This window comes from Barbatula barbatula (genome assembly GCF_947034865.1).
Source record: "Barbatula barbatula genome assembly, chromosome: 12".
In the NCBI taxonomy this organism is placed as follows: domain Eukaryota; kingdom Metazoa; phylum Chordata; class Actinopteri; order Cypriniformes; family Nemacheilidae; genus Barbatula; species Barbatula barbatula.
In genome coordinates, this window is record NC_136775.1 from 1,339,781 (window position 1) to 1,474,514 (window position 134,734).

General features: G+C 39.6%; 12 protein-coding genes across 20 annotated transcripts in view; 6 read left to right on the forward strand and 6 right to left on the reverse strand.

Annotated features, from left to right (window-relative positions):
- Positions 1-13,673: 13,673 nt before the first annotated feature.
- Positions 13,674-18,355, reverse strand: LOC306902133 (putative transmembrane protein ZNF593OS). The gene is made up of 3 exons (XM_079470446.1): positions 18,136-18,355; positions 16,221-16,338; positions 13,674-14,569 (listed from the first exon to the last, which is right to left on the reverse strand). The coding sequence occupies exons 1-3, from the start codon at positions 18,150-18,152 to the stop codon at positions 14,423-14,425; spliced, it is 282 nt and encodes a 93-aa protein (XP_079326572.1). The 5' UTR covers positions 18,153-18,355; the 3' UTR covers positions 13,674-14,422.
- Positions 18,356-21,387: 3,032 nt separating this feature from the next.
- hmgn2 (high mobility group nucleosomal binding domain 2) lies at positions 21,388-24,235 on the reverse strand. Its single transcript, XM_079469869.1, has 6 exons — positions 23,964-24,235; positions 22,844-22,879; positions 22,671-22,700; positions 22,510-22,560; positions 22,246-22,305; positions 21,388-22,090 (listed from the first exon to the last, which is right to left on the reverse strand). The coding sequence occupies exons 1-6, from the start codon at positions 23,976-23,978 to the stop codon at positions 22,055-22,057; spliced, it is 228 nt and encodes a 75-aa protein (XP_079325995.1). The 5' UTR covers positions 23,979-24,235; the 3' UTR covers positions 21,388-22,054.
- A 382-nt stretch (positions 24,236-24,617) lies between these two features.
- On the reverse strand, positions 24,618-34,507 carry dhdds (dehydrodolichyl diphosphate synthase). Of its 5 annotated transcripts, none has more exons than XM_079469870.1 (9): positions 32,723-33,452; positions 32,023-32,100; positions 31,811-31,927; positions 31,564-31,706; positions 31,035-31,151; positions 30,678-30,779; positions 30,372-30,486; positions 25,813-25,920; positions 24,618-25,439 (listed from the first exon to the last, which is right to left on the reverse strand). In XM_079469870.1, the coding sequence occupies exons 2-9, from the start codon at positions 32,083-32,085 to the stop codon at positions 25,191-25,193; spliced, it is 1,014 nt and encodes a 337-aa protein (XP_079325996.1). In that variant the 5' UTR covers positions 32,086-32,100; positions 32,723-33,452; the 3' UTR covers positions 24,618-25,190. The 5 variants fall into 5 exon arrangements, with proteins under 5 accessions (XP_079325996.1, XP_079325998.1, XP_079326000.1 ...); XM_079469872.1 differs by lacking the exon at positions 32,723-33,452 and adding an exon at positions 34,337-34,507 and having other exon boundaries at positions 24,624-25,439; XM_079469874.1 differs by having other exon boundaries at positions 24,624-25,439; positions 32,998-33,402.
- A 2,038-nt stretch (positions 34,508-36,545) lies between these two features.
- On the forward strand, positions 36,546-55,162 carry ago1 (argonaute RISC component 1). Its single transcript, XM_079469730.1, has 19 exons — positions 36,546-36,998; positions 40,477-40,663; positions 41,827-41,947; positions 42,127-42,308; positions 42,483-42,619; positions 43,154-43,288; positions 44,029-44,116; positions 44,368-44,515; positions 44,591-44,710; positions 46,634-46,756; positions 48,073-48,206; positions 48,283-48,467; positions 48,558-48,717; positions 48,805-48,895; positions 50,644-50,838; positions 51,088-51,222; positions 51,359-51,460; positions 51,544-51,743; positions 52,497-55,162. Exons 1-19 carry the CDS (start codon positions 36,974-36,976, stop codon positions 52,603-52,605), a joined length of 2,577 nt encoding a protein of 858 aa, XP_079325856.1. The 5' UTR covers positions 36,546-36,973; the 3' UTR covers positions 52,606-55,162.
- A 1,272-nt stretch (positions 55,163-56,434) lies between these two features.
- ago3a (argonaute RISC catalytic component 3a) lies at positions 56,435-77,773 on the forward strand. 3 transcript variants are annotated; one of them, XM_079469728.1, is made up of 19 exons: positions 56,435-57,152; positions 64,397-64,568; positions 64,641-64,761; positions 64,878-65,086; positions 65,323-65,459; positions 66,395-66,529; positions 66,659-66,746; positions 67,165-67,312; positions 67,530-67,649; positions 68,479-68,622; positions 69,029-69,162; positions 69,345-69,529; positions 69,620-69,779; positions 69,867-69,957; positions 70,080-70,274; positions 70,500-70,634; positions 71,361-71,462; positions 72,100-72,299; positions 72,395-77,773. In XM_079469728.1, the coding sequence occupies exons 1-19, from the start codon at positions 57,134-57,136 to the stop codon at positions 72,501-72,503; spliced, it is 2,604 nt and encodes an 867-aa protein (XP_079325854.1). In that variant the 5' UTR covers positions 56,435-57,133; the 3' UTR covers positions 72,504-77,773. The 3 variants fall into 3 exon arrangements, with proteins under 3 accessions (XP_079325854.1, XP_079325855.1, XP_079325853.1); XM_079469729.1 differs by having other exon boundaries at positions 68,479-68,601; XM_079469727.1 differs by having other exon boundaries at positions 66,395-66,746; positions 68,479-68,601.
- A 475-nt stretch (positions 77,774-78,248) lies between these two features.
- Positions 78,249-81,686, reverse strand: LOC306901299 (uncharacterized protein; the record flags this gene model as incomplete). The annotated part of the gene is made up of 6 exons (XM_079468978.1): positions 78,249-78,707; positions 79,435-79,534; positions 80,102-80,338; positions 80,571-80,912; positions 81,487-81,551; positions 81,682-81,686. 6 exons carry the CDS (start codon positions 81,684-81,686, stop codon positions 78,665-78,667), a joined length of 792 nt encoding a protein of 263 aa, XP_079325104.1. The 3' UTR covers positions 78,249-78,664.
- Positions 81,687-81,735: 49 nt separating this feature from the next.
- LOC306902000 (T-cell surface antigen CD2-like) lies at positions 81,736-84,952 on the reverse strand. Its single transcript, XM_079470257.1, has 6 exons — positions 84,285-84,952; positions 84,040-84,094; positions 83,624-83,941; positions 83,217-83,465; positions 82,406-82,478; positions 81,736-81,980 (listed from the first exon to the last, which is right to left on the reverse strand). Exons 1-6 carry the CDS (start codon positions 84,348-84,350, stop codon positions 81,911-81,913), a joined length of 831 nt encoding a protein of 276 aa, XP_079326383.1. The 5' UTR covers positions 84,351-84,952; the 3' UTR covers positions 81,736-81,910.
- A 293-nt stretch (positions 84,953-85,245) lies between these two features.
- Positions 85,246-92,752, forward strand: LOC306902001 (uncharacterized protein). Of its 2 annotated transcripts, XM_079470259.1 has the most exons (9): positions 85,246-85,368; positions 85,533-85,590; positions 86,164-86,511; positions 86,604-86,870; positions 87,219-87,503; positions 87,848-87,952; positions 88,053-88,114; positions 88,576-90,024; positions 91,512-92,752. In XM_079470259.1, exons 2-9 carry the CDS (start codon positions 85,548-85,550, stop codon positions 91,536-91,538), a joined length of 2,586 nt encoding a protein of 861 aa, XP_079326385.1. In that variant the 5' UTR covers positions 85,246-85,368; positions 85,533-85,547; the 3' UTR covers positions 91,539-92,752. The 2 variants fall into 2 exon arrangements, with proteins under 2 accessions (XP_079326385.1, XP_079326384.1); XM_079470258.1 differs by lacking the exon at positions 85,533-85,590 and having other exon boundaries at positions 85,283-85,368.
- Positions 92,753-94,729: 1,977 nt separating this feature from the next.
- LOC306901300 (free fatty acid receptor 3-like) lies at positions 94,730-95,713 on the forward strand (the record flags this gene model as incomplete). The annotated part of the gene is made up of 1 exon (XM_079468979.1): positions 94,730-95,713. The coding sequence occupies one exon, from the start codon at positions 94,730-94,732 to the stop codon at positions 95,711-95,713; it is 984 nt and encodes a 327-aa protein (XP_079325105.1).
- A 3,504-nt stretch (positions 95,714-99,217) lies between these two features.
- Positions 99,218-100,150, forward strand: LOC306901301 (free fatty acid receptor 2-like; the record flags this gene model as incomplete). The annotated part of the gene is made up of 1 exon (XM_079468980.1): positions 99,218-100,150. The coding sequence occupies one exon, from the start codon at positions 99,218-99,220 to the stop codon at positions 100,148-100,150; it is 933 nt and encodes a 310-aa protein (XP_079325106.1).
- A 7,083-nt stretch (positions 100,151-107,233) lies between these two features.
- LOC306901302 (uncharacterized protein) lies at positions 107,234-116,175 on the forward strand. The gene is made up of 3 exons (XM_079468981.1): positions 107,234-107,272; positions 108,744-109,743; positions 113,947-116,175. Exons 2-3 carry the CDS (start codon positions 108,764-108,766, stop codon positions 114,953-114,955), a joined length of 1,989 nt encoding a protein of 662 aa, XP_079325107.1. The 5' UTR covers positions 107,234-107,272; positions 108,744-108,763; the 3' UTR covers positions 114,956-116,175.
- An 8,762-nt stretch (positions 116,176-124,937) lies between these two features.
- Positions 124,938-134,734, reverse strand: part of iglon5 (IgLON family member 5) — a 115,834-nt gene continuing 106,037 nt past the window's right edge. The window contains exons 5-9 of one of the 2 annotated variants that reach the window (XR_013787392.1): positions 134,037-134,168; positions 133,014-133,134; positions 132,756-132,907; positions 128,053-128,813; positions 127,404-127,731 (exon numbers count right to left, since the gene is read on the reverse strand). Coding sequence is in view for 1 of the 2 variants with exons in the window: in XM_079469940.1 (XP_079326066.1) it covers positions 128,713-128,813; positions 132,756-132,907; positions 133,014-133,134; positions 134,037-134,168 (506 nt within the window). In the remaining variant the exon portion in view is untranslated. Of the gene's footprint in view, positions 128,814-132,755; positions 132,908-133,013; positions 133,135-134,036; positions 134,169-134,734 lie in introns of both variants that reach the window. The other variant, XM_079469940.1, reaches the window with a different exon arrangement.

Below are 134,734 nucleotides of genomic sequence, written 5' to 3' on the forward strand. Positions count from 1 at the left end.
TCAATAATTCACTAACACAATAGAATATTTGAGGGTTTAAAGGGTTGTAATGTAATGTTGTTTTAATGAAAACTATTAATAGTCTACACTGGTTTTTGGATTCTATTGATGTGATGTGTTGGGAACCAATAGAACAACAGTCGTTGCTATTTGAATGATGCCCAAAAAAACACACTTTCTAATGGTTTTAATGGAAACATTTCCATTTAGTCCGAAACCTCAGTACACACAAAACAGTAGACGAGAAGGATGGTGTATAAAGTAGAGGTGGATTCAGGGATAGACTTCGCATTGAGCTCTTTGGGATTTTTTTGCACTCCAATTGAAATAGGTTGAGAAATGTAAATGTTATTGTTCTTTTTATCCAGAAGAAATGCTGGTTGGGTGAAATACGAACAAACCCAACCATTCGTACATATATCTGACTCAAACTTGCTCACAGATAAAGTTTTGTTTTATATATTTAATTTTCTAGAGTAACAGTAGAATCTTTTGACAGAGCGAGTCAAGAACGGGCTTATCCAGTGTAACTAATACATTATCATATTAATTATTTTCAAGAAATTATTAATAATGTTCCTTTATGAGGACTAGATTCAATCATTTGATATAAAACAGCACTCTCCGGCCAAGAAAAATATTTTAGAGGTACAAAATGAACATCATTGATTTTACATAAGATTTCCATAATCATGAGAACCCTGCTTATCAGTTGCCATGCAACTCCCATGTGAGAACTTCATATTGTGTTCATATTGAGATCTTCAATAATGTTGACTTTTGATTTCAGACTTCACAAATCTAAGATCAGTTTAAGACATTTGTCGAGATCTCTGTTCAAACACTAATGACATTTCTGGATCTAGTTCTTTGCATTCTACATTTCTCCAGGTTTAGAGAGATGTATGACTCAATATATTAACAATGGCATTGACTTTATAAATGCTAAATAAAAACAGGGTAAATGTCACAATACTCATAAACTTTGAAAAATGTTTTTACACGGGGCCGCCATTTTATTTTGCTTCAAAATACTTGAATGGTCGAATGGTTGCAACCTAAATCTGTTCTCTTAACGTTACGGGCGAAGCACATGTTTTCCGTAGTTGTAAATATATATCAGTATTGTATTGTTCACACCAAATGCGAAGCATCGCGTTAATCGCTCTTCATCACTCACGGCACGGGAATGGTTTGTTATTTTTGCGTGAGTGACACAAAAAACATTGAGCGACGTGGAGTGTCTTTATGCATCCGGACGTGTCAAACAGTAGGTGTCAATGCAAAGACGCAACTGGGCACAAACTTGCAATGTGAAATTTGCGCCAAGAGCTCATTGACACCTTTGTGTACACAAATACACCTTTGCATGAAATGTATTTATTGCGTTTAGTGTGAACGCAGCATTAGAGCACACAAGGTATAGGTATGTCAGGTATAGGCTAAACAACCCCCGTTAGCGAATGACTTAAAGTCCAAATCTTGATTAAATGCATTTTATACAAATATTTTGTATGTATCAAATTTGCAAAGACTTTTGGTTTTCTTAATATGTATGTTTGTATTGTTTCTGTCCGACAAGATTTAAATAGACAAGATGGATGAAAAATACACCAAACATCATCTTTATTTTCTTTATTATTTTTGACATATTTTTATCTTACAGCACTTTATAAGCTGATTACTGTCTGCATTCATGTTTCAGTTTGGCTGCCTGTGCGTTAAACCGCTAACGTAATCGAAAATAGAAAACGGCGGCCTCCTTAGGTTAAAATGAGTATTACGTATCATTTCTTTTCAAGAAATTACATTATATAACGACAAATGCTAGTAGTGTAAGGCTATTACAACCTATTAAGGCACACAAGTCTCCTTTAAATGTATAGTCTTTTAAATTACATTCACAACAGCTTGACATTAGGAGAGGAATCCTCATAACACAAACCATAAGACTTCTATGTTCAAACTATAATTTAAAACTATTGAAAATCTATATTTTATGGTAATTTATATAAAATGATTTAAGTTTGTACTGTCTCACATGCATGTTTTACAAACAGATATGCTTACTTTATGAAATCATGTCATTTTTTTGTATTTGCTTACACATATTTCTCATCGTAAGGAGTCCAAAAGTCAAACATGGCAACGCAGTCAACTTTGCTATTGTGCATTGATGGTTTAGTATTAAACCAAAGAGTCCACACCCTTCTTTTCATAAAGTTTTTGGCATCCACATAAATTGATATTTGCACAAACCGAACACATTGTAACACATTGATGACAGATATTTGCTGCCAGTCGTGGTGCTGAGAACTTTATGACTGCACACATACATTTGCGAACCACACACAGTTACACCCAAGAGGACTCGTGTCTTTTTTTGTCAACGATGAGGATAAGTTTATTGTTTACAAAGATGGATGAGTTTATCATTTTTCATGTCATGTCTATTTGAAAGGATGACTGATATGCAATGGTGATTCGCAGATCAACTTTAATGCACATGCTGTTTTATGCCATAATCGAATGAGATTAACAGTTTATCTTTTGGATGCTGTTGGGTGGTTTATTGCCAGACATTATGTATAAGAACGACAACCAGGACGCATCATCAATACTGCTGATTTCCAGGTGATTCAATGATTTTATTTCATTTCTGTTCCTCTTGATGCAGTCGAGAGTCTCTCTTCAGAGATTGTTCATTTATGGATTTAAATACAGTTTAGACACATCTCCACATAAGAATGTAGTTTTAAAATGTAATTGAATCTATTTTGACCTCTAATTGATTGTTTGTTCTTCGCTCGGGTTGTGAAAATGGAGTCTTTGTCAGCAGCAAACACACAATTCTCTCTTAATCTGTTCAAGAAGATCAGCCAGAAAAACACAAGAGCAAATGTCTTTTACTCTCTTTACACAATCTCAGATGTTACAGGTCAGATGTCACGTTGAGAACGAGGAGATATGTAAAGAAAAAGATGGAATTGAACAAAGTCTTTTGGTGTGTGTTCAGATTTTTACATTACGTCACACGCTGGATGTGTTATGATTCAGAGTATAGACATGTTGACTTGCTCACTAAAACTGTCTTTAGATTGTTGCTCCACCATGAGGAACTTGTGATATAGTACATGAATGTAAATTATTTTAATCTTAAGCTTACAGTATTATGGACAAATGATAACCTTATACATTTGATAACAAAAAGGTAAAAAACCTTTTGCTATTGAATGTAAAGAAAAGGCTTTGGCATCAATAGTTGTTAAAGCTGACATTATTTAAAGCTTGTATAAAGGGATTGTTAGTGATGTATACACCATAGAATCTGGCATATGGCATAGATGTTCATTATTTCAGTAGTGAAGTTGGATTGATTTGTTCATTCTCTCATCGGGTTCTGTGTCTAAACAAACTAATCAAACCTGAAGCTACAACCACAGCATCTGGATCACCTGTTCAGCAGCAGACCAAGATACTTACATGAGATTTTAACTCCATGAGGTTTTATGTAATGGTCATCTTTAAAACTATCCGTCTGGCTTTCGTGGATTTTACGGATCTGAAAATGTTGATGTAAACTGAAGTCTTATCATCAGCAGGAGGAACTTATTCATTCCAGCTTCAGCAAGCTCATGAGTGACTTGAACAAACCAGGAGACTCATGTGTGTTGAGTCTTGCCAATCGTATCTACGTAGAGAAATCCTTTCAGTTTATTGATGTAAGAGCGGTTTATTCATTCACAACTCAAATCATTCTTGTTCATGCGAATTGTGGAAATGTGGTCAGCTCTGATGTGACTTACATTTGATTTGATGTCTCACAGAAATACTATGGAGCCTGTGGACTTTAAAACAAATGCAGAAGCTGAACGGGTCAACATCAATTACTGGGTGGAGAAACAGACACAAGGTAAAAAACCAATATGAACCTTTCGGATTTCCATGGTTAAACATTTGTGACCATTTCCGTCCTTAAAGATGTTCTTGATATAGACAATAATCTCACAATAACCCAATGCACATTGACTCTTAACAAAAACCATTTCAAGACAAGTTTCATAGATCCTTATTAGATTGGAAAGTTTATTAAGACGTTGGCTTAAAACATGAACATATTTAATAATGAGATATGAATGAGATTTGTAGTCAAGAAATTAATTTAATGTTTGTTTCATCATAGGAAAGATCAAGGACTTGCTGAGACCCGGAGTCCTCGATAATGTGACGTGTTGTGTTTTGGTGAACGCCATCAACTTCAAGGGAAACTGGGTGAAAGAAGCAATTTAGGCTGATCAAGCTGAGATTCATTGTTTTAGATGTGGTATTTTGAGATAAAATATTACTTTAAAATGTGTGTATATATATATATATATATATATATATGTGTGTGTGTGAATTTTATTTGACATTTGTTCAAATCCATGCGTTAATATTTGATTTAGGGAACAAAATCTATTTTGCACCCAACCTCAGAGCGACACATTGACGTGTTCACCGGCAGGTGGCGACAGAGCGATTTTTAAAGACGAACAAAATGTACAGAACACAATGTTCTCCTGAAACTGAACAGTGCTGTCACATTATACTGATAGACTTTGTCTGCATGTATATTTCTATCCTCTCCTTAACGCCCTTAAAGACTTCTGCTCTTACTGCAACTGTTCCCCATGTACTCACGCACATATAGTGTCAGCATATTCCACGTTTACATTTTGTCAAAATTCAACATCAAAAAGTAAAGCCATGCTTGACGGTATATGCAAAATGACAAAATATGAAGATTTACCCACAATGAAAAAGATATGCACAATTGCAATAATATGTGTGTAAAGGCTGCAGCAGCAGATTCATTAATAATAATGTTGTTTCCTTTGTGCCTCAATATGCTGAGATATGAAGTTTATTCGTTTTTTGGTTTTCTACATCATAAAGTATAACTACACTTGAAGGTATAAGAACATGCAAATCAATATTACAACACATATGCAAATAATATGTCAAACACATCCAAATTTTGACCTTGTTTTCACTCAAGAGCCAAAGGATTGTAAAAGGAAAGATTTTGCTGTAACGTTTCTTTTATTCATGTGATGGCTTGTTCTATTCCAGCTTGTAGATCAGGAACATTTACTGAGATGTTTGTAATTCTTTAGATTATTTGTTTTACTTCCTTCTATGTCTTTTGCAGTGAATTAGCTTCTGTGCAGACAACTCAACAGCACTTTTGCGTACTTCCAACCGGATTCTATCAAGAAATAAAACATAGATTGTAAAAAATGTCATGATTTAGTGACATTCATCTACTTTTTTCAAGTGGCTCAGTTCAAGTTCTGCAAATACAATAACCAGACTGTTGCCATGAGCGGCGCATTTATAGAATCACAGCCGAGCCATTGAACACTAAAGGTGCAACTAGTCACTGGAACACTGTAGATGTTTTTTATTAAAGCTCTTTTCACAGGCACATCTGTGTTATCAGTTTATAATTGGCTGTGTCGGTTCATTCTGTGTGTATGTGAGTGATATATGAGCTGCTGTGCATCCCGCTGTGATCGGCCTGCGGTGTAGAGTTTATGCTGTTGATATAGGTATGTATGTATATATATACACATATGTGCCCTGTGCAGCACAGGGTGTTCTCTCTGCAAATAGATCTTTCAAAACAATATGACCCTAAAAGAATCCAAACTCTGCGACCTTCCCTGACGTCCAATTTTTTATTTATTACGTTTGGACAACAAACGATGACAGCAGTATTTCCACACAATATTCAGCGCCATATTGGTTTTAGATGGTTAATCTCAAGTTCTTGAAGCTCAGTTGAGAGAGCATTGGTATTGTGATCACAAAAGCCTTGGGTTTGATTCCCAGGGAACACGCCGACGGATAAAAATGCAAAGATTTAATCCAAATGCTTAAAGGCAAATGACAGAAAAGTGAAGAAGCAAATTCATGAGGGTTAGTAAGTGGTTTTTGGGTGAACTACTATTTTATAATATTTAATTGCACTGTTTTATTGAAAGCAATAAACCTTGCAAAATAAATGTTTTTGCAGTGTTCCTAATAACATCATTTTCTCGTAGGAAACTGATTTGAATGATTTCATGAACATTTGATGATTTCATGATTTTATCAGCAATGTTTCAAGTCAATAAGAGATTTCTGCTTTGAGGGTTTGTTGTTGAGAAATCCTATAAATTTAGATAATGGCATGTAAAGGTTATATGTAAAAGACATGTGGGTAAATATAGACGAGAGGAAAAAGAGCTGGTGCATGACATACAGTACACCAGCATACGGTACATGCTTGGATATAGAGTCCTATTGCAAGTTTAACCTTTAACCTCAGTCACCTTCACCTCCCCCAAACCGGCTGAACATGTGTCCAGGACTCACACGTACTCACCGCACTTCTACCATAAAATGGGTTCTGGGAGACAGAGGTGACTGAATCCAGTATTCCAAAGCTGCTGCGTGAATCTCAACGGCACATCTGTAGGGCTCCTCATGTGACATACAAAACAAAGAGATATTTACAAGATGAACCGTACATCACAACACCCTGTCAATGACAGTGACATCACTTTTGTTTACCATCTCAATGCCATAAACACTGTTATTTAAGCAACATCACACAAGAAAGAAAAATCACGAGTTCTCTTTAATATTTTCCCAAGACAGTGTTGATTAAACTGCTTAAGTCTCATCTGCGTCTCAGATTATTCTCCTGAGAGTCAGAAATTCTCCTGAGAGTCATTACAGTTTCAGAAGAGATGTCAACAGTGTGTCAAACTGAGCTCAGATTTGTCAAACAAAAGTCAATGTTATTGAAGTGATCTCAATATGAACTCAAACATCCGTTATTAAATTGAGACTCATTTGATTCTGTTTTAAAACGTTTAGTTGAGTCTCGGTGGTCATCGTCATACCCTAAATAACTCACGCAACCCCCTTAATCCACACAAGAGCATTTCTCAAATGTCTCAACCACACTGCCACCCATAAAGCTCCTGTTGTGCTCCCAGAGAGTGAATATTTAGAAAGTTTTATTAACAAAGTTCGGGAGGAACCTAAGCATATAAATCAGCCCGATGTTCCATCAGCAGTAATCACCTATCAGCCGAGCACGTAATCTCTACTTAATGATCTAGGCTGGTTCACCATCAGCAATCACTGTATCTACCCTATCAGCTCCTGCAAGCTCTATCATAAATAGACAAACAATCTTACCTGTTGCATATTGCCAGATAAGCATCCCTCCTCCACCCCAGCTCCTCTCATTTTCTCTAAAGTCCCGCAGGACCCTCGGGGGGGTGTGTTCTGGGCTCGAGCCGGTTCCGAGCCCGGCACACTTGCTCTGAGCAGGGTAGAGTGCTCCGGGTTCAGATAGATCCGGCGGGCTCGGAGCCCACTCCCTGTACAACACGCCAAATATGCATAACCTTCATTCCCATGCTTTACCATCTATCCCAACAAGGAGCTGTTTATCGGCGAGGGCGAACTCGTGAATCAGCGTTAGATGGATCTTCTTTTTTCTGGGGTTGTGTTTTTTGTGATGGGTACCCTTTACATTTGGCCAAAACTTATCTTGGAAGGCAACGAATTATGCTGTTTGCCAAAGATTATTATATAATCCACCTCTAGCTCAACAGATATTTAACGTTTTTCTTTTTTGTTTGTTTTTAATGTTCAACTTAAACTTTCAGTTGTTTTGGCAGCGTAAAGGTCACGGGTTTGACTCCCAGCGAACATATCCAGATCATCGGATTGTGATTTCGTCTTGTCAAGGAATGTTGCATTGAGTCAGCATGTTACTCTCCTGTCTGTGTTTCCCTCCGCCCTCCTGTCTCTGCTTCTTATGATAACAGGTTCAGACTGGCTTCAGATCAGTTACTCTTCAGGTTTTCCTGCATGTTGCTACTCACTATGATGTGCTGACAACCCTGTGTGTGTCCTCCAACACACACGCACACACTGTGTGTCCTCTCTTAAACACATGCACACACACACATACTGTGTGTCCTCTCTCAAACACACACGCACACACTGTGTGTCCTCTCTTAAACACATGCACACACAAACATACTGTGTGTCCTCTCTCAAACACACACGCACACACTGTGTGTCCTCTCTTAAACACATGCACACACACACATACTGTGTGTCCTCTCTCAAACACACACACACACACACACTGCATCTGCTCGAGGTTAAATGAATGAAACGCGTTGCGATGTATTTTTGACGCGTCGCTTTGACAAAATCGTCTGTTCGTGTCTGTTCGCGTCTTTGCATTGACTTTGTATGTAAATTTCTTGCGCAAAGCGCTTTATTCGCGTTTGGTGTGAACCTGCTATACGTCTCTGTTTGTTATAAACAGCCGTTCTCCTTATGTTTAAGTATACGTATATTTATTAATCTAATGTGTTAAATATTCTTTCCAAATTGTTTGTCTGCAATTTAAGTTTGTAGTCCCCACAACGTTAATAAATCCTCCATAAAAGTTATTTACAGAGGCCTGTTTACAGAGCACAGAAAAGTTTTTTGTGTCCACTATTACAGCTTACATGAGAAAAAAAGTGGTAAATAAAAAAAGTATTTTTATTATTAATAATACATTAGAATCAGAGGACGAGGTGTAAGATAAAGGTTCACAGCTCTACCGTTAATTTAAGTGTTTATTCATGTGGTTTTCTATGGCGGTCATTAGGTGCTACTTGGAACAACTCATTTTATTAAAGTTGGTACTTGATCTAATAAAGTTTGAGAACCACTTTATTAAAGAATTTTTTGGTTCACTATGCTTTTAAAATGATGTGCTTTCATATTAGCACACTCTGTGCAAAGGAGAAATGGTATAAAAACGATTACATTACAATCCAGGACAGATTTTTGCATCTTATGTAACTCTGTCACATGACCCCACATCACACACACACACAATGCCACATTTAGCTGTTGTCACTGTGATGAAGCAAGCGCACATCAAATCTTTATCCCGTTCCATTTCAGATCAACAGTTGTGACACGTGTTGACCGAAAGTAGAAGTGCATGAAGCGCATGAAGCGCATGGCCTTGAATGAAATAAATTTGGCCGTGGTCTTGCGCCAATGGCAGTTTCGGCTCAGCCGGTGCATGCCGGGCCTATATGTTTTACCTGAACTCAGATGTCTTCCGGCATGTGGCGTCCAAAAAATGTCCGTCAATGCATTTTTGATGAATTGATCTGGGTGTTGTCTACAGTACACATGTCACAGCTGAATAGTTTAATAGCAGTTCTTGTTAGGCTGCCAGGAAACAAATACCTTTGAAGAAAACACACCAGCCACGTAACAATGTAACATTCTTCTTCAAATGTGTTTCAAAAGGTGCTTTTATTTCTTCATTTTAGGAGAAACATCCGCGACTAAGTTGATAATAAAACGACGGAGAACTTCTTCAAACCTCCTGAGCTGTGAAAGCGAACCCTCTGAGCAGTAAAAGTGTCCTCTTGGCAGCGATATATCCTCTTAAATATCCCTCATAAGCTTCAGTTATGTAACAGTCATAAATCCGGATGTGTGACTTGCTCTTCAGTTGGCAGGTTGCTTTATGGAGACATTCTCATTCTGACTTTGGGTGACAATCTCTGTACACCTTTTTTTTTGTATGTTAAGGACTAACAAAGTGAAGATTTCTTTAATGTGGCATGAAGGAAGACGGTCAGGTCTCTAGTGTGTCGTGTTTGTTTTGAACAAATCTTTTAAATCTGATATCTGCGTGATAGATCCACTTCATTCATTGACTCATACAATAACAAACCGGATCTGAAAGAAATACTGCAAGAGCTGTCGACGTCAAAGCAAGAAGTTTCTAATGCATCATATTGGACACGTTCATGCCACGAGCGTGTTATACATTTGTCGGTATCTCTAGACAAGCGTGTTTTCTTTTATTGTGTTGTACTCCAACCGGCTGCTTTACAACTAAAAACAATGCATGTTTGCTCCTTATGAATATTTATTCATAAACCACATCCTTTACCAAAGTCTTTATTCACAATCTGATTTATTTTTTGCACTTAGTCAGTCTCGAAAATCTATAGTAATGAGCAGAATCTTAACACTAGAAACTTGTGACAAGCATTCATCTCTATATGTTCACATGTTATGTGTTGTGTAATACATGCTGGTTGTCATGTTCTGTTGTTCTGTGATTTACAAACGCAGAAGCGTGCCAACACAGTTCTGGTTAATATTTCTATAAAACATCAACGTTTTTTTTTTATTGCATCAGTTTGAAATGCATTCGGTGTGTTTTTAAGAGATAACCGAACAGATTGGAGAGAGTTACTCACAATATCTTTGGAAGAGATTAAATTAAGATCCAGGGGCGGATTCACAAAACTTTCTTAAGGAAATTGTTATTTAAGAAAAAATTTAGGAAGGAAATAAAATCTTACGGCAGTTCCTACATTTTCTCCTTAAGCATGTTTTATTTTATTCTTATGAGAAGATGTTCTTGAGAAAATATTTGAGAACATTCCTATCTTATATTTTGGTCCGGCCCCAGATTTGTAAAGATCGGAAAGGATTATGTTGTGATCTCTTTTTGCTTGAGTCATCATTTCAGTTTCTCTATTTTTCAACATGGGCCCAAAGTTATATAATCTTTCCAAAACAGAGCAGAAAATGGCTGTTCATGTTGGCAGGGATGTTTCTCAGCTGTTGTTTCTCTGTTGGCTGGATACCAGACCGGCTTTGTGCATGAAGTATAGCAACGACTGCTTTGATAAATAAAATGAAATGAAAGGCTTTAGACCAGTCCCAGACTCAAATGAATGTTTGAGCCGTCTTAACTGAAAATAACTTGCCCTTACATACCTTCAAATATGTCAGTACCCTTCTTTTGTCTCGAGATACACACCGGTAACATTCATTTCTACGGCATTTATATAAAAGCGACTTAAATATCCGTGTTTAACTAAGGCATAGTCCTGGTTTAAACTAAGCCTTGTCCGTGAAACCTGGCCTTAGTTGATGCTTTTATACAAACTGGAGCAGAGAAGAGCTTTGATAAATGAAATAAAATCAAAACAATGACCATCAAATCCTCAATCAAAGGTTTATGAAAAAAACATTTCCTATAGTTAATAAGCACTGTCAGATAGACAGGTGTAAATCTCTGTTCTCTGAAAAAGAAAGAAAGTTTATGAAATGACACGGATGACAGATCAGTGAGGAACACAGTGGCCTACTTCCACCTCGGGGTTTACAGAACAGATCGGGTGTGAGGACGAATGTTGAACAGACACAGAGAGTATTTGTTATGATTCAGACAGAACGTCAGACTCCAAGACAATACTGATGTCCACAGAGCTGCTGTTTGACTGGACACATGAATGAACTCTGTACAAGTGTACAAGAACAACGTGTTCATGATCAGCCATTAGAATCGATGAACTGTAAATGTGTGGATGTACGATGATAATAATAATAATAATGCATTTTATTTGATGGCACCTTTCAAAAAGTCACCTCACAGCCGTCAAAGAGAAAAATAAGAACATAAAAGAAAAAAGGAATATATATACACAGATCACAGCACAGGACAAACCATGTAACAAACACTTTCCATACACAAATAAATTGCAGTTAGAATTCCGTAAAACATGTTATAAAAAAGCCTAAAAAGAGTCTTAAGTCTTAAGACGTGTTGTAAATGTCTGCAGACAGTCGCTGTTTAGGATCTAAATTATGTCATGGGTGGGCTCTGGATGTACCAATCTACACCTCCATAGTGTTTCTCAAGTTGATTTTTAGGATGTTATGTAGTGGTCATTTACTTTGTGTGCCTCAATTCATGGGGTGTCAAACTGGGGGCCCCAAGATGGATCCAGGGGGGCAACAGATTTTGTGGCATTTTATGAAATATAGAAATTTATCAAATTTGATGAAATCAAACACCAGAAAAATAAGCCTTCCAACCAAAATAGTTACATCACTCTAACTGAATATGTTTTTGGTTTAATTAAAATTCGAAGTTTAAGATCATAAGTCTTTGTCTGGGGGGCCCAAGCACAGTACAAAAAGGGGTCCTATAACGAAAAAGTTTGACTTTTGTTTTTTGAGGATTAGGGCGTGGTGTCACGTCTGTCTGATTGGATCACTTGATGATACGGAAATTGATGCATAACCTCTAAAATCAAATAAAACTCCATGAAAAGCATTTTCTTGCATTTAAAAGATGATACGCCTATTTCTGACTTACCTAACCATGCATTTTGGGTCACGACCCACCAGTAGAGCAACTGAGATGTAGGACACAGCACAGTGTGAAGAAAACAAAACACGTGATTAATTTAAAGATGTACGAGAAACAACATCAAGTCAACACATTTAGCTGATGCTTTTATCCAAACTGAAATCTGGACATCATCAGTCTCAGAGTGTTCAAATACCCCAAAGCTTTCATCATATTTTTATATTTTCAATTCAATTAAAGCCACTTCTAACTTATAAAGGTCTTGTTTTTGCATCTGTCTCTACTTCGTATTAAGAGGCTTTTGGTGTGTTTTTAAAGCACAAGCAACCATGTGTATAGCGCTGTCGCCAACGTGATCCCCCATCCTTTTGTTTTAGCAGCTCGCAACAGCAACGACATCATGACGCATCACCGGACAGCCAATAGGGCGGCGGCGTTTGGGTTTGTGTACTGAGATTGCGTGTCAAAGTGCCCCAGCAGTATTTTTGGGCACATTTGCCCAGTGATCAGAGATGAGGGGGAGGAGCCAAAAGTGGCAGGCAGAACAACACGTGTCACGCAATGTGGCCTCGGCCTGTCACAGTACATCACATCTGCCCTGAGCATCCATGCGAACACGGAAAGCAACGTGTCTGAACTGATGTTTGGTATTGCAACGTTTTAGGCCTAAATTATGCAGAAGGAAAGGTCTGCAACAAATTCGTATGTTGGGGTATAGGTTTGGCTAAAAGGATTAGTTTTCCCTGAAATGGTAATGCTTTAATCATTTACCCATCCTCATGTCATGCCAAACCTGTGTGAGTTTCTTTCTTCTGCAAAACACAACATAGAAGAATGTAGATAACCAAACGACACTGAACCTCATTGACTTTCATTGAACGCAACACCAATGCAGCAGCAGGCTGGCAGACAAATATTGCGCGCTGACAGCGGAAGCGGTTGCTTGAGGCTACGAGCACTTCCTGTTCCACCGCATGCTTCTGTGGACACAACATCCTTTAATAAACTTTTGGAGCAGAACTCTGTGGTGAGGTGGATAATTTCCGAGAGAGACACATTCAAAACTTTTATTTCTCATAGACATCAATGAGATTTAATATAAAGCAAATGGAAACTTTTACTCCGGTTTAATCTCTTAGAAATATGTCTGTCATTAGAGTTTGAGAAGAGACGACAACCACAACGTGTGAAACGGAGCTCAGAGTTGTCAAGTCTACGATCATAAGTGAAAAATATTGAAGATCTCAATATGAACTCAAACATTTGTTTACAGCTCCATACTCTTCGTGCGTTTCAACAACAACACATTGGATTCCGTTGTAAACTATTTTATGAGAAATATCAGAAGACTAAGTTGATATGAAACAACTAATGAGCAATAAAGGTTTTTTTTCCTCGGAGAAAAGACTTGCAGGCCGGGCCATAATGTTGTTCAAAAAGTTCACAGCTTTATTTGTTCATAGATTCTTAAAAACACAAACATCCATCATAAATCACAGTATTAGAATAAAAACTATTAGAAATAATGTCAAGGATTGAATGAAATTGCACAAATACACAAAGTGAACGTGAAATGTCTAACAGGAAATACTGGGTTATCCACGGACCAAGACAATTAACGAGATATGAAAATCTTGTGTTTGGTTCGAATGAAAAGTCCTTTTACGTGACTTCCCAAAGCTGTCACGGTGTAGTATTGGTAACACATTGTCTAACACAGATGACAAGTGAGGTGGTGCCTTCGTGTCCTCAGTTCTGAAAGAGTTTTCGGTGATAAATCTAAAATAATCTCTCATTCTGCTGTCAATACATTTTATAACCAGAGGTCGCTCCCTTTAAAGGCTTTATGGCTCACAGTATTCCCTACGTGATGGGCATCTGGAGGAGATGAACATCTTCTCTAAAAATCTCTGGCAGTATCGATCGACACTCTGATGCATGTACCAAGTCAACTATCAAGATATAAAGACCAACAAACCCAAACAACGCAGGTTTCAACCCGCTGAGAGCTAAACTAAAGTGACAGAACCCCTACCAGACCCAGATTTGAGGTTAGTGAATGCTGGAAATCAGTTTCTGATAGATCGAGAGAGGCTGCACGTGGTGATCCCGCTCTTACTCCACCTCCAGTTTGGCTTCTTTCTTTCCTCTCCAGAAACAAACGAGCGATGAGCTTCATGGCGCGGGCTCGTGCCCAACCTTCTCCGTCATCTGTTTGGCACTGTAGTAGGAAAGGCTGAGACCCATGATGGCCAGCATCAAGGCGATTTGGTTGGTGGAGCGGTCGCGCGTTGGGGCCTGGACCTCACCGGCTACCTGTCTCTGCAGAGAGAACATCAAACCAAGGTTTTTAAGGAGTATATTAAGGCGAACCTCTCCTACAGCCACAGAAAAAATAAATCCCATTAAAAAGTTCATTTAATCGTCATTTCTAGATGCATTGTGGTCATTTCTGTCCAGCGTCTAAATCAAACCTCAGGAACGAGAAAGTCGTACAACAGCAATGTGAATGACTGACAGCAAGAAAACTGGGATAAAAATCCAGGTTATAAAACTTTTCCTAAATACATGTAGAAATATGACTCTTGTATTGCTTAAAAGTGAATATGAACTTGTTTTCTTTTCCGCAAATAGAAACAATATTTTTTATTTAAAACTTGAGAAATATTGTTAGTAGTTCACAGAATGAACCCAAAATGAAAGCCCGTTTATCACCAAAGAACACGAACGCTTTATTTTATTATCTTTTGTATGCATGTGGCCTTTAAATTCAAGTCGATTTTGATTACTTTTAGAGCTTTTTTAAGCCAACAACCAATCAACAATATAATTAATTTGTATTTTTATTGTTGTGGCGTTTCATTTCGAAGTCACTTTGGATACAAGCGTCTGCTTCATGAGTACAGTGTGGTCTCTGCTATTGCCTTCAATTTAGACCAATTTTATAACTTGGATGTTGGAAGAGCTGTCATAAGAGAAAAGGAAGACCGCTAGTTAAATGCACTTGGAAAATGTTTGATAGGATCGTTTGAACAGGTTCCTCCCAAATCTACTTTCAAACTCCGCACAATCGTTTGACTTCCTTATAAATGATGTTTCCTCTGCACGAATAACCAGAACAATGACAAATCCATTGCGAAATAAAGTCATTTAAAACAGCCGGAGTGGAACAATACTCTTTCTGTATGTAATTGTAAGCAGACAACAGCGTTCGGAGGACAACGCCAAGACAATTACAAGTTATGAAGGCAGCCGGGGGTCTGTTAAACAGCACAGGACCATTCCATTCGGATCCAATAACACATACAGTTAAACTGCTGGCAAATGTTCATGACAGGGCGGCAATTTTAACAAGATTAATTAAAGCAAGCAGGTTAAGACGACGATAAACCTACTTTGTAAAGACCAGAGAATCTTTCTAATCTTAAAGGAAAATCTCCTGCCCTAAACAAGAGCTTTACATGTTATAGTTTTAATGTAGCTAAACTAGGCTCAGTGTTGCAGTCTTGAATCATCCAAGCGTCTATAAAACTGCGCATGCAAAGCAATGTGACATTACATATGGCGGCTTGTTATTAGAAAAGTAACCGAAACTAAAAAATGCTTTTCGGCATAGTAGCATCGTTATTTTGAACAGGTTTTTCTTGATCATGTGCAAAAATGATTCATTTTGATAGACAAACATTGTCAATAAAAAAAAATTTGCCATTGTCGCCTGTGGCTTTCATGCTGTTTTTAGAATTATATCCAGCGCTTGAGGAATCAAGCTGGTTTCTCCCCGTGTGTACACACGCCCATTGTTCATATAATTTGGCTTAAGTCTTGTAGCTGACAGGAATGCAGGGGACCGCAGGGGTCCGGCAAGAGCCGATCCATACCAACCACCGAAATACTTCCAGCATTATGTATGGGACCCGTAAAGGTGTTTTAAAGTAATCTATACGTTCAACCAGATTTGAAGAAATGTATATACCTGCAAAAGACGGAAGTATCCAGGAGTCAGTCTGCCAAGTCTGATGATCATGGCTGTAGTCGTTGAACACCAAACTAAATCTCCTGATGGATGAGTAACGCTGTAGTGATGTGAGGACCTGCAGATAAGAAAAGATGAGTGCGTTAAAGAACCGTCAGATTATCCAAAACCAAGATTCCCAAGCAGATTTTCCAAATAAGCAAACAGACTTCAATGCAAACACAGAATGTTAAATAATGAGAACTGAAAATGCAAAGCTGCGCATTAGAAAAACGACAAATCTTTTATTCAAAGAAACTAACGTAAAGTGAACCCAGAGAATGCATGAGGACGGTCGGTACACTTCAAGCCGCAGGCTACAATCCCAAACAAGTTACATCTTCATAAGAGATCTGTGACTGAATCAAAAACACATGATGTATTTTCAGAGAGCAGATTACAAAGACCGGACCCTGAAAAACTCAACCTAACAGAAACTGAGCAAGATGTAGAATATATTTTACGGCAAAACAAAGGAAGGACTCAAGCAGAAGTGGACGGGTCAACTGAAGGAGGAGAGGTTGGCATTTACCAACCTGCCTGCAAATGTGCTCTTGACCAGAAACAAAAATCCACTGATGTTGCAAAAACAGCTGGAACAGACACTCAGCGTGACGGCAGATGTTATAGAAAACAGAACATGAACGTTCTAGCAGTTGAAATGGGACTTGTGAACATCATCTGCAGCCTGCGAATGAAAACACTAAAGGAAGTTTCGCATGAGCTCCGCCCCTTTATACAACATGACATCTTGCAACCAGATTGGTTGATTCTCTCTCTCTCTCTAGCTCTCTTTCGCTTTACCGTGCGCAGCTGTCAGAATTCATCACGCTTGCTTCACTAACCACAACACTGATGAAACTTGTCAGATATCATTTTCTCACCAACTTAAACGCAAGAGATCAAAAGAGCGACAAATGAGAAGCAGAAGAAACGTCGGTTTCCTACACCAGTCCAGCACGTGACCGCATGAACCTATCAGTACACTTGTATATTTCAGACCGCATGGCCATGCGTGGTGTTGTTTTGTTATGAAAGGCGATTTAACGTCACTGGTCTGAAATTACAGAACTCATCAGGGCAGATTTTCCAACGTATGATGTAACCATTAAGGTCATCTCCATGAACGGGACTGACCTAAATCTGTGCTTCCTTATAAGGGCCCTGATGGAGTTGTTTTCTAGTTCAGACTAGAAGTTACAATGAATGTAAGAAGATCAATTGCACAAACATTTCTGATGATTTTAAAACTATGAAACACGAGCACGAAGCCTCGTTCTGTAAAGCGCTTGAAAATAACCAGAGTGAAAAAGCAAGATGATGTTGAACAACCCAAAACGAATAAATATTGACCAATGATCAGGCAAATTAATTTTTAATAGACGATCAATTGATCAAAACCTCACATTTTAGATTCCACCCTTGGCGCGTCTGCAGTTTATTGGAGATGTAAATTTGTTGCGTTAGTTTGATGAGAAACCCTCAGGCAGGTCGTGCTGACACTCGCCAAAAACAAATTTTTTCACACCTCTGATACTAAAATGTGTGGCAGAACAAGATTAAACACTTAAATCTTGTTAAACCAGTGGAGAAAGGGTTTGGATCATTCACATTTGTGACTCCGACATCCAGGCTGAAGCAATCATATGTGATTATGAACCAAAGTTCGATTTTAATCAGTAAATGTACGAAGATATCCATTTCTGACATGGCCTTACACCATTGTCAATATTAAACACAAGTTTCAAAATATTTAAAATGTTTTACATTACGTAGGATGTAGAACGTAGCAAATCCTCTCTTAATTACAATAATGCGATATAGAATTACTTTCCTCTTTTAAATTTTAATTATTTGTCATTAAAATAAAACTTACCTACAAAAAAAAGTCATTCTCCGGGAATATTTGCCCAAGCTAAACGTTTTATTTTTGGTAGCCAATCAAGGCACCATCTATGCCGTTAAAAAAACCTTTGACTGGATAATCCCACACGAGACACGAGTCTGGGGGTCGCCGCTCTCAAACAATGCCAGTGGCTCAGTAGCTCACAGTAGCGCTCGCCCGACCTGCCGCCTGCCATAGAACATCACAGATCAGATCATGCAAACCACACAATTCGATGCATCTATCATTTAAAATACAAAAGCATCATCACCCCCAAGTGGGTGCTTTGAGCCATAATAACTAAAGAAATACAGCTGACTAACACAATAAAAAAATTTACATATTAAAAAACACTTATGAGTTCTCATTTTGGAACCAAACTCTTCATACATTCATTTATAGTCAAAACATTGCATCTTGAGACATACGACATGAGTCACATGACCCATCGAGCTACCATTCAATGCAGACTAAGTGATGCAAGACAGTCTATTAGTGAGGTATTCTAGAAAGTGGTCAAAGGAGGTGCATTTGAAATGCATGTAAATAGTCAATTGTAAACGGTCCTCTGTCTTGGTTTGACCATTTGTGACTGGAGACGTGAGGATCTATGACCAGCATGTGGTCCTTCTGACCAACACTTTGAGTATTCATCCCCCTGCAGCACGAGAGACGCAAACACTGATACTCGTAACAGCCGATTGACACGTTTATGTTACTTTACGAATGGTGTTAATACAGTGAATAATGCATGAGATGCAAGAATATTGGACCATTTCTGCAAACATACGGTTTCTTAAGAGGGTGTCCTAAATCAGACTTTCAATGTTAAAAAGTGACTTTTGTATGATTTTAACACTACAGTCTGATGTGATCTTGTGACGTAAAGAAGCTTGTACTCCGCTATGTACTGCATTAAAAGGGAAGGAAGTACATTTGCACACACAACACTAAAATACATTTAAATTAAACTAGTTCAGATCTCGAAGACCCCTTGTATCACTACAGTGAACAAACATGAAGTTACTGTAATGTTTTTCCTCCAAATTGCATGAAAAGCAAATAACCAGCGCATCCAACTTCTTTTATATTCAGAGTTCACATTATGTCATCGCAAGCAAACTTTGTTCGTATTGTTGCATAACTTTAATTTATGATAAATGTTTACATAACAAACATTCCTCAATTTCACAACATCTATAGTGTCCACTCCCCAGTTGCACAAGAGAATTCTCAGATTTAAAACTTGAATGCAACATTAACTTTAAATGTACTTTGCAAGCTAGTTTGTGTTTCAACATACACAAATAATGAATGAAACGTGCGTTTGGTTTTGCACAGATTCACTTCACTGTGTTAGTTTGTTGCATCTGGCGCAAAACTAGCGTCACATTTAACACACATATAGAACAGCTGTGAGGGGTGTCCCTACACGACAAAGCAGAAAACTCTCATTCATTTAAATGGGGATCTACAATAGCCTACTATCGCCTCTGTAGTGCTGCGTTTTGCGCAATTTGACTTTTGTTTGCATTGCTTACCTGAAGACAGGGCGATGAGGTGAAAGATCCAGAGGAACACGATGTTCCTACACATTAACCCTATATATGAAGCGACGTCAGCCTATAGCTTCATTAGTGGGCGGGGCTAACCCGTCACGTTAAAGACCATATGTGGGCGTGCAGACCCCTGAGTTGAGTGATGAGTGCGCGTGTTGGGAACACGACGAGCACGTCTTCCACGTTTCCTCCTCATAGCAGTTGCGATCATATGTTTTTACGCGCTCGGGTCAAAGTTGAGCCGGACCTTATAGATTGCCAGTCATGTATATACGTGATGGAATAAAGTGGTCAATAAAGTACGACGATTTACTCAGTATTATCAATGGCGTCATTCTTGTGTTAATTTGACTTTACGTTTCTGTTTTATCTCGTATCGTTGAATTTGCAAACAAGGCCTGAGGACCGAGAAACAGGCCGAGATCGAGTCTCTCGCTTTCTAAAGTGAAATCTCTGTTTACAGATGTAAAGCTCGACTCAGATGAGGTCAATGTCAGTTAAACCGAGAAAAAATGTTGTTTATTTATTTGCATAAGCGTGTAGAATTACGTGAAGCGTATTTACTCTCAGGGAAGAAAAGTGGGGTTCTGCTTTTCCGTGTTTTTCAGGGAATTTCGAGAAATGTTTTAGACCCTTGTGTTTATTTACATTTAGTCATTTAGCAGACCCTAATGCAAAGTTGACTAGTTTCACTTAAAGTAGCCACTACCTGTTGAGAGAAAGAGAGATTTAATAATGAAGAGGTATAGATTTGCGTTTAGAGTGATGTGAGTGGGCACATTTAGGGAAAAATCGCATCCATGCAATGTTAAACGGTGAAAATAACCAGTTAGCTTCTACACAACATGCAACTGTTTTGAAGATTTCATTCATATATTGACATTTTTTTACGTGTAAGTCTTAATGTATCGTTTCTGAATGAATTAAACACGTAGCACCATCTGCTGGTCATTGAATGTAATGACAACATGGTGCTGTGTGTCTGATTTATTATACGACACTGACATCTAGCGAGAAACACACGTAACTTCAACAATTCACATACAGATTTCCTTTCATTAAATCAATCTTGCTGAATAGCGTTTTTATTCTTTAAATATTCAATCTATAAGACTTTCATTGTTTACTGGAGCTTAATTTAATCGTGTTTAATAATGAATGAATGCTTTACCGAATGAGATAAGGCAGTCTAAATCTCTTAGCACTTTTAAATCTCATCTTGAAACATGTTTTTATGGTAGCTTTTACTTGGGTTTTGTATTTTATATTTGTATGTTTATTGTTCAATTTCACAATTGTGGGTTGTTTTGTACTGAACTTGAATTGTAAAGCGCTTTGAAATGTATGTTTAAGGCACAATATTATTATTTATCTTTACTTTTAATATTGTTTTTTTTATCATAGGTTTGACGCCCAACCCTGATGCTCCATACACTACAGCTCTTATTCAGTTTATAAGGTTATGATTGAAATGATGTATTAATGACCCCTTTTTTCTTATTAACTTAGCATGTTCACTTTATTACAAGTTGATTTGGTTAGAAATCATATACTAAGATCCTTATACACGGTCAAATGCATTTAAGAGCTTTATTTTTCTTAAAAGTTGTATTTGTTTATGTTAAGTAAGGCTTGTAATCATAGTTGTATATAACATGAACTACACCATGACAACAAACAGGAATGTTTTTTTCCAGGACAGTTTTTTTATTCAAAACCATTTAAAACAAAGCATTTTTTCAGAGTCACTGAATATCCTTCCACTTTTCAGAACATAACTTAGTAAAAATAAAAAAGACAAGTTCAGAACACACAGCTATAAGGATAATATGTTGCAAATTTCATGTTGCAAATTTACTCATCATTGTTTCCCTATTATTCTAATTTTTGTGACACTTTCATTTCTAACTGCGTTTTAAAAAGAATGTAAAAGCGAAAAGAAGAAGAAAAAACAGTATTTGTCAGATTTAAATGCAAACAAAATGGTGAAAAGCCTTCCTGAAAACATTTGAGAAACACTCTTAAGCTGCCTTTGAAAAGGTTTGGTGTTTAAACTCCGAGGATAAACTAAGAAAGATAAAGAAATACACAAACTTTAGAACAATATACTTGCATTCACCGCTTTAAAAACAGATTCAGCAATGGAAAATTGTTTCGTCAAGACGGCTTGATTTAAAAAAATGGGATACAAATGGATATGAATGAAATATAGTAACTCCTGTCAAATCAATCAGTACATCAAAAGCAAGTCAACAATAAATGTTATTCTTAATATAAAACTTGGTAAAAAATAGTTATTTCAAACTGTACAGTCACCAAGTACATAGAAGGATCAGACACTCGTTAGCTTTTCATTTGGCATCGGCAGAAGCTTCAACCTTCTGTGCCTAGAAGAAAGTGAGAAATAAGACTTATTGACGTCACGTTTATTTACTTTGATGCTACACGTATGCAGTCAATTGAAGATACGATACATCATTTTACAGTAAAGAACTAGACTTGTGATTTAAGAGCTTTATTCTAAGCTGTTTTTGAAACCCACCTGATCTGCCTTGGCATCCCCATTTTCAGCAGGGTTGCCCTTCTTCCCCTTGGCTGCCTTCTGCACGACGAACATGACAATAAGACACAACAACAATAACATTAACAGACAGTTTAAAATGTGTTTTTTTTTATCTTTTAACACTTTGCAGTTCGTTACGAACAGATCTGTTGTCTAACACGTGGCAAAGCATCATGCTTTCAATGCGCGACCCAATGACAAAAACATGAATTGAGAATAAAACACGTAAACCTATACGATTACCTTAGGGGCTGCTTTCTTGGGCTTTGGTTCTGGCTTAGCAGAAGTTGGCTTCTGTAAACCAACGTGTGGAGATGAATCAGGCTATATTCAAAGCGTGTTTACATAAAGTCCTGCTGTAGTAACCGTATGTGAAATATATTTATATATAGGCCTATACTTACAGAGGACAGCCTTGCGGAGCGTCTTGTTGGCTGCAACAAAAATAATAGGAATATTACATGCAACGTGAAACTAATAATATAGTCATAATAAATATACTAAAATCGAGTTCAGTGCAATGAAAAAGCAAACAAATGCGAGAAAAATAAACAGTAGTGATGGTAAACATGCAAACCTCCTCCTTGGCTTTGGCGGCCTTGTCACCATCAATCTGCAAAATAATGAAAGTACACGAAAGATTTGTCGATTTTAAAAATGAATGATAAACGCTAAAATTGTTCCCCGTGACAGTTACAGGACATGACGTCAGCGCGTATAAACCGCGGCTGGTTAACGGACGAGCGCTTTTCTCCGCTGACTTTATTTCGGCTCCGCGTTCCCGCGCATATTCAAATTCAAATCGGGACTGTAAGTGCGCGCGGGCAACATCGCTTCCTTTTGTTTGGCTCCATCACTACGCGCCTTTTAAAAGAAGGGCGATTTTCAGCCCACGGCACAACGTTCCCTCGCTTTTCTTCAGGAAATCGTCGAGGCTCGTTTAAAAAGCGCGTTTCACATTAACGCGGCGCGTAAAAACGAAGTTAGACCTCATTTAAAAGCCGTTCGCTTTTGAGGCGCCGTCTTCTGCTAGTGAAGAAGACACAGGTGCCGTAAAGATGGCAGCTTGACGTTTCGACTAGGCGTACTGCACAACACGGCTGTAGTCTCAGCGGAGTTATGAAGCTTACAGGAGTATGAAAATACACCAAAGTGGATTCGAAAATTCACAGTATTGGTGTTTTAATGTGATATGTTGTCAAACAGACTTCGAATCGTGACGCGCCATTTCTCACATATTGAACACTAGCACAGATCTGCAGCGTTATAACTGCTGTAATATTGGTAATAAAGGTTGTATTTACACATGTAAGTTCACAGAGCATTAACAACACACCGTGATCTGCACAGCTAGACGGAGGATTTACGACAGATTGATTTCAGTCCAATAATACTCAAATAATAGCACTGGTGTGTGGTTGCGAGTACGGTTATAATGTTTGCGTTTTCAAATGCAACTCGTTGCATTGTTTCGTTATTTCGGTATACCGTTTTTCTAGTCTTGTTTTCGTCACAACGCGGCAAGATTGACAAGTCGCCTGACAGTATGTAAAAGCTACTGTCCGCCATTACAAAACAACTACACGACCACAACACATCCACGAAAACAGAAGAAACAACACGCACGTTCACGGATACAAATAGCAAAAATCCTAAGTATTTTCAAAAAAATATATAATAATTATGTATATTCTTACCTTTCTTTTGGGCATCTTGACTGCAAAAAAATCCGCGAAAAAATTATAAATGGAGGATATTTGTGTAAATAATGCGCCGGTGAGCTACGCTGTCGTGCACGCCTCGCCGCGGTTCGCGTAAAATACAATAACTGCTCTATATGTTTTATTTAAGTTTTTATATTGAAATTTAAGAAAGAAACCGGTTTAAACCAGATTTAGCATATTCGGCTCAGGGATTGGCTGCGAAAACGATCACGTATCGCTGGGCGTCGCTTATCTCTTAAAGCAACAATGACATATTCTCCGGTCGGGTTTCAGAGAGCAGAGAGATGCTGCGCTCGTCCGGGTCAGAAGGACGCCCTCTGTTGGCCAGAAGAGATTTAGAGCGGGAATTCTTTTTAATGTAGTTTAAAACAGATTTCAAGTTAAACGTGGTTTAATGTTACTATTACTATTGATGGGATTAAGAACAATAGAAAAGTCATCTGCTGAATAATTAACGCACGCGGTAGTAGGCTGTGCATTGTTTATGGTAATATATATCATGAACTTTTTAAAACGTCTCTGAATGCATGAGAACATACTTTGATTACTTTTGAAATAGTGGTGAAAGAGTTACTTTCCCTTCACTAATCATCGAGCCTATCCATGAAGAAAAAGTATTTAAAAGTTGAGTTTTGTAAAGGCATGCACATGAAGGCACGTTTTTTATTTAACCACACAATAGGCATTTAAGAATTTTTAAGAACATACAGTCATAAGTGTCCAAATTTTACCTGAAGTAAAAAACCAACCAGAACATTTACATTTGCATACTGTTAGTTAAATATATTTTATTTACAGTCCTTTTCTCTTTAAGAAATGGCATTGATTGCTAGATGTGACCAATAATTCATGTTGATGGCTTTCAAGGTCACAGAAATAACATATTATTTTTTCTTCCTAAAATCTCGACATTCTTCTCGCAGTAATCTTTCTCTAGAACGATTGCATAAAGAAACCTGGTGTGCGTCTATGCAAAACTGGCAGCCACACAGTAAAATGACTCATCGATTGTATTTTCTGGCATTTCTAGTTTGCAAAAAGAAAACCCCTTAGTAAGTCAAAATTAATTTATTTAAAGATTGATAATTCATGTCTACAGGGGTCATTTCAATGACAAACATACATAATCTCTGCCCCATAAAACGGGGTGAAACTTACTTCCTGATCTCAAGTATTTACATATTTGTAAATACAAAATGTTCAAGTCTTAGCAACGACTGTCTGGCTGTTTAAATCACTGAAGAAAGTGTCTCTCTTGTGCTGAAGGGCACCCAGAAAGCACTGAACCCTCTCCTCTCGTCTGGCAGTGTAGTTTAGCAGCGCTGTCTGTTGACTCTGGGCATCCAGAGGCTTTCCATTCCCACGATGCTGCAGGAGTTCAGCCACGCATGTGCGGTCCGCTTCCACCTGCTGTCGTACTTCATCTTTTCTGTGCAGCTCCTGAGCTTTCTGCAACAATAAGACACAACTATTGCTTTGATATTTTTAATAAACTTTAAAATGAGGTTACGATGTTACAGTTCCTTATATATTTTATTGATGTTATAATTGTGGTGTTAGGAAAGCATTTAAGCAATATTTGTTACATTTAAACAAAATGTACTTGAGCATTAAGCAACAATGTCAAAGGCTGCAATACAATATCCTGTGTCTTAATGTGGTCATAAACATCCGAATCATTTGGAAAAAAGCAATGCAGCTCGGAAGCCTAAATTAGGACTAGAAATAGTTACAAAATTGCTACTGAAACATTTACCGGAGAGTAATTCTAGTTTTGTCACTATGAAAGCAGAAACAGGAAAATAAGAGTATTATGACATACCTGGAGAGATCGATAGCTTAATTGGTACTGCAAAATAGCTTCACACAGATTCCAGAAGGAATATTCTGGCCACAGGACAGACTGGAACGCTAGGCACGAATATGAGGTCTGTGGAGGTTAAAGGAAACAGTTTACAATCAAAAGCTGCAGAGGAATTTTTTTAATAATACACCCTTAAAGGGTTCACTTAAAAGTAAAACTAATTACTTATTTTGTGTTAAGTTTGATCTTATTTTCAACTTCAATGTCAATGCAAATTTTTTGATCAGTTTTACAGTAAATAGTAGTTCTGGGTGGTTTGGACAAAAGTCTGTGTGTATAGAGAAGACGAGTTTGACTTTATAGCTGCGCTGCTGCTGCGTATGTATAGAGAAGATGAGTCTGACTTTATAGCTGCGCTGCTGCTGCGTATGTATAGAGAAGACGAGTCTGACTTTATAGCTGCGCTGCTGCGTATGAATAGAGAAGACGAGTCTGACGTTAAAGCTGCGCTGCTGCTGCGTATGTATAGAGAAGACGAGTCTGACTTTATAGCTGCGCTGCTGCTGCGTATGTATAGAGAAGACGAGTCTGACTTTATAGCTGCACTGCTGCTGCGTATGTATAGAGAAGACGAGTCTGACTTTATAGCTGCACTGCTGCTGCGTATGTATAGAGAAGACGAGTCTGACTTTATAGCTGTGTATGTATAGAGAAGACGAGTCTGACTTTATAGCTGCGCTGCTGCTGCGTATGTATAGAGAAGACGAGTCTGACTTTATTGCTGCGCTGCTGCTGCGTATGTATAGAGAGGACGAGTCTGACTTTATAGCTGCGCTGCTGCTGCGTATGTATAGAGAAGACGAGTCTGACTTTATAGCTGCGCTGCTGCTGCGTATGTATAGAGAAGACGAGTCTGACTTTATAGCTGCGCTGCTGCGTATGTATAGAGAAGACGAGTCTGACTTTATAGCTGCGCTGCTGCTGCGTATGTATAGAGAAGACGAGTCTGACTTTATAGCTGCGCTGCTGCTGCGTATGTATAGAGAAGACGAGTCTGACTTTATAGCTGCGCTGCTGCGTATGTATAGAGAAGACGAGTCTGACTTTATAGCTGCACTGCTGCTGCGTATGTATAGAGAAGACGAGTCTGACTTTATAGCTGCGCTGCTCTGCGTATGTATAGAGAAGACGAGTCTGACTTTATAGCTGCGCTGCTGCTGCGTATGTATAGAGAAGACGAGTCTGACTTTATAGCTGCGCTGCTCTGCGTATGTATAGAGAAGACGAGTCTGACTTTATAGCTGCGCTGCTGCTGCGTATGTATAGAGAAGACGAGTCTGACTTTATAGCTGCGCTGCTGCTGCGTATGTATAGAGAAGATGAGTCTGACTTTATAGCTGCACTGCTGCTGCGTATGTATAGAGAAGACGAGTCTGACTTTATAGCTGCGCTGCTGCGTATGTATAGAGAAGACGAGTCTGACTTTATAGCTGCACTGCTGCTGCGTATGTATAGAGAAGACGAGTCTGACTTTATAGCTGCGCTGCTGCGTATGTATAGAGAAGAGGAGTCTGACTTTATAGCTGCGTATGTATAGAGAAGACGAGTCTGACTTTATAGCTGCGCTGCTGCTGCGTATGTATAGAGAAGACGAGTCTGACTTTATAGCTGCGCTGGTGCGTATGTATAGAGAAGACGAGTCTGACTTTATAGCTGCGCTGCTGCTGCGCATGGAGTCTGACTTTATAGCTGCGTATGTATAGAGAAGACGAGTCTGACTTTATAGCTGCGCTGCTGCTGCGTATGTATAGAGAAGACGAGTCTGACTTTATAGCTGCGCTGCTGCTGCGTATGTATAGAGAAGACGAGTCTGACTTTATAGCTGCGCTGCTGCGTATGTATAGAGAAGATGAGTCTGACTTTATAGCTGCGTATGTATAGAGAAGACGAGTCTGACTTTATAGCTGCGCTGGTGCGTATGTATAGAGAAGACAAGTCTGAATTTATAGCTGCGCTGCTGCTGCGTATGTATAGAGAAGACGAGTCTGACTTTATAGCTGCGCTGCATGTATAGAGAAGACGAGTCTGACTTTATAGCTGCGCTGCTGCGCATGTACAGAGAAGACGAGTCTGACTTTATAGCTGCGCTGCTGCTGCGTATGTAAGAGAAGACGATTCTGACTTTATAGCTGCGCTGCTGCTGAGTATGTATAGAGAAGACGAGTCTGACTTTATAGCTGCGCTGCTGCTGTGTATGTATAGACAAGACGAGTCTGACTTTATAGCTGCGCTGCTGCTGCGTATGTATAGAGAAGACGAGTCTGACTTTATAGCTGCGCTGCTGCGTATGTATAGAGAAGACGAGTCTGACTTTATAGCTGCGCTGCTGCTGTGTATGTATAGAGAAGACGAGTCTGACTTTATAGCTGCACTGCTGCTGCGTATGTATAGAGACGACGATTCTGACTTTATAGCTGCGCTGCTGCTGCGTATGTATAGAGAAGACGATTCTGACTTTATAGCTGCGCTGCTGCTGCGTATGTATAGAGAAGACGAGTCTGACTTTATAGCTGCGCTGGTGCGTATGTATAGAGAAGAAGAGTCTGACTTTATAGCTGCGCTGCTGCTGCGCATGTATAGAGAAGACGAGTCTGACTTTATAGCTGCGCTGCTGCTGCGCATGTATAGAGAAGACGAGTCTGACTTTATAGCTGCGCTGCTGCTGCGTATGTATAGAGAAGACGAGTCTGACTTTAAAGCTGCGCTGCTGCTGCGCATGTATAGAGAAGACGAGTCTAAATTTATAGATGCGCATGTATAGAGAAAACGAGTCTGACTTTATAGCTGCGCTGCTGCTGCGTATGTATAGAGAAGACGAGTCTGACTTTATAGCTGCGCTGGTGCGTATGTATAGAGAAGACGAGTCTGACTTTATAGCTGCGCTCCTGCTGCGCATGTATAGAGAAGACGAGTCTGACTTTATAGCTGCGCTGCTGCTGCGTATGTATAGAGAAGACGAGTCTGACTTTAAAGCTGCGCTGCTGCTGCGCATGTATAGAGAAGACGAGTCTGACTTTATAGCTGCGCTGCTGCGTATGTATAGAGAAGACGAGTCTAAATTTATAGATGCGCATGTATAGAGAAAACGAGTCTGACTTTATAGCTGCGCTGCTGCTGCGTATGTATAGAGAAGACGAGTCTGACTTTATAGCTGCGCTGATGCTGCGTATGTATAGAGAAGACGAGTCTGACTTTATAGCTGCGCTGCTGCTGCGCATGTATAGAGAAGACGAGTCTGACTTTATAGCTGCGCTGCTGCTGCGCATGTATAGAGAAGACGATTCTGACTTTATAGCTGCGCTGCTGCTGCGCATGTATAGAGAAGACGATTCTGACTTTATAGCTGCGCTGCTGCTGCGCATGTATAGAGAAGACGAGTCTGACTTTATAGCTGCACTGCTGCTGCGTATGTATAGAGAAGACGAGTCTGACTTTATAGCTGCGCTGCTGCTGCGTATGTATAGAGAAGACGAGTCTGACTTTATAGCTGCACTGCTGCTGCGTATGTATGTATGTATAGAGAAGACGAGTCTGACTTTATAGCTGCGCTGCTGCGTATGTATAGAGAAGACGAGTCTGACTTTAAAGCTGCGCTGCTGCTGCGTATGTATAGAGAAGACGATTCTGACTTTAAAGCTGCGCTGCTGCTGCGTATGTATAGAGAAGACGATTCTGACTTTATAGCTCCGCTGCGCTGCATGTATAGAGAAGACGAGTCTGACTTTATAGCTGCGCTGCATGTATAGAGAAGACGAGTCTGACTTTATAGCTGCGCTGCTGCTGCGTATGTATAGAGAAGACGAGTCTGACTTTATAGCTGCGCTGCTGCTGCGTATGTATAGAGAAGACGATTCTGACTTTATAGCTGCGCTGCTGCTGCGTATGTATAGAGAAGACGAGTCTGACTTTATAGCTGCGCTGCTGCTGCGTATGTATAGAGAAGACGAGTCTGACTTTATAGCTGCGCTGCTGCTGCGTATGTATAGAGAAGACGATTCTGACTTTATAGCTGCGCTGCTGCTGCGTATGTATAGAGAAGACGAGTCTGACTTTATAGCTGCGCTGCTGCGTATGTATAGAGAAGACGAGTCTGAAATTATAGCTGCGCTGCTGCTGCGCATGTATAGAGAAGACGAGTCTAACTTTATAAATGCGCATGTACAGTGAAGATGAGTCTGACTTTATAGCTGCGCTGCTGCGTATGTATAGAGAAGACGAGACTTTATAGCTTTGCATGTTTAGAGAAGACACGCATGCTCAAGTTTTTATCGGCTCTGCGGATGTTGTAGTGACTTTTACGGTGCTTATTCACCCCACCGTTCTTTTCAAAATTCCAACCGTGTGCGTACATTTCTGTGGCTCAGTGGTCACAGCATGGCGCTAGCAACGCCAAACACATGGGTTAGATCCCAGGGGATTGCACATAGTCAGAAACAAATGTATAATACGATGCAATATAAGTCGCTTTGGTACTGGTAAAGAGCTGAACTTGTTTTTAAAACTGGAATGTAAATTACCTGCCACAGCAGAAAGTCACTTAAGCGCACTTCTCCAGATGTACGGATGAGCAGATCAGGGTTTGGAGAGTTACTGCTGTACAGACACTGACTGAGCAGCACCTCAGACACATCACTGACACATCACAGACACAAACAAACAACAAATACATTTTAATTACTTTACAGGTCGAAGAAAAGAAAACATATCCGTAAAATAGGGTCACACATTTGAGTGTCCTTATTCATTTCTTTTAAATGGGTGAAGTATGTCTTCAATATTGTAATGATATCAAAAGCATATATAGGCACAAATTTGACATTTACCTGGATTTTATGAAACCCTGCTCCACTCCCCAGGCCATTTCCTTGACTGCATTTGCGATTTCATGTCTTGAGGTGTATGCAAAACATACATTGAGATAACACCTGCAGAAACCAGCAGTTGAGAATGTATGAGCCTGAACAAATAAAAGTTTAATTAAAACTACATTTATCTAACTAAATCGTGTCATATACAGTGTCCAACTGACCATTGAAAACATTCTCAACAAAATAAAACACAGAATGCATATGCAATAAGAGGAGACTGTTTTGGATACACCTTGCACAATATAGCTAAAATTATATATATACAAAAATCATTCTAATTATAAAAGAAAAACACTAGCATGCAGATGTTACTTGTTGTGGGCTTTGGTGGAAACCACAGCGTTGGCAATGAGCTGCTGCAGGTCTAGAGGAAGAAGAGTCAGATCGCCCAGCACCCGGATACACACACCATGCTTTTCAAGATTCTCGCTGAAAATAACAACACATTTTACACATCTGTTGCCTTCATAATTAACTTTTTGGACTTGCATTATGAAGTCATGGGGCTGTGTTATAAACAGTTATCAAAAACTCCCACCTACTATCTACACGGCCCTCTATATTGCTGTGGTTAATTATGCTCATCTGCATCTTTTTCCTTTTCTCAGCTTATTCAACAGACAAACTACTACGCAAATTGTTGCAATATGGCCTTTTGTTATTATAGCAGGTGTGTGATACAATAGTATTAAATAAATTAAGCAGTTCCTCTCTCTCCATAATCAATCAAGATGTTGATTTTAGGTTCGTTTTGTGAAGTGACATTCATTTATCCAAACCGACCTATAATATCAGACCATATTTTTTATAAATAACAGATGAACATTCAGAATCAACTTACTGTTCCATCAGTACGCGGCCGAATTTCTGCCTGGCCAGCTCCATCAGGCCATCCACCTCTTCTTTGGATCGCTTGAAGTTCTCAATGCTGAACGCATATACAGTGACTTCATGGATCCCCAGGTTCAGACACCAACGCAGTGTCTGTGGGCGTCCACAACACGTATAACCAATGTGGTGTAAAATGGTTTATAAAGTTAATAAGATTCGTGGTCAGGACGGAAGACTATAATTGGCTTAGCATTTACCTCCGCCAGTTTATCAAAGCCTTGAGTGTGGCCCTCCTGTCTCTCCACATGCCTCTTTTCGGCATAACGTCGATTCCCATCCATGATAAAAGCCACATGTCTGGGCATGGGTCCTGCCTTAAATAGAGAGATACCAGAAGTCATGATGATAGAGAAAGAATATTTCAGTTCTGTTTTATTGTTCAGATAGACTGTGATGATATGAACCTCACCTTCAGGATGTTAGCAGTCAGTCTTTCTAAGAGACTTAATTCTGTCTCTCGTATCCACGACATGACTGTTGTTTCTGTCTAAATGAAAAGAATAACAGTTACGATGTACAATATCTGTATTTTCACACTATAAGTGGATCATCTCCCGCATGAACAATAGTGATATGGACTGTAGTAAAGACAATAACGATCACATTGATATATTTTAAGATATGTCCGGTTAACCACTCAAAAGTGTTTTTAACCCAACTTACTAGTATATTTAATTATAGCTTACTACTGTTTACCATTTCACTACAGTAAATACTAGGTAATACTATAGTATACAATAACAAAGTGTAGCAATGACTAAAATACACTCACAAACAGTGTAGTAGTAACTATAAAGTACATAGCAGTATATTTAATAGTAGTAACTATACTTATATACCGTAGTAAATAATAAAGTATACCGCATGATTTGTTCTTTTGAGCTACTCTGTAGGCTACAAAGAATACACGGCTGTCCACATTTACATTCATATCTGATTTACATTTGATATCTGAATGACAGTATTATTGTCAGTATTAAAATGACATTATCTCAATTATTCGTAACAGGCGATTACGCGTGAGCTCGCGCCCCGATCTATAATGTTCGTGTTATTATTATAATCACTAAAATAGGCTTTTATTCAAACAACTCCAAATCAAACCTTACATTCGCAGATCTTTAATATATCATCAAGCGCCAACTCACAGCCTGTGTGTAAGATGACGTCTTCTTCCCCTGACCGGATGTGACGTCGATTGTACGCGACAGTAAATAATAAGCAATGGCGTGCGAAACTAATATCTGAAATTTATTTTTGTTAGAATTGGAGATTTAAAAAATCTATATTACGCATAAACAAACAAAAAAATGAATACATGTAAATGTAAACAACCTATTACAATGTATATTATATTTTCAACTTGATATCCCGCCTTTCTTACCACACAGTGTTTTTATTGATGCTCTTTTTTGTATTTAGATTCTGTCCATAGGAAGGAGAAATACATGTTTTTTCTCTTTCTTTCGCTTTTTTCTCCTTTCTCTTCCTCTTTGTGTGGTTCTTTTTTCTGATATGTATAGTATTGTATTTTCACTCTTTGTGTGGTTTATTGTCTGACCTGTATAATATTGTAATTTTCAAAGATTTATATTAATAAAAAAGACGTGCTTTCGAAGCTTTGAATCAATTGAACCAAACGCCACTAGAGAGAAGGCAAGCCTGCACCCTTTAGGCAAAATAGCGTAACGGCTAATGCTAATGCTAACGCCATGGCTTCAGCGGAACGCAAGAAAGGAGACCGGATGCATTTTAATGGATGTCAATGGGTTTTGTAAGCCGTTACGGGTTCTCCAGTTGAAAGTATTACAGACCCTCACATCTCTCTATAAGAAGAGTATCTGATTGAACCAAATTATTCGCAAAATGACTGGATTCAGGTTTTCGAAACGCCACCTACTGGTGAAGATGTTGTAAACGCATCGAGATCTCATGCCAAACTCAATGACGGTTAGGTTTCGAAATAAATGAGAAATTCATACGTTTCATTAGATATTAGTGCATTCATTTTGTGTTTTTATTTGTAATCATCAGAGCCTTGACACAACCATCACTATCCCTTTAAATAATAAACTTTTTTCATCATTAAAGCTCTGTAGACAAATAAGAAAGTAAGTAAATGTCAGTGTTATACAGCTGGAAAAGGACAATGATGTTTCACGTTTTGTTTTAAACACAGGCTTATGTGTGAAAGAGAAATTATGTTTGACAAAAATCAAACTGTGATAAGAGTAAAACAAGACAGAAGCATTCATTATACATTTTTATTTAAGGAAATACGCTTTTGTAATATTTAAGCAATTTCAGTTAATGACTAACTTTTTGCAACACAACCTCTTTTTGAAAAAAACAACAACAAATCTTTCGCCCTGAAGCATCATCCGCAAACACTTAAAACGGCTGAAATTCTTTGATCATGTGCACGAAAGTCCCAAAAATGGCATTACTATTTCCCCTGCTTATAACATTCCTCTGATGTCTGATATCGGTCACAAAATATGATAAAATTAGACCTAAACAGTTTTAACAAATTACATTTCCTAAATCACAATTAATAGGCTCTCACCATTATTCATAAACATTTACTCAGTAACTTTGAATCAAAGTCACTGAGTGCAGCTGTGACACGTGTTAGGAGAACTGGTCCTCCCGACTGAGACTGGTTTCCTTTCCAAGGTTTTTTCTCCCTTTTTTAATCATTTTAATAAGTTTGGCTTGCTCACCTGGAGACTGCTGATGATCTTGTTTGTTCTATAAACACCATGCAGTGTGCTGTGTTTTACCGTTTCTTCGATTTTCTGTTAAAAATGTACCACCTATTAGTAAAAACCATGGTAGACCCTGGTTGCCCCCTGGGGGTGAAACATGGGAGTTTCAAAACATTTCGAAACAGTAATGACATATCGAAACAAACATTCATAAAGGTTTCCAAGCTTCGTGAAGCAGTGTTTCGAAATCGCCCTACACTACCGTAAGAGCAAAAACAAGAAGGATGTTTTTTGTTTCAGTTTACAAATATTAATAAAATACACGTTTTGCGTGTTTATAGAAACAAGTATTTTAAGACTGAACAGCAACAATACAACAGATAACAAGAAGAATGTTGAATGAAGTGTTTGGTCCGTCAGGCTTAGAAAGGCAATATATGCAATATAAGACCAATGCCATCATTGTTTTATCTATAATTTTTAGCTAACTAAATAATTGTCTAAAAGCACTCCTATTCATTTTAATTGAATAAAAAACAGGAATAAAAATCGATTTATGTTACCCATCAGATTTTGCTACCATGGTGTTGTGATGGGGTTGGGGGAGGGGTAACTTAGTTTAGGGGTTGGGGGAGGGTTTAGTCCTGTTTTGTTTGGAGGTAAAAGTCGACAGGGTAGCAACTTCGGCTCTAGGGATGGGCTGAGCCCACCTTAACGTCTGTCTTGCCCACCCAATGAGAATAAAAAATGACATCAAATTGCAGTATTTTCTATTGGCTGAAAGCAATGTCACGCTTCACTCACAGAGCGGCTTTAGTTCGTAACAGCAAAGAGACGGAGCGCATTTAGGCCACGCCCACAATGGGGGGGACAGCCCACCCTCTCCATTGACTTTCTCCCTCCATCTCGAACACCCCCAACAGCCTTTCATTGTGCAGTCAGTGTAATCAGATTATTTCATTAAAAGGATATTTTTTTTTTTGCGAAATCAAACAGAAGTCAGTGATCGCTCAGTGATGGGAAATGTCCATAGCGCTTTCTTTATAGGCTGTTTATGTCAATACGATCTTTTTGTTTGAATCTTTCAGTCTTCTATAATGCACGCATGTTTTTTATATTGATAACATCGTAAATCATTTAAATCTTGCATGTATTGCTGTCATATATTGCAGCGTTTGTTGAATTCCAACAAAAACAAACCTCAAGTGACAGTCAACAGCAATATGAAAGCATGATAATAAACGTAGTTATAAAATCAAGGTTATTTCATAAAACATTAGTTTTTACTTTTTCTAATACGTGTACAAACAATAGTTTTGTGTTGTTTAAATCTAAAACTCAGTTTTAAAAACGCAGATCATCTTTTTTGTTGTTTTTGGATTTTTTTGCAAATTAATGTACATGAAAACAAAATTTTTATATGAAATTTGGCAGAAATGTTGTCGGAAGTTCACAGAAATAAACAAAAATTATAATATTACCAAAACACATTCTTATGAAAATGCTTTTGAAAGGGTTTCTTAATTTTTTCTGAGGCTATATACCGTATGTGTGGTCGTTGCCCACAGAATTACACCGTGGGCGCAGAATAAACAGACTGTACATTTATAATAAATATCTTCTCAAAACTAATTTAGCAAGTTTGCTATATTATGTAATATATCATATAATTACGCAAAGTGTAGGACTTGTTTTGTGAAGGGGAAACACACTGCTCATTTATTTTTGTGGACTCACAGGCCACGTGCCTAATCAAAACCATTGTACTACTCAGTAGTGCATTATTAGAATTAGTCATGTTAACAGTTTACACGGCATAATATTTTATAATGTTTATATTATACTGTTTGTTAAAACTCTGGGTCTCAGGCAAAACCACATGAGAAAATGCATGTATAATATTGATCTTTATCTCTATAGTGCTGTGCATTGTGTTTTATGTCGCATAATAAAACAATGAAATAGATTATGGATTATTAAATGGAAACTGTTTTGGTTTTATTGGAAACTGTGTTCTCTACGTGACAGGTGGAAGTTAAAAGAACACCATTCAATCTCACCAAGACCAACATAAAGGAATGTTCATTTGAATGAGACTTGTATTCAACCATAAGAATTTGAAATGTGTTTTTATCCTAAAATTTCAAAAGTGGTCCCTGATCTAAATGAATGGATATGATATTTAATCACCCAGTAGAGGGCGAGAACCAGACAGACCGCCAACAGTCAAGAATTTCAACAGTGGGAGGAGGAGGAGAAGAAGAAGAAGAAAAAGGGCTCTCGGTCTATAGGGGGTGACGGACGGGTCGACCGTTTTTGTTCCGCTGGGGAGTCCTGCTTGAACGGTGAGCAGGAGCCACAACACCCGAAGCCCAACAGCTCGACGTGCCACACCGACCCGGGCCATCCAGCCACGGACAGACCGAGCCCCGAGCAGGCGGGTCACCGCAGGGCGTCTTACGGATCAGAACCAAGGAGCTTTTGTCTCCAACTCCTGCGGCTCTGGGGGGCTCCAGCAGGGGCAGCGGAGACGATCCCGCACGCCCAGGGAAGGAGGCTGGAAGTCGGGGAGGGTTCCAGCCTGCAGGGCCGGGGCGCCGTGGCGAGCGAACGTCCGGGCTGTGGTGAACCCTTTGCGGCTAAGTGGATGGGATGGAGCCGGGACCATCTGGCGCTGGTGGGTTTTGATATTCAAGTTGTTTTGTTCGCGAGGGTTTTGAAAGAAAAGAACGTTTCGTTGCGTTCTCGTGATGTGAAACACTGTATCGCGCTGTAATGTTAAACTGCAGCCCGCGCGCTCCCGTGATACAATGTAACATTTACTCAAACAGATTTGCGCGAAGTGAGAGAAGCTATAGACAGAAGATGAGGGAGAACGTCAGGTCAGGGGTCGTGGGAAGACATGAGTGTGAAGCCCGCCTTCGGAAGATGCAGGAGAAGAAAGTGACCCGCGGGGTCTTATTGATCTCTCAGTCCAATATCGCCAATCCTCCATCGATATATAAAAGGATTTTAATAGCGGTCATCATCAGTTTTGGCAGCCGTTGAAATGCAGCACTAGAGAGTGTGCTTTTTTCCAGTCAAAAGTAGGATGACGTTTCTAAAAAGTGCAAACACTGTGTCATATTAAAACATGTGACCAGACTGATGAATCAGATGATATTTTGCCATTTTGAGTATTAGCATTAGATGCGAACTATGCATTCTTGGACAATTGAAAGAAGTTTTAGTTTCTCCTTCTTACTTTATTTATAAAGCGCTTTCACACTACACTCAGTTGATCCAAAGTGCTGTACAAAACAGCTTAAAATAAACACAATTAGAAACACAAAAACCAAAAAAAAAACTGTTAGGTGGGGAGCAGACATTGGTCATTGGTTTGATCACCTCAACAGTGGAACCTTGATCTGGGAACATAGAGGAGACCACGATTATAGATCTCAGGGGCCTCTCTGGTCTGTGAAAAGAGATTTCTTCAGAGACATATAACGGCGCTTGATTATGCAGAGATTTAAAACAAAGGTTAACATTTTTCTAGATTTGATTGGTTACCAGTTTAATGAAATGAGGGCAGACGAGACCATATGATTGAAGCTCTCAGCAGCATTCTGGACCACCTGTAAGCGCATTATAGAAGACTGATTTATACCATCGTAAAATGAATTACAGTAATCTAAACGTGATCAAATTATCTGTTCAAACTGTTTGTTAGAAAGTAGAGATTAGATTTTTTTATAAGACGCTTTAAGTTGAAGAAGCTTGATTTAACCGCTGCACAAGAACACCAAGATTTTTAGCAAAAGATGTCAAATAAGAGGAGAGATGTCCAAATTGAGGGGCGTAGTCTTCATTTGACTTAGATATCTATTTAGTGATGAGAATTGATATATTGACCCGGATCTCATTAGTCCATCACCAATTCTGAATAAATATCTATTTTAATGTTCTTTGGCTCGCTAGTGAGGTGTCTTTATTAATACGCGGTAGGGGAGGGGTGGTTGCAGGGGGCTTTGCACTGGCCAGGTGGCGTCTCTGTGGATCTTGACCCTTCAGTCTTGACCAGGTCATCTTGGTTCTGAACCCATCGTGTTCAGTTACTAAAGAGAAGAGAAATAAACTCAATATAACTAATATAATTCTTTTTAATATGCATGCAGTTTGTCCATACTGACATTCTTAAATAGTTTTTGTTCCAATCAGATGGCAAGTAGATTAAAACATATATTTGCTAAATGTCTTCGAGAGATTTGAGATTTGGGATGAAGAGATTTGAGATTTGGGATGAAGAGTTGTGAACTGTTCTTAACAACTAACACATTTTTGCTGCAAAGTTGATTTCAAAGACGTCAAACATCTGTCCTCCTTCCACCTCGTTCTCGAGTCCCAACACTTGGATTAAGACGCATTCACATTACAATATTTACAACTATATTCTTAACACGCAATATATCACCCGGTCGTAACGGAGAGTCACTTTTGTTTTCTGGGTGCCTGTGATCTGGCTTCTTTTTTCCAGCCATCTGCTGCTGCTTTGAGATGACACGTGCGTCACCGCAGCGTCCATGCAGAGAGTTTCTTATCGATCAAGACTTATTGGAGACTTTCAGTGTACTTCTTCACCAACGAACACTGTGCGCAGGAGCTCGCACGGCCCTTAAATCATACCCGAGCTATAAAGTGGGCCTTGTAAGAGAAGATTGATGACCTTGTCTCGGTTTAATGTCGAGGTGCTCGCTGGCACTATAAGATGAATAAGGCCAAGGTCCTTGCACATTAGTCCAGCTTTCCCAAAACCCCCACGTATCTCCGGCTCTCCTGATCTCCATGACAATGTATGTTGCTGTGCTGTTGCTATGGTGAGGCTGGGAATGTTTTGGGGCCCCCGTGTTTGTGTGTGCTGATGTGGAGGCGTGGGGGGCTTGCTCCGTCTCCTCCTGTTTGAGAAGGAGGGCAGCTGGGGTCTTTGTTATGATGGAGGGAGTGTTCTTCATGGGCAGACGGGTTAAGGGCGTCAGCACACTGCTTCTCAACTGCTTTTGATTTAGGATGGATTTTACATCGAGTGGCAACCAAAATGGCTAACAAAACTGCTAGTTTGGCGAAAGTAAAGGAAGTGTAATTCTAGATGAAGTGTGTGATAGTTTTTTTGCACCACTAGCGTTATTAATGAAAACGCAAAAATAATTCAAACAGGTTTTCTGAGCACGCTCCCTGGCTGCTATTGGTTGAATAAATGGATAGTCCGGCCCCCAAGCTCATTCCATTGGTTGAAAACATATTGGTGTGTAGGGCTGGTCTGATGTTTTGATCAGAGGCACAGTGTTTACACTTTAAAGGGAATTAACCTCAACCAAAATAATACTTCTTATTGTCTCTGCATCTGATCTGAAAAAGTATTGAAAGTATTTAAGAAGAAGTTAAAAGTATTTCAGTATTTAACGTTTTTAAACTAGGCTGTTGTTGCTCTATGAGAACTCGAGTCAGGGATGTTGTTTTTATCCAAGCACAGTGAAAACAAATATATTTATTGTTGTGTGTGTTATCTTTTCTTATGGTGTGCATGTCCTGTTTTTTGCTTTAAAGACAAAACTCACGTCAGTTGGCATGGGCTTGTGTTGAAGACGCACAAATTGTTGATCCGTGTTGAGTTGAGAGAGTTTTTTGAGTTCTATGTGTGCTTGGATGAAAATTTGCTCCAAAACTTGGTGGAAAATCCGAACTCTGCATTTTGGTTTTAGTAAGACGCATTATTGAACAAACAAACACGCAGTGGTGGAGATGTGTACAACATATTAAATTGAATTGAATCAAGTTGTACAATTTCATTGGCTTTACCCGTGCTTAATAAATGCTTAATTTATTTTGATGATTTGAATTATTGTAAGAAAAAACTTTAAAACTCTCTACATTCTTTCATTTTTCCTCTCATGGCCACCCCCACCCCCTTCCCGTTCTGGTCACCATCGTCTTTGTTCCTCTTTCCTCTTTTGTCCCATGTCCATACACACTGCTGTCACTATATCTCAACACGCATAATCCCACCAACTCCCCCCAAACTCCCTCATGCTCCTATAACCTTCCCCTGATCATCAATGCCTCTGTCTGCTGTGTGACCTCTCTGTCTCTCTCTCTCTCTGTCTGTGCCCTGTCCGCAGTGCCCATGGGGCCGTACCCCCCACCCCTGCAGCAGGTGTTCCAGGCTCCCCGCAGGCCGGGGATGGGCACCGTCGGCAAGCCAATCAAGCTGCTTGCCAACTACTTTGAGGTGGAGATCCCAAAAATGGATGTTTACCACTATGAGGTGGACATCAAACCTGATAAGTGTCCTCGGCGGGTCAACAGGTAACCGCTACTCGAATGTCATCTGTGGACCCCTCATATGATCTTCCTATTAGAGGTTTCCATATAATATATAACATGGGTCGGAAATCAAACCCTTCAAATGACCTCATCTAGAACACATGTTCACATGTCCACAGACTCGTTCTAAGTTTTGTTCATTCCTCTGTTCACACATAAATTTACATTTAGAAGACGCCTTTATCCAAAAAAAAACAATAACGTGATTCATCTCAGAATAGTTTCAACCATTTTTGGAGGTAATACCTGTTGGAAGAAGGAGATAGAGAAACAGCTCCTTTCCTGTCCTGTCGCTCATTTATTTCTCAATGTTTAGGTGGGTTTACGGCATTAGAAAAAAACCACACGCGAGCGCTGTGACAGGACTGTTACATCTGAGATTGACAGAAACATGACAACAGAGAGCGGAACGTGTCTTGAAAGTCATACAAGAACGTTTTATAGGAGTGTTTAAAGTAGACTTTTCTTGTTTACATTAGGAAAGCGGTGCTTTTCAAAGATAGACCTGTGCTTTTAACTCAAGAGTAACTCACCTGATATTTACTACGGATAGTCTTATCGTTGCATATCATTTTTAAATTCGACATAAAAATAAAAATACGTCTTAAGTAATTGAAATTTCTTTCATTTGTTACAGAAAAGACACTCGAAATTCACATGTGCACGTGAGTTTGATGTGAATTCCCATGTGAAAAGCATAGGATAACATGTGAAAACCAATGGGATGACATGTGGTGATATTTGTGAAGAACATGTGATCTATAAGTGTAGAACATGTGATCACATGTGGAGAAATATCACCACATGTTGCACATGTTATCCCATTGGTTTTTACATGTAATCCTATGTGTTTCACATGGGATTCACAGAAAAATCTTCCAAAAACACACATTCCGTTTTTTGCACATGTTAAACACATGTTTGCGAATGTGAAATGCGTCGTCTTTGTAAACGGATGATGTATACATCATTAAAACGTTCTAAGTCGAAAACACCTTAAGTGATAAAAAATGACTCATGCTGACAGACTTTGGGGGTTCAGCTCGTGTCTTCTTACAGGGACTTTATGTGTAAGAATACTTTTGGTATGGCAGGTGCTGCATTTTCATATGATTTGACTAAACCTCAAACATTGATCCTCACAGGGAGGTTGTGGAATACATGGTCCAACATTTCAAACCGCAGCTCTTTGGGGACCGAAAGCCGGTGTATGATGGAAAGAAGAACATCTACACTGTCCTGGCTTTACCTATAGGCAGTGAGAAGGTATGTAAAATGACATTCAGGGATACTGGGATGTGTCCACGTGGCATATTTCTCGTTGAAGTAGTAATAAAATGTTGCTGTTGTTTACAATTGGTGCATGTAAAAGCAAAGCATTGAAATATAATTGTTTTTTAAGTTTCTTGTGCTGAAGTCTCATTTCAGACTGTGTGATGTTGCAGGTTGACTTTGAGGTGACCATTCCTGGCGAGGGAAAGGACCGCATCTTTAAAGTGTCCATCCGGTGGTTGGCAAATGTGTCTTGGAGGCTTCTTCAGGAGACGCTGGTCAGTGGACGTCTCCAGGTCCCTCTGGAGTCCGTCCAAGCCCTCGACGTGGCAATGAGACATCTGGCCTCCATGAGGTAACACACAGAGTCCTGGAGAGATCAAGGGTGCCCTGCTCGTAACACGCGGCCCAGATCATTTAAAGATCAATTCATTTAAACTTCTTAAAAAGCATTTTTTACACAGCAAAACAGATTTTACACAGATTCTTTTATCTTAAAGGCGAATTTCATTTCTTTGGTATGTTGCAGGTACACTCCCGTCGGCCGTTCTTTCTTTTCACCTCCGGAGGGTTACTATCATCCTCTGGGTGGGGGTAGAGAGGTGTGGTTTGGCTTCCATCAGTCTGTCCGGCCAGCCATGTGGAAGATGATGCTCAACATCGATGGTACGACGTCATCCTTTTGTTTGTTTCTTTAAAGAAATGATTCATCCTGAAATTCAGGCATCATTTTCTCATCCTCGTGTTGTTCCAAACCTGTATGGTATTATAACAGCTACTGGAGTGAGCTGGAACTTTTTCATTTTTAGATGAACCTTTTCAGGGAAAGTCCATTAAAAAAATGAAAAATCTGCCATCATTTATCTGTATAAAGAATACATTTTAATGTATGCATTTTGCAGACGCTTTTATCCAAAGCGACTTGCATTGCATTGTACTATACATTTGTTTCTGACTATGTGGAATCCCTGCGACCTAGCGCCATGCTCTAACCATTGAGAAAGAATTTTATTGTTTAGCTCCAAGCAAAATAATAATTTGCGAGAATGTTCGTAAACAAACAGATCTATAGTATGACCACTATAGTATGAAAAGAAACTACTATGGTAGTCAAAAGTGCCCCAGAACTGTTACATCAGAACAAATACATTTGTACACATTTAAATCAATTGTTAAACTCTTTATTCTCACTGTTCCCAGTATCTGCGACGGCGTTCTATAAAGCCCAGCCGGTCATTGAGTTCATGTGTGAGGTTCTGGACATCCGTAACATTGATGAACAGCCCAAAACTCTTACTGACTCACAAAGAGTCCGCTTTACCAAGGAGATTAAAGGTGGGTCTCTTCTCCTTGTCACCTCTCTTCTTCTTTTCTCTCCTCACCTCTTTTTTTCCACTCTTCTCTTTCTCTATTCCCCTCCCTTTTCCTCATATCTCTTTTTTCTCTCACTCTGTTGTTTCGGCTGAACAATAACAAAAATGCTCGTATCACCAAAGCAACCACCCAGAACACCTAGCAGCCTCCCCTCCTTTGATTTGGTCAGGTGAGGTCATTGGATGAGCTCAGCGTCTTGCTCGGATTTTGTGTCATTCATTTTGATATTATGATAACGATGATGCATGATAATGTTACTGTGTTGTTTTGTAAATAAGTTGAAATAATGTTGGAATCCTTTTCACCTGTTTTCATGCATTGCGAGAGGAAGGATTCTGACTGATGTTATATCAGCACAGGGTTGAAATGTGCCGTCAGTGACTCGACTTGAGCCGTAAAGCGCTTCGTTCAAGTCATACACTGAAGTTCATAATAACTGTTGTGATGTATTTGACGGCGGTTACACATTTCCCTCTTTTTACTTATTTTCCATGTTTCCCATGCTCTTCGACCTGTTTAATCTGCTGGTCTCAAACAAGGTATCAGTGACATCAGAGGCACCAAGTGCTGTTTTAAATCGGTTACAAACCGACTCTTTAATGTTTTTGTACTTGAATGTCTCGTGTTTTAAAGGCTCTGAACCAACTGACGCATTTGCGTGTTTGCTTGTGTTTTGTTGCTCTGTTGATGGACGACGAAAGGCCTGAAGGTGGAGGTTACTCACTGCGGTCAGATGAAGAGAAAATACCGCGTCTGCAACGTCACCCGTCGCCCTGCTAGTCACCAAACGTGAGTATCGTGAACGGGAAGGTTCGGTGAGGAAGTCAAAGTCTCCTTTTCCTATGGGTATTTACACTTTTAACAGGCTCATGTCGGATCTCGTTGCAAGTTCATGCGTACTGTTTAATACCGGACAGTCCTGTTTAGAAATGTCACATCGTAAATCCGAATTAATCTCTTTACTGTCGGTTTAGTGTGAAAGAAGTTTTTTATGGACCACTTTCAGAACTACATGTTTTCTCCGCACATCTCGTCATCAGGTTTCCTCTTCAGCTGGAGAGCGGACAGACAGTAGAATGTACGGTGGCTCAATACTTTAAACAGAAATACAACCTACAGCTGAAATACCCTCATCTGCCCTGTCTACAGGTGGGCCAGGAGCAGAAACACACCTACCTGCCCCTTGAGGTGAGTCCTGTCATTCACACCCTTACACTAAACACAGATGAGATTCTCATCTCGTACGCGCTGATGTTTGTGCAGGTCTGCAATATTGTAGCGGGGCAACGTTGTATCAAGAAACTGACAGATAATCAAACATCCACCATGATCAAAGCCACGGCACGTTCAGCTCCAGACAGACAGGAGGAGATCAGCAGACTGGTGAGTGTTGACCTTCAATTTTCCTTCTTAAGGGGTTAGTGATCGTTGTGCATAGGAACCGCGGCCTCATTTATACTTGTGCATCACTGTGCGCTTCGAGAGGCAATGACCACTAGGCGTCAGTGTCCACACGCATGTTGCTTGTGTAACCAAGAAAAAGCCAAAGATGTGTATGCTAGCTGTGTCTCGTTTCGTAAGGCTGCGTCCTTGTGTCCTCTGAAGGATGCGGTATACGGAGGATCCTCAACTTGGAACCTTTGTAGGACATACTGGCAGGAAAGGAAACAGGACCATGACAACACGTTGCACTCGCACACCTGTCTATTTAATAAAAAGTTGGTTACTCTCCGACCCAAACAGTGCCGGAAGAGTTAAACAAATCTACCATTTGTTTGCCTCAACCTTTCAAAATCACCAGACACTTGTATACCTACTTACTACATATGCCTGCTAAGATGTGACACAAATTGTAAACTTTTAACATTTAAACACCACATATCTGATTGAATGTGCAGCTGCTTCTGTTTATTCATATAACAGATGTTGGCCGACGCAAAGAATTATGGGTTATCTCTAGCCATGAAGGAGACACCTCATGTGTGCTCCGAGTGTAGGTCGCACTAGAAGGGTGCATATGGAGTGTCCTGCCTGCTTTTATGAAACGAGTCAGCCTCGGTGACGTCTGAGAAGCGTTAGCAGCGATAGCGGCATGTAAACAGTGACTTTTGTTGCAGCTTGAGCTGTTAAATAGAGAAGATCAAATACTTTACTCATTTACTCATGAACTGCATAAATAGTTAATTCGGAAATGTTTTTGAGTTAACATGAAGCTATCGCGGATATGTTTCAATCACAGCGCTTGGGGTCTGCGTGGGGTCGTAGGTGACGCGTTGTTATATTTGCGGAGAGGTGAATGCAAATCAGACTACAAAGAGCTTTCTACGCACGACCGTAAATCTCCCTTTACTTATACTATGCCCTAAAAGTGTGTTCTTTCCTTATGTGCATAGCAAAATGGTATTTCAGCTTTTGTCGATTATGATTTTTTCATTTAATCTTTACTTTATAATGCAATGTATTCATTTAGTGACGCAATGAATTGTGGGTAATATCAGCTGTTAGAAAGTGTGTGAATTGTCACCGGAAACACCATCCGGGCACAAAGATACTGGACATATCTGGACATACTTTGTATTTCGAAAGGCTATTAGTGATGGATAGAGATAGTCACTGGACATTTTCTTTTGCATTCCACTACTAAGTGTTCCTCTACAGTGTTTTATTGTAGATTTTTGGACAAGGATTTATTTTCCCTTCGTCTGATGTCTCTCCATCAGTACTCTCAGTCTTAACCATGACTGAAGATGAGATCATGAGAGGTTCTTTATTCCCCCGGTGATATGATTTGATGAGGATCATTGAGCCGTTGAATCTGCTGAGATTGAATCATGAGTCACTGAGCTTCTGATTCAGATGTTCTGGGTCTCGTATGTGAACGTGTTGTTCCTCCCAGAATAAGACCATCCTTGAGATCTATGTTGAGATGTTAGTGCAAACACATAATGCTTTATTAACCGAACATAAGTTGATGTCCTGAATCAGGAGTTTGGTCAAATAGCAGGTTCAGTTTTTCTACACTTTTAAAGAACCGTGTGCAGATGGTGTGTTCATTACACAACCTCTGAAATGGCAATTGTCCTAATCCAGAAGGGTCAAATCCAGTTTCAGGCCACACCGAGACCTAACCAGAAATACACATAGTTTTTAGTAATATAAACTCATACATAAAATGGAAAAGATTCCTTTCAAAATGTGACTGCGACGTCAGTCACATTTCTATAGGTCTCCCGAGAAAGAGGTTGAAATTTGTTTCTGGTCCGAGACGGTTTTAATAATGAATTCTAATCCTGTTTTTATACCCAGATGAAGAACGCAAACTTTAATCTGGATCCCTACATTCAAGAGTTTGGGATTAAGGTGAAGGATGACATGGCCGAGGTGACAGGACGAGTTCTTCCTGCTCCGATCCTACAGTACGGCGGTCGGGTAAGACACACAGCAGCGTATGGAGACTGAAGTGCTTTCTTTCAGTCATCTCTGCATGGCCTTAACCACATTACAGACACATTCAAGTTATTTTTACAGAGTTTTTCACGTATGACGCACGACTGGATTCTCGTACTGCTGCTACAGTAATCTACAAAGCCGTCTACACCGAATCACCTGTTCTGATGATGAACATCTAGTTTTGTGTTTGACAGTCCAGACACTTTTGATTTGATCATTTATATCAGATTATATATAGCTGAGTAATGTTTTTTGAGACCATTTCAAACTGAATTTATTATTTCTAGGTATGCGTTTAGGTAACATGATCACTTTTGTTGAATTCTGTGAACTACTAAGAATATTTCTCCCAAATTTCAAATAAAATCTTGTATTTGCATAAAATGAAAAGTGGAGACACGGGTGAAAATAAGAGAAAAGATCCTCTGTATTTGAAATGATGATTAAATGAAAATCTGGAATAGTCTCTTAATGGTCGTTTGGGGTTTTTTCGATACCGGTGGCTGAATCGATAAATTTTTAAAAAAGAGCCACAAAACACAGGTGGGTGACATTAAAGATCAATATGTTTAAAGATATATTTATTGAATCAAGCAGGTAATGCATGTTGATGGAGGGATGGAGAGAGAGCGCACATTAAAACTGTCTTTCACTATGATTAATCCAAGGCTAATGTCACAGATAATACGCGATCCGTTATACCATTATGTAAGATGTGTTGGATTTGTATTAACTGAGCTTTACGAATTTCGTTCACGTGAATGAGGGTAAAAGTCTCAATTAATGGCTCAGTCGGCACCGAAATGAGACACCGAAATCTGCGTTTTGATTCGGTCCAGTTAGATACCCGATATATAGTGCCATATTGGCACGGGTTTCGGTACCCAACCCTATTTTACAGTGTAAAGAAGTCAGAATGCATGAAACAGCGTTAAATGACCACTTTCATTTTTTTCTGCATCTGTATATAATAATAATATAATAATACCTCAAATTAGATAAATGATTCAAATTAGATATAAAAGATAAAGTTTTCAGTTTAACTCTATTCATAGTTGTTCTTCTAATAAAACATTTAAATAATTGTAAAAAATTTCTACAGTTTTTGGAAAAAATACTTCAGCAGAACAGACAGTATGTTAATAAAGACAAAAACGACATCATTTTTTTATAAAATGCATTGTACTAATAAATAAATAAACATTACAGGTTTGCATCCTATTGGATTTGAATGTTGTGTGTTGCTGTTTATGAGATCATGTTTTGAACTCTTTCTTGTGTTTGTTGGTGAACAGAATCGTGCCATTGCGACACCCAATCAGGGTGTTTGGGATATGAGGGGTAAACAGTTCTATAATGGCATCGAGATCAAAGTTTGGGCCATCGCTTGCTTCGCCCCGCAGAAGCAATGTCGAGAAGAAGTGTTGAAGTAAGAGTCTCATCCGTCTCTACATCCATGTCAAATTGGAAGCACAAGTGCTGATGCCGATCTGTATCTTCATCAGGAACTTCACAGACCAGCTGCGTAAGATCTCAAAGGATGCTGGGATGCCCATCCAGGGTCAGCCGTGTTTCTGTAAGTATGCGCAGGGAGCAGACAGCGTGGAGCCCATGTTCAGACACCTGAAGAACACGTACTCTGGACTTCAGCTCATCATCGTCATCCTGCCGGGGAAAACACCCGTCTATGGTGAGATCTTGTGACGTCAAACACGTGTTGGTGTGAATAAAGCCTGTCAGACGTTGATTTCTCTCTGTTGTGTGTGTTTGTGACGGGCAGCTGAAGTGAAGCGTGTTGGAGACACTCTTCTGGGAATGGCCACTCAGTGTGTGCAGGTGAAGAACGTGGTGAAAACATCTCCTCAGACGCTCTCCAACCTCTGCCTCAAGATCAACGTCAAGCTCGGCGGCATCAACAACATCTTGGTGCCACATCAACGGTGAGACGTCACTGCTGTTTGGTGGAAGTGTGGAGAAAACAATCGTCTGTCATTAGTTTTAATACTTCTTTCTGGTCCCGCTCGCAGGTCTGCGGTGTTCCAACAGCCGGTGATCTTTTTGGGAGCAGATGTTACTCATCCACCCGCTGGTGATGGAAAGAAACCGTCTATCACAGCTGTAAGCATTTTTACTTTCCGTGTCAACTTAACATGTTAGTAGATCAGAATAGGGCTGGGCGATGTATATTTCAGACATTTTGAGCTTTCATTTGGACATTACAAGCCAGTGTCTTTATTGTCCTGTGTTTATGGGAGTTGAATATCTCAAAGCGTTGTGAACTTTTAAATATTATAGTTTTATTAATATTTTAAATGAGCTTTTAGTTTTTATGTTAATTTTAGTTACATTTTAAGCCATTTTGCGATGTGCTTTTGTCATTTTATGAATTTTTTATGTTGCAAAACGATTTGGTTTATTATAATTTTGGTGCCTTAAACTTATTTAATTTAATTGATTTCAATTTTTGATTTAGTTTGTTTTTACAAAAAATTTTAGGCCAATATTTTACTCGATTTCAATAAACAGAAACGTTTTCAAAGTTTTAATTTGACTACATAAAAATAACATTGCCTCAGAATGCAGATATTCCTACGCAAGCAACAACAAAGTTTTATTTACATTTTGTAGTAACCATTTATATCATTTCAATAATTAATTAATTAATTTACTTTTGTTGTTTTTTTACATAATTTTCTAACGTTATATAATGTTTATAACTTATATTATAATAATAAGATATCATATGTGGTAAGTAAAAACATTATATATAATACATTTTTAAATCAAAGCAACATTAACAACAACACAAATTAATTATAAAGCATTTGAAGGAGACAAATATGTGATGTATGCCTCATATTCAGAAATAAAATGTTGGTTTATTACAGTATGTTAAATTGGTGCATATGAATGAAAATGATCACATATTTTTAAGTAGCACTGGAAAATATATCCATTTAGATTCTTCTCATTTTTAACTTTACACATTTTGAATCCACTTTAGTTGTTCTGCTCAATAGAAATTCAATTAATTCTTTTTCCAGAGAAATCCAAGTTTTCAAGCAAAAAACTTTTAATGCTTTTAAGGTTTAATGCTTAATCTTTACTTGAGCTCGCTTCGATTGTATTGTATAGAAAGAGTGATTGTCGTATACGTAACACAAGTAATGACCGCTCTGAAGTTATCCGGGGTTGTGAAAGCCACCCGAGTTCACGTAATGGTCCTGACTGCATAAGAACAGAACAGAGGAGCTAAGGGCTGGATGTTCTGGAGGGGGCGGGTGAGGGGGCTTTGATGTGAGAACGGCACGCCGATGAGTCACGGTCGAGGAGGAAATGACATCACCGCACACCCTGCTGTACGCAACCACTTGTAAACTCGTAGTCTTTCTGCGGTTGCCAAGCGATGGTGACAAAGGGGTGAGTCACGGAGACGGACCCGTTTGAGAACAGCCTCATGATGTGGGCAGAGAATAAGAGGCAAACGGATGGTTTTCTGCGACTAGAGGGCGTCAGTTTTCTTATACCGATCGTCTGGTTTGTGTTATTGCATTTCTCTGGTGCAGAGTTTGTAATATTTTGGCTCTGCCGTGTTCATTTTAAAGGGACAGATTAGAGAAAAATACAAATTCTTTCATCATTTATTCATCCTCGTGTCACTCCAAACCTGTATTTCTGACTGGAAGATATTTTGAAGAATGTTGATACCCTAACAACATTGTATGAACACAAAACCTCCGAGACATTTCTCAAAATATCTTCTTTTGTGTTCCACTGAACAGAGTCATAAATAAAATATATTTTTGTGTAATCACTTTAAATATTGGTTTTGGATATACTGCAAGTTGGCTGTGATGTCTCTGTAGGTGGTGGGAAGTATGGATGCTCATCCCAGCAGATATTGTGCCACGGTTCGAGTTCAGCGACCCAGGCAGGAGATCATTGAAGACCTCTCATTCATGGTGCGAGAGCTGCTCATCCAATTCTACAAATCGACCCGCTTCAAACCCACAAGAATCATCTTCTACAGAGACGGCGTACCAGAGGGACAGTTACCACAGGTAATGATCAAATGACTTCTATCTGTGTCTGACTTATGGTTCTTTCGGATTATACAATTAGAAATCAAATCTGATTTCTTAAATCCGAGAATGTATCCCTAAAGGAACATTAGTTTGTATCTCTGTCCACCTTCAACATTTGTCTGTTTTGTTGCTGACACACAAAGCGTATTTGTGGTCGATGGTTGTGACGCTGTGGCTTAAGATCAATACTAATAATAAGGAATTCACTTTCGTGTGCGTTTGTAGATTCTACATTATGAGCTGTTGGCCATCAGAGACGCCTGCATCAAACTGGAGAAAGACTACCAGCCCGGCATCACTTATATAGTGGTACAGAAACGGCACCACACGCGTCTCTTCTGTGCCGACAAGTCAGAAAGAGTGAGTTCTGCACAACAACATGTCTGCTGTCACGATTTCAGATTTTCACCTTACGGCTTTCATGATCAAAATCATTTTCTGTGAGGATATTATCATGATATCTCCAGTTGATTGTTAAATCTGTGTCTTTGCGCAGATTGGAAAGAGCGGGAACATTCCAGCAGGAACGACGGTGGACACCAGCATCACTCATCCGTTTGAGTTTGACTTTTACCTGTGCAGTCATGCAGGTATTCAGGTAAGCGGATGTTCTGTGCTTTTGACCGTCATCGATCAAGTGTTTCTTGAGTCGTCTCTGATCTGCTGTCGGCTTCGTCTCAGGGCACCAGCCGGCCATCTCACTACTACGTCCTGTGGGACGACAATCGTTTCACGGCCGACGAGCTGCAGATTTTAACCTACCAGCTGTGTCACACATACGTGCGCTGCACCCGCTCCGTGTCCATTCCAGCTCCAGCGTACTACGCCAGACTCGTCGCCTTCAGAGCGCGCTATCACCTGGTGGATAAGGAACATGACAGGTGAGGCCATGATCTGTTTTATATGATATATTTTTTCAGGTGGGCATTTAGTGGGCGAGGCTGTCGTCTTTCTCTGTGATTTGATGTATAAAAACAGCCTTTGCATTGGGAAATGGAACTGGCAGGAGACTGACAGTTGAAGGGGAGGAGTTAATAGAAGCTCCGCCCAAGCCGTGTAACGTACGTCATTTGAGATGAATAGTCACTATAGGACGGATGGACAGAAGTGCATTTTCAGATTTTAATTGAAGATTATGAGCGCATACGATTTTTAAAAAGAGAATGACCCACATTGATAAGCTATTTACAATAAACGCTGCAATATTTCATGAAATAAATTTACATTTTTATTATTTTTATTTCACTGGGACTTTAACAGGTTTTTGCACAAGATAAATTTCTCCTCAGTAATCCGTGATCTCGCTCTAATCTGCATTTGTTTCAGATTTTTTTATTTTTAAGATGACAAATTCAAAAGTATTGTTGAACTTGCGATGTCAAAGAGTCAATCTCACAATTCTCATCTTGGATGTTTTACGTTACTTTCTTCATGCCGCAAAATGTACATAAGTACATCAGGGCTGGTGACATAGAAATGTTGTAAGATAGATAAATGAAGATCAGTGTCTTTGTATTTGTCTGGCTAGGCCTATTGGACTAATAATGTCAGTAATTTATGTTTTCCATGACACAGTTATAGAAGCAAAACATAAGATTGTTGTCAAGTTTAAAACCTTTTTCTAACCTGTGTAGCGGAGAGGGCAGCCACGTCTCCGGGCAAAGCAACGGCCGGGATCCACAAGCGCTGGCCAAAGCTGTTCAGATTCACCACGACACCCTGAGGACCATGTACTTTGCCTGAGACGGAGAAGTTACTGTACCACACCCGCCGGGTCACCACACTCCCCCCCGAGCCAGTAAACCGGGTGCTAGCAGCTCTATGAAGCCCACTGACGTGAACAGAACTGAATACGGAGTCTCACACTTTGAGTTTGGTTGAATCCGGCTGACCTATGCTCTTTTTCTTTATTTAACTGTGTATTATTGTATACTACCTTCGCACTCCCACATGTACGTTCGTATGCAATACGGAGGGAAGGAATGCAGACAAACTAGTCGTTTTGTAAGCAACCACAAAGATGCCTCTTAACCTGTACGTCCGGCCGATGTGGAGGAAATGTTTTACTTATTGCATTTTGAACGACGGTATTTTTTATTGCTTTTATTTGTTTTTTATTATTATTCTGTTTTTGTGAAATACATGGTACATTAGCACTTAGTTTTAGTTGAAAGGCACCACGAGCCCAGCATTTATAGTCTGTGAAGCTGCATACGCGCAGACGGTGATGGACTGTAGCAGGTGTCTCTCCAGCGTTTCGCAGTGGTGTCACGGGTGTAGCCAAACGTATTTAGATTTTCCTCTTTAGTTAAGAGCGGCTGAATAAGCATAGATGGACCACAGAGTGCGTTAACTGTACTCGCAATCTCACATCAGCATTACACCGAAACCAGCATTATGCACCAGCCAAATGCAGTGCCAACTCTTCAAAGCGGCTCTTGTCTTTAAAGGGATAGTTCACCCAAAAATTACAATTATTTTGTCGTTTATTCACCTTCATGACGCTCTAAACCTGTAAGACTTTGTTTTGCATTTCTGACTTTCTATATCGAACCTCATTGACTTCCATTGCATGGACACAAAACCACTAAGACATTTCTCAAAATATCTTCTTTTGTGTTTCACTGAAGTAAGACTCACACACAGGTTTTGAATGACGTGAGGGTGAAGAAATGATGACTGAATTAATATTTTTCAGTAGACTGTCCCTTTAACATGCATTTTTCTGCATATGATTCAGCCGTGCTCCTTGAACAGAGTTTGTTGCTCGTTTTATCATGAACGTTCTGGTGCACGTAACTCTTCCTCCACCGAAAGGAATAGTTGCGCCAAAAATGAATATTTTGTCATTATTTAGTCACTCCAGTTGTTCCAACTCTGCATTAATTTGTTTCGCCGAACATATTCAAGGTCCTGTTTTCCATACGACGAATGTGGGTTGTGTTCAGTAGCGCCCCATTCTTGACATATTTAAACACAGTTGGAAGTTTAGAAGACAAGTGATTTATTGTTTATTTCTAATTCTACGTGCTTTTTTGTCATTAAAGTCTGACGTTTTAAAGCTCCATCCGTTCGTTGTATGCAAAACAGAATTGTTTTACAACATGGCAAAAAACAAATACGGGTTTGGAATAACACCATGCTTATGATGACATTGAACGTTTTGGGTGAACTGTTCCTTTAAACATTTCTTCCACTGACCTCTGTAAGGCAAAGCCAAAACGCCGGTGAAAACCACCCGCGGCACATTTCAGAGGTTGAGACGCACAATCCGTGCTTTCTGTTTATAACTACGCAGACATTCAACATTGCAGTTATACCTGTTTGTACATAGCAACCCACTATCCTCCCTCACACAGAGGCCACTGACATCTCCCCACGCTTTCACCCGGTGTTTTTTCAAAGGTGCCGCCGGTAACACTGCCACATTCCCTACACACCTCACAAGCACCTTGTACACACACACACTCACACTTTTATCGCCAGTTTTATTGCACCTTTTACCTTCGCCTGATGCCTGTCGTCGCCGTGAGTATATGGTGGGCATGCAGGTAATAGTCCACAGGTTAGCGCGAACGTTATGCCATGTAACCATGTCATATATTGGATGTATGAAATGCATGTTTAAACTGAACTTGTGTTGTAACTGGAGCCTTGTAGTAGTGCACTTAATATCTGATGCCATCTTTTCTCATTTGCTTTTAAATGAAACGTTCACTACAAAACAATTTTTTTGTATTGTGCTTCACACAAGACATTTGAAAAGACACAAGAGTGTGTAAATGGTGACTGACTTGTCATTCATTTTTGGGTGAACTGTTTGTTTAAAGAAACCTTTGAACACTATTCATCTGCGAGAAGTTGGTTGTTTGATGCCTCAAAGCCTAAAAATGGTCTGTTGAATTCGAAATACTTTAAGGATGTAACGGTTTACCATGTTTTATTTTAAATCATGTTTATGAGATGTATACAAAGACGTGCTTTTATATATTAGGCTTTACCAACCCAGAGAGGTGATTTTTACTGACGCCCCAGTGTATGAACTCAATCGGGTCTTTCCTAGACTAAATATTCAAATGCAGTACTTGGTGAATGACGAGGTGACTGGAGAGTTCACCTAACCTCACTTTTATAGCAATATTATGCCACTGATTAAGAACAGTCCTGTCATAGCACTTCCCAATAGATTCAGTGAACGGACACGTAAGCAAGTCATTTCGGCTCGGTATGTAATAATAGTGAGAGGACTACGTTCAGAACGGTTATTTTTTAAAGAAAATAAAAGTTGTTTTTTATTGAATACGTTGTGTTGAATGGTTATTTCGTTATTGCAGAGATATAAAGGAGCAAGTTTTTGCAGTCAGTGACCTTGGCGTTCATTGCCATTACTTACAGACAACATGGCGTGTTCTTTAACGTCAACAAGTAAACGAATCGCAAAGTAAAGCAAGATGTTCAGCAAGAAAAAGTATTATATCATTTTTTTATATAAATGTATAGAGTGATAAGCATCATTTTTCCCAATTGAAGAGTACACCCAGATCACAAATGTATAGATGAGATTAGATTCAACTTTATTGTCATTACACATATACAAGTACAGTGCAACGCAATGTAGTTTAGGTCTAACCAGAAGTGCAGGATATACAGTGAAGAAATACAGAATACAATATTAGGAAAATATTATACAGTGGGCATGGACTATGAAAATTCTTTACGGTAGGAATGTTCAATGAAAATATGACAGTAGGTATGTACTATGAACAATATATACAGAAGGCTATATACTGTGAACATTAACTTACAGGTGGATATGAACAGATAATAATTTAGTCTAAATTTACATTTACATTTACATTTAGTCATTTAGCAGACGCTTTTATCCAAAGCGACTTACAGATGAGGAAACATTGGAAGCAATTATAACAACATAGGCAACGAAAATACATAAGTGCATCAAACTAGTCCATTAAAGCCTAGCACAGTATAAAAGCTAAGAATAGTGAGGTTAGTAGTTGTTTTGTTTTGTTTTTTTTTTTTATGAAGGAAAGGGAAGAGAATTAGGAAAAACTCAATCAGCAACGTGTTGACGGAAGAGATGCGTTTTTAGGTGTTTTTTAAAGATGGCAACCGAGTCTGCTAAAATTATTTAATAATTTAGTACTATTATGTGTCACTATAGAAATAGTCTAGTAGTTTGTACAGCTATGGTATCAGAAATTGGTATCTTTCCAAAAACAAGGTCACGTTCAGTCAAATAAAACCACGTGTTACTATAGTTCATATTCAAATCACGGTTGTTGCGCTTTTATTATAAAAAACAATAGCAATAATACATTAACAAAAAACTAAATAACAATACACATGGTTTCTATACTTCTACTGCAATACAATCGCAGTCGGACAAGCACACGATGAGCATCTGGATGCTGTAAAAACCTTCCGCGACGTGCGAAAGTCAATAAGTGATGATAATGATGATTGACCGCGTCCCCACGCCCCGCCCATTCCCCGGTAACCAATCAGCTCGCGAAACAGGCGGCAGGCTGTTGCGTAGCGCTCGCGGAGGATCAGACGCTCCATATTTAGCTCGAGCGAGTCTCTGGCTGTCAGAAAACACCAAGACGGAGTTGAAGTCCAACTCATACCAACTCGCCACAGGCGAAGCGAGCAAACGATAAAAGATCAAAAGTCACCAGCGTCAAAAACGGATCTATCAGTGGTCGGGGACTTCGAGAAAAAACGACGTTTTTATGGGATCGTATGTCCTCTCGGACGGGAACGTAGCTTAGCTGGTTAGCCCGATCACTAGCGGTAGCAGGCTAGCCGTGCGTCGGAGAGTGAGGGCGGCGTTGAAGTGCACTTTTAAGACGTTGTAACGATATAACATCTCGACAAACCGCCACGGGCTTCCCAGAGACGCGTTTGGGAAGGCGTCGCCGTCACGGAAACGGCGTCTCGGGGCTGTTTCGTGGAGGTTGACTGGGAACTTCTCGCTTTAGCTGGCCGGCTAGGCTGGCCGGCCGTCCGTCACGTCAATCTGTCAGTCGAACCTCAAATCCGGACCGTATAGTGATCCGCACAGGGGAGGGAGGGACACACAACCTTGACCCCTTTTGATATCGGAGCTTTTAGGAAGACGTTTTTGGAAACCCGCGAGGAGACCCTTGGTCGGGTTGTCACGACCGGCCGTGGGGACTTTTTCCTCCATCCGACTTTCTGAAGTTCGTCTACTGCGGGCCGGGGACGGAACCGGACAGAGACCTCATGAATGGAAATCGGCACTACAGGTGTGTATGATGTTGAACTTCTCACGTGTCTGTCGTGTCATCTTTAGGGCTTTACAGTGGAAGGTGGTTTGTGAGTAAAGTATTTGAAAATAAGGATTTGACACGAATTGCGCTGTGTGTATTCCTGCATCCTGAAGTTCAGAGCATCGTCATTGTTGTGCAGGTGTCGGTGAGATTTGTAGTGTAAAGTTAAATGTTTTTATATTACGACATAAGCCTGTGGATGTTTTTGTCAATATTTGAAATGTGTTCGGGCTCCCCGTGGTCACACGGTTTGACACACTTGGAAATATTTGCTCCAAATGAGTCGGTTCATTTCATATTAGTCTAAACGATTCTTGGTTCTCGATCGCGTTGTTTTTGAAAGATCCGTATTCATTAATAACGCATGTGATGTAACTTCATGAGAAATCGGAATACTGCTGTTCTGTCTCGTTGAAGTAATGTTACAGGTTCATTTTGTGAGGTCACCAAATGTCTCCTGTGCGTAAAGACACGTTTTTTTAATGCGTAATAGTACATTGTATTTCTTTTATCGTGCTTCAGATGAGTGCTATTATCGCATTGTTCCTCATGATGGGCATTTTAAAGACTGTGACTAAATTCTGTGGTTTTAAAGGTATGAGTCATTATGGTTTCAAGAGGCACTTGTCATATGGAGGGGGCAGTTTGCCTAATAGAATGTGCTGAAAGTGGGTTAAAGTCAGGTCAAGAGGCAATGTCGGGGAAAAGGTTGGTGACCTCCCGTAGTGTACTGACCTTAAGGTCAGGAGGTCATTATTTGAAGAGGACGTTAGTAACACTGTCTTTTTCTATTCCACATTTGATCAGGATTATTTTTCTCCTCTCTGACGTTTCATTGCGTTACTTTGTTTACTAAGGTGGTCTACATGGGCTGTGGAGGGTCTCACAATTGTCACCTCTGAAATACCCCATCAGATAGGGGCTTTTTAAATACATTTTTGCTTGTGAATTGGATTTTCCAACAGAATACACTCATTTGTTGTTCTTCAATGATCTGCTGTTGTTGGGAATTGAGGGTTTTTCAAGCCTCAAGTGTTTTTTCGAGTGTAGAACGAGAATGTGTCAGTCTGTCCCCTTACGATGTCCTTGATGGCCGTTCTTAATTCACAGTAAACCACTGCGCCTTCAGGCATGTTGCTTTGTTAAAACTATCTTCATAAATGCTAAATATGGCATGGTAAGAAATATTTAATAATACCAAATGTTTCCTGTCGCTAAACCCTCAAGGGTCACCAAAGAGGGGAAACCCTGTTGTTTCGCTTTGAGATGTTGCTACAGGTGGGTGGGTACGGGCCAAAATGATGTCATATTTCCCACACAGGTTGCGTAAACTGTTTTTGGAACTTTCTGTAGCCTTAAAGCGCAGTTATCTATTTACAGCACTTTCAGTTGTTTACACTTTGCCCTGTTGCTGTATGCTGCGTGACGGGAGTCGCAGCTTTTTGGTTGAAGTCAAAATGAGAGCAGGATTAATCTCATCTTGTGAGGTTACCACAGTACCCTCTCGAGCCCCACCCGTCGACTGTAAGCAGATGGCAGAGAGTGCGGTTTCCTTGCAACTTGTGTTGTGGATAGGGGTGTCACTGCTTTTCATGTCAAATGAAAGTTTGTTGGGGGACCCCCATGGTGGTATAATTCCAATCAGTCTTGTCGCCATTGCGGTCTGAGTGATCGTATTTTTCGCCGTAAAGCTTCTACGTCTGCTTACTATGCGAGGATTTGGCTATGATACCAAGGATTAATGTTTTTATAGAAACCTCATTTCACCAGGTAACGTCACAGAGTTAGAACGTTGAATACAAACACTAAAACCTATTCAATGCATGTTTCTTTAAATGTAGATGCACGAAAAATTTGCTGTGAACATTCTGACCGTTGTTCACCTCATGGTTGCCTGGTCACCATGACCCATCAAGAATGTCATGCTTTTATACAAGCTTCTACAAAGCCAACAGGAAAGGTTGCCTAAACGTGTGCAGGCCATAAGGTAAGCAAGGTGGGTATAAAGAAAACCCTCCGTAGTGGCTTGTCAGCCTGGGGAATGTTTTCATGGTTACATATGTGGGCTTTGCAATCTCTCTGTCTACATGAGGCCCTCTATTGCTTTTACTGCCGTTTTTCTTTGAACGTTAGTTGGGGGATGGCAGAGGGGCTCTGTGAGGGGAATTTAAACAGGAAGAGAACCCAGACGCAGATATACGAAGGTAAGAGACGCAGGCATTGACCTTGACTAGGCAATGGGGTTCTTTCTTAATATTTATTGACCATTTTGTGTTGGGTTCTTTCTCACTGTGCTGCTGGCACATTTGCCACAAAGTGTTTCATTCATTTGAAGTGGAATTTTAACCCAAAATGGATGGTATTCATGCAGCTACACTGCTGGTGTGGTCAGGGGTTCAGGCAGTTTTCCCCTGCCACGTACCTTGCCAAATTCCAGCCACCCCATAACCCTGCTTTGATTGGTTGATGGGTGAATATTTTCCACCGATTAAAAAAAAAAACTCACCAATAAAGCCAGTTGCAGAGGCAATATAAATATTGAATAATAAATATTTTGAAAGGCCTAGATAAAAATCTATATATTCCCTCTTGTAGCCCTGCAAAATACTATGATGCCATTGCTTAAACCCCGTATCCTGATCTCAGGATTACCGTATTTTCTGATAAGTGCTGTTGGTGGTGCCATGCCAGACAGTTTGCCAACTGTACACATGCAAAGTCGCACACGCTTCAACTTCCCATCACGGTTCTGTCACTCATCGTCTGAACCCTGTGCCGTGACTGATGCCATTGTGTCCTGTCCGCTGAGCACTAGTCCTGTTCCCACAGCCCAGGCCTGTGTGGATTAGACTCACAACAGCTGTATTGTGTGTGTGTGTGTGTTTGCTGTAGTTTCGCCAGGCAGAGTTATACAGCCTTGAATACAGGAACACGTTTATCGGTGAATTTGTAGAGAATGGCTGGTCGGCAGTTAGTATGTTGTGAAATCTCCACGCATCTTTTGCTGGCTATAAATAATGATGATTTATTTATTTAAATCACAAAATATGGATGGATATAAGAGGTTTTCGAAGAGATATGCTTTATAGTGTGTATAATATAATATAATATATATAATTCTAACTAACTTTTATAAGCAGAGTTTGGTTCCAAAATGAGGCCATTTTTACACGATGAAAAACTTTGCGTTTTTGAAATGTTTCACGTACACACAACAACGTTATCATAACAATCGGCGTTTACACAGATCCGCAAAAGAAAACACTTTGTAAAGAAAAAATACCACAGTCCCTATCGATTGATTGACGGTTTATTGGAAAAGTTTGGACATTTGAAAGTTTTCCTTCCATCTCCTCGTCCTCCTGGGTCTGATCCAAAAGCGCCGTTTAAAAACCCTTCGTCGCCGTGAATGATTGTGAGATTTTGCTGTAGGTTAATAATTAGTCTCCGCTGTTGGATATAGAACTGGTTTAGTAAATCCACACTTTGCTGGAGAAGCGTTAACAAACTATTGCGCAGCACAAAAAAACCCATGTAATCCTCCATTGTTGTATTTGTTTCTTCTTCTTCTTCGTTGTGTTTGGGTGTTCATACAAACACCACACCCCCACACCTAATACACATGCGCACAATGTCATTTTCTCATTCTTGCGTACTGCGGGGTTTACACGGAAATGAGAACGCTGTGGTTTTCAAAACCTTGCACTTTGAAACCCGTTTTCAAAAGTTTGCGTTATCAGTCCCCTAAAACGCAGTTTCAGTGTAAACGGACGGCCAAACCGCATACATTTTTTTGCGGTTTCACTTGAAAACTGTCTTGTGTAAACGGCCCCTAAGATGATGTAATTGTTTTGATTGTGCATTCCAATTAATATCAACCAAACTGCAGTTGGTTTGCTTTGATTTAAGCCACAATAACTCAAAAAATACAGCTGACTAACACAATAAAACATGATGAACTATTTGTAAAAACAGAGTTATCTCATTTTGGAGCCAAACTCTTAATATATTTTTTGGTATTCCAAAACAACACATGCATTATCAAATTTTGCTGAAGGAAAACCCTGAAATGCTTTAAAATCTTTTTAATTTAGTTGAATCCTGATCTCACATCTGATTGTTGGACAGTAAACATTGCGAGATGACGTGCAGCTTCAGTGCTTTTAGTGTAGACGAGGACAAGCTGATGCGAAACAACGTCAGCCGCTTTCAGAGTATGCACGATAATACTGAATGAGTTCCTGCGGTAATGATTCAGAGGGCGGCACTGCCTCTCAGGTCAATGATGAATTCTTGTTCATCACTCTTTCCCCTTGAAATCCAGAAACTGTGTATTACCTTCGTTTTTAGTTTTGATCCAACTAAAATGACTGGCTGTGTTCTGATAGCATAATCTCTGTGAATGTCAGACTCAAGTCACGGTCACTTCGAGCCTTTCATATTGCTGCCTGTTTACGGGTCACCTGAGGACACAGTGTTTGCCAGCAGTCTGGAGAGGAGAGATTTCTCTTTTTTTATAACATTTTGTGGTTTTGAGCTGGTATGTTTGTCTGTCTGATTTGAAGATGAAGAATGAAGCTCCTACATTTTGACATCACGGGAGCAGACTGTCTCTGTCCTCATTTTTAATGGGCATTTTAATGACAGGATGTTGAAATTACGGAGTGATTTCCGATACACCCGTGTCTTCAAAACATTTACAGCGGACTGTCAGACCTCAGCTCATTAAGTGATACTTCACCCAGAATTCCAAATTTCTTCTCGTGTGTTTAGAAAAACGAAGATCTTTGCAGGTTTGGAACAATCTAAGGGTGAGTAAATGATGACGTATCCCTTTAAGAGTGTTATGGTCGTTTCTTAGCATGGATGCCTTTGACAGTCGCTCACAGCGTACTAATGTTTCAGCTATCCACCTTATTTTTGTAAATGTGACGTACCTCCTTTTTGTGTTAAGTCTTCTGTATTATTAGCCGGCAGGTGGAAAACCGTGGTAGTGCCAAAGTAAAAAAAAAGGTGGATGATATATCAAAGATTGTGATTCAGCTTTCATACAACAGCTCACAAGACAATGGAAGATTATAAAGGAAAATCACATATGTTGTGTAAGGAAAGAGTTTTTGTTTAGGATCTATATTGCAGCCTGTTGTATCACAAAAAAATATATAAATAATATTGTAATTTAATGTTTTGTTTATTGATTTTACAAAAATGTTCTTGCTGTTTAAGAGAACTCTCATAACTTGTTGTATGTGAATATTGAGTTATATGTAATAATTTGTTATATTTGTCAAATAAATCACCTCCATTTTTTAACTCTGAGTTTAAAAAAGACTTTCTGAGTTTTTGTGTCACTATTGTTTTATGAGCATATTGTTATACCCTGAGTTTTGTTTCCTTTCAGAATTTTTGTGTTTCTTCTTTTGATATTATTAAATCAAATCATATAAGTATTATCTATAAGTGCTATATTTCTAAATTATAAATGTTTTTCCTAAGCTATGTTGTCACTTTATCAGATGTCACAAAGTGTGACCTCCAGCAGCGATAGACGCTTACTCGAATGACGTTTTCCTACGCCATTGCCTTTTCTGATCCGTGCTCACATCATTCTTGTTTTCTCTCTCCTTTATTCCAAGTGGCCTTGGCGCTTGGCTACGTTCCCTCTTGAGAGACGTGATGCTGTGTGTCCGTGAGAGAGAGAGAGTTGTGTACAAGTGCTTTGGAGTGGGCAGCGATTGGAACAGAAGCTCTGCCCTGAGACCAGAGTCAAGGAAGCGTGTGGTCTAAATGACTCATTTGTAGAGTACAGTGTGTGGTTGAATGCGTGGAGGTTGAAAAGCGCCCTCCAGCTTCGATGCCACCACGAACACCCTCTCCAAACGTAAGTCAGAAAATCCCAGCATCCTTTTCACTCCCCTACGACTGGCTCTGAATCTAAATGTCATGCGTTGAGGTTGGATTGTCTGTGTTCAGTGTAACATCTAATCGTTATCAGTCTCCATGAGGCGCAGTGATTTCCATGACAAAGGTTTGTACTAGTGGAGCGACGTCTGGAGTTTGGACCCCCCTGGTTGTCTGGCGGCTTATGAATGGCCGGGGTCCTTTCGAAGAGCCCTGTGTCTGCTGTAAGAAGCCCAAGAGCTGAAAACAAGGCATGTCGGATTCCTGACAGAGCAGCTATAGAGAGTTGATTTAATTTACTGTAAGATGTTCAGCTATGTACAATAAAAAAAAGACATTTGGAAAAGAGGAAAACTTGTTCAGTAGCATCATTTGCAATGCATGATGGGTGTGGGTAGGTGCATTGAGGTCTTTGCTTCATGTTACCATGGTAACGACTGGGTTGATGCCCTGTGGGGTTTTGGGTTGTTCTTCATGTCAAATTAACATTACTTAAATATAATTAAAGTTAAAATGTTAGACGTGTACGTTGAAGCCAAGACTGTAAGGTTGTGATGGGATCCCAACTGTTGCATCACAGCAAATGGGACAATTTAGTGCCAGCTCTTGGTTTCTTTGAGTGATTTCTTGTTTCTCTAGTTGTCTTTCTAACACTATTTGCTCTGTTTGGCTTTATAGAGTGTATAGCCTCTTCAGGAAAGGTTATGAGTCCAACAAAAACGAGTCAGTCTCAGCGGATCTTAGAAGTGTGCTGTGGGGTTTTTGTAACAAACAGAAAAAGAGATATCTAATCAAACCTTTGGCTGTGAGATGAGAGATGTATAGGACACTGCGATCAATAACTGTGGTTCACATTAACAACGTTCAGTTTCTGGACTGAAGTGACTCATGAATAAAACATTGCGTGTCTGAGGATTGCAACAGTCGGTTCATTGAGCTCTCATTATTTGTTTTTATTGTTTTTTCCCCTTCCTCCTCCACAGAGGTTCAGGTTTGGAGGTTTTGTGCGGAAGGAGAACAAACATGCTTGTGTTACATGTGCAATTGATCGTCAGTGAGTCATTATCAGCGATGACTGTAGGCATCTTTCTTAAAGCAGCTGTCTGTATGTTGAGAGGATTAGTTTCAACTCTGTCACTGTTGTTTGCACTTGTTCTCACTGGTGTTCGACCAGAACAACGACAAACGTTCCTTGGAGAACCGCCCATCTTTTGTTTTGTTATTCTCATGCAAGAACGTTGTCATCACTTGCATGTTTTGATATCATGATATAATCACAAATCACTTAACGTCTTGTCTTGTTCTCTCTGTGACTTCAGGAGACGTTGGGGCCCAGCCCCTGTTCTCAGTGCCTCGGAGGCCCGGCTATGGCACCATGGGGAAGCCCATCAAGCTTCTGGCCAATTGCTTCCAGGTGGAGATCCCCAAGATGGACGTCTACCTCTACGAGGTGGACATCAAACCGGAGAAGTGTCCTCGGCGTGTGAACAGGTAGGCTGTTCAGAAATGGATACTCGCGACTGACTCATGTAGGCTTTCTTCTGATGAGAGTTCTCTTCGCAGGGAGGTCGTGGACTCCATGGTGCAGCACTTTAAGGTCACCATCTTTGGGGATCGAAGACCAGTGTATGATGGAAAGAGAAGTCTCTACACAGCAAACCCACTGCCCGTGGCTCCCGCAGGGGTGAGAGAGACACGTTGAATCTGTTTAAAATTGTCGTGTTACTGTATCCAACTTTTATGCTTTATGTTACATTTATCCTCTGTTAAATGATGTGTGTTCTTGTTATGTGTCTGCAGGTGGATCTGGATGTCACGCTGCCAGGCGAGGGGGGCAAAGACCGACCCTTTAAGGTGATGATTAAGTTTGTATCCCTGGTGAGTTGGCACTTGTTGCACGAGGTACTGACGGGTCGCAGTATGCCTGAGCCCCTGGAGCTAGACAAGCCAATCAGCACCAACCCTGTTCACGCCGTGGACGTTGTCCTTCGCCACCTTCCCTCCATGAAGTGAGTGCAGGTGCAGCTATTATGTGTCCAGATATCTCACACGCTGACAAACTTGATCTGCTCATCAAACAACAAACAGAATTCCCAACATTACACCTTTTTCGGAAACGTAATCCGTGTAAATCACATTGAATTTTTTTATGTTATTTGCATTACTAAAACAAAGATATTGTGCATACGGAGTATGTAGTTCAGCCCTAGTGAAAGCATTAAACCTTTTTTTCTGCTTCTCTCAGGTACACACCAGTGGGGCGTTCCTTCTTTTCCGCCCCAGAGGGCTATGACCATCCTCTGGGTGGGGGTAGAGAGGTGTGGTTTGGCTTTCATCAGTCTGTCCGACCAGCCATGTGGAAGATGATGCTCAACATTGATGGTGCGGCTCTGGTTTGAGTTTCAATTTCAGAACTGGCTTGTACATCCAAGATTCAGTTTTTCTCAGAGATGAGCAAAAGAGACGTGTCCTAGGCTGAAAAGTAATATTTTCATCATACAATTTATTAATAATTGTTAATAGAAATAAGTTCTTAATAATCCAACCCTCCCTAAAGAAGCTGCTGTCGGGGTAGCATACGTTACCCGTCAAGCTAACAAACACACCTACGCTTTTCCCCATTATTAAAATAATTGAATGTGGTCATGAGAAATATGACATAAGCTGGAAATATCAACATGTTTTACAAATGTAAAAAAGTCCTTGATTGATACAGAATTTGTGTTTGTCAATAAAAGTAATTTCAAGCCTTCAGCTCACAGTATGACATCATTTCACACGGTTGCCGTGGGGATGAAGAGCAGTCGCTCTCTGAGTGAGTGGTGGAGGTTTCAGTGTCCCTCTGTCTGGTTGGTTTTCCCGCTCTCCCACAAGTCAATTGGCTGTATTGTCTGCGCCGGCCCTTCTGCATTAAAAGAAAGGGAAAGGTCTGACCGTCTGAAAGTCTCTCCTTTCACTTGCTTATTGTGAAAGACATAATGGAGTGAATGGGCTCAGAAAGAGCGCGAACATATAAAATGCATGAATTAGCAGTCAGACCGGCTAAGAGTTCACAAACACTTAACAAGAAGAGAGACCTACTTATTGTGTAATATATTTCTATATTTTCAGGCAGATGTATACAATTTTGGTCTTACAAGTGCGATAGTAATATTGCAACTTGACATGTCTTTGTTGTTCTGAATGCTGTGTTTTTACAGTGAGCGATTCTAGCTAAAATAAATCTCAGAATTGATTTTATCGCTCATGATATGCCCTCTTATCGTTTCATGTTTAGCCAAGTTTGATCGGTTTCGACTCTCTTTTCTGCCTTGCAGTTTCAGCAACAGCTTTCTACAAAGCACAGCCAGTTATTCAGTTCATGTGTGAAGTTTTGGACATTCACAATATTGACGAGCAGCCTCGACCCCTCACAGACTCCCACAGAGTCAAATTCACCAAAGAAATCAAAGGTGTGCCATTCTGTGTCTGTGACTGTGTGTGTGGATGCAGTTCTGTGTCTTTTGTTGTTGTGTGTGTTGGTTTGTGCGTACTTGTATGTGTAGGTGGGTGTGTGGTTATGACTGTCTGTTTATGTGCAGGTCTGAAGGTGGAGGTGACACACTGCGGAACCATGCGGAGGAAGTATCGGGTCTGTAACGTGACCCGCCGGCCTGCCAGCCATCAAACGTGAGTCAAACAGTTGAAGGAAATGAAGCGTGTTATTAATCACAATGCTACATTCATTTGAGTTTTGTGTAATTGCGTATCGGATTTATATAAATCATGAAAGCTATATGGCATAGCCAACAATGTTTTAATGAGTTTCAATGGTGGTTTAGCATTTTTTTGTGTAAAATTAGCTTGAAATTATAAGTGTCATAAATTGCAGCTTCAGTTCATTTGTCGATGCATTGCGGGAGACTGTATTCATGCAGTGTGCCAGAAGACTTATTATACTTTGCACGCATGCTATATATTACAAATAGTAAATGCAATATGCTAATTTGCCGTTGTGAATGACTCCCAAATGTTCCCTCGAAGACATTCTTGTCTCTAGTGCCCTCTAGTGTTGGTTTAGGCCAGTAACTCTCTTGATTCTGTGCAGGTTTCCCTTGCAGTTGGAGAATGGTCAAACTGTAGAACGAACCGTAGCCCAGTATTTCAGAGAAAAATACAGCCTGCAGCTGAAATACCCTCATCTGCCCTGTCTACAGGTGGGCCAGGAGCAGAAACACACCTACCTGCCACTGGAGGTGAGTCCTGTCATTCACACCTTTACAGCTTACCTGTGGCTCAGTGGTCACAGCATGGTGCTAGCAACGCCAAGGTCATGGGTTCCATCCTAGGGTATTGCACATTCTCAGAAACAATGTATAGTTTAATGCAAAATAAGTCTGACAAATGCGTGAATGTAAATGTACACTAGACACGGATGAGATTCTCATCTCGTACGCGCTGATGTTTGTGCAGGTCTGCAATATTGTAGCGGGGCAACGTTGTATCAAGAAACTGACAGATAATCAAACATCCACCATGATCAAAGCCACGGCACGTTCAGCTCCAGACAGACAGGAGGAGATCAGCAGACTGGTGAGTGTTGTTATTTTTGAACAATATTAGGCAATTGTTTCTCCAAATCATCATCATTTTTTTAATATTTAGTTTTAATAAAGTAAGGTGTGCATTAATTGTCATAAGACTTTACACGGTGTAATTGAATTATATTCACCTTGTTACAACGGAGGCTATTACACTCTCGTCTTGATCTGAACGGATGGAGTTTGATGTCAGGGTTAAAAGAGGTCAGCATTTCAGAGCGCTAACTTTACTGTCTGCTGATTAGCTGCATTCAAGAGGAACTCTTAACCTCACTCTCTACAGATCAACAGTCTGTCAGACGTGAGTACTCTGCTGATAACGTGCGACAGAAGCGCCGCAGCTCGACTTTAAATCCAAGCGGCCGACTGCGTTTTCATTTAGATGTGAAAATCTCTTCGCAGGAGTTGAAAGGCAGCGTAGGTGGACCGCTACTGACATGAGCGCTGAAGTGTTCCACAAAGACAAGTCTGGCTTTGAAAATAAGCTAAAAATATACCGCGGTGTGAGTATTTTTACACCGAGGAGTGCGGCAGGATGTGAGCGGAGGTTTTCTGAAGCACTTCTGGCAAACAGCCCATGGGTTCGCTCTCAGAATAGTCCAGGATAGTCGATCACAGTTCACTGGTTAGTTTACGCTGAAGTGTAATACATTATTACCGATGCCAATGTGAAAACCATCTTAGAATGTTAATAGTGTGTTTTGCATGGGCCCGTATGAGCTCATGTCATTTTCAGAAAAAGCTATTTTGAAACTTTTAGTGTAGCATCTTGACCTCACCATGCAGATGTGCTAATATAGACCGCGCGGGTTTGTTTGCAGGTGCGCAGCGCTAATTATGAAGCAGACCCGTTTGTGCAGGAGTTCCAGTTTAAAGTGCGAGACGAGATGGCTCATGTGACCGGGCGCGTGTTACCCGCACCCATGCTGCAGTACGGGGGCAGGGTGAGCACAGAGCACTTTATGGTACCCTTCTTTTCAATCACCCACATCTCTGTGTCTGTCTGTTTGAATGGCCCCGCCCCTTGAGTAAACTAACGTCCCCTAACTGCAACTGCAGCCATTGTGGTGTGTGTGTGTGTGTGTGTGTGTGTTACTACCAAAATAATATGTAATTTTCAATAGCTGTTTTATTCAGTCTCTGTATAATTAAATATGGGATGCTTTACGTTTGAAATATTCTTCTATTCAGTTGAACGCATTTGGTATTGTCCAATAGTCGTATACGTTTGTACTTGTTTTTATGTAATTGCATATAATGGTTCTTGTAAAGTTTGACTTTCAGTCTAGCAATGATTTCTGCTTTGTGTACGCATGCGTGTTGTGTTTGCACACGTCCCGTGCAGCAGATGAACCTACAGTCTTGTTACAGAATCGTACCGTGGCTACTCCCAGTCATGGCGTGTGGGACATGAGAGGAAAACAGTTCCACACGGGTGTAGAGATCAAGATGTGGGCCATCGCTTGCTTCGCCACGCAGAGACAGTGTAGAGAAGAGATTCTCAAGTAAGCCTCTGCCCGTCTCCACCAACAGACACAAAAATAAAATAGAAAAATCCTACAACGCTCAAATTGGGGAGTACAATGTGATGAACAAACATTGATTAATTTTATATCCCCAACAAATCACGAATGCAGTACTTCATGGGCGTAGGTAAACATTTCCGGTCTTGTCGTCTTTTTTTCAGGGGTTTCACAGACCAGCTGCGTAAGATCTCAAAGGATGCTGGGATGCCCATCCAGGGTCAGCCGTGTTTCTGTAAGTATGCGCAGGGAGCAGACAGCGTGGAGCCCATGTTCAGACACCTGAAGAACACGTACTCTGGACTTCAGCTCATCATCGTCATCCTGCCGGGGAAAACACCCGTCTATGGTGAGATCTTGTGACGTCAAACACGTGTTGGTGTGAATAAAGCCTGTCAGACGTTGATTTCTCTCTGTTGTGTGTGTTTGTGACGGGCAGCTGAAGTGAAGCGTGTTGGAGACACTCTTCTGGGAATGGCCACTCAGTGTGTGCAGGTGAAGAACGTGGTGAAAACATCTCCTCAGACGCTCTCCAACCTCTGCCTCAAGATCAACGTCAAGCTCGGCGGCATCAACAACATCTTGGTGCCACATCAACGGTGAGAGCCGGAAAACGGAAGCATGTGTGGAAATAAACCGGCATTGTCATTTTATATCAACTCTTCGTGTGTGCGGTATCTCTTCAGGCCATCAGTATTCCAGCAGCCGGTCATCTTTTTAGGGGCGGACGTCACTCATCCACCCGCAGGAGACGGGAAGAAGCCCTCCATCGCGGCGGTCCGTTCTTCTTCGTTATTTCCTCAAGTTGATCTTGTTTTTTTGTTAGTTGTAATTAAGAAACCAAGTTGCCCTGCCCACCTATGACGTCCTTTATGTGGTTTTATTGTTTCTGTCTCTAGGTTGTGGGCAGTATGGATGCCCATCCGAGCAGATACTGTGCCACAGTACGTGTCCAGCGACCCAGACAGGAAGTTATTCAGGACCTGGCATCTATGGTGCGAGAGTTGCTGATCCAGTTTTACAAGTCCACCCGCTACAAACCCACAAGAATCATCTTCTACAGGGACGGCGTGTCTGAGGGGCAGTTCAGACAGGTGCACGACTCGTCTGTTTTTCTGATTTACCATTCGGAAGGTCACCATATGATTTCTAATGGGATTTTTATAAAAGCAGTCAAGGCAGAATTGTGTATTGTGTACACTGATGGTTTTTCTTTTTCATTTAATAATTTTTTGTATAAGAAGGCTGAGATATTTTCTGAGAGCGTTCATAGATTAATAATTTGAATCATTTCTATATGAATGTGTTCGTGTTCACAGGTGTTGTACTTTGAGCTGTTGGCCATCCGAGAGGCCTGTATCAGTCTGGAGAAGGAGTACCAGCCTGGAATCACATACATAGTGGTGCAGAAACGCCACCACACTCGCCTGTTCTGTGCCGACCGCAATGAAAGGGTCAGTGCTCTGCATCAAATAACCTTTCATTCAGCATTTTATAATTTACAAATACACAATATGACTGTATTCTGTTGGTGCTTGAGTACACGAATATTTCAATAGTTGAAGGAGTGTGTTTAGTAAGACGTTTTTTGTTAGTCGGTGTTAAAGCTGAGAATATTCACTTTAAATATTGATATAGGGACACTTGAGAGTTTGAGTTTTTGATCATCTTGATCATGATCATGGTATGACTCCAATGCAAAAAAGAAATTGACTGAATAAAAGTTTACGTGTTTTCTTGAAAGAATCACTTCATTATCCTTTTTACTTTCGAAGCCTTTCACGTAGTTTGTGATGTACGATGAAGGTGCTTTTTCACGAAACCTGTTATTATATATATTCCCCTGAAACCTTGATGCTACAACGAGAGCGATTAAAGGACTGAGAGCAAATGAAAGCTTCAGTAAACATAAAAAGACTCATATCTTCATGAATATGTCTTTCCTTCTGTATTTATGTAAAAGTGTTAAATATACTGTTACATTGAGAATTCAGTCATTTGAAAACATAATCGCCCACATTGACACATAAATAAATAAATAAATGTGAATAATGAACCGGCGTGTGTGGATGAGGTCTAAAGCATTTATGATGAAAAGCTCGATTGAAACCGAAGGCTGCACATTTAGTTTCATGTTGGTATTGAATGTGTTCTCTAAGGTCCTTGTGTTTTCTGCACAGGTGGGTCGTAGTGGAAACATTCCCGCTGGTACGACAGTAGACACAGATATCACACACCCCTACGAGTTTGACTTCTACCTCTGCAGTCATGCTGGAATACAGGTACAAACTAACACACAACAGGATCAAATCCATCTCCATTTTCTTTTAAAGCTGACCGGTGTTCTGCTGTTCTGTGTTGAATGGCTTTAGGGGTTGGAAAAATTCACACATCTTTTTAAAAAAAGATGTTTTGGCAGCACAACAATATTAACTGCAAATATATGTTCTTGTATTACTAGGAATAAAAACTTTAAATAAAACAATATTGTGTTTATACAATGTTTTATTCCGATACAAAGAAAATGTAGTTTATAATGTCATTATTATCTTATAACAGTAAATGTTGAGTGTATAACACAATTGAATCTGAAATTTGCCATTAAGAAATAAAGACTAAAATAAAAAGGATCCCTTTCCAAACCCCATTTCTCCATATTTCTTTCACAATTCATGTTTGTCACTGAGTTTTGTAAATATCTAACCAATAAAAAGTATTAAGAAGTGCTTGTCAACTTTGACAACATTGTATTCAGTCATTTCAAAAGCACAGTGTTTTTATTTTCATTTCCTGAAAACATCCAAGGCTTTGGAAGGACAGGGACGATATGCAAAATAATATTTTTGTGAGATTCATTTATAACCTAGTTTGTGTCAGTGTGATGTGCACATCTGTGAGCTGCCGTTGAACTGTTTTCAGGGCACGAGCCGACCGTCTCACTACCATGTCCTGTGGGATGACAATTGCTTCACTGCGGATGAGTTCCAGCTGCTCACTTACCAGTTGTGCCACACGTATGTGCGCTGTACCCGCTCCGTCTCCATCCCCGCGCCAGCCTACTACGCCCATCTGGTGGCCTTCCGTGCCCGCTACCACCTAGTGGACAAAGAACACGACAGGTGTGTGTGTGTGTGCACGAGTCGCTCGGCATGGCAAAAATAATGTCATTTGATGAAGCTAAAAACAAGATCGTTAATATTTGATTTGTTTTTAGTGCGGAGGGCAGCCACGTCTCGGGGCAAAGCAACGGCCGGGATCCACAGGCGCTGGCTAAAGCTGTGCAGATTCACCACGACACCCTGAGGACCATGTACTTTGCCTAAACCAGCTCAGATTCAGCCCATATTCAAGCAGTCACGAACCAAACCATCGACCACATACACACGATTGACTCCTGCGATTCTGTGCGTCCTGAAAGGTCAGTCTGTGGCGATGGAAGCCCGGCCCACCCCGCCCAGTAAATGTGGACCTGACACTGTGCAACAGGAAGACAGGGCCCACGCTTTAATTCCACATGTGGACCTCTGCACTATTATGCAATATTAAACCAGCCAAATGAGGCCGTTCTGTCACATCCCCTCCAAATCTTCAACGACAACCAAAAGGGAAGCTCTTCTGTGTCCTTTGTAGACCCAACGTGTGTTCACTTCCCCTGCCTGTCACGTCTAGTACCTCAACGTTTTCTAACGGCACTTTCCCCCTTTGTCCCGCCCTTCTCTGAGGATGAGTTCAGATCGGGAGCAGACCGAGCATGACGGAAAGCAAGATGGGTCACATGGATGTACTCCTCTCCCGATCTCGATTATTTTTGTAGCCAATGGTGACTTAACTAAGTGTAAAAGTGTCAGTTGTGAAGAACCAATTGATGCGTTCGCATACAAAAAGAGAAAATCAAGCTTTTATCGTAAGAGAAGTGCCATTGCTGGGCGCAAAGTCCCTGCTGGACATTTCATTTTAACGCAGATTTGATGCTCTTCCTGCGGTGGCTCCAAACACCGTCGGTGAGCTTTTACTTACGCCAACGCAAAGTGATCATGTGTTTTAATATATACATTCAATTGTGTTCTTTAAAATGTTTTAAACGCCCCGAATTCCCTCCAGTATTTATGTTGACGAAAAGCAGATGTGTCTGTCCGCTTCTCCTTTCTCTCCGTTCAGATGTTGCTATCGCGCAGTAGTTTAGTGCAATAATCCGTTAGCAGGATGACAATACCTCCTGTGCTCACGGTATGTGTGCGATTAGAACCAAACGTTACGGCAGGAGCGAGCGAGCGAGTAAAGGCCATTGTGCTTGATGCTATTTTAAAGGTTGTGGCACGTTTGATTTTATTCGTGGGTATTTCATGGCGTGTTAATAAGTGCCTGCTTTCGTAAATGGTTGATGTTGGGTTTGGTCGATCAAATGTCAAAGATCTGAAATAATAAACACCACATTTAATCAAAAACTAGGGGCGCTGTTGCGATCACATTAGACTTAAAAGATTTCTTCAAATGCGGCGTGATCGTGCCGGTCCAGTTGTACACTTTGCTTATGTTTTTGTTCAGCGTCTCCGTTGTCACTGCCCGGCCCATTCAGAGGATTACGCTGCTATTTGTACATGTTAAAGTAGACCGACGGGCTCCATGCTTCAGTTGGCCTGCGCACGAGAGACCGATCGCCCGCTCCGGGCTCACTTTTGTGGATGCCTGTTGTTCACTGGAGGGCCACTAGAGGTCAGTATAGTGTCTTACTTGAAGAGCGTGTCAGTGAGCATGGGTGCCTTAATCTCTCTCTCAGTGCCCCGTTTGAAGCATGTCCGCCTGTGTGGTTTCGGAAGGTTTTCTGCACTAAACATTGCGTCATGTACGGTGCTATCAGGTGCGGCCAGGGGGCGGCATCAGAAATCCGCTAGAGACTTGCTTTCATTCTTAAGATGGGATCATGTGTTATGACGGTGCTGGTCGTGTTTTTTTTCTCTCTCATCAGGACAGACATTTGTTGTTTATTTTTCTTTGTTTATTTGTGTGTTGTTTTAATGCATTGAATGGTACGGCACTATGGCCAGTCAGAATGAGATTAACGGTTAAATGCACAGAGAAAACGAAAACACTAGAAACGAATCACTTCAAATCTTATCAATAACAATTTTAGTCCGGACATGATGTCTAGTCACAGTTTTTCGATTATGTAATTACATTTTCGATATAGAAATGAGTCCTGGAAGGATATGAATGAAGAGGGTTTTCGTGCGTCTTTACAAACGTGAAGTTGAATGTTTGTCCGCAGGCGTGAGGTTATGAGAGGTTTCAGCAATTCTACAGGCATCGGCAAATATTCAGCTACTGACATTGTGCCTGTTTTATTTGACCTTCCGTAACAAAACCACTACTGGTGCTTCAGAGGCTTACAGAAGATAAGGTTGGAAGTGAAATCGTTTGTGTGGGAATGCCAAATAACTGTTATCATTGTCTAGTCGTATTTTCATGTAAATCTATATATTACTAATATTTGCCTAAATATGTCTAGTTTTGCGCAGAATACGAATGTTTTAATCTTGCCCTAATGTCAAGTTTTAGTCGCTTATGTTTTAGTCTTCCAGCATTATAATAGCTCCGGTGTTATTCTGTTATGTCATGTCACTCAAACTTAATATGACCTGATTTGTCATGTGACGTGCAAACACATTAAATGGCATTCGGCACCACTGATGTAAAATCGATCACGTTTCAGATATTTAAATTTGCGACCATGAATTACAATTTTCTCAAATGAATGGCATCAAACTGTCCTATTATCAGGACTTCTTATTTCTTAATATGTTGGTGCGTTCTAGGTTTGCAGTCAAACTGCACATTTCTTGAATGGAAGGAATAGAATTCGAAGTGACGTGAGAGCGAGTTAATGACGGTGATTTTTATTTTCGCTCGAATTGTTTGGAAAGGTTTGGACGGATGTTGGAAAAGAAACAAGGCTTGCTATTGCGTTCATGGAAATATCGTAGCATTGGCTTGAACGTATTGCCTGTAGTAGCTTCCGTTATCTTGATGAATGTGAGTCTTTACATGTAGAAACCTGAACGCGGAAGGCCACTTCTAAACCATGATTTGTTTTCTCCTCGTCTTCATCCGTGATTTAGGGGGGGGGTCTTCTTTTAGGGTCTAACACGAAGTTCAAAGTTCATAGAAAGTGCCTTTCTTCTCGATGGTGCTGATGTATCAGAAACTAAACGTTGAGTGATCAAAGAGTATATTAGAATTAGCTTGATGAAGGTGTGCACATGCAAACACACAACACCTTTGGACTTTGATAGCGAGACGATATATGCCAAGTATATGAGAGACGGGTTGAGCTCTCTGTCATACTGTATTAGAGGTCCGGACCAGCGGAGGCGTTCAGGGTCAGAACGGACTCGACATAGCCTGACCTTTGAAAGCATAGCATAGCACTTTATAGACTGCCATCCAAACGGAAAACAAAGTTAGTGTGCTTTGCTTTCCTTCCTTAAACCCTCGTACGCCCCTATGTGTCGTTCTCCAGCAAAAGATGGTCTCTTGTATGTGAAATCTTTGCTGAGGGACTCGGAAAGGTGTTGCAGGGTTACACGGACATCTCACTATGCTTCTATAAAAGACGTATTTGTTTTTAGCGGCTTATCGATCTCTGCGTATAATGCCTCATGTGAGATGCACACAGCGTATGTTTTTCTATGTGACCGGCGTGGCTTGTGTTTGTCTCGCGGGTGCCCGTTGGTCCAGGGGAATTGACCTCGATGACGGATTTCAACCCACTGCACCTCACTTACCTTGGTTTGCTGCAAATGTTAAGAGTGAAAGAAGCTGCAGATGGGTGAATCTCACAAACACCCGGTCATATTTTACACCATCCAATTATCAAGGAGATTTTAAGGACTTTGCATTGGGACGTTTGTTTAAGTGTCCGTTAAGCATCTTTTTTTTTCCTCTTAAGATTTGAAAGATCATTGCAATTTCCGTTTTTACTTGAGGCTTCAGACTAGAAAAATCACTCCAATATGGAAAAACCGCACACGGCTTAATCGTCATTAAAATGCCGCAATGCAAAAAGTCCTAAAAACAGACTTCATTCCTGGATAATAGAATGAAAACATGAGCCGGACGTGTTTAGATGAACCCAGACATTACTTTGATCACAGTATAATTCTCCACTAATGCATTACAATATATTTAACACTTTGTTTTAAGAAAAATATAGTTTTAAGAATAACACGAGTCGATTTCTTCGTTATTGAGCCAACTTTTATTTTATTGTCATATTTATATGTTTATTTCTTTTAATATATTGGAAATATATATGGGAAATATTTAATGGTGTATTTATTGAGGGAGTGCTTCATGCAGCATGTTGGGGGGGCTGCTGTGTTAGGGGTGGGACGCCCGCCTCTCACCGCCAACCAACCTTTGACTTCCTCTCACACACACAAGCACAACCACAGAGCGGGCAGCAGGGATGATGTGTTTGACATCACTTCCTCTTTGGCCGACCCCGCATCCAAAACTCATCTTTCCAGCAGAGAGGCTCGTCGCATCCCGCTCATGCATCTCATCTCTTTAGGGGGTGTAGAACCACACTGACTTGGTTATTTTAAAGAAAAGCTGATGTTGTTGTTTTTTGTTATCCAGAGCTGCTAAACTCTTAGCCATACAAGTTTCCCTGGCTTGTGGGTGAACGGGAAAGATGTTTCGATGCGTCTGGTGCTTTAATGGAGCAGGTGTTTATTTGTCCTTGTGCCAGAGTCTTTTGAAGGGAGGTGTCCCATTCCACTCAGATGTACACGTATAAATATACAGTATATACATATGAGCCTCAGCCTTAACTGTACACTTTTACTTTCAGACATGACCCAAGATGTCTGTCAAACGCCTTGCGTAGCATAGTAAACTCTCTTACAGCATCTCGTTTCTTTTCTTATTTTAACCACTAAGTCCATAACCCTCGACGCGAGTGTCGCTCCTAGTTTAACAAGAGCAGACGTCTGAACGCACGAGACCTCGGTCTGTGTCTCGTGTTGTCATTTCCTAGAAGGACAGAGGCATCGAGCTCCGGCCAAGCTGGAGACAGAATGCACGTCGATTCCTCAAAATGTTTACAAAACGGTTTACTGAAACGTCAAGCTCCAGCATTCCAAAACAAATGGACTGTGAACCATCCAATGAAGACGAATGGAAAGTCTGTCAGTTCTGAATTACAGTGCTCGCCCCACTTTCATTTTCTGTTCGGTGTCTCTTGGTACGACAACTTGCATCACGTGATTGTCGCTGTCTTTTGATGCGTATGAAAGAGCCAAAGTACAGTCGTTCCCTTCTGTCGAGTTGGGATGGCGTGTTCAATCCGACTGCATTGAGTCTCAGTATCTCCTCTCGTAACACCAGAAGCTCTATGGCTTTGTCCTCTCTTCTCTCTCTTTCTCTCTCTCTCTCTCTGATGTACCGAGGGATCTTTCTTTTACCTTGAAATGTCTTTCATTTGTTTTATAATACTCTCTTTGTAGATCAATGGCCTTTTAGTGTTGCTTTGCTTCAGTTCGGAGTGTATCTTTCACTAATACTTGCAATAAAAAGCTTTGCTTTTCAAACAGACCTTAAATGTCGTCTGGATTTATTGTGCAATAGTGATGACGCGTATCCTACACATAGAACCAGTATATACAAGATCATGTCAAAGTGATAAAGAAGCAAGTGTTTCTTGTGACGTGTGATGAAATCGTATCACCTGCTGTCCGTTGAAGTTTGCTGGTTAATTTTACCCACAGAGCCGGCCGACATCAGCAGTAAATCCTGCGACACAACAGATGCCGCAGCCCTGCAGCTCCACCAAAATGTGATCTCATTGCTCACAAAAGACTGCAGATTGGTGTGCTGATGGAGCCAGGCGTGGAGAACGCTGTCATTATTTTGTCTAATTGGTTGAATGCAAATTGAATGTTTGGGATTTTTCTCTCTGAAAGAATATCAAGATCCAGATTAATGCTTCACTAATGCCATGAGAAAAGATAAATGAAAGAAACCGTTACACTTGGAAGCGTGTGGTACAAAATGGAGAACTTCAAACTACGGTGTATTTGGGAATATGGGTTTTATTCTTACATCCCAAAAAATGCATTTGACAATTGAAAAATCGCAATCACGTGTTTTGATATCAGTTTGCTACGGTAAATATAAAAATGTATAGTACAATCCAAGTGTCTTTTTGGATAAAAGCGTCTGCCAAATGCATAAACATTAAGTAAAAATGCTGGTCAGATTAATAAACCAAATAATCTAACATTGTGTAAATGCAATACAATGTTTTAGTTTTTATTAATCAAAGAGTTTTCATAAACTTTAAAATGACTCCAAACTGGAGAAAGCTCATCGATTGTCGGTCACTTCAATGTCACAGTGTTAAAAAAAGGAAGTTGGTCCCTGTGGTGTGACATCACATCCTGTGATCAGTGAGTCCTGATGAGCGCTCTCTCGGTGTGTGTTCCTACGACTCCCACAAATGCTCTCCACGGTTCCTCTGATGCCTTCTGCATGCAGAACACAAAACTAAGGAAACTTCAATGAAACGTGAGAAAATGCCTTCCTTAAAAATCTGATAATGTTAAAAATATACTCCATTTCAAATTCAAGTTATGATCAAAGACGTTGGAAAATGACCTTACAAAAATAAGTTTGCTTTGAATCAAGAATGTTTTCGCTGTTTTACCCGCTGGTTTATGTTTTTTTTTACACTTAAAAACGTTGATTTAACAGAATCCCTGTGCGTCAAACCGTCCAATAGTGACTGTCACTATGTCAAGTATGCTTGAGTGTAATTTTAAGTCTAAGAAGTACATACAAAGTAGACCGAAAGTGTACTTTGTTATATTTAAGTTTAAAAGAAGTTAACGAATCACACTTACATAAATCACAAACGTATAAAACACACACGGCTGATTTGTTGAATATATTCAGTATAGTTGAATAAAATGCCAAATTGCAACACTGCTTGACAACCTTAAAGTGAAGTTGTTGTGTTATGACGAATGACATCACATCTACGCACACATAAAACATTTGTTTTGAACCTTGAGAGGAATTTCTGGCATGTGTAGCATGTCAAAATAACTTTCCAAGGAGGTTATGAATTGTTAGCTCTTACGTGTTGAGACGATCTCTTCCGACAGCATCTCTATCATACTAAACATTACTAGAGAAACACCTTTAGCTTATAAAACAAACTACCAGGTGCAAAAACTGAAAGTGTAACTGTACCTCCACAGCATAAAGGCCAGACATGCAGCTATGATCGCCAGCAGCAGTAAGAAACACACAACGACAGCAGTTGTGTGTCTGTCGTCCTGCTCACACGCCTCTGAAACACAGTTATCACATCAGTGCAACTGTCAGCAGACATCTCACAACACATCCATCAACAGCTGCTTTATGTTCTGAGCCTTAATGAAGACTAATCATGAGAATGAATCCGCTTTTACACAAATACAATACTCTCGTAGCCTTGTTTTACTTAAATGTGTTTAATAAAACGAATGTGAAGTATACTATTTTAGTAAAGTTCTAGTAAGTTTAGTGTACTTTATGTTATAAGTATCTAACATCAATTTATTAGTACAGTAGTCGGTAACACTTTATTTTACGGTGCCCTTGTTACACATGTTACATGTATTAACTATAGTATTTACTATGAATGAGGTATAGTTAAATATAACTAAACCAAACCCTTAGACACGATCGGATTGTTCAAGGATAAGGAGAGCGGATGAAGGGCGGCGACCATGCAAAGCATGCAATCTTTGCCTGCAGTGCATGCAAAACATACCATCATACTAACGCCATCAGAATGTAGGAATCTAGTTCCTGATACTTAGTTAAAGTATAACGTCTACAGTAGTTTGTGCGTTTGGTCAGGGTTGTGTCGTACCCGCCGTGTAGGTGGCCGAGCTGTAGCCCAGTTTGTTGCCAACCACACATGTGAAGTGTCCACAGAACGTGCCGGAGACGTGCAGAGACCTTCCGTCCGCAGACACGCGGCCCACCTCCTCCGTCACCACCACTTTCTCATGCAGCCAGGTGAAGGTGGGCTCGGACCCCCAGGCCTCCATACAGTGAAGAAGGGAGTGCGACACATTCACCATCACCGACACATGATTCACTGCCACTACACGCAAACACACATGAAACAGAAATTAAATGACTAAATTCCGTATGTAAGATACAGTAACTGAATCAATCATGCGATCTAATTCCTGAACGTTTGGTTCTTGGTAATTTCGTTCGCATGTTGGTGTCACCGAGCGTACATTTGTTTTCTGTCCACGCAGTCGGCAAGCGAAACAGAAATTGTGATTCATGTTGGGACTATAATGTGATGAAGATATCGTTCATCTTACGATACTCTCGGACCGTCTGCTGCGCTGAGCGTCTCTGTCCGGCCTGGTTTATAACTGTGATGGTGTATACGCCGCTGTCCGCAGGTTGATAACCTCTGATCTTCAGCACGGCTCCTTGTTCCTCTAATGTCACCTTCTCATTAGATGTTCTACGAGGATACTCGGCCACTGTATAATTCTTCCCAGAGTTCTTTGCTGCTTGGTCCCATGTCACCCTGGTAAGACTTTCACCGTCTGGCAGGTCAATCTGTGCCCTCAGGTTGAAACTCTGACCCTTGATGACATATATCGGCTGTTGGGTTTTAAAGTGTACGGACAAACCCTGGCAGCTCCACAACACTACTGAACAAACAAACAAACAAAACTATTGATCAACCTCCATGGGGGGGAAATGCTGGTGATTGATTTATTACATTTATTAAATCACCATTTACTCATCCTCGTGTCATTTCTACACCTGTATGAGTTTCTTTCTTCTGCAGAACACAAAAGAAGATAATAAAACAACACAGAACCCCATTGACTTCCATTTTATGAACACAAAAACATTTCTCCAAATATCCCCATTTGTGTTTCACAGAAGAAAAAGTGACATCCGTGTTTTCAATCACACGAGGATGAATAGATGATGACAGCGTTTTTATTTTTGGGTGAACTATCTCTTTAAGAGAGAGGGTACACAAATGGATGTTTGTTGTTTAAAGAAGTAGGCTTGAAACAACTGGACAGATTAAACATTGGAAATCTAAAGAATAACTCACAGCAGACATTATAAAGTAGGAAAGTCCAATAAAAGCGGCGTTGTTGTGCTTCCATGTCACCTGCGTGTAGATAACCTACAGCCAGATAAACATTATACAAACTACAAATAACTGCATAATGTTGGTTGGAGTCACAGCAGTTGAATTTGACTCACCTCCTCCTGTGTATGTGCAGAAACATCTTCTGTTCACGCTGGAGTGGTTCACATTATGTGGACGGCTTCAGTTTTCTTCTCATCCGCTTCACTGAGTCAAAGGGCTTTAGGCGTCACCTTGTTTACAAGCGGTTATTTCCTTTTTCCCTTTCCTGTAGAAATGTTTCCAAAGTAACATCCCTCCCAATCACCCACCCCATCACCATCATATATGAGCCACACTCAGTCTTAGTTTTACATTTTTATTCTTTTCACAACACATAATAAATGAGGTAGACTTTAGTGTTAAAAGATTAAATTAAAAGATTAAAAGAATCAAATATATGTACAACTTAGTATTGTGAAGTATAACTGTAGAGGAACGATAGCTTAACAAACTGAAATAACCATTAAATAAATAAAAGTATAAACAAGAGATAAATTATTAGTTATTTGGGGGATCCACAGGAACTCTCTGTCTTCTGGTTTTGCAGTAATTCCAGATGAATAACCCTCTGAAGGAAAATGTTTGTGTGAAAAGTAATCAGCAAACATAAAAGGTATGTAAAAAGCCTGATGTTTTTCAAACCTGACAATATTTGCCCAAAAATAAGCTTTTAAAGGGGTGGTGCAACGGTGTGTCATGCATTCTGACTTATTTTTCTTTACAAAGTCTTCCCATGATTAAAGTCCCAGTAAAGCTACATTAAAATATGGGTTCTGAGTTTGTCACACAACAGAAAAGTGTGTTAAGCTGGATTTGGAGGATCGTTTGAAACTGATAGATGGAGCGGCGGTCCTAGCGCTATAAGATGCCGGACATGAACCGCACGAGGTGAGTGAAACTGTTTTCTTGGCCAAATTAAAATGCTCAATAATATCCCCCAGTCCCAAAGCAGATATATAATAAGTCTCAAAGAGTACAGAAAGAACATCTTACCCCATCACACAAACAATAAGAGCAACGCTAAGTCCCGAAATCAGTCCTCTGTGTTCACAACAGGTCTGGGATTCTGAGGAAGATCAAACACAAATAAACAAATACAGTCAAAACACAATCTAACAACAATGTCATTTAAAGCGACTAATAGTGACAGGTTTAGAGGCTTTATTATTGCTTGTTTCTAATCATCATATGATCATCGATGATTCATACGCATCTTACGAATTTGGGTTAAAAATACCTCCAAGACACACGTTTGCATACTTCTTGTATTTAATTTTGCTTGGTCAAATATGCTCTATATTAAAATGTTTGTTGGTGTTTATCTGATAAGGTGTGAATGAACAAATAAATAACAACAATCCACCGTACAGACTTTGTTTGCCTACTGAATTGTCATACATGTCACACTTAAAACAGGCTTTACTTTCTTTGTGCAAACGGTCATTTCATGTTTATATTGTTCTATATACACTTTAAGAGCAACGGCTAAAATGTAAATTCTGTCATCATCGACTCAATGGGGGGCAAGATCTGTCTGGCTATTAGCATTCTTCCTAAAATCTTTCTCGGTGTTCATCAGAACAAAGAAATGTATCTAGATATCTAGATAAATGTACACGTTGAAAGTCACTTTGATAAGAAACGATTTGTCTTATGCGTGTTCGACATTGTATGTAAAACTGCTTTGCAACAGTGCAAGTTGTAAATATGACCAAATATTTGAATGCAAAAATGTAAATGTCGTTTTTGGGACATTCTGACGAAAAATACAGTACATCAATAGAAAAGGTAACAAGTTATTAACCTGTGATTTTCTCCGCTGTCTGATAATGCGTTACAGATATTCCCAAACTGCTGCTGACAACACACGTGTAGTTGAGTCCTTGAACCTGAGAGACGTTGAGTCTTTTCCCATCATCCATCAGCGCCATTTGATCGTTTACCACAACATTGTCCACAACCCATGTGAACTGAGGGCTGTCCCACTGTGTCACGCCGACGTCCTCCACGGAACACTCCAAAACACTTGCAATAGATGCTTTCGGAGCCTCGTCTGAAATAAAAGAAACAAACCTGTTCATCCAGTTCTCTTTGAGTTCTGCATGACGTGATACCTTTCAACTTAAATATAGCCACGCGTGTGAAGAACATAGCTGCAGGTCAGTCAAATGATAACATTTGCATACTGTGTGTCAAGTCTGAACTTATTACCGATCTTTTTGACCGATATGGAGGCATGCTCCTGTTGACCATTGCTGTCGGTTACGGTGACCTTATAGGTCCCAAAGTCCTCCGGTCTTACGTGCTTGATCCGCAGAAGTGAATCCTCCTCCTCCAGAGATATTCTGTCGTTCTGTGAAATCCTCACATTGTCAGTGCCTCTCTCACGCTCCCACGTCACCATGTCAATGTGGTCGTCTTGATTCTTTAGAAAGTCAGCGTCCAGAACCAGAGTCTGACCCACACCCACATGCAGCTGACCTCCTGCTCTGAAGCGGACGGACACTGTTCCACGGACAAACCCTGGCACTGATCAAACACAATTGGTTATCATTCTCCAAGTGTACGGAAAGGGTCATCGTACGGCTTTTATTGAGAACTGTTTCATTCAATAACATCAGACTCACTCTGAGAAAACACAACAAACTGAATCCAGATCAGTTTCCATAAAACCCATGACACCTGATAATATAGAAAGTTTAACAGATAACAGCAAAAAACATTATGCAATAATTACTCAAATAACCTGGGATTCATTTGTAGTTCATGGATAACGTTTTCAGTATTCTTCTATTGTAAATGCGGGAGACGCACGTTTGTTTTTATTCTTACGTCAAAATAATGTCGTATACATTTAAATATGAATAATTACCTCGGTTTTCGAAGCATAAATCTCGCGTTTTGCTGTGTAGTTCTTCTCAGGGGCCGGGCGGAGCATTACAGGTGTGTACGGCACAGGTGCTTTAAGGTAAGTGATCGACTTCACGAGACGCTCGCAACAAAACACCGCGAGAGCAATCGGTAAGAGCTGCGTTTCAATCGCTCTCGCGAGACTTTCCGTCTAAACGCTCAAGCTAAAATCGCAAATGTTAGATATGAACTTTTCAAACTTTCTTTGTCGACCAAAATACTTTAAAATACGACTCAGAGCTCAGATGTGATTTGTAACGTTTTTATAACTCGTTTAAAATCGTTTGTCATGTTTGATTATATACATTAAGGTAATTTTCTCGTTACTATAGGGATTAAACCGTGTGTGACGCTGCCTTGCTCTCGTATCGTTCCCACTTTTGATATCGCGGTTGTTTTCAGGTGCTTTGTTGTCGGAAAGAATGGAGTGCTTGCGTTGTTTTGAAGTAAAATGTAATGTGGACTATTCTGGAATAATGGTGAAATACGTGATATTTTCACAGTGTATAAAACAGTGGACTAACGGCTGCCTTCGCGTGCTCTCGGAATTGTCGGAAATATGAGATTCCGAGGTACAAATTGCGCACGAACACTCCGATGTCGCGTTTCCCACTGGGAGATCATTTCGATGCCCGTGTTCCCGAGATGGGCGTGGCCTTAGACAATCAAAATGGCGGACGGGAGAATGATTTCTGGGTTGTTGCTAGAAGGGATACAGCTACAGCCGGAAGTTGTTCAAAAATCTTGCCATACAATTACAATAAATTACAGCTAACCCCAACACATACCAAGACCCTCAAATTAACCTTAAAATAATTAAAAAATCTGAATTTATTGTTTTCAGCGTGACAAAAGTCACGCGGTATTGAAGTGCGCATGCCCAGTGGAGGTAGCTGTATTCCCTTCTAGTCAAAAACGTAAACAGGTGAGAGCAGGTAAATCAGGAAGTAAACACGAGTTTCGAATCGTCATGTACCCGAAACCAAACACTGAATTCAAGGCATTTATGGACGTCTGGAAAATGACAAGTCAAAGAAGTCGGCAAGGTAGGTGTGCATTACATTTCAAGCATGTTAACTTCTGTAAATACCGTCGAGTGTGCACTTGTTGATGTCAGTATGACCCGTTTATGTAATCGATTGTATTCTATGTCATAATGTTTAACATGTTAGAGTGAATCATCTTTAATTTAACATATGTTTGTGGTCAGGTCCACCAGACTGACATGAAAATCCTGCTGCATCCTTTTGTTGTTTTCTCATTGACAGGTGAGAGAAATACACTATATATAAAGTTTCACATGCGTCATCTCATGCCACACCTTTCCATTTCAATTACCTGTGTCATACATTTATTAATTCCTGAAAATTGCATTACCAAATCTTCTCTTACATTTACTGATAAAATCTTATAATTTGATAATTTCCCTGTTTTTCTTCTTTATGTTTGTTTTTCTTATACTGTCTATACTGTTAAATGTATTTTCGGTAAAGCTGCTGTTGCAACCATCCAAAATGATAAAAAGCACTAGTGAAAGTTTGTGTCTAAAGATATATGATATACTATTTGATTTAAATAGACTTGACTGAATGAATAAATGAATGTATTTGCTTATTTGGCCAAACATATAAATGAATGAACGCACTACGTGTATTAAATAACACCATCTCAAACAAGCACAAACGCATAATATTTCTTAAGAAGATGGTTTAAGGAGAAAAATAGACATTTATGTAAATGTGACTATATGAGTTTATTTCACAAAAAAGAAATTCTAAATGACGTGTCCGAATTGTCTCAGGGCTACTGATGCTCTTCTCATACATTTCTGATTTCGTCAGGTCTGCCTTTGGTCGCTGTGTGTCTGGATCCAGTTTCAGTACAGCTTGACAAAACATCAGTCCAGGTGGCGTCGGGTAACGATGTGATATTCACGGTGCAGACCATCTCTGATACGTCCCTCATCAGATGGAGCACTGCCGGAGGTACCACGCTGGCATTGTGGGCGAACGGACTGCCGGTTGTGATATCGGTCCCAGAGTACCAGGGCAGAATCTCTGTCACCTCCACTCAGCTTAAAATCGGCAACAGTCAACTCCGTGATTCTGGAAACTACACTGTCTCAGTGGAACCCTCTCCTAGCACGGGACTCGGCATCGGCACGCGCTCCGTACAGCTCAAGGTGTTTGGTGAGACACAATGGCACAAAATTAAAGAAACAGTTCATGCTGAAAGAGTCAAACACAAGTTTTGAGTAAATCATGACATGTCTGCTCATCAGATGCTGTAAATGGAGTAAGTTTGTCTCTGCCCGGGCTGCCTCTGGAAGGCAAGAACGTGTCGTTGCGGTGCAGCTGGTCCGCGGGCACAGAGGCCACTGTGGTTTGGGGTAAAGGAGGAGCCGCTCTGTCCTCTGACACCCGCATCACCATCAGTGCTGGATCTCTGGTCATCAACCCAGCCAGGAGAGATGATGCAGGAGAATACACATGCACCGTTCGCAATCCTGTCAGCGCCCTCACGACCAAAACCAACCTCAGTGTTTACTGTGAGTCAGAATGGCTTTTGTGTCATTATTAACATCAAAGAAATGAATCAATCGCTAACATTAGGGTGGCATGTCCCAAATCATCCCTGCATTAGTATTATATCACAATAACTGTATATTTCACAATATAGATTTCAATAATACTTCATCTGATTTGATTACCTCCTGCTTTTTTATTTATTTATTTATTACGCTGCGCTGTGGAATACTTGATTCCAATTGGTCAGTTGTGACATTCCAAATTAATGCATTGAAATAAGATTTGAACTGATACGTGATGGTGATATACAGGATTACAAGTTTTTCGAATGACGAGATTTATAACCCGTAATGCTGTCACGTCCCCAGATGGTCCAGACGCCCCGCAGGTGACAAAGACCTCATCTGAATGTGTCGGTGGAGGAGATGCCACGACGGGCCAGACTTTCCGTCTCACCTGCACATCTGCATCTCTACCTCCAGCATCATTCTCATGGCAGCTCAACGGTCAGCCGGTGACCGCCGGTCAGTCGGGCAGCGGTGTGCTGAGTCTGCAGATCTTCTCCACCAATCAGAGCGGCCGTTACGTCTGCACAGCGCAGAATGACATCACAGGGGTGGAATCGAAGCAGCAGATGGACGTGGTCATTGTAGGTGAGTTAATGGGGCTCGGTGACATGTGTGACTGATTTAAGTGGCGGTTCATTCGTTTGTCGTTCTGACGCTTATTTTCTCCAGCGGTGAGGGAGTAATTAAACACAGACTGATGAATGCACGTGTCACCGCGATGGAACGAGTCATAATTTTCTTCCGCCTTCAATGACTTTTTGATTTCGCTGGATGCAGTTCTGGCTCCATTGTTGATTTGTTTTTGTACAACTAAATACAGTTTTGCATGGGCTCTCTATCTCTGCTTCTTCATAAACTGTACATTTTCTATATGTTACTCACCTGTTTTCTGTCATAACCTCATCCACCCGTCTCTCACCCTTCTACAGGCACCTGTCTCAGCGGGGGGGCCGTCGCAGGGATCGTCGTTGCCTGTTTTATTGCACTCATCATAATTATCATCGTCATTATTGTGCTTCTGCGACAGAGAAAGGGTACGTCATGCTTCCCAAATCATCCTACAGGCTTCTGCCTGTTATTTTGTGTTGTGATGCTGAAGGGTAAAGATGGATGTGTGTTTGTTTATAACTGCAGTTAATAAAAGAATCAAAGACGTGGCTGAACTTCAAGAAACAAACCAGAAGAACGGCCACACGGTAAGACACTTACTGAGATGTATTGTCTAATATTGTTCTCAGTGTAGTGTAGAATAATATGGGATATTAAAGACCACAAGATGTAAACAACGCTGGACCAGAAGAACTTCCTGCTTCAGTTCTTAACGCTACACAAACCAAAACAAATATCTTGAACACTTGAGTATATATGTGAAAAAATGAATTAATTATTTAAGTCTAACATGGTCTATATTTTGAAAAAAATCCTGGTAATGTAAATTTTAATGGAAATGATTTGAACTCAGTAACTCCAACATTAACTTCGCTACTAAAGTTTACAATAACGGCACTTTTTGAACAGCTCTGTCTCTGTCAGACAGATGTGAGAGCAGAAGGATTGAAACCAGTTTATTGATGTGTTTTGTGGGAAATGTAATAACCAAATGAAAAGTGCATTAAACACCACTGCTTTCATTTAACAGAAATATCTCTCCTCACAGGTTACTGCTCCTCTACAGAATGCCAACAATACTTTTGTCAATGAAAACGTTGATCCACCGTTACACAACTTGCGCACATATAACCAACAGAACTTAAACAGTCTTCCTATTCACGTTGATGGTAACATCCACGCGACGACACAAAACAACCCACTCCAGCATAATGGACATCTGACCACTGATGTGTTCCAGCACAATGGCCATCTTAACACCAATTCATATCCAAACAACGTCCATCCGAACTCCAGGTCATTCACACAGCTCGGCCAACACAATCCCAACATTCTGATTCAAACGGGTAACCCTCAACCAGGCGCACCTGTTCCTACGGTACATGTAAACCTCAACACCGTGCCAAATACTAACCAACAGAACAGCGCTCAGCCTCACACAGTGCATGTCAATCTGAACACGTACCCTCCAGAAGCAAGCCAGCCGAGTCACGCTGATCATAGGGAAAGCACTCTACCGCATCAACATGCTAACCGCAACCAGACGATTTCTTCTCAGAGTTTGGAGAATCCGGATGCATCACATCAACCCAGTGGACTCGTTCCGACCAGCTACTCTCATACTAGAAATAGAGGCAACGCCAACCGTCGTCCTGACAACTCACGCTCATCAACTGAAGAGCAACCCCGACGTTCTATTCCTGTACAGATGTCATGGGACCAGTTGCAGGGAACACCAGCTTACCCCAACCGCCGAGAACACAGCTCGGATAGTAGTGGGTCCTCCGAGCGGCGCCGTGATGCACGAAGGGATCGACCAGCTCAGGTGCACAGAGCAACAGAACATGCGGTTGGGTCGAATCAGAATGCTCTTGCCACCCGTGGAAGAGACATCCAGAGATCAGTTGCTCAAAGCGTGGAACCAAACCTCTCTCGTACTGACCCAAACATGCAAACACAACCACAGGCCCCGTCACAAAACCAAACCGCTCCGAGACATGCAGTGGTTAGGTCCCAAATCCCTCAGGGTCAGAATGTCCCGCACACACAGCTACATCAACCAACAGCCGTACCTAACCGCATTGAATCGCACCAAACCCATCCGCAGACCCAAACGGGTGTCAGGACAGATCAAGCGTCCGTTCCTCTTACTCTCCGGCAGCACACCGTCCAGATGGATAATCCTTTGACCAATCGAATTCAGCAGACTCAAGCCGTCCATCAGAATACAGGAGCTGCTTCTCAACCCACCCAACAGCTCAACAAATCAGGTCAGAAAGCACCCACTCCACCTCCGGTGCTGCAGCCGGCCCAGTTCCAGACGCTTCCAAAGGAACGCATGCAGCAGACGCGCAACCTCCAGCCACGTCAGCCCGTTCTCGGAGCGCATAGACACAGATCTCCAGACACGCACGGGCCTGCTCAAGTGTGGCACACGAGCCCTCAACGAGTGCCGTGGATTCAACCCGTGCATGGACACCCAGCGCATGTCAGACAGGTGAGATGCGCATATTTTTCAATTCAGTTATATTTATTTATATAGTGTTCTTCACATTTGTGCATTGTTGCAAATCGGCTTAAATACATTTAGGCAGCAGTTACTGTAGTATAGAGATATAATTATGAAAAATAAAGTAGTTATGGTGATATAATACATTTTCTCAATATGATGTGCACGGATGAAACTTAACTGAGGTTTCATAATTTATAATCGGGTGATTCTCGCGAAATCTTAAGATGTCAAACATGATTTTAAAACAAGACACTGAAAGTTTAACTTTTTAAACTCTTTTTAAGGCCTTAAAAATGACCGTAACCATTTCAAACTGTCAATCTCACAGCATGTTTTGCTAAAAACAAGCGAAGCCATGATGCCTAAGCATGATTTTATTAATCATGCGTAATAAGACATTAATGAAATTATTTACAATTTCTTTAAATGTGGAAAACTACTTGTGTCGGTAATGAGTAGGGAAATAGTAGTGAACACAGCGTGACAAGAGAATATTACGATTTTAACTAGAAAAATATAAATAAATTTGTTCATTTGTTAGCCATTTAAAAGGTACTAGTAGATGTGTTTCCTCCCATAAAATAAAACATAATGTAAATATCTTCGTGCGTGTTTAATAACGTTATGGAGGATGAGAATATCAGTTCTGGACACTTATTTCAGCCACTATTTCTTCATTTTTATGACGCGTGAATATTCTGTCAATCTCTTTTTTGGTCATTTTTTTTATTTGAGAACATCTCGTAGAACATCCAATTGTTTTTTACACAATATTAAAATTTTACTCTGTTTAAATAACAACATATAATTCACGCAGACAAATCGGGATGCGTTACTGTTATGAGCATTTCAGCAGAAAAAGCAATGAAATACATAAATAATTATTTCCTATGTCAAAATGATGTCTGGTCCAAGGTAGAGAACACAATTACAGTATCTTCATTTTGATCATTTTTTGTCTTACTGAAAAATTCAAATCTTTACTGCCATGATGTTTCAGTGCTTTTGTGAGAATTCTGATCACAGTAAACGCTGTATATCAGTTTTATGTGTTTTTCTGTTGTATGAATGTTATAGCACAGAAATGATGTGTACTGTCTTATATGTTAAGGCCCTTTCACATGATTCGCATCACGGGTTAAACTCAACACTTAATGCAAGTTGACCTCCATATGAACAGCAATGCAGAAATGCGTTTTGATGCGCCATACGCAAGCATTTTTGTATACAGTAATTCCAAAGACACCATGCAAAGCAAATTAGATTGAATTACATGCAATCCTGCATCTATTGCATGCATCAAACTAATTCATCCGTGATGTTCGGCGGACAGCGGCTAACGTTGCGTAACACTGCAGCCGAGTGTAGTGTGTTGAGTGGTGCTGATGCAAGCCATAGAAAAGAGCCTTCAGACACGATTTTATACCAAATGATGCATTTGTTCGTTCTTTTCTCCATTTACTTTCTCATAGGTCCACCGAGGGAGACCCAGACGCTGAGAAAACACAAAACTCAACACTGTTTGCACTGCAGAAAAAGAAGTTTCCTTACAAAGCACATTGTGTCTCTGTTGGGATGAAACAAATGTTCTGCCTTTCATCCGGCCCTGCCTTTATTCTGCCGCACAAAACCTTTTGTTTTTCCATTATTGACAAGACTGATCTCTCTGTCTGTCACTGCCGTGTCACGCATGCACGGGGAAACCTCATCCATCAGGACAATACTGCACGGCAGCTTTTCTTGCACTCGGCCATATGAAATGTGAAAACAATGATGTGTTTTTGCGCAGACAAGAAAGCGTGGCTGAGCTACTAATTGATAAACAGTCTGTGTTTATTCAGTTCTCTTCTCACAGATGCTTCGTGTAACGCTGCTCAATTAGAGCGATTCACTACGGTGCGTTTGTGGATGGATTGTGCATCTGAGTATGAAGGAGACCCACCTCATGGACATGTAATTCATTAAGCTCTTTAATATTGTACGTTAACGATGTGAAAACCGCTAATGACTTTAAGTAAAATATGTTGTTGACAGGCCTTGTTTAATATATAAAATGATGACAAACATATGCACTGTGGAATGGTTTATATGATGTGAGTGTGGGGTGAACTGCCATGTTTTATTTGAGTCGTCCTGAGAGTCGTGGAGATGAACTTAACTACAACTTCTAATGTGTGTGTGTGTGTGTGTTTGCATCATATCAGAAAGCTATAGAAATACTCCACATGAATACATTACACGTAACAACTACAGTGTTTGTATAGTGCTATTCACAAAGCTAGCTTTACAATGAATAGATTTCCACCTACACCCGCTAGCATTCTGGGGTAAAAACAATACAATATAAATAAACTTGAATGCAAGCTTTGCCAATGTTAAATGTGAAATCATTTTCTTTATGAAAATTAAAGGGACAGTTCACCTAAAAATGAATATTCTGTCATCATTTACTCACCCTCAGGTTGCTCCAAATCTGTATAAATGTCTTTGTTCTGCCGAACACCAATGAAGATATTTGTAAGAATGTCAGTAACCAAACAGATCTCCTCTCCAATTTGCTGATTTAAAACAATCTGAGCGTGAGTAAATGATGACAGAATTTGTATTTTTGGGTGAACTTTCCCTGTAACTGTACTTCTATTACATTAAAAAGGCAAAATTCACGGCTGCTAAAACTACACTCGCTGTAGTAAAACCATGTTTCTTTTTTGTAGGGTGTCTGTTTTCCTTACATCCGTCTATACGTACATCTAGCGTGCCTGACTGAATAAAGCAACTATAGAAATAAAAATACTAGAGACGATATAGTAACTACATTTGTTTAATCATAATGGTGTTTCGACTCGCACGAGCATTTACACATATACAGAAAAGAGGCGTTGCAGTGGAAAGATGCTCTGGTGGTGTAGGCATTGCACAAACACATTAGTGTTTACAGCATGAAACGCAGACATAAAGTCATATCAAGACGTCCGCCTACTGAGAATTTACACTTCCACAAAGTCTATGGCATGCTGTTGCCGTAACAGACCCTTACAGAAATGAGTCATGGTTTTACTTATGAAACCATAGTTTAGCCATGATATTTGTGATGATCATAAGCAATCTTTATTTGGTGGATTGTTTGAAAATATTGTCAGATATGGCCGTGCTGTAAAGTTAGAAAAACTCACAATCTCACAATCTCAACATTGTCAGAATGTTTTATGGGAAGCTGCTTTCAAACAATATGTGTTGTGACATAAATGGGATAGTTCAGTATCTTCACAAATTCTATCTTTAGAAAAGTTTTGAAAATAAACTTCTTGATTATTGAATACATATATTCCTTGATGAGACTTTATTGTCATGTGTGGCAGTGACGTCATCCGAGCTGTTAATATCTGTGGTATCACATCTGAGTCTGAAATGTTGGACTGACTCATTAAAGGTATGAAGTAACTTCCTTCTTCTCTCGCTTTTTTATTGGGTTTTCGATGATTCATTTGCGGACTTTAATGATAAAGCAATGTCCAGTTTACCTCAATGACAATGTATTTATTATTTACATTAGACTGTTCGGATATTACCTGACTCATTACGTTCCTACTAAAGAGATCTGTTTTTGGTTTTAAAAATCTTCAGATTAAGTCATTTTTTGCAAACCGGTTGTATTTGTTTTGTTGGGAGACTTCATCACGTTTGAGCTGAGAGGATTAAATACTGGCGAGAAAGAAACAAATCTCAAGCTATAATAATAGACTGCAGAAAAGAAGACCGCTTTGTTTGAATTTTCAACATTGATTCCTCTAAACTCACTGGATTATTTTAAACCCAGTCAGAAAGAGAGTTGTAAATTACCATATGCAGTGTTGTTTCAATATAAATAGTTATTTAATTGCTTGTTAATGCCATTATTAAAGTTAGTAATCCATAGCCTACTGTTATTTAGATGCTGAGGGTTACTACAAGACGTGTGAAGCTCATTTCCTGCCGTGTCGCTTTGTATAAAAGTGTCTGGTGCTTTTTTGTGAATGTTCAGACATTATAAAACAATAATAACACCTCAACAGCACTGCAACCGAAATGGAGGGGACGTCTGAGTACATCTATTGGTCTGGTCACTTCTGTCATTATTAATTCAACCTCATGTCATCATAACTTTCATTTTTCAGATATTTTGAGAAATGTCTAAGCGGTGTTCAAACAATGGAGGCAGTGTTGTTTGGTTTCAGAATGTTACTGTCAGGCTAACTTAAATGTTTGAAACGTGTTTTCTGGGAAGATGTGAAGTGCCTGTGGTTAGATTTTAACACTTAAAGCACATTTACCGTCTTTCCGGTACAATAAACTAAACTCTATAAATATATATCGTATTATATAATCTATGCTATTTCCTATCTATAAGCATCTAAATATTTAAACAGCTTCTGCGCAAGTGCACACTTGAAGTTACACTTCATCTCTGGATGAGGGTATAAAGTCTGGTTTGAGAGTTCTTTAGATGTGTAATACAAACAAATATTTTCAACATTATTTTATTGCTGAAAAGTGCATGCCCTCATTCCCCCTACCCAGATTATGTGGTTGCATGTGTATGTAGATTTTGGGTCTCTAAAGGTCATGAGATCAATAAGAAAGTCAAAAGATGCCTCACAATAAAACACTCGCATTGTTTTTCCACAGAGAATTCTCTGGATAATCCGTTGCAATGGTGTGGACGGTGACTCTCAGTAAACTGGTGCTGGTAGTGTACGGATTCACTCTCATCACAGGTGTTCCTGCCAACATCTTGGCGTTTTACACCTTCTGTAAGAAGATTCGCCAGAGATCCACTCCTACAGATGTCCTGCTCCTCAGCTTAACCATCTCTGATCTGGTCTTTCTCTTTTTCCTGCCGTTTCGTATGGTGGAGGCGGCAAACATGGGGTGGAGTCTGCCGTACTTCCTCTGTCCGCTGTCGGGTTTGATCTTCTACGCCATCATCTGTAACAGCACCTTTCATCTGACGGCCATCAGCGTGGAGAGATATCTGGGCGTGGCCTTCCCCATCAAATACAAGTTAAAACGTGACCCCAGAAACGCTGCGATAGCCGTCATCATATTCTGGTTGGCGTCCATGATACAGTGCAGTATCGTCTATGTCATGCAATACCACCATCATTCAAACCCAAACATTACCGACCCATCCAAGAGGAACAGCTGTTATGATGAATTCAGCGCTGAACAGCTGAAGATCCTCTTGCCGGTTCGGCTGCAACTTTTTGTCGTGTACTTCTGCATTCCTCTCCCCATCTGCTGCTTCTGCTACTTCAGGTGCATTCATATCCTCACCAATCTACCCAACGTCAATTCCAAGAAGCGCATGAGATCCATCGGGATGGCGCTGGGGACACTTCTGGTCTTCATCGGATGTTTCATGCCCTTCAGTGTTTCACATTTGGAGGGGTTTATTGGCGGTTACAGCACTGAATGGAGGCCGTATGCTCTGCTCACCTGCACGCTGAACGCATGTCTCGATCCTTTCATATTCTACTTTTCATCTTCAGCGTTCAGAGAGACTTTTAAGAGCGTCTTACGAGAGCTGGCCAGGAGGACGCATCTGCATTGCTTCTACTCAACTCTCTCATGCCTCCTGCTGAAAGGTGGAGGCGCAGAGCAGAGAATTCAGAGAGCTAATGACAGCTCGCAGTGACATCACAGATTTTGCAATGGTTGAACTGTTAATTTCCATTTTTGCTATAAGTGCATCTATTGTAAGTCCAACCGGTTTTACAATAAATCTCAGATTACTTAACAGTATCTCTGCAGTCCCCCATTTTTTTGTTGTTTTCAACCCAGGGTTGGGTAAAATATACAATAGACAGTACCGACTGCTGGCTTACAAATTAACCTATGCTCGGTTGCTTTGGCCCCGAATGCTGGCTCGTATTAACCCATGGTTGGATAACCCCGATCCAGCATAGGCCATTTAAAAACAACCCAGAGTCTTTGAACTACAATGTTTCTTCTTGTTACTCAATGTTATTCTTTTGCACAAATGTTATGAATACAGTCTTGGGTAAAATGTTTTACTTTGATTGTTCTTGTATTAAAATTATACTAGCTTCTAAGGATTTGTCCATTCTTTATTCCACCATCCTAAACCAGTGACACCAGACTAGAATAGAAGAAGACTAAACAAAACCAGAACAAAAAGTATCAAGATCAAGATACATTCATTAAGGCCCGATTAGCTATTTTTTCCACATATATTTGCCGACATTGTGTGTGTTACTCCATGTGATTTACATTCACTGATGCACAGGTCTGGTAGTTTTTGGTTTTACTCTGAAGCATTGCTCTGTAGTGAAGTACTGTGTGTCCATTGCAGGTTTCACACTGTGGTTGTAGGGCATAAATAATTATTCTCTTCCTTTGGATCCACGACCCATCACAATTTTGCCAGTGAGAAAGACCTTTATATACAGATTTATCCAAGGGAAAAGTTTTCGTAATATGTGTACAAAAGTGACATTGGACAATAGTGTCTGTTAATAATGGCTGTTTGTGCATGAGTAATAATTCTCCAAGGTATGAGCAAGCATTTTAAACTGGAGAACAAAGAACCACAACGAGAGGTGTCAGATGAGGTAATGTAATATTCTCTTAAGATGTTTTGTCTGCTGTGGTTTTATCTACTAAATGTTTAGCAAGGTGATATTTTTACATTAAGGCATTTGGCAGACGCTTTTATCCAAAGTGTCTTACATTGCATTATCCTATACACTTATACATAGGTATCTGCAACCCCCTGAGATCCAACACACAACCTTGTGTTGCTAACACAATGCTCTTACGTCTTGAGTCATCTTCAGAGTTTATATTCAACACACATATGACGACAAAGACTTTTACAAATACATTATGATATAGACATTAGAAATTAAACATGTTTCCTTTTATTCTAAAGTGTAAGAACAAGAGTAAAATTACGTCATTTTTTGAATTTTGTAACACTTAAAAGTAAATTTTGACTCTTAGGTGAGTCACGGTCCCATATAGGGCCCGCATTTAATGAGCTTCTCAAAGTGCCATTTTAGTCTTAAGTGCTGAGAATTCATGAATTTTACTCCTACTTCCAAACTTGGTAAGAATCACTCTTACTTTCCCAATTATTTAAGACAGCTCGAGAGGTCTCTCAAGTGCTTAGGAGTTGCCACTAGGGGCTTGTGAGGGCCCTGATGAAACACATACATGTGGTGGACAGAGGGGTTGGCCAATGTTTATCTTTCATTTCCAATGTATTCTCTTGAAAAGTCTTTGTTGTCATATGTGTGTTGAATATAAACTCCTTTTAGGAATTTCACCATCCAACGTAAATGTATTAAGGAAACTTATTCAGTGATTGGTCCGTGCCAATGTCGTCATCCAAGATCTCATTTGCGGCTCAAAAAGTGTCGTAAATCATCTGTAAGCCTGACGCTTAAGGTTAAATTACGACCGAGCTGCTTTATATCTAACTTTTAAGCGCAGCTTTGAGCCAAGAACTGTTTTACTCTTAAGTCTATTCTTAGCAGTGTTCTTGAGTGTAATTCTCAGAAGCTTGATAATACAGGCACAGGTGTTTAAGGGTACTGCAGCTATAATAGCGTGTTCATGATCTCATGCACTTATTTTATAGGTTGTGTTAGCTTGTATGTTTGTGATATCTAGAAAAAGAAAGTGGCCTTGACTTTTTTCTGAGAACTTGCATTCAAAAACTAATGGCTCACAGCAACGTGTTGCTTTTGCAATGATCTTTGAATTTAGAGGTCAGCTCAGTGTTTCCCAAGGGTAAACTGGCATTAATAACTGTAACACCATAAAAGCTTTTATGTGTTTATTAACAACATTCCCTGACAGCAAGAGCATAAATGCCATCAGGATTTCCTGTGATGTTGTTTTGAAACAATATTTATGATGAAATGAATGATCTAATTTAACTGGCCATTTATGCAGCGCTGAGCTCGAGATGCTGGGACAGGCTCCTTTCCTGATGTAATGATGTCATTGACATGTGGCATGGTGGTGACATCCTTAATGCTTTATATACTGTTCTGGATTCTGTGATGTTGCACATCTGAATATTAGGGGTGGATTGACTCTACAAAGGTACGATATAATAAATTGATTCTCTTGGTTTTGTCGCGATTCATTTGAAGACTTTACCAGGTAAATATTTGCCTCAATGACAAACTGCATCTTTATTTATATGAGATTACTTTACTACATTACTAGAAAAAGGATGCACATTGACTTTGATTCATAAGAAGTTCAACTAAGAACAGACGGTTTATTTTAATGTTGGAAAGTAGATGCAAAATTATGAATAAAAAGTCAAATATGATCATATAATGAAGCTTTAGAATAAAAATGAAGAAAATAATAAAATAGCACAATGTTTTATGACCTTTTAAAATCATTTTTGATGTATTTATTATCCCTTTACAAATAAAATAATAGTTATGTTAATAGTACAATTGTGTTTTTAGTCTTTATAAGTTATATCTTAATTATTCTTATTTCAGTATTTTTTACATTTTATTTATTTTATAACAGTAGAAGTGACACACTTACCAGAATACTGTCCATGTTTTTGTGCATTACTCTTGAACTTTTTTAGGCATTTAGATGCTGTTAGGTAATGGTGCATGTAAAGGGAAAATACAGCATATGATCAGACGATCTCATTTCCTGATGTGTCACCAAAAATGGGTCAAAATGAGATTTGTACATCACCTGAAAGCTAGATAAACGGCAGACATTCTAAGCTTTATATAGATACTAAGTGGGAAATTCCTAAAGAGCGGGTGGCAGCCGCGAGTAAAGTTTGTAGGTGTGTTTCCGTTAGCGAATTTGCTGCATCCGCTCTGTCCATAATGTTTTGATGTATTTACGTCACTGTATTTACAAAATGTCTTCATGGAACATGATCTTTACTTAATATCCTAAGGTTTTTTTGGCTTAAAAGAAAAATGGATCATTTTAAACCGTACAATGTTTTTGTTGGGTTTTGCCACGAATATTCCTGATCTACTTAAGACTTGGTTTTGTGGTCCAGTGTCACATACTTAACTGGGTCTCTGAAGCTCATTAGATGTAAAAGGAGGTTAAAAATCTAAAACATTTAATCATGCTTGTGCTTTCTAACAGAGAATTCTCTGGATAATCCGTTGCAATGGTGTGGACGGTGACTCTCAGTAAACTGGTGCTGGTAGTGTACGGATTCACTCTCATCACAGGTGTTCCTGCCAACATCTTGGCGTTTTACACCTTCTGTAAGAAGATTCGCCAGAGACCCACTCCTACAGATGTCCTGCTCCTCAGCTTAACCATCTCTGATCTGGTCTTTCTCTTTTTCCTGCCGTTTCGTATGGTGGAGGCGGCAAACATGGGGTGGACTCTGCCGTACTTCCTCTGTCCGCTGTCGGGTTTGATCTTCTACGCCATCATCTGTAACAGCACCTTTCATCTGACGGCCATCAGCGTGGAGAGATATCTGGGCGTGGCCTTCCCCATCAAATACAAGTTAAAACGTGACCCCAGAAACGCTGCGATAGCCGTCCTCATATTCTGGTTGGCGTCCATGATACAGTGCAGTATCGTCTATGTCATGCAATACCACCATCATTCAAACCCAAACATTACCGACCCATCCAAGAGGAACAGCTGTTATGATGAATTCAGCGCTGAACAGCTGAAGATCCTCTTGCCGGTTCGGCTGCAACTTTTTGTCGTGTACTTCTGCATTCCCCTCCCCATCTGCTGCTTCTGCTACTTCAGGTGCATTCATATCCTCACCAATCTCCCCAACGTCAATTCCAAGAAGCGCATGAGATCCATTGGGATGGCGCTGGGGACAATTCTGGTCTTCATCGGATGTTTCATGCCCTTCAGTGTTTCACATTTGGAGGGGTTTATTGGCGGTTACAGCACTGAATGGAGGCCGTATGCTCTGCTCACCTGCACGCTGAACGCATGTCTCGATCCTTTCATATTCTACTTTTCATCTTCAGCGTTCAGAGAGACTTTTAAGAGCGTCTTACGAGAGCTGGCCAGGAGGACGCATCTGCATTGCTGGACCTGCAAAAGGGAGAAAATAGAAATCTAATGACAGCTCAGAATAACTTCACAGCTTTGGTAATAGTTGACAGGCTATTTGTTACTAATTCATTGAAGTGTAACATATTTGACTCAACTGAATCTCATATTCTTTGACTGTATCTCTGGCTTTTGAGCTAAAATGCTCGATTTTCTAAAGCAATGCTATGAAAACAATCATGTGTAACATTTCTTTACTGATGTCATTTCTTTCATTAATAAAATAAATACAAACTAACTTCTAATGAACCATGCTATTTTTCTTTTATAATCCTGAACCAGTAACACCAGACTCAGATCTCTCAAAACCCAGATTAATCCCAATACAAACCAAAATAAATCCTTGAGATTAAGTAATATCTGCCAAAAACTGTCATTAAAATGCAATGTAATTTTTTTCATTCGTTCAGAAAAACCGATTTAAAACCAAAATTCAGACCAAGACACTTAACATTTTCATTCAGACTTCAGCTGTGATCAGCACGATGATTTCTTTTCAACATTTGTTGTCATTGTGCGATTCACAGTCACCCTTCAGATGTACAAGTCTGGTAGTTATTACAGCACTATTGTCCGTCTTTGCGTGTGCTTCAGTTTCACACTGTGGTTGTTGTATTAATGTCAGCTGATGGACAGAAATCATTTCTTCTTTCTCTTAGATCAACGAATTTACCGTTGAGAAGAATCTCTAATCACAGGTTGCTTCAGGGTAAATGCTTTTTCGTAATGTATATAGTAATAATGTGTATAGTAGTGACATTGGACCGAAGTGTCTGCTAAATGGCAATTTTTAGCTCTCCAGTGCATGAGCAAGAGGTGTCATATGAAGAAGTGCTATACTGTATTCTAGGAAGAAGTTTTGTCTGATCTGGTTTCATCCTTAAATGTTTACCACCGAATGCGGAGAACAGTGGCAGTGGGTGGCCCTTGAATGGTGATTCAATGGATCGATTTATCATTTCTGAGTGACACATCTGGATGTGAGCATTTGAAATTAAATGCATCGCTGTCACTCCCTGAGAGTTGGTAAAATACTTTACAACTAGTCTTTTACAGTATTCATGCAAATATTACTCTGCCCATCATGTGCACTGTGTTTTTTGGAAAGCGAAGACACTTTTCTTAACGCTCGCTTTCTTGTAACTGAGTCTACAAATAGTCTGTTAAGCCTTTTTTGTATTTCCTGTGGTGACATCATCTGAAAATGAGTAACGTTTGCAAGGGATTTTGTTTGCATGTTTAAATCAGAGACTTTGCTTTTGCAAAGTGTCATGTTTAACTTTTGATTTGATCTGTCATTGCTGTTCTATTATTGTTTTAGCAGAAAAACATCTGAAATGTATCATGTTTGACGTACATTACTGCTGTTGACTGAAAAAGTTTTTTGTATTGAACGGGTCTCTGCTCTTTTCTTTCATCCACAGCAGGAGGAAATTGCATTCATCAGGTTGTGGTTCGGCTGTATTTTTCACTGAAGAAACGCCTCCAGCATCAGATGTGATTAACGACTCCTCATCCATACTCCGCGCTGGGACACCTGCCATCTCCATCTTCAACAGATGTTTCATTCATTTCACACTTCTGACTCCATGTAATATTTGCTTAATATTACTTTAACTTTGTTATTGTTCCATTAAGACAACAACTGATATCTGCAACTCCAACTAAATAATACAAGAAAACAAGCAAATGATATGATAATGCTACTTTGAGCTGTGTATACTCATAGATTTATATGATAGATTCAAATACACAACAGATGCCAAAAGTGATGTTAATAAATATCTGCACACATGTTTATTACATCTTGGATAATACATTTGAATAAAGGGCTAAGATGTCATTTCTCTCTCTCTCTCTCTCTCTCTCTCTCTCTCTCTCTCTCTCTCTCTCTCTCTCTCTCTCTCTCTCTCTCTCTCTCTCTCTCCTCTCTCTCTCCTCTCCCTCCTCTCTCTCCTCTCTCTCTCTCTCTCTCAAGATTCAAGATTCAAGATTCAAAAAAGCTTTATTGGCATGATAAAAAGTGTTTTACATTGCCAAAGCAAGAAGATTAAATATAAACATTCTGTATAAAATAAAATAAGAGTCTCCTATATAAGAAACAATATGTACACATCAATACAGACTTAAAAGTGTGAAGTATTGACATAAGTTCTTAGTGAAAGTGACAGGATCCTGTCATAAGTGTCAGTTTGTGTGTGTTGTGTCAGTGTTGTGTGTGTTGTGTGTGTTGTGTCAGTGTTGTGTGTGTTTTGTCTGTGTTGTGTGTGTTGTGCTGGTTGTTGCTCTTCTGTCGTGACAGGACTTGACGTATCTCGCCGCCAGGTTTGAGCTGATGGGCTTTTCTCCCAGTATGTATGAGATCTTGTCCTGTTGTTGAAACTGCTTGAAGTCTTTGTGGAAGTTTGTGAACTGGGGGAAGAATGTTTCTCTGATGTCCGTATAGTTTGGACACGAGGTTAAGAAGTGCAGCTCTGTTTCCACTTGTCTCTGTGTGCAGTGTGGACACAGTCGCTCTTCTCTTGGAGTCCATGTCTGTCTGTGTCGGCCCGTCTCCACAGTGAGCTTGTGTTCACTGAGTCTGTCCATGGTCAACACTTTTCTTAGTTTAGGGTCTGATACGCTTTTGAGGTATTCTGCCGCTTTATATTCTCTGTTTAATGACCGATAGCATTCAAGTTTACTTTGCTGAGCTGTTGCTTCTGTCCAGTGTTTGAGATATTTTTCTTTTTGTGTTTTTATCATTTGGTTAATTCTGGCTGGAGTTTGGGGTTCAGTTGGACCCGTTTGGGGTTTTAGAGTTAGTTCTGAGATCAGTTGGATGAGACAACTTTTCTCTGGGTTCAGCTCCTGATGACGTAAGGTTTTGTGATGGAGTGATTCTGTATCGCTGTTCTTAAGGTGGTTATAGAATTTAATCGCTCTTTTTTGTATTTTAATTATTAGAGGATATAGTCCTAATTCTGCTCTGCAGGCGTTGTTTGGGGTTTTGCGTTGTACCCGTAGAATGTTTTTACACATTTCTGTTTGCAGAGTCTCAGTTGGGTGTTTGTCCCATTTGGTGAACTCTTGATTGGTGAGGGGACCCCAAACCTCACATCCATAAAGTGCTATTGGTTCTATAACGGATTGGATTATTTTAAGCCAAATTCCAGCTGGGATGTGGATTTTTATATTCCTTTTGATAGCGTAAAAAGCTCTTCGTGCCTTGTCTCTCAGGTCGTTCACTGCCTTGTTTAAGTTTCCGGTGTTACTGATGTTTATACCGAGATATGTGTAGTTCTGGGTTTGCTCTAAAGGCACGTTGTTGAGTAGTTATAATTTATTTATTTATTTAATTTATTTATTTATTTATCTCTCTCTCTCTCTCTCTCTCCTCTCTCTCTCTCCTCTCTCTATAAAGATCAATTGCTCTGACCTAGTTTTAGTCAAGCGATCTACAGTAATTTCAAGTACTCACAAGACTAAGCAGAAGTTATTTCCTAGGCTATTCTTGGCATCACACCTTGGCCGCACGTCCTGAGTTGAACATGTGTTGTTGAAGAACGATATCCTGTCTTAGCCTGTGAACTTCCGACAAATGCAAAGAAATTCAAATGACAGTTTTTTTAAAAATATCATATAGAGTTTAAGCGTAGATTCTTGTCGTTCATGTTGCCTCTCAACTGATATAGACGGTTTCATCGGACGTTAACTTACAGTCTGTGTTTGGTTATATAATTGGTTTTATATTCATTTTTTATTGTTTATTAATCATATAAAAATAAATTATAACTACTCAACAGTTATAGATCCTTTGTGGAAGTCTACGGGAAGTTTCTTTCAGGCCGCATAACATTTTTGTTTATCTGTTTCTCTTTCTTAACATATCAGTTGTAAGACTTTTTGCACTTCACCTAAATATTATTCATAGAAGCTCCTGATTAAATCTATCATGCCTATCTTCTGCTGAGTTGACGTCAATCATGAAAAAGCTAAACAGATCAAAAAACATGCCACAAGATGGTGCTAGATGAATGTGAATCCGTTACAATAATGAGCCCTTAAATTGGACTACACTGTAAATAGTCTATTCCAGAACAGTGTCGGCCGAAATCCAAATGAAAAAGTCACCTTGACTTACAAAATCAGTGATGAAAGTGCTCATCAGTCTAAAAAGTTTTTTTTGTATGCTCAAGAGTTGTCAGGCAGTCTGTTGTTTTCTGGCTGGTTATGAGGATATTTCTACAGTTGATGTTGTGGGATGTTGCTGCGTGTTGCGCATGTTACCGTTCCGGTCGCCTAGCAGCCGTCTTTGATGTTTCTGACATTCTGATGTGGGAGAGAGGAAAATGCGACGGTCTGATAGTTGCTATGTGATTGTTAGGCCTAAACAGAAGTTTTTTGGAAAATTGTACGTCCAAAACCTGACAGCAGTTCAGTGTTGATGTTTTGGAGTTCAATTTTGCTGACGCACACTCATGGTATGAATAACAGTAATAGTCTTCGCCGTGCGCAGGCGAATGTCGGTCAAATCTGTTTTGATAAACATTTCCCTGCTCATTCAGAGTCCTCGCAGGCCCAGCAGATTTCTGGGTAATTACAGGGTGAGATCGAGAACAGAGATGTGTGATTATCACATCCATTCATCCATCAGAGACTATATGTGCTAAAATGTCAGGGGGAGGCGGAGCTGACAGCCGCAGTCTCTGATCAGCAGCAGAAGATGTTTCATTGTGTCATGATGAGCACGTCACATTTAACATCCTCGTACCTTCACCTTCACCGTGGGTCTTTACCCCACATCAGCCTGACATGAGCTGAATCTGTTATTATCTAACTGACATTCACAAAGTTCACACAAAAATAAAAGTGATGCTTTCTCACGATTTACTGGCAACACTTTCAGATTTTCTAAAGAACATTTGATTGATTGATTGATTGATTGATTGATTGATTGATTTTATACTGTATTTTATTTGTTAGATCTCTTTTTCCGTTATGTGTATTCAAACAGGAGTTTATGCTTAAGATGCATGTGAGGAAAATGAAATTTTATTGTATACAAATGCCATTCCACATACATCTTTTATCCCATACAAGTTTGTAAAGATAAAAAACAAACTGAAGAAAAAGTAATTTCTGTTAACACTTTAAATTTGGTTTACATATGTAAACTACATTACATCACATGAATAGCATTTATGTTTTTTCTTCCCGTTAACCTCTTTTGATGCACAATAAATTAACAACAAATTGTACCTGTTTTAACAGACACAAACAATACAAAGATGGATAATGCTGTAAAAAATATGTTGCTTATTGTTAACAGGTTAATCAATGAGACTTTATTGTAAAGTGTTACAGTTATATTTGTATATATGGTTAAAGACATTGAGTTAAAAACGGAAACTGAAAGTGTGAAAGATTACAGTGTAGTGTACAATCCACGGTTGCCCTCCATTGTACAATCTTGAGTTTTGCAAGACGTTTGGGTAGATAAATGTCAACATTTACCAACAGTACAACATTTTACTCATATTATCAAATTTAAATGATTTTTTACTTAAGAATAAGTGTGATTTATAACCTAGATAAGAGTAACAAGATGGCAGTACAGAGGCAGACACCATGAACCAAGAAACAGGGAGTTCATGAAGTAATATAACTGTCTTTCGGATGAGACGTTAATATTAACGTTAATATATACTTTTATAGCCTAATGGCTTGTCCACACCAAGGCGATAATCACACACGCTTATTATCAGTGTTTTTTTAGACGTTTTCGCCGTTTATACCCGAACGATTTTCATTGGCGATGAGCAGCTCCAGGCAGGTGAACAAACGCACCAATCTCATTGGTCGGCCAGTTTTTAACGCAGCGCGTAAACCAAAAAAACGAGCCCTAAAACGTAAATAAAAATAAGACGTTTTACACCTGGCGTTTTGCGCATCGGTGCGTACACTGACATTGGCACCCTTTGTATAGTCACGAGGCTTTAAACGTCCCGGTGTGGAAAAGCCTTTACAGCTATGAGTGAAGTAGGATGTGATCCAGCAGCTCAATTATGTCAATTAACTGTTAGAACTAAATTAAAAGTGTATGAAACCAAGCCAAAATGCATATTTGTTATATTTTTGGCATAATGGTAAATCCATTTTTGAAACTGCTATTTTTAACTTTTGCATCTCTGTCGCCATCTCTGTTTGAAAATGTTAATTGCAGGTTACTTTATGTATTTATCTTCATTTCACATTTACATTTAGTCATTTAGCAGACGCTTTTATCCAAAGCGATTTACAGATGAGGAAACATTGGAAGCAATTATAACAACATTGGCAACAAAATACATAAGTGCATCAAACTAGTCCATTAAAGCCCAGCATATCTTCATATGGGTTGAAGTCAACCGATGTTAAATATCCCACAAAATCGTACAGCTCAATATATCAATCACTATTTTAAGCTTGCAGTTGTAAATAAGAGTATAGTAGGAAGACAGTTTTCAACATTTGACTTTTACAGAACGCGCTTTTCATGTTCGAAAACGTGAGACGTTTTTTTTGTGTTGCGGTCTAGTTGCAGTTAACTGTCTTATTATCAGAAACTTTAGAAAGGTACAAGCAGGACCTTGCGAATTTGCATCAACGCGCGTATTTGCATTGACTTTGAATGTAATTTACTCTCACAAAACGCTAAATTTGCATTTGGTGTGAACCCAGCATAACAGCAAAATGCGCGTTTTGCAAGAGTAAATTACATTCAAATGCAATGCAAAAATGAGCATTTTTGAGAATACAGGCCCATATTTCAAATCTTTATGTACAAGCGATGTAGGTAAAGTCAGTACCACAATAGATTGTCATGCATGCTCTAATATACATGAACGTTACAAAATGACCCTAAAATTGTTAACCCATTGTGTTCATGAAAAATAGAATGTTAAAATGTGTCATATTTTAATATGTTTTTGTTGTTATATTGTGTTGTATATTTTAACCGTATTAAGATTAAAACAAGAAGTTAATGTTGCTTCTTTCCTGTTTTGTCATTATTGGTACGATGTCACAATGACCCCATTATAAGAAGCACATGACGCATTTGAGATAGAGAGAGAGAAAGTCATCTGTGACTCTGGACTGAAGTATTAAGGTAGGAAATACATCTGCATCTAAAGTTTTCTTTGTGACTGTAATATTTCAAAGGCTGTGTTGCTTGACCAGGTTTCCTTCACAGCTCATGACGGTTGGTGTTAAGTATGGCCTCTTAAAGTAAACATAATTTTTGTCATATCATTTTTCGAATAAATTAATAAATTCACACAGTATATATCAAAATATTAAGCTGTTCCTTTAAAATAAGTAAATTCATCAAACAATTATTTGGCGTCAACTTATATTCGGGAAATCACATTTACAATCACTTCACTTTAAACATTTCTTTCCCAATTTCGTTTTTCTTTTCAAGAAGTTAATTTACTGTTTCTTTAAAGGTTCATGATGTGTTTCCTTGCGCTCTGTTTGATCTTTAATCTAAACACACTGTATATATGTGTGAATCATAATGCAGTTTCATATGTGACAGTACAGTTGTTTGGTTTAATAAATGCGTTATGTATATTTTTATTGCCATTAACTACTAACCAACCTTCTAAAAATAGATACTTTACTGTCATAAAGTTCTTGTTTGTGGTTCTCGTTTGTTCAGGTCTACTTTAGGTTAAACTGGTTCCTTCAAAAACAACATGATATTTACATTGATAATGATTTTATATTAGAGCCGCTTCAATGGGTTACAAGTACACTTGAAGTACAAAAACGACTTAACGAGTAGAGTATACTTTAAAGTGTACTTACTGTAGAAAGTGTGTTACAAGTTTTGATCCGGTAAACTGTCAGTATATCCCTGAGGTCACTTAGTTGTATCCTCAAAGTTTACTACTGTACTATACTTAAAAGTATACTTTTAAAGTGGACCAATATAGTCAATGAATATCAAACGAGGCTGAAACTAGAGGTGTTGTAGGTTAGAGGTTAAGGAAATGAGAAAGTGTTCGGATGTAATGATAGGATTACACATTAAGTAATATCCTATGATGGCCCGAATGCAGGAAAACAACATTTGACATCTTGAAAATGTCGCTTCAGGTTTGCACAAATGTGCAATGGAGACCTGGCAAGTGTCTAAACTGATTTCACCAGAGACGTTCAGAGATCTGTTTATAGAATTTGATTATATTACGAGAGAGATTAATGGAGAGTCATTTTACCCTCACCAGAATCCCAGAAAGACCCTCTTGCTTTACACTCGCTAAACAGTTGAGCCTCTTTAGATGCACAACCGCATGTATTTCTCTATCTGGAGGGCCATCAGACACCGCCTCTCCATTGTGTAACAGCTCTTAACACGGCAGCTGTAGGCAAACAAATTGAATTTAGTTCAGTTTTGGGGAATTCAAGTGCTTTTAAGTGTGCTTCTACAGGCTTGCATATGTATGGCTTCTTTTTGCTGGCAAAGTTTGTTCACAAGAGAGCATGCAAAACACGGCATAAGCCGTTTCATTCATTTATTAAAAATACTTCTTTAATTGATCACATCTTCGTTCTCTTTCTCTCTCTTTCAGGTCGGCACACATCCATTGCAATGGCATGGACAACAAGTCTCAGTAATCTGGTGTTAGGAGTGTACGGATTCACTCTCATCACAGGTGTTCCTGCCAACATCTTGGCGTTTTACACCTTCTTCCAGAAGATTCGCAAGAGATCCACCCCTATAGATATCCTTCTACTCAGCTTAACCATATCCGACCTGATCTTCCTCTTCTTCCTGCCGTTTCGTATGGTGGAGGCGGCAAACATGAAGTGGACTCTGCCGTACTTCCTCTGTCCGCTGTCGGGTTTCGTCTTCTACTCCACCATCTACAACAGCGCCTTCCATCTGACGGCCATCAGTGTGGAGAGATATCTGGGAGTGGCCTTCCCCATCAAATACAAGTTAAAACGCAACCCCAGAAACGCTGTGATAGCCGTTGTGTTTTTCTGGATCATATCGCTTGCGCACTGCAGTATCGTCTATATCATGCAATATCACGACCATTCAAACCCCAACTTCACCGACCCGTCCAAGAGGAACACCTGCTACGAGGACTTTAGCGCTGAACAGTTGAAGATCCTCCTGCCGGTGCGTCTGGAGCTTTTCGCCGTTCTGTTCTGCGCGCCGTTCCTCATCTGCTGCTTTTGCTACATCAGGTTCATCCACATCCTCTCCAATCTACCCAACATCAATGCCAAGAAGCGCATGAGAGCCATCGGCATGGCGCTGGGGACGCTGCTGGTCTTTATTATCTGTTTTACACCTTACAATATATCTCATGTGGTGGGGTACGTGGGCGGCTACAGCCCCAAGTGGCGAGTGCATGCTCTCCTCACCAGCACATTTAACGCGTGTCTCGACCCGTTCATATTCTACTTCTCTTCTTCAGCACTCAGAGGAACGTTCAATAACGTGTTGAAAGAGGTGGTCAGGCGGCTGTCGTTACTTTGCTGCCGCTCGACTCTCTACTGCCCCCTGTTGAACTGTTTGAACTCAGATGAGCGAACTCAGAGCTCTACCGATAGCTCTCCGTAACATCACAAGCCAGAGATTTTGACTAGAGAAGTGAAATGTGAAGAGGCACTGGGATCTCTGGCATCTGTTTTGTATATTTTATTCATTTATACCGTAGATACGCAAAAGTCTTGGTGTCAACATTTGAGTGATTTAAGTCGAGGATGGTCAGTACATGTGGATCAGTCCATTACATTACATTTACGCATTTGGCAGATGCTTTAATCCAAAGTGACCTACACTGCAGTATACTGTACATTTGTTTCTGAGTACGTGCAATACCTAGGATCGAACTCACACCACAGAGAACTGTCCAAAATCAATGAATGCAATTCTGAAACCCACCGTGTCAACACCTTATTGGATGTATATAAAAGAACAACATCACTATAAAGAGTGAATAAGATCCCATAGGAAAATGTTATTGCTTTGAGGTTGCTACCTCCAGTATTTCATCGCTCAGGAGTTCCCAGTAGTGTTTCATAGAAGTATCAAATCTTAGATGTTTATCCTAAAATGTGAAACAAATTCAATTCAATTCAATTCAATTTTATTTATATAGCGCTTTTCACAATTTGCATTGTTCCAAAGCAGCTTTAAAATGATTGTAAGTGTCGAAATCTATGAAGAATGTGGAGGATTGTAGAGGTAAAATAATGAGAAATTATTGAGTCCATATTGAGATCTTTAAAAAGATTGACTTTTGAATGCAGACATTACACATTACTGACATCCCGCTTGAACTTTTAAACAGCATTCTGTTCCTCGTGTGAATCCTCTGCCACAGTTTCTGAAGTGCAAATGAACAATCCTTTCAAAACTATATCAAATCCAGTCAGGTCACAAAAAACACAAAACCAGTGAAAGCGTTTCCTCAAGGTTGGTTTTAATAGTAACATTTCACAATAACATGTGAATTAATAATAATGTACTTAATCCTGGATCAAGTCATGAAATATTATTTGTAAGCAAAATAAAACCTGCTACATTTTTTTTACTATTTGAATAGATTGATTTTTGGCTTGTGTTTTTGCACAATGTTATTTATGTCTAAGTTTATTGACTCAAAACAAGTTTTTGAAACTGTCTTTGAGATTTGGCAGCAGCATGCAGGTCGTGTCCATTACACTGAATGTCAAGTTTTTCTGCAACGGTCTAAATGGTTTTTGGACTGTATGTATATATTAGTAATTTGATCTTGAATTATGTCGATATGTCTTGCAATAGAAGATGTACAGTATGTTCTTTCAAGATTATTTTTTTTATATACAGGTTTGTGTTATTTTGTTTATAACATGCACTCAGTTTTATTTTCTGTAAGACAGATTTCTACAAGACATATGCTTAAAAGCTGAATAAAATTATGCAAATAAGGTTGCTAATTTTAAAATAAGGATTGTTCACATTGAAGTAGATTTGTTACCTGTATTTGTGAGTAAAGTGATGACAACTGTTCTGCTAATGTCTGGTGACAGCAAGTTACAAAATGTCACGTTGAGATGAATTCAAAGACGCATCTACAATCGTTTATCATGAGTAAAGAACATGCATTTAAACAGCACAATTAACATTTAATATACATTATTTTGAAGAAAATGAAGACACATCAGTTTGAACACATCAACCTCAGTTTAAATGCAGGAAACTCCAAAAAGTATTATCAATCTTCAACTTCAACAAGTTATTTTTATTATTTAAAAATAAATATTTATTACAATTATTATATATATATGTTTTAAATTATTATTATTATTATACATTTTAACAAACTATTTTTATTAATTTTAATTATCTACTAATTCTGCGGTGCTATAACAAAATAATTTTAATATTTTGGTGAAGCACAGCCATGAAAAACATTTTTATGATGTTGTTTTTTCACACGTGGCCAGAAAGTTCAGCATCTGTTTTTGGCACTAATGCTTCTCATGCTTTTGTTTGTTTTGATATTTAAATTCGGTCACACCTCAGTATGGGGGCAATAATCGCTGTTAACAAACCATTAACTATTATTAATAGTTGGTAAGGTAGTTTTAGGGTAGGATTAGGGATGTAGAATATGTGCTTTTTAAGTGAGAATTGCCCCCTAAAATGAAGTGTTACGTTGAAGTCTTGACCATGGACAGTATACTCACACCACCCACCCACAAACAAAGCCAAACTCTTAATTCCCAGCTAAACCTGATTGCACGATACATGCGTTACTAGTAGACCTTCAACCAAACAGCTGGTTTAAAATGAGAAATAATAAAGTGAGCTATTCCGTTTAAACAAACATTGTATGCCTGGGAAGTGAGCAGATGGAACAACAAGGGACTATTCAAATATTATTTCATGTGGATGTTTGATTTCAGTCATTGTCATCTGTTCTTTGTACCATCCTCTTCTTCTTGGCTCAGAGTTTTTATTTCCACAACAGATAATAAATAGTGATGTCACTTACGGGGACTCCAAGATCCAGTGTGATGAAATTGGTCCATCATCCACAATACAATTACAATACAATGAACAATAAACAGACTAACTGTGAAAGTGATGCTATGTTCCTTTTTCATTCCCAATTAGAATAAAGTTTTTTTAATGAACGTCAAATTCAGTAGAATAAATCCTTTAAAGCATTAAACCCTGGCATGACCCTTTGTAATGACAGCAGGTACTGAAACTCGCAATCACAAATCTGATGTTCATGTTATCCAAAATGATTCTGTTGTATTTCGATGTATTGAAAATAATCTGATGTTTTATTCAAAGTTGAACATTTTTATGTAATTCTTTTACTCTAAATTATATTGTTAAAAATATGTTTTTAATTAAAAACTGTTTACTTAATAAAACATGTTTTGTAAATTGAAATTTAATCTGAATATGTTTCAAGATTATTATTACCCCTTCTGCTCAAAGCACTGCCAGATGAATAAAGTCATTTATGAGTCATTTTAAGATTAAAGATCAAGTGGCTGAAACACAGCGTTGTTGCAGTATGTGTGATGTAATAACGTTTATGCGATTGTGAAAGTGCTGAAATCCTAACTTCTGTCAAGATGAAAGACCCATGCAGGGTTTTTCCATGTCATTAATTACAAAATAAAGAATAGACCTGTTGATGTCAAGTATTAATCCATTTATATGCCAAAGGCCAAAAACATTGATACTACTTGGTTTTATAAGACACGAAACAGAGAACTTTCCCACGGTTGACAATGGCAGTACATGCTAAATACTGTCAGGTACTTCAGATAGATTGAAACACCAACGGTTTACAGGCACACACCCATCATCCTTAAACACATGAACGGAAAGCGTCAGATAAGAGCGTTCGACTCACATGAACACACACACAGAGCGTCAGGTGACTGATTCAGAGATCCACGGCTCTTTCATTAATATCCTCTTATCACTGCTCCATATTGAAAATGGAAAACAAACATTTGATGCGGATGTTGTCAGAGGATAGACCTTAATATTGAAAACACAGAATCAATACACAGGCACAGATGAAGATCTGCTTTGGGTCGTGTTGAGTTGTTCTCTTTGTCAGCAGTAGATCTGACACTAAGGATGCTTTCTGGAGTTCTGCACATCACAGCGGTAAGAGTTTCCCCTTCTTGCACGAGTCTCACATTTTGATGCTTGCGTAAGTTTTCTTTTTATGGACGTGGAGAATTCTTGTTTTCTCTGTTTGACATGTGGGGAGGAGGAATAAAAACAGAAGCGAATGAGAGTGCAGTTGTTGAAACACGTGAAGTGTATCGAGGTGTAAAAGGAATGTGAAATGATATGGATTTGACTTGACAAATCTGAGCTCAGTTGGAGACATTGTTGACATTTTTTCTGAAACTGTAATGAGAACAATTTAAGCAACAATTTACAGTGAAAGCAACAGATTTGCTTTGCATTCCTCTCATTGATGAAATAACGGAGATGGAAGTAAACTTCAAACTATTGTAGATTTTGTTCATACGATGAAAATTTCCAATACTAAGAGTGAAAATAAATATCTGAAGGTTTGTTGGCTGGAAACTGTATTATGACAAAAAAAAAAGAGTTTTAAAGACTATATCTTAACAAACGAATTGGAATTTCCATTTCCAACATTTAATGCCTTAAATTAATCTATAACAAGAACAGAATAACATTATCTTCTTTCATTAATCGATTATCAAATTATGACAAAACACTTCTTGTCAATGTGATTTGCAGTTAATCGTGAATGAATGAAGGTCCATTCGGTCATTCACCACGTGGAACAGAACAAGCATGCAGGAGTGTGAGTTTAATCTGTGTCTCTCCGTCTACATCATCACCTTCATCACCGGTTTCCCCGCCAACGTTCTGGCCTTCTACACGTTCTGCTGCAAGGTTTGGAAGAAGCCGGCCCCCATCGACATCCTCCTCCTCAACCTCACCATCTCAGACCTCCTCTTCCTGCTCGTCCTCCCATTCAAGATGCAAGAGGTGGCCGATGACATGATATGGAACATGCCCTACTTTCTGTGTCCTCTGTCGGGCTTTGTATTCTACATGACCATCTACAACAGCACCTTCTTCTTGACGGCGGTGAGCGTGGAGCGTTACCTCGGTGTGGCCTTCCCCATCCAACACTCGCTGAGAAGACGACCCATCTACGCCGTGTTCGCCAGCATCTTCATCTGGCTGTTCTCCGTGCTCCACCTCAGCATCGTCTACATCATGCCTTACTACAATCCGCCCGGAAAGGGATCGGCGCCCCGGAACATCTGCTACGAGGGCTTCACGGACGCTCAGCTTCAGATCCTTCTTCCCATCCGTCTGGAGCTGTGTATCGTTCTCTTCTGCATCCCGTTCCTCATCTGCAGCTTCTGCTACATTAACTTCATCCGCATCCTCTCGCGGCTGCCCAACATCGGGCGGCGCAGGAAGCTGCGGGCCATTGGTCTGGCTTTGGGCACCTTGTTAGTCTTCGCTCTGTGTTTCGGACCATACAACGTCTCTCACGTGGTCGGCTTCGTTATGAAGAAGAGCCCGGAGTGGCGGGACAAAGCACTGCTGCTCAGCACGTTCAACGCTTGTTTGGATCCTCTTATTTTTTACTTCACGTCTGCTGCCGTGAGGAACGCGTTGGGCGCCATGGTGAGGGGGGTTTGGAATAAATGCAGGCGTCCGCAGGTCCTCTGGAGTTCGAAAAAGAAGAAACCTTCTGAAACGGAGAAAACCGTCCTGCCGAAACCACAAGAGGTCAACGCAGTTTGACGAACAATGGCAGACCGGGAGACTAGGGATGCTCAATGCGGTTAATTTCCCTAACCGAGAACCGATGCTAGTTATCCGAACATTTACCGTTGATTGATAAGATTTTAATATTAAATCGGAATTAAATAAAAATGCATGCTCGAGGTTGCGTTTGACGGCCGCATAGGCCTACGCCTTCGACATCCGGCGGACACAGACTTCGAAATGAGTCAGAAAGTGTTTTCAGTTAAATAAAAATTACCGGCCTACCTCAGTCCAAAGTAATAATGTATCATGGTTACCTGATGTCGGGACAGTCTGGAGCCTGTTGAGCGGTCAATCGGTTAAACGGTCAATATGAGCAACCCTACGGGAGACAATGTATTTTTACATGGATGACATTCGGAAAACACTTCTTTTCTTCCTGGGAGGATGAGGGAGCGTACGATTGAGCTGAGAATGCCAAAACATCAGAATTCATGTGGACCTGTTATCTTACTACGGGAAGAAAAACGCAGGGCTGAAATCTTGTGGACACAAAGAGATTGAATTGTGTGTGTGCAAACAGAGGAGAAACTCACTATGATCACGTTTTGCGCGGAGTGTTTATTCAGTATACATAACAATTACTTGTACCCATTATTCACTTCCCTCCGTACAAACAGGACGAAGGAGGGCGTTGATTCATTCATACGGCTCATAGATTAAAGTCCCATTCGCCGACACTATGAGCATTAACAGAATATGCTCAAATGTAAATGTGTCTGATGAAAAACTGCATGATTGAAGCTTCTTCAGTCCCGGGATAAGACCTAGAAGAAAGCACATCAGAAATGTTAAGAGCCTGAGAGGTTGTGGGATTGTTTTTTGTGAATGGTGACCATTATGACACAGAATAAACTGGTTAGTGTGAGTCGTGGCCCGCCATCAGTTTAACAAACCAATAACACGAAGGGGGACTTTAAGAGTTCTGGCTTTTTCACAATTGTATACTGTGACAAGAATGACACACTTCACTTTTACGTGCTAAATTTATGAGAATGTAATTACAAATGTAAATGAAATGTATATTGTTGTCGTATGTTTATGAGAGACAGTGAGCATCTCTTAAGCTTTATACGTTGTGGTTATATGAAAAACATCAGAACATCATATTGTGCTGTAGGTGTGTCTCTATTCATCCCGGGTTATGTCGTAAAATGTTTATGGCATATTTCCTTTCTGTTCATAACAACAATTAAGCTCTAATCTCCTGTCTCTGTAATAAACATGACAAATATTTACACAGGGTTATTGTCCTGGAACATAATGAACATACAGAAACATACACACGCATGTGCACAATTGTTCCTCATTGAAGATCCAGGGCACGTTTTAATATTAGCTACAGTTTCCAGAGTCTATTATGTATTTAAACTAGTGGATGAACGTTTAAGTCGTCACAAATACACGGAAGGGAGTTTTACATAAACTTTATTGTGTCATTTCCACCACACTCTGCCTTTCAGCAACAGCAGTTTGGATTTCTTCAAAAGTTAGTTTAGGCTACTTTGCCTTCAGCTGAACATAAGACTTTTATTTTGTCAAAATATACCAAAGCATGCATGTTTAATTCCATTGCATTTGAGGATTTCAAAACTATATGATGCACTAAAGCTACTTAAACTCTTTAGTAAACGATTTAAATATAATATACCGCTAACTCTTTATAATACGGTTTCATACTTAATAGGTAGTATAATGCAGAAAAAATAGTTAGTGCTGCATTAACACTAAAGTCATTATAACTAATAAGGAAGAAATATGAATGAATCAGTGGGTAACCGCATCCAGATGTTTAACTTTAGTTACTTATTACTTATTTAATAGCCATTAATAACAACTTAATGCTGTATGTATACTGCAGAACTATTCAATAACTAAGACTCATTTAACTACTTATTAACAGCTGCTAAAAGTAATTTTGCCAGTTAACAGCCTATTAAAGATACCGGTTTGGTATTAGGATTACTTAATTGTTTTCATTAATTTGAACAAATTATTTCGGGAATTTCGTAAAATTCTCCATACTGTGATATATTTTTTAAATCACTTAAAAACAAATCAATCTATTGGCTTTTCAACGAAAAATAGGTAAAAATGACCCCCCTCTTAATCACTGTATTGTCACTAATGTTTCTGTGGTAAAACTGAAAGTTTGTTTTTTCTTTAACCTCAAAAAATGCTTTGTTAAGAGGGAGGGGCATGAACATGACGTCATCATATGCGGAAGTCACAGCAGCAGGGTGCTCAGAAAGCCAATACAATAATAGACTAAAGTAATGATTAGATGATGAGGAAAAAAATAACATCATGCATTTTGGACTAATTAATATATTCTATAAGTAATTTTATATATCTTTTCTGCAAGAATGTTTAATATTTACAACAACATTACATTCTTTGAGGGATATATTTGGTCATTATATATAAAATATATATATTTGGTAACATTCAGGGGCATTAGGGTTGGGCATGCACCCATTTCTTTTAAGGGAGCACAAATGTGCACAACACACAGAAACATGTCCTATGCGTACAAATTGATACATTTATAGCAATATTATAGAGAATATCTCTTAAGCGTATTCTAAACATCGCACAAATCATTGCAAGAATTAAATTTAAAACACTATCTGATTGATACATGAATCTTCTTCCCAGTAAAATTGTTAATGCACCCGTCTGGTGTGGTTCGTGTATCTTGTGCTATAGTAGTTAAAGAGTCATTTGCATACTGAACATAGAACACGAAAGAAAATGAAAAGAAAAATGAAGTAAAATGGTTACCTTTTGTTAAACTGCCTGTAATACAGATTTATTATCCAATGAAACAAAAATATATAATGCAATATATTTCATAATACATCAATTTAAGTGCATCTTACCATTTGAAAAGTATAAATTCCTTGTGTATTATTTAAAATATTGTACATATTATTCTCCACTCTATACTTTTTATTTGAAAGTTGAATTGAAACATAAAAGTAATTCACTTTAAACAAGGCTACCTGTATGCCAATTGCCAAGAGGTGTGTTTGACTGCGCAGACTTAACCAATGGAGTGTGGTGAAGTCACGTGCAAGCAAGGCCACCGAACGTCAAAATAAAAGTTTTGTTCAATGAGAGGTGAAATCAGATATCAATCAACATAAGAAGCGAATCAAATTTTGGGGTGGCACCCAGTGTAGTTAATTGGATGTCAGGGGTGGACACCCCTGCACACCTTGGACCCCCTCCGGCTCCGCCACTGCAACATTGTCGCACGTTTAATATTTTGTGATTGAAAATTAACTATAAACCTAATGTGAAACATAAGATAAACACTACAGTAATATTCAAACGCACGCAAAACTATTAAAAAACATTTTTGCCACTTGAAGAGTACATAAACAATTCTTAAAAGTCTCACAAAGCTCCAGCAGTTTCACCTGGGTACGGGAGATCCGCGATTGCGTCCCGGGGGTCCCTGTCCCCCCTGGGACCATTCCCCATTGCTTTTTGGTCCCCATCAGTCCATTCACGACCACTTTCTGGGGGAAATAACTCACAGCCAAAACACGGTGTAAATCAAAAGCTACGTTGTATGTTTTTCTGCATAACGTAGCCTACTTCAACTCTTGCTCGCGTGAAAAGTGTGTTTGCATTTCTATAAAAGTTATCTAAAGGTCTACAGGGCTGGTCAACAGAATCATTTCTTGTCCCGTTTGTTTCTGGATTTCAAAGATTTGCATCACCGATGTTTTTCTGCTCTGGACATACAGGAACAGAAAAGAAAATCCCGGGCGTGTCACATCACATCAGAGAAGATTCTGGAGTGATAATGGATCATTGCTCACATTGAAGTTTCAAAGAGGAATACAATTTTCAATGCATGTGATATACTGTATTGAGGCTTACCCTTGTTTTCTTCTCATCATGCTGTGAGAGACGGATATAACATTCTTAGCATGTTCACATTTTACAAAATTCATAATGCTGTGGACTATATTTCAAGATCAAACTGCAGTTTCAAATGAAACCATTTTCTCAAGATCACAATTATCACAACTAATATTTGTGAGTTCTTCTCAACAGTAGTAAGAAATACACAGAGTCTGGAAATGTCAGTCGCTTCTTTGGGTTTCTTAAAGTCTCAGCTTTAAATGTTTTTTAAAAATCATGTTTTTTTATTGTGCATTGCAATTAATATCAATAAAACTGCAGTAAGCCATAATAACTCAAAAACAACAGCTAAATAGCACAATAAAAACATGAAAACATAGTAAAAACATGATTTACTTCAACATGAAACTAACTGACCTAAATTTTGGAAATAAACTCTTCACATGCGCAAAATCTACAAAACTGGTCAGAGGTTTAGAGTCCTTTACTCATTTTAACAATTAATATTGTTTTCGCATTTTAGAGCAAATAATAGCATCAATAATATCAAAATGCAATCTTAATTTAATGCCACGCTGTTTCATTTCTTTGAATTCAATCCCATTTTTATCCTGATTTGTCTATGAATTCAAATAAAAAATGTGACCCCCGACCACAAAACCAGTCATAAGGGTCATTATCTTTAAAATGGATATTTATACATCATCTGAAAGCTAAATAAATGAGCTTTCCACTGACATACGGTCTGTTATGAAAGGACAATATATGGTTGAGATATGGAATCTGAGGGTGCGAAAAATCTGTAAAGAGGAGCTGTAGCAGGCCGTTGCTAAGAGGAAACAGGTGTTGTTTAACACTCCTACGTGACTAACCGCTGTAATGACGTTTTCATTGAGCAAATGAACCCGAAAGCAGAAATTCTAAGCTTTACATAGAAACCAAACTTGAGTGGGTAATTCCCAAAGAGCGAGAGAGGTTTGTAGACGTGTTTCTCGCCATTTTTGGTAGAGATTTTGCTGCATCCACTCACAAAAATTAAGTTTTGATATATTTACGATAGGAAATTTACATGATCTTTGCTTAATATCCTAATGGTATTTGGCATAAAAGACAAGTTGATCATTTTTTGATTTGAGCCATAATAACTCATAAAAAACAGGTGACTAACACAATAAAACAATAAAAACATGTTAATATAATAAAAAACTTGTAAAAACAGAGTTCTCATTTTGGAAGCAAACTATTCAAACATACCCGTGATACTTTTGATTTAGAACATGGTGACAGAGAGCGCGAGTGAGATGAGGATATGACACAGGCTGAATTTTTTGGATGTCAAATGCACATGTGGTAATCTGACGGTAAATTTCTCTTGTGGAAGCATCCGTGCGGTTTGCTGTGTCAGCTTTACTAGATGTAGCAAACACACAAGTTGATTCAGGCCAATATTTGTGGTGTGACAGTTTTAGTTCCTCTGTTTGGTCAAACTGGATTCTTCTGGGGCTTTTTCCTCGTGGGGTTTCTAATGTCTAAATAAAGAACAGCAATTTGATGATATTTCACTTTGAGGTTTAGAATTTCTGTTTGCAGCGGTCACAAGTATAGACACATCAAAACCTTTGAATGTGTTATAGAATCACAGCTTCAAAACAATCATGAAGTTCTGTTGATTTGTGTAGATGTCTGAGGAGTCCAGATCAAGATGCAGGGTTCATTTCTGAATCCTCGTGTTGTGGTGGACGGAAAAAAATGAAGAGACCATTTCATGATATTATTCAGTTTTTTTGGATTTACCATTTCGAGATACAGTGAACAATTTTGTTTCATTCTGTGATCTACTAACAATATTTCTCCCAAATATCAAATAAAAATCATGTTTCTATTTGCATTTGAAAACGTGAGAAACAGGTGAAAATAATAGAAAGATGCTCTGTGTTCTTTTAGACCTCTTATTCTGCACAGAAAACACGTTCATGTTCACTTTTAAGCAATATACAACAGTCATATTTCTATGTATTATGAAAGAAATGTAATTCCAGAAATGAATTTTTAAGAGGTAACTTGGATCTTTATCACAGTTTTCATGTGTCTTGTCATGCCGTCAGTTTTTCACATCGCTGTTTTAGGTTTGATTTTGTTGAAATTCAAAAGACACCGGACTACATCTAGAACTGGTGATTAAAAAAAATGTGGAATAGTCTCTAAGGGCCGGTTTCCCGAACAAAGATTAGTTTAAATCAGGACTAGGCCTTAGTTAAATTAGGATATTTAAGTTATGTTTTACAAAAAACTTTACTGGTGTGCATCTTGAGACAAAACAATCGCACTGATTTCAAGATATGCCAGTGAATTATTTTCGTTAAAGACACCTCTAACATTTCAGTTAGTCTGGGACTAGCCTTATGCCCTGTCCGGGAAACTGCCCCAAAATGTTTTCTGTGAATAGTTTAACAACGTAAAAAAAAAGATTTTTTTTTGTATAAATGTCTCTTAAATCATTTTAAAGTTTCTTTGACAAGCAACTAAATAACCTTGAGATCTGTGAGACCCCAGACAGACCATATCGGTCCGGTCAGTATGCGTTTGCAATCATGATTTTTATAAAGCAAACACTAGGCCTAAAAGATGTAAACCCACAACAAGAGAAATGTCACGTAAGCCATTTTTCTTTAGTAAGCAGATGTTTTCTGTGTGAGAAATGCAGCTTAAACTGCCAATGACTTTCTGTCCTCAATACATGTGTTGAGGATGGTTCAAGGTTCGACTGAATAGTGTGACTGAATTTACAGTCATTATATTGTTCAAGCTGTTGATTTGAAAAACTTCAATAGTGGAAACATGTCAAGCATGAGACAAAATTGAAAATGTTCTCATGAATTCTGTCATTTTTATTGGCCACATCAGCATTCGGGTTATTGCAGAAACAGGGGTTAGTCATCAAAGTTTTTTCTTCAAGACAGTCACATAAAAAGGTAGATTGGTCAAATTAAAATCTAAAACGTAAGACTTATTAGTCATGACTAATTGCTAGTCAGTGTGACCAGACACATTCTTAACTTTGTGGCTAAGTTTATGTAAATGTCCCCAGGGGTATTTTCTTTTCTCAATGTAATACATACAGTGAGCAAGAATCTCTTCTATATTCACTGTCTTGAGGTTAGATGTGTTGCGAATGTTCTGCAGGCATCAAAACCACAGCGATCTTTCAATAGCGCCGACATACAGACAAGCTCGAAGGAAAAAAATACACCCACACCTGTGTTATGTTAAAAACAAAACTCAGTTTTATTTTTCTCTCCATTTAACATCTTTCACTGTTTTCTCCTCGTTTCGGATTTAAAAAATGTTCACACACCTAAAAATAAGCGACAGGAAACAGGAAAACAAAAGACTTGCGAAGAATCGTTACATCACAGCACAGAATGTCATCGTGGAAGACAGCGCTCTGTCCGTTTCTGTAGCTGCGTCGTTGACTTCTTCAAGAGAGTAGACGATAAAGGGGATGAAACCGAATCGTGACCCATCGTGCTTGCCGTAAGAAGGCCGGAGGATGAACACAGATGTACACACTCACACACCAACAAACACACAGAACTACAGAGATGCTGAAGTGGAGGTCTGGAGTGATGGGCCGCTCGGATCGGATGGAGGTGACGGGGTCGTGTACAACAGAGGCAGCTGAGAGGAGAGGAGCGTTACTTACTCCGGCTGAAATGAACGCTGGCTAGTCATCTCTCTCACCCGGCTGACTGACAACACACACTAATCTAACCAGCGAGAGATGTTGACATCCGGCAGACTCGTGGTGGGTCACACACCTGCTGACTGGAGAGGATATGCTCCTGTTGTGCCTTTGACAGCTTAATGAATATCTGTCTGTCTCTCTCTCTCTCTCTTTCTACACACCTACCTTTCTGTCTGTCTATCTGTCTGTCTATCTGTCTCTCTCTCTCTCTCTCTCTCTCTCTCTCTCTCTCTCTCTCTCTCTACCTGTCTACCTGTCTACCTACCTGCCTGTCTGTCTGTCTGTCTGTCTGTCTATCTATCTATCTATCTATCTATCTATCTATCTATCTATCTATCTATCTATCTATCGATCTAATGCAACGCAGTCATGCAACACTTTTGCATTGACACTAGCAAATCTCAGTAAACAAGGACAGTTTATTTAACATTCCTGTGCTATCGACTGGATGTGATATCATATCTATAATCCTATTCATTCCTATAGGCCGAGCTTACTGTAAACATATCGACTTTAATATCAAAAACCGTCGCTTTTACTTTAAGTTTAGTTGAGCCGAAAGATGAAGGAGGCTGCTTTTGTCAGTGAGCAACGATGAGAATTCATTGCTTTTAAGTAGATGAGAACCTGATGCATTAACTAAAAGCTCCTGCGTTTTGCATTTTCAATTCATAACACAGTGCCCGTCTGTGTTGCATTAACCGTTATAACACAGATTACTGTAAACATTCAGGTAAACAAGCATCACGAGAGAGCAAGAGTTTTGCTTTACATGTTTTACATGTTTACATGTAGCTGGTCAATAGCACATACATACGTGAAGGAAACTCTATCGCCCCCTTGAGTTCTGTTTGTCAACGTCAGGAAAAAGACAGAGCTTGCAATCTCTGTTGGCCAAGAATTGGATGGACTGCATTTTTAATGTTCCGCAGTCTGATACACAGTACCCATAACAAGAATCTGCTCTGTATTATTATTTATATCCTGCATTTGATGTACACAACCTCAGCGCAACATTTGCTCCTGATTTGTTTTCTGTTTCTACTGTGTGTTAAATTGCGTTTGTCTCAAGATACACAGTATCAATAGACACACACCTCAGGCATTTGTCTAGCTAAAATCTAATCTAGAAACATAAAAACATGCACACGTGATATTAGCTGGTGAGACTTTGACCTGTTTTACATATGCTTTAAACCAGCATAAAACTTAGCTGGAAACAAGCTGGTTTTACAGGGATTCCAGCCACAGTAACTCGTCTATAACTAAAGAAACTAACCGATAACACACCTGTTCTGCTTTCATCTGACTAACAGTCTAACTTTGATTATATACTTAATAAAACTCTTTCCGTAACTCATGTAAACATGCCATTGTAAATTACACTTATTGTTAGCTCATTGACAAAATGTGAAATGCCCTCTCGTTTGGATAAACGTGTCTGTTAAATGAATAAATGTAAATGTAACTACTAAGGCACATTTACATTTGTATCAGAGAAAATGGCCTGGTAGAAAAAAATACATAATCTTTTGTGCACAAACATAAAGAATATGTTCATAGCTTTGGAGCTGTGCAAAAAGACACAGTCCCTTAAGTGAATGAAATAAACAGAGATGTAAAGAGAGCGGTGGGTGAGAGAGAGAGAGTTTGGTTCTGCACTGCCCTCTAGTGCCACAGAGAGTAAAGTCACTTCATTCATTTTCTATAGACTCACATCTGTCACTGTTCATTTACACTATACATTCACAATACCGCCGTTGTCATTTGGGACACAACCACTTCAATCGATTTCTGTTCCGCCGATGAGAGCAGTAAGCTAGAAACAAGAAAAATAAACGGGCAAATTTTACTAGCTCATACGTACCAATGTCCATGAATTTTTGTATTGATTTCTAAGAGGACTTTTCTCATAGAGTTAGCGGACCATTTGTTAAGCCCCAATAAAACAAATGTGCAGGTTTTCTGTCACATTACCGTGTCATATTTGTCCCGTTCCTTAAATTTACAAAACTCAATTTCTTTTGAGTCGAAGTCTGAAATTCGTTAGTGTGCAAAAACATCCACGTTTACTATAGTTAAACCGTGGTAACCACGAATGACGGGTTTTGCTAACCGTAGTTTAGCCATTTGTAGTAAAAAGGTGGTTATCAACACAAAATAGGATTCTAGGATTCAGGGCAACTAGATGTCTTGTTTGAGAAACGATCAATAAGGAACTTATTTTCATATTCAAAATTCTTCACAGTGATGCCATAGAAGAATCATTTTTGTTCCCCCAAAGAACTATTCACTCAAAGGTTCTTATAAAATCCGTTTCTTTTTCTTCTGATGTTTTTATAACTTAAAGAATCTTTTGGAACCTTTTATGAAACAGAATGGTTCTTTGTGGAATCATTCAGCCAAAAACGGTTCTTCTACTGAAGCACCTTTTGTGATCAGTCACTTAATGTTGCTCGCTCACGGGCAAATATGAATGTACAGAATATCTTCAAAGTCCTTGATTTGAACACTTTCTGAATGAATCAAACAAAATGAACATCGATAGAACCTTTAAATATAAGTAAGCAAAAGGTGCGGGACTAAGCAAAGGGCCGACGACATCATCTCATACTGACGCGGCTCATCTCCTCAGAGCTGAGGGCTCTGTGTGATCCAACCTGCTCATGTCCAGATGTCCATCATCCGTCCTCCACACCAGACCTCTAGCACAGTCCTAGCTCTCTCATTTACATCCCAAAACATCCGCCGGCAGCGTTTCACCACAATATTCAGACAACCAAACAAAACTCCACCCAAAACAAACATTTACATGCTTTATACCCACATCGAGAATTTCAGTTGAGACATTTTGTACGTTTCTCTTGTTTTTTTCTTTTGTTCACTTATATTAGAGGTGATCACATGTACACGAGATGGCCTTGAGGGTGATGCCGAACACGCATGACAAAAAGAGAATATGACCGCTGTCTCCCATCCCCTGCCTTTGTGCTTAACATTAAAACTTCTGGACACATGTACAGCGATCCCAGAAAAAAATATGTGAATACTCGTAATGTGTGAAGTCCTTCCATTAAATCAAATTTCAAACCAAGTAACATCTGCAAACAAATGTTAATGCTTTCCAAACTTTGAGAAAGTGTCTAATATTTGACTGATTTCTATAATTTGTGCTAAATTTCTTTAAAAATATGCCGCTTGGTTTGACATTTTGTGTAACGTGAAGACCATAAAACATTTTTTAAATAATCTTCGGGCCAGAATAACATGCTAAACTGAATGTCGTGGTTATTCAGTCCTGCAGATTGTAGCCCTGTCCTCTCTCTTGAGAAGCTGGATCAGGTGTTTTCCACATGTTTGGAGCTAAACCGCCAGCCGTGCCCCTCCACGAACGAAACAGAGTTTTGTACGCAGGTGCAGAGTACGAGTTTTCTCATTTACGATCATCACGATGCAAGGATGAGCTCAGATTTCCTATCGTGTACAATATGCACGACGAACAAACGCAACACATTTTCTGAATCCGTTAGCCTAATAACAAAGGCGTAGTGCCCATCAGACTGTAAATTGGCCTTTAACAAGATTTAAATTTTATTTTGAGGTTATTGCTGGCTGAAATGAAATAATGAAACACGTTACGGGGGAGACGGGACAGATTATAGTATATACAAGATTAAGATTGCAAAGCGAACGGTGTTGTGCTGAGAAATGCACCCCTGCCAGATTATGCGCCCCCTTCAATAACGCGTCTGTCCGATTGGCTGATTCTAACCCCGCACCTAATCCTCACCCTAACCATTGTTAGGCAGGGGTACCTTTCTCGGCATTACAACGGTCAGAACACCGAGCTCACGCGGGGTCGCCGCGGACAGCTGAATGAAGTTAAGATGCTCGCCACAGCGTCACGTCAAAGCCTCTTCGCCGTGCGCTCTTAAGTGGCGGGTAATTATCCTGTAGGGGACGGGACTCCACGTCGGGCTTCAGACTCGGCCAAGTCAAAGGCACAGCTGTCCTTGAAGAGGATTCTGTCAGTGCCTGGACTGAACTTGATTTATGAGCCATGCCTCTCGCCAGATGGGGGACAGAGAGAATATGACGGTCCGCTCGCTTAGCGAGTCACAGTCGCTGGCTAATTACATCTTGATCTCTCGCTAATCCGATTCACTATTTGAAAGGAACAAAGGCGACTTGCAGAATCTAATGCTGTGTTCCATTCGACTCAGGACGCCTGTTGAAATCAGACCTGCAGTTTGGTTTCCGTGCGAGAAACTTATGAAATGTTACGAAGAAATGTCGAGCATCCAACTTGGAATGAAACACAGCACGTTGGTAACATGTGAAATGCAGGACACTGCGGTTTTGGTTATGTCATTGAGCCAGACATGAACGTTACATCATTACGGTAGTATAGATTATCATACATTACAGTCATCATGAAAAAATAGGAATACATACACATTTGAAATGATATTCGGACACGTACACGCTAGAGTTTATGCTGCGTATGAGAACGCTACGAATCAATCGATTTTACTGAGGGACGTGGAGGAACAATGTAAAGATTAATTAGTTTTTAGTTTGAAATTGAAATTTTCTGCACAATTTCAAATGGACTTCTTTCTCGCCACACTTGCTAAATCGTACGCATTCCCGTCCGTCATGCGCGTCTCTCTCTAGCGTGTTAGCGCCCTTGCATTTCTGTGATCGCTTATTCACAGACCGTGTCAAATTATTTCCAGTTTAAAAAAGTTTATCATGATAAAACAGAGCACGACACTCCATAAACGTTTTTTTTTTTTTGCCGTTCAATGAATGTGATTTTTCGTACAAAATATTTTCACACACATGGCTTGCGATCAGCTCTGTCGATTTTTTTTCGTACACGGAATTACTATCATATTTATTCGAATACTTATTAACATTGTCATCATCATTATTATTATAATCATCATTATTAACACCGAAAAGTTATAGCAGTTAACCTTGCAGAATAAAATGTACACAGTGCAGGGGTTAAGACGGGGTCGGTGCAGGAAGTGAGGTCACAAGAGGGACATTTCTAACCGGTACATGCTATCCACAAGCAACGAGGAAGATGAGGAACTGCTTCGGAGGCCAGAAACTTCTGCTGCCTTCAAGGTCCGTTTGGGAACATCACACTTACGAGCTCAGGAGGTCAACATTTCGCATTTCTCTCTCTGTTTTTCCCTTGCAGTGAAATAGAGAAACATTAGCCACGAACAGTAATGAGAAATGTTTTGGTCACACAAGCATGTCGTCTCATAAAACGGCTAATAGTTTAGTATTTCACGCTTGATCATCATCAACAGTACACGGAATACGTAAAAAACATAACGTACAGTCAACATTCACAATTACACCATCAACACCATGATGTCACAAATATGATCATCCCAACAAGACCTGAAGGCAGCAATATCTTCTAAGCTGAAATACAGAAACAGTCTTACTGGAAGGGGGGGGGGGGGGCGTCTACTGCATATTTATTTACATCGAGGGTGACGGACCGTTTGATGGACCGACCAACAGACAGACTGAAGTGTAGGGGCTGGACTGGGGTCTGATGTTTGCCTTGGGTCGAGACCTCTAAATGAACGCAACCTAGGGCTCGAGATGATGCGCCCCTTCTTGCTAGAAAGGAAAGATGTGGTTTGACATCATTCATCGTAGCTACGTGTGTAAGAACGCACCGTCAATCGTCTCACACGAGAGCCACCGGCGGCTGGTGATCCTCCACAAACGCTTCTACAGAGTCACGTGATCTTCAGCATTTTTGTCAGCACCGTTACCTTCACAGATTCACAACCCACGGAGTACAAACAGCATGTCCAGCACGCACATCGAGAGACACCAAACTGTCGCACGGTTCATAATATTACTCTGTGACATTTCATTTGCATTGGACGTTGAATGGTGACCGTCGTCGGAAACGGGAATGAAGCGGTGATACGCGACGGGGCTGAATGAGAGAGGAAACGGGAAGGAATGACCGAGAGATGTAGCGATGGCTCCTGGATCAATGCATAATTTCTTTTTGTTCACAGTGATGGGTTCGTTTTTAAAGACTCTTTCCAAAGGCAGGACAGTTTTAGACCTTCATCAGAACAGAGATGGAGAGGCAGAACCAAAGGCCAGCTCCCGATAAACGGCTGTTAAGAGACGTCCCTCCACCGTACACCGCCCCGGGCACTGCGAGAGAAGAAGCAAATAAACAACGTTAAGAGACTGTGTGTTGCACCCGAAAACAGCAAACCACGGTGGTGGCAGTGCTTGGAAAATGTTAACAAAAAGCATCAATGCATGAACTGTACATTTACTTCTGGTAACAAATAAGTTATTGTGTTTTTCATGCTTCAACAGCAATTAAAATGAAATTATATTCAATATTATTATACTGTCAAACGATTAATCGTGATTTATCGCATCCAGAATAATTGTTTGTGTCTACATGATATATGTCTGTGTACTGTGCATATTAGTTCTGTATTCATAAAAACATACACATACATGCATATATTAAAGAAAGATATAAAATATAAAAATGTAAACACATTTATATATTATTAAAATTATTTGTAAATATAAATAAACACATGTTAATATTTTGTTTGACAGCCCTAAATATAATATAATATAATTAACATAACGTAACGTAACATAATAACATAATGTGATATGATGTAATATATGAAACTATAAAACAGCAAACCAAAAAGTATTAAATGTATAAACTGCTTATGTTTAAACAGCAATTACAATGATATAATATGATATATGATATACTATAATAATATTCATATTATATTATTATGAACATTATTTAAAACATAAGTTATATTCAATAACACAATATAATATAAAATAATAATAAATGTAATATTACATCACAAATTAACAAAGTTACTCAAAACTTTTTATAAACACAGTGGCTGCCACAATTTATTTAAACTTGAGCGTTGAACTTTTTGTGGGTCCCAAATAAATGTTCCCGACAGTGCTTTCTTTTAGACTGCAATATTGATAACAACTGAAATATTTTAGAGGCGAGTTAAGGTATTTATGCAGCGAAAGATCATCTGTCATGAAACTGACATGGAACAGATCCCAGATGCAGACAGAAAAAAAACTTGATTTGACAAGAAGGACAAAACATAACTCAAAATCCCTCAAGGGGGATACAAGAACAACATACGTCAACATAAAAAGACTCAAGACTTAACTCAAGGGCATTAAATAGAAGAGCAACAAACAATGCATAATGAGGGCAATAGGTGAAGGGCGTGTCCTGACAATGGAATAATGAATAAGGAAACAAGGGGGCGGGGCTAAGACAGGAGAGCACAAGGCACAATCAATGGCCATGTGCTTCCAACACAAACACAAGTGGGGTTGTCATGATCCCGTCGGCCAGAACAAGAGTTACAGCTGCTAGGAAGGCGGGATCATGACATCATCTGACGCGAGAAAAGAGCAGACGACACACGACGAAAGCAGCCGCACATGAACGAGCGAAGATGAATGAAGCGATGACGAGTGACTCATCGAGGGAAAACTCTGAGATAATGGAGGAGAGAATGAGAAAAGGGAAGAAAGAACAGGAATCACTCGCTAGGGACGCAGTGTGAGGAATGAAGGCTGAGAAGCGACTGATGACTTCCTGAGGTAACAGGACACAACAGAGCAGGAAATGCGGCGGGACAAACGATGGGGGGGGGGGGGTAGCAGAGCGACATAATGGACCGCGGAATAGAAAAGACGGATTGAAAAGGCAGAAAGAAATTGGGCAAGCTGGAGGACGAACTGCAGACCAACAAGGGGAAATGTGCGATGATGGCATGGCTGTAAAAATCATGTTGATGATTCTTTTATAATAAATATCTGTGCATTTTTATGCCCTCATATCGGTTAAGACACCACATGAAATGTACTGGGTGTCGATTATTCTTTTATAATAAATATTTTGTGACGTTTTGTACCCCACGTAAAATATATACTGTACGTCCTGTAAAAACTGCCTTTAAAATAATAGAATTTAAATAAAAAATATTTTAATAAAAAAATATGCTAATACAACAATTCAAATGCTTTCTGATAGACAAAAGGTTTTACAAATTCTTAGCAAATTCACATATTCCAAACTAGAGAAGTGGCCAAAAGTGATGTCCGTAGGGAATATTGGCACAATATTTGCTTTAAAAGACCCATCAGATTCGAGAAAAATACAGTTGATAAATCGATTTATTTGACCAAATTATTTGTCAAAAATCTACAAAACAATACTGTACACTTTACTTATGAATATTTTGTTGACTCCCAGGCTTTGGCTTCAAAGGAAAGTGAAGATACACATCACTTTTGCCTGTTATTCTTAAAAAGGTGAAAGCGTATTGAAGTACTTTGTCTATAAACACCCAGCCCTACCTATAGTTTTGTACTTTCCCTTTTATGCAAAACCAGTGTAGCGTTGTGTTTTGAAGTTTTATTTATTTACAATCCCTTTCTGTCCAGTGAGAAACATCAGATAAAAGCATTAGACCAGCAGAAACTCTTTCTGTACCACGCAGCACTATATAATATTCCTCTGAGAAGCAATATTTTGGCTCCTTCCCATAAATACAGGTTTCATCATGACCCGGCCCTCCTCTCTTCTTCACTCACTCCAGCACATTTTGCTAAGAGCTCAGTATTGGATGTTTCATTCAGATAACATTTCCAATGAGAGCTCTACCGTCAGTTTAGTGAGGTCAGACTCAGACGCATGTCATTACCTGCCGCCCGCTGCATGATATCTGAATATGTCATTAAGTCCATGAAGTATTAAAAAGAAATGTGGAAGTTGAATGCGCAAGATATTAACATAGCATCGTGTTTACAAGTGTTTTTGATTCTGTGCGTATAGGAAAGATCGTCTCTGTATCCGAACAAGCAAACCGAGATCACTGAAATGACTTCCAAAAAGGATTCTGATGCGGTTTGACTGAAATATGAACACGACGGACTAAACACATCAAAACACAAAGTCAGAACAAAAATGAAAAAAGCCTGTACCAGATCTTTGTTTGTGAGTACTGATGCTGTTAAATGACAGATATTTCATACAATATTTGGTATTGGTTGATAAAAGCCATTTTTCACACTGTCGGCTATCAGTTAAAAACAGTCGACGAGGGCCGATATATCCTGTCAATCAAAAGAGGACAATGCAATGAATATGTGCTCTGTATATAGAAAATAGAAACATCACCGGTTTATTCTATGAATAAATAACATTCAGAAAGTTAAGAAATATTCATTCAATTTTCAGAATCGGTATTGGTCTCAACAGATTTTACTCCGAATAATCGGCTATCGGAATCGAAATGTAGTAGCTCTATTTAAAAAATAAACACCACAAACCTTTTATGCAACACATTTTGTCAGAGGAATTAAGCCAAAGATGGTGGCGGACTAAAAATAAGATTTAGGTGTGCAATTAAAAGTAATGTGCAATAAAATGCAGCGACTAAATTGAATTTTAACAGTCCAATTTAAAATAGCTGGGATAATAATTTATTTCTACAGGATCTCTACGGCTAAACTGACAAACCTAACTGGTTGTTTATGCAGGGTGCAGGTTATTTGACTTTAGCAACAACAGCTCAATTTCATCATTACTGTGATAATATAAGTAAGAGAATTCAGAAGGTACTGCGGGAGAAAATATGAAACTCTTTGAGGTGAATTACATTCAGCAAACAAACAGATCTCAAATTTCTAAGTTCATTTGCATGATTTTCTCAGAATGATGCAATAGTAAACACGGTACTGCATCCCGCATGCATTATGTGCTGAAACTTTAAAAGAAAATCTTCACATTGCAAGTGGGGTTAAACTAGAGCTGGCTGGAGTTATGCATTATTAAAAAGAGAAGAAAGGATGCACTTTGGTGAGCACACCAGATCACTTGCCCTCAAAGACCATCAATAGACTCGTTGCCATTATCAGCCTCTGGTAAAGAGACACAGAAATGCACATTCATCTCTTTTCTACAGTGGAAAGTCACGTCCCTCAGGCTGTTTATTTATCCTTGACATTATGCCTTTGTAGATTTATCGATGTTCGGAATGTGTGTGTATCACATCGTACACTTACTGAAGAGTAACATGCTGGCGTTGGAGGTGCCGAGTCGGTTGGAGGCGAAGCAGGTGTAGTTGCCGAAGTGTTTTTCTGTGACGTTGGTGAAAAGCAGCAGGGAACGCGTTTTCTCGTTTTTTATCTTCAGCGTGTTATCGCTCTCTACCGGCCTGAGAGAGAAATAATGCCAAAGATGGCACGTTAGAGGAGGTGACTTCACACGAAACCACACGTGCCACAGCATCTCTCTTTCTCACTTTATAAATGTTAACTTACCTTCTGTCATCTCTGTACCATTCGAACGAGGCTGTGGGCACCGCCATGGCCTCGCAACGTAATATGGCAGTTTTCCCCAGCTGGGCGGGCATGTTCTTCACATCTGTAATGACTGGTGGATCTGAAAACACAGGGATGTAGAAGTTACAAATGTTATATAAAATATACATAGAAAAATACGTTTATACAAGTGTGCTGTTACTATATCTGTTTACATAGAAAATGGCTTTTTGTATTTTTTGTATGTACTTCTCAGTACATACACCGGGGCCGGTGGCGTTAGTGATGGTTGGAATCAGCTGTGCGCGCACCGGTCCCGTATATCTCACGGAGAAGATCGGGAGCTTAATAGGACGAGCGGCAGGACTGTTGACGAGAAAGGACCGGCTCTGGACATATGTTAAATTGGTCTTGATGTTTTGTATCTTTAACTTCTGTGTTATTGTTTATTTGATTGGATTTAAGTTGGTTAAATGTTCACCAGGAACCTGCATCCTTCCTTCCCTTTATGGATCTTCATTACACTGTTGTTGTATAAGATTGTACCAAGATCTACATCAAAATCTTTCTTATGAACTTGCTTAATTATTTAAACATTAACTTTAAAATACTCAAATCCGCCGGCTACGAGTCCCTGTTTTTATACAACACTTTCTCATAAAAAAAGGCTAAGGTTTCCACTTGAAACAAATGCTTTAAGCATTGATGACATTTTTTTTGTCCTTGAATACAGGAGACAAACTATTGATTAAAATGTTGGTAAAAATACAGAAGTGATGGCCATCAAAATGCTAAATGAAGGTCTACATAAAATCATACTATTATATTTTGTGCTGAAAATGTAATTTGATTTCGAATTAGTAATAAATTACAGCTCTGTAAAAACGACAAAAGACATAGGGTGAGTGTAATTGGACAGACAGCCAATTGTGAACAAATTTTTATTTCCATTACAGCTCGACGGAGCACATTAAGATGTCAGTGTGTGTTACTGGCAGGAGAAGCGTGTGTGACTTCACTTACAGTTGACGGTGACCTTGACACGCCGGGTGTCTGGAGGCGCAACGCCGTTGTTGGTGATGCACTCAAATTCTTCTGCTTGGTTCCGTTTGATTTCCGTGATTTCCAGAAATTCTCCCTCGTTCATGAGACCGTCTGCAAAGACAGAAGACGAGCAAGGTGAGCGAACACGTGGCGCTCAGGTGCGCAATGTCACACGTGGATGTAATAGTCTAGTTGTAGAATGTTGTAGAAGAGCAGGTGCACTTGAGTATTGTTTCACAATGTTATGTGAACAAAAAAGGCCTGAGGACATGAAAGCGGGGCACCATGGAAAATTATTCTCATGGATGGTGTTTATCTGAAACGTTTGTGTACTACATCACGCTCCCCTTGTAGCAACCGGCTGTTGGATGTGCTGCCCAGGGGCGCTAATGAGATGCAGAAACTCTGCAGGTTTAATGCTCAGATGACCTCATCGGGGATTTAAAATCAGCGACACTAACTCCTCAACTACAGTATGACTAAATCATTAAAAAAACTAATGAAAAAAATATATAGTAGTTTCAGTCAATGGTGTAGACCTGAGGCGGGACTAACTGCTTGTCAACCAATGGGGGGGATTGTCTGAAATTGTCTGTCTATCAGGACACAGGACTACGAGGACACGACATAATGGTAAACTTTAAGTAGATTTTATTAAGTATTCTTAAGTAAAGTTC

Coding starts and splice junctions, on each gene's coding strand:
- hmgn2 (XM_079469869.1), bottom strand. Junction 22,561..22,670: donor GCTCCGCAAGGCTGTCCTCT/GTAAGTATAGGC, acceptor GTTGGTTTACAG/AAGCCAACTTCTGCTAAGCC. Junction 22,091..22,245: donor GGGATGCCAAGGCAGATCAG/GTGGGTTTCAAA, acceptor ACTTTCTTCTAG/GCACAGAAGGTTGAAGCTTC.
- dhdds (XM_079469870.1), bottom strand. CDS start 32,085: ATGTCGTGGATACGAGAGACAGAATTAAGTCTCTTAGAAAGACTGACT. Junction 31,928..32,022: donor TGACTGCTAACATCCTGAAG/GTGAGGTTCATA, acceptor TCTCTATTTAAG/GCAGGACCCATGCCCAGACA. Junction 31,707..31,810: donor GCTTTGATAAACTGGCGGAG/GTAAATGCTAAG, acceptor GGACGCCCACAG/ACACTGCGTTGGTGTCTGAA.
- ago3a (XM_079469727.1), top strand. Junction 65,087..65,322: donor CGCCACCTTCCCTCCATGAA/GTGAGTGCAGGT, acceptor TGCTTCTCTCAG/GTACACACCAGTGGGGCGTT. Junction 70,275..70,499: donor CTGAGGGGCAGTTCAGACAG/GTGCACGACTCG, acceptor TCGTGTTCACAG/GTGTTGTACTTTGAGCTGTT.
- LOC306902001 (XM_079470258.1), top strand. CDS start 85,293: ATGTACCCGAAACCAAACACTGAATTCAAGGCATTTATGGACGTCTGG. Junction 85,369..86,163: donor AAGTCAAAGAAGTCGGCAAG/GTAGGTGTGCAT, acceptor TGATTTCGTCAG/GTCTGCCTTTGGTCGCTGTG. Junction 87,504..87,847: donor GATGGACGTGGTCATTGTAG/GTGAGTTAATGG, acceptor ACCCTTCTACAG/GCACCTGTCTCAGCGGGGGG.
- ago1 (XM_079469730.1), top strand. CDS start 36,974: ATGGAGCCGGGACCATCTGGCGCTG. Junction 42,309..42,482: donor AGACATCTGGCCTCCATGAG/GTAACACACAGA, acceptor GGTATGTTGCAG/GTACACTCCCGTCGGCCGTT. Junction 42,620..43,153: donor GATGATGCTCAACATCGATG/GTACGACGTCAT, acceptor CACTGTTCCCAG/TATCTGCGACGGCGTTCTAT.
- LOC306902000 (XM_079470257.1), bottom strand. CDS start 84,350: ATGCTCCGCCCGGCCCCTGAGAAGAACTACACAGCAAAACGCGAGATT. Junction 83,466..83,623: donor CATATCGGTCAAAAAGATCG/GTAATAAGTTCA, acceptor CTTTTATTTCAG/ACGAGGCTCCGAAAGCATCT. Junction 81,981..82,405: donor CTTATTGTTTGTGTGATGGG/GTAAGATGTTCT, acceptor ATTTTCCTTCAG/AGGGTTATTCATCTGGAATT.
- LOC306901302 (XM_079468981.1), top strand. CDS start 108,764: ATGGCATGGACAACAAGTCTCAGTAATCTGGTGTTAGGAGTGTACGGA. Junction 109,744..113,946: donor AGCTCTACCGATAGCTCTCC/GTAACATCACAA, acceptor GAATGAATGAAG/GTCCATTCGGTCATTCACCA.
- LOC306902133 (XM_079470446.1), bottom strand. Junction 14,570..16,220: donor GATACTTCCGTCTTTTGCAG/GTATATACATTT, acceptor TTCTCTCTGCAG/AGACAGGTAGCCGGTGAGGT.